General features: G+C 40.4%; 3 protein-coding genes, 1 long non-coding RNA gene and 2 pseudogenes across 9 annotated transcripts; 2 read left to right on the top strand and 4 right to left on the bottom strand.

The window, feature by feature from the left end:
• Positions 1-9,977: 9,977 nt before the first annotated feature.
• Positions 9,978-13,063, bottom strand: LOC136152727 (large ribosomal subunit protein eL8 pseudogene; annotated as a pseudogene).
• Positions 13,064-13,172: 109 nt separating this feature from the next.
• Positions 13,173-13,573, top strand: LOC136153026 (cytochrome c oxidase subunit 5B, mitochondrial pseudogene; annotated as a pseudogene).
• Positions 13,574-42,468: 28,895 nt separating this feature from the next.
• On the bottom strand, positions 42,469-86,241 carry HELQ (helicase, POLQ like). 2 transcript variants are annotated; one of them, XM_065914598.1, is made up of 18 exons: positions 85,827-86,240; positions 84,166-84,883; positions 79,738-79,916; positions 78,985-79,185; positions 78,489-78,561; positions 73,399-73,496; positions 72,151-72,249; positions 70,541-70,686; positions 64,740-64,979; positions 59,627-59,768; positions 59,175-59,279; positions 54,593-54,815; positions 53,325-53,482; positions 52,132-52,230; positions 48,723-48,896; positions 48,163-48,276; positions 46,889-47,023; positions 42,469-43,647 (listed from the first exon to the last, which is right to left on the bottom strand). In XM_065914598.1, the coding sequence occupies exons 1-18, from the start codon at positions 86,007-86,009 to the stop codon at positions 43,540-43,542; spliced, it is 3,195 nt and encodes a 1,064-aa protein (XP_065770670.1). In that variant the 5' UTR covers positions 86,010-86,240; the 3' UTR covers positions 42,469-43,539. The 2 variants fall into 2 exon arrangements, with proteins under 2 accessions (XP_065770670.1, XP_065770671.1); XM_065914599.1 differs by lacking the exon at positions 48,163-48,276 and having other exon boundaries at positions 85,827-86,241.
• Positions 86,242-86,390: 149 nt separating this feature from the next.
• On the top strand, positions 86,391-103,421 carry MRPS18C (mitochondrial ribosomal protein S18C). Of its 2 annotated transcripts, none has more exons than XM_065914604.1 (6): positions 86,391-86,540; positions 87,227-87,279; positions 89,154-89,237; positions 90,187-90,244; positions 90,741-90,800; positions 101,387-103,421. In XM_065914604.1, exons 1-6 carry the CDS (start codon positions 86,441-86,443, stop codon positions 101,434-101,436), a joined length of 405 nt encoding a protein of 134 aa, XP_065770676.1. In that variant the 5' UTR covers positions 86,391-86,440; the 3' UTR covers positions 101,437-103,421. The 2 variants fall into 2 exon arrangements, with proteins under 2 accessions (XP_065770676.1, XP_065770675.1); XM_065914603.1 differs by lacking the exon at positions 101,387-103,421 and adding an exon at positions 90,885-91,001.
• Positions 90,184-108,387, bottom strand: ABRAXAS1 (abraxas 1, BRCA1 A complex subunit). Of its 4 annotated transcripts, XR_010660306.1 has the most exons (10): positions 108,267-108,387; positions 105,255-105,345; positions 103,442-103,478; positions 100,699-100,765; positions 98,616-98,809; positions 97,519-97,638; positions 96,427-96,511; positions 93,904-94,018; positions 92,549-93,528; positions 90,184-92,137 (listed from the first exon to the last, which is right to left on the bottom strand). XR_010660306.1 is itself a non-coding variant. In XM_065914600.1 (9 exons), exons 1-9 carry the CDS (start codon positions 108,351-108,353, stop codon positions 93,092-93,094), a joined length of 1,233 nt encoding a protein of 410 aa, XP_065770672.1. In that variant the 5' UTR covers positions 108,354-108,387; the 3' UTR covers positions 90,184-93,091. The 4 variants fall into 4 exon arrangements, 3 of the variants coding, with proteins under 3 accessions (XP_065770672.1, XP_065770673.1, XP_065770674.1); XM_065914600.1 differs by having other exon boundaries at positions 90,184-93,528; XM_065914601.1 differs by lacking the exon at positions 108,267-108,387 and adding an exon at positions 107,757-108,153 and having other exon boundaries at positions 90,184-93,528.
• Positions 108,388-120,811: 12,424 nt separating this feature from the next.
• On the bottom strand, positions 120,812-125,260 carry LOC136153009 (uncharacterized). Its single transcript, XR_010660318.1, has 3 exons — positions 125,149-125,260; positions 122,105-122,165; positions 120,812-121,990 (listed from the first exon to the last, which is right to left on the bottom strand). It is a non-coding gene; the product is annotated as an uncharacterized lncRNA (long non-coding RNA).
• Between the last annotated feature and the right edge of the window lie 9,526 nt (positions 125,261-134,786).

The following is a 134,786-nucleotide window of genomic DNA, read 5'->3' as shown; positions in this document are numbered from 1 at the left end:
AGATGGTTGGATGGCCTCACCAACTCAATGGACATGCCATGAGTTTGAGTAAACTTTGGGAGTTGGTGATGGACAGGGGGAGGCCTGGCATGCTGCAGTCCATGGGGGTTGCAGAGTCGTACTTGACTGAGTGACTGAACTAAACTGTACTGAAAGCCTTACAAAAATGGGCTAGCAACTGTCCCTTGAACGTGGACCCTTTGCCAAGTTTCCTCTCGATGCATTTTTCTTTAGCTGTTGGCCAAATTTTTCTTCAGTTTCCCTTTGATTCCTACACTGATGATTCATTATTGAAGGAGGAAACAGAACAGGCTCTATCTTGAAAGCAGGACTCCAACTTGGGCCGGACTGTGGACTTTGAGCTATGTGCCCAGTATCTATGGAAACGACATACCAACTTGAAAACTAGGCCCCCAGAGCCCGACACCTAAAAGAATACCTTAATTATCTGTATAACCGAATAGGATCATACATTCTATTATGCTTATTGGGATATGACCACAGTCCTATTGATAATTGAGTACTGTTCCAACTACCTAGGCTTAAGGCATATGAATCATGGGTTAAATTTGATTGTATCTTTCTTTTCCTTTGTTCAGACTAGTTTCAGGGAATTTGGGGAAGTGGATTTGGGCACATACACCTAGGGTATATAAGGTTTTCACAAAAACTGGTTGGGGTCCTTGGCTAAGAGGAGACTCTACCTTGGGCCCGCTGCTGTAATAAACTGCACTCCACTATCTGCATTGTCCTTCTGAGTGAGTTTGTTTCCCAGAACGTGTGACTACAACATTATAACAAGCACCATGTGCTTGCATGAGTGCCTGCTCAGTTGTTGGACTTTTTGCGACTCCATGGTCTGGTCTTCTCAGGTGGCACAGTGGTAAAGAATCTGCCTGCAATGCAGGTGTCTTGGGTTTGATCCCTGGGTTGGGAAGATTCCTTGGAGGAAGAAATGGCAACCCACTCCAGTATATATGCTTGGAAAATCTCATGGACAGAGGAGCCTGGCTGGCTACAGTCCATGGGGTTGCAAAGAGCTGGAGGTGACAGAGCACACCTGGGAAGTCCAGCCATGCCCTTGGGATTAACTGTGCCCGGTACCACGAGAGATGCTTCTCGTGGTAAGTGATGTCTTCTCACTTACTCCCACAACGCTGATAAGTGGGCATTATCTTCATTTTACGTGTGAGCACCCAAGCTCTGAGACGTTGACATTTCCAAGAGTCAGAATCCGGATGGGAAAGCACTTATAGAACCCAGAGGAAACAGCAGCCTGTCTCAGCTGAAATGTTAACTTCCTCAAAGACTCTGCCTGAATCTCCAGGCAGCTGAATTCCCCCAAGACACACTCTCGCAGCATTCTGAACTTCATAGAACTGAAACCACATCTGTTAGTATTGCTCCCCTGTTGGCCTCACCTGCTGGATTATAAACTCCAGAGATGGGGTTTGTCTTGCCTACTGCATTCATGGAAACTCAAGTCACCCTCACATCAATCAACACTGAGCAAGCAAAGTACACTAAAACCTTTAGAATTTTCTGCTTAGATTGTGCCTCCAATAAAGCAATAAGTACAAATGAATTGTTCTGAGATTTATATCTAATTTTCACAGATCAGTCTATTCTTAAGCAATTTAGAAGTTGTTTTTTTTTTTTTTTTTTTTTTTTCATCCACACCATGGGGCTTGCAAGATATTAGATCCCCAACCATAGATGGAACCCTGGCCCCAGTAGCAAAAGCTCTGAGTCCTAACCACTGGGCCTCCAAATTCTCATTAAAAATTAAAAGTATAGTTAATTGAGGAAGGTTACAGTTTGGAGATTTTACATGTGTATGTATCCATTACTTAGTAATTTTACAATTTGAATCAGGTTTATATCCTTCTGCAATCCATAAGAAAAAAAATTCCTGCATAAGCACCAAATTCCCAGGAGATCATGTGGCCACAGACATGGAAGCGGAAAAGCAGATGTCTGGGCTCTTTTTCTGTCTCTGTCATGACATTGCTTCTACAACCACCACACCCCACCCCACCCATGCCCTTGTTGTCATGGGGCAAAAGTCACACCGGTTTCTCTGGAATATTTGGGCGATTTGAAAAAGTGATCGTTGCAAGTTTCTTAAAGAAGTCCTTGTGACATCCTGAGATGTGGGTCAGTGTGGTCCACATGCGAGTTACTAATATGGAAATGGGGAAAACATCAATGAGGAAGTGAAGAAAACTGACTTGCATAAATGATGGTTGAGATCTGATGAGTTCCTGGATCCTGATCTCAGTTGGTTTGATCCACTATGCCAGATAAGAATATATTAATAACATAAGAGTATACAGTCAACACGGGAGGGAGGCTATATGGTGATATTAATAGATCTTGTCATTTCAGAGACACTTTATAATTAGACTCCTTACATTTTTATGGCAAATTCCAGCTTACTATATCCTAGCTGCTGCTACTGCTAAGTCACTTCAGTCATGTCCGACTCTGTGCGACCCCATGGACTGCAGCCTACCAGTCTCCTCCGTCCATGGGATTTTCCAGGCAAGAGTACTGGAGTGGGGTGCCATTGCCTTCTCCACATCCTAGCTAGAGCCCTTTAATTGGGTTGGCCAGAAAGTTCGTTTGGGGTTTTGTTTGTTTGTTTGTTTTTACAAACCCCTATCTTACAGAAAACCCCAAATAAACTTTTTGGCCAACCCAACACAAGCATTGTAGCCCTGCAGTTTGAGAGGATGTGAAAGTTTGGGCCAGTTTTTCAACATCCCAGAGCTTCAACTTCCTCATTGGGAAACTGGGTGTAATAATGCATAGTTCACAGTGCTTGTTTTGAGACTCAATTAACCTAATACCTGTAATACAATCTAGCTGCATATGCAATATGAGGTACGTGTTCAAGAGATGAGTCATTATTATTATGACTCATTTAATCTTCACAATAATCTCATAAAGCAGATTTGGACCCAGTTCTCTGTTTCTAAGTCCAGAGATTTCCCCCTATTTTCTCCCAGATTCAGTGACACCCAAATTTTGTGATGATCATGATTTAGAAATAAAAACCTTCAAATAAACTAGGACCAGTACATGCGAATCTCAATAATTATGCAGGGGCATCATTTCTATGTGACGTTGGATTGACTTCAGTTGTGACACTGGGTTTTTAGGTACTCACAGAAGGTTTACCTGTTCTCCAACTGCAAACACTTATAGAACAACAGCTGATTCCAGAGCATCATCAGAAAATAGTATTTTCACTTGTCTGTCTAGAAAAATTAAGATTTTCCTAAAGCAGAAATCCCTTAGTGAGGGCAATCTCTCAGGCATTTGTGGCTCCCTCCAGACTGTGGTGCATGCTTGCTAAGTCACTTCAGTCGTTATCATTGCAACACAATGGACTGTAGCCCACCAGGCGCCTCTGTCCATGGGATTCTCCAGGCAAGAATACCCGAGTGGGTTGCCGTGCCCTCCTCCAGGAAATCTCCCCAACCCAGGGATGGAACCCATTTCTCTTTATGTCTCCTGCATTGGCAGGCAGGTTCTTTACCACTAGCATGGTACACAGCTACTATGTTGTCAGTTATGGGGTTAAGACTTACTGAAGTTTTAAAAAAAAATTTTAATGATCCCACTGTAGTCTAAAGCAAAGAGAAACTAAAAGCAAGTATATGCCAGAGGTTGGAAAGAAGGAAGTTAATGTGTACTGAGCATATGTTATTCTTCAAGGAGCTCTTACATGTTTATTAATTCCTCTAGTCATTCCAAGCTGTGCGTGCATGCATGCTAAGTCGCTTGTTGTGTTCAACTCTCTGTGACCCTATAGACTGTAGCCCACCAGGCTCCCCTGTCCATGGATTCTCCAGGCAAGAATACTGGAGTGGGTTGCCATGCCCTTCTCCAAGGGATCCTCCCAACCTAGGGATCAAACCTGCATCTCTTATGTCTCCTGCATTGAGAGGTGGGTTCTTTACCACTAGCCCCACCTGGGAAGCCCCTCAAAGATGTACTGGGTGCCTATAATGTGTCAAGCACTGGGCTGGGCAGTAGGAAGCGGCAAGCAGAAGGAGTCCCTGCGCTCTGCAACTCTCAGTCCCCTGGGGAGGCAGACAGTATTAAAAATAAAAATCACACAGAAGTGAAACTGCAAGCGTGGCAGATGTTTCAAAGATGATCATGGTGCTTTACATGCGTATGTTGAAAGATTTGAATTTGGGTGGGTGGGGCTGTTCCAATGGAGGTAAAACTTAAGTTGAAAGCTGAATGATGAGTAAACAACTTGGCAAAGTTGGGGAGTGGGAAGCATTCGAGGCCAAGGAGATGGCTTGTGCATGGTTGAGGGTGTTGGACCGAGAGAGTGCGGGGACTGGCATTGTAGGGTCTTGCAATATCCCTGTAGCAATGGGGCTAGAGGGGTCACTGGAAGGGCTTCAAGCTTTTGGCAGGCAGAGAAAGGATGTGATATGATCAGATATATATTTTATATAATATTTAAAATTTTTTTTAAATGTTGGTCTTCATTGCTGCATGGGGGCTTTCTTAAGTTGCAGCAAGTGGGGGTTCCACTCTAGTTGCGGTGCTTGGGTTCCTCACTGCCGTGGTTTCTCTTGTTGCACAGCCTGGACTCTAGGCATGCAGACTTTAGTAATTGTAGCATTGTACTTGTGAGCTCAGCATGTGGGATCTTCCCAAACCAGGGATTGAACCAATGTTCCCTGCATTGGCAGGAAGGTTCTTAACCACTGAGCACCAGGAGAGTCCTAGATTTATATTTTAAAAAGCAAACTGTAGATGTTCTGTTTCCACTCTTGGGTGGATGTCTGTCTGTACAACATGGATGTGCATCTCTCTACAGCTCTAGACTAGGTTCCCAGTTTGTTTCTATTAGCTTTATGTCTATGTATACCTATAAATACGTATTTCACTCTATGTCTGTAGAAAAGTAGGTACTTGGAGCCAGGAAGTAAGCCTAGGGGTGTCAGAGAAAGCAGGAAGTATTCCTAGAATAAGGACCTATCAGTTCCAATGGGCGCACACGGTAACCAGGTAGGTTATTGTGGTGTGGGCTGAGGATTTATTCAAAGCTCCCCAGAGGAAACAGACAGCTCGATTTTGTTCACCTGTCTCTGGGATGACGAAGGCCCTGGGCATGCATGCATGTTCAGTCGCTTCAGTCATGTCCAACTCTTTGTAATCTCATGGACCATAGCCCGCCAGGCTCCTCTGTTCATGGAATTCTCCAGGCAAGAATACTGGAGTGGGTTGCCATTCCCTTCTCCAAGGGATCTTTCCCACCCAGGGATCAAACCTGGGTCTCCTGCATTGCAGGCAGATTCTTTACCATCTCAGCCACCGGGGAAGCCTGAAGGGCCTGGAAGACCCTGATAATTATTATACTCATGCCAAAAAAGCACAATAAAGTGAATTAAGTGGGACATTATTCATTGTTATCTCCGGTTCTATACACAGTATAAACAATGCAAATGTGGACAAAGAAGGAAATTTCCTGCAAATGCCCTGGAAATAAGGACATAGTTGGGGACATAGGGAGGCGCTATCCTATCCCATATTACATGTAGTGTACGTTATCTACTGTGTTCTTGGTTTGGGTCCAGGCATCAGGTAACTGCCAATGCAAGAGACGTGGATTTGATCCCTGGGTTGGGAAGATCCCCTGGAGAAGGAAATACCCACTCCAGTATTCTTGCCTGGAGAATCTCATAGCTTAGTGACTAAACAATCAGGTAGCTTGGGGCTCTCTTAAGAAATAAGTGCTATGAAGTGGAGTGGAAATATTTCCTGCTTTGTTGACTCCAGATAAGGCATTAAGGCGGCCTGTGTAGGAGAGCGGCCCTGTGGTGGAACTGATTCAGTGCTGGTGACTTGGGCCTTGTAATGGTAATTGTTTGCATCCAGATTGTGGCCAAAGTGCATGTTGGAATGCTCAATGAGCTGGATGGTCAGTGGCTTCTAGAACTCTCATTGAATAGTTATTTCGGCATGATTGTGCAATTATTTGAATATTGCATTAGGCTTTGTCATCTACTCATAAAATGAATAGAAAATGGAAAATACTATGGCTGAGAAACTTGTGTCTTGTTAACTTATTTCATTTGCAGCCAGGTGGGAAATCATTAGGGGTGGTGATAGAGGCAAACTTTTTTTCATTTTTTAAAAATTGAAGTATAGTTGACTTACAATGTTGTGTTAATTGCTGCTGTACACCAAAGTGATTCAGTTATACCTACATACACATATATTCTTTTCCATCATGGTTTATCATAGGGAGTTGAATACAGCTCTCTGTACCATACAGTAGGACCTTGTTGTTAATCCATTCTACACATTGAAAGCTTACATCTGCTCACCCCAGCCTCCCACTCCATCCCTTCTTCAACCTGCTCCCCTTTGGCAACCACCAGTCTATTTTCTGTTTCCATGATTCTGTTTCTGTTTCACAGATAGATTGATTTGTATCATATTTTAGATTCCACATGTAAGTGATATCATATGGTATTTGTTTTTCTGACTTACTTCACTTGATATGATAATCTCTACTTGCATCCATGTTGCCGCAAATGGCATTGTTTAGTTCCTTTTTATGGCTGAGAAGTGTTCCACTGTATATGTGTACCACATCTTCTTTGGGGCTTCCCAGGTGGTGCTAGTGATAAAGAATCCACCTGCCAATGCAGAAGATGCAAGAGATGAGGGTTTGATTCCTGGGTTGGGAGGATCCCCTGGAGTAGGAAATGGCAGTCTGCTCCAGTATTCTTGCCTAGAAAATTCCATGGACAGAAGAGCTTGGTGGGCTACAGTCCACGGGGCTGCAAATTGTCAGATATGACTGAGCAACTAAACACGCACACCACACACACACACACACACACACACATTTTCTTTATCCAGTCATCTGTTGATGGACATTTAGGTTAGTTCCATGCTTTGGCTCTTGTAAATAGTGCTATTATGGACACGGGTGCAGGTGTCTTTTTTAATTATAATTTTCTCTGGGTTTTATGCCTGTGAGTGAGATTGCTGGATCATATGGCAATTCTATTTTTAGTTTTCTGAGGAACCTTCATACTGTTTTTCACAGTGGCTGCACCTAGAGACAAATGTTTATCCTCAATCCAAAGTTCTTCAGACATATGCAGGCCAAATGTGCATTTGTATTAAAGAATCTATCCAAAAATGCTAGAAATAACCTTATTCCAATCCCAATTCAAACAAAGAAACTTTGTTTTAAAACATTTGTGGGGAAATTAGGAAATACAGACTGGATATTTAATGATATTAGACAAGTTGTCAGTTTTTTTTTTAAGTAGGACAGTGGCATTGTGGCTATTTTTCAAGAATCTTTATCTTTTAAAGATGTATGCTGAATTGTTTATGGTTACAGGGATATGATGTTTGTGATTTTCTTCAAAATAGACTCAGCCAGAGGAGGGTTTGGGTATGGATGAAACAAGATTGACCCTGAGTGAGCAGTTACTGAAGCTGGGTGATGGGGATGCAATTTTATTTTCTAAATATAGAAGTAGCAGTATTTCCCAAACCACATGTCCTCTGTCACTTGAGCTTTCCATCCTCCCATAGAAAGGTGAGGACCTATGCTTCTTCCCTTGAATATTAGTCAGATTTATAATGACTTTGATCAATATGGCATAAGATAGTTGATCCGATTTGTTGTATAGTGGAAACTAACACAACATTGTAAAGCAACTACACGCCAATAAAAACTAAAAAAGAAAGAAATATAAAGGTGAATGGGAAAGTTTCACAGTTCCTTCAGGTATGAAACTGAATGAAGAGTATTGTGACCTCTCTCTTCAGAGCAGATAAGATTTGTCAAATATAGTTAACCATGTAAAATATTCTGATTTTCAATTAACTAAGAATAGAAATTGGAGAAGGGAATGGTAGCCCACTCCAGGATTCTTGCCTGGAAAATTCCATGGACAGAGGAGGCTTATGGGTTATAGTCCATGGAATCACAAAGACTTGGACATGACTGAATGACTAACACACAAGAATAGAGATAACCTATTTCCTTTTGTCCAAAATTATGAGGATTTTCATTTTTGGCCTTTCCTACTTTCATAAGGAGTTAATGATTGTCAATAGTGTGACCAGTTTATAAAAAACATGGCATGAGGGAAATGACGCAAGGTGACTTCTGAGGCTAGGTCATGAAAGCCGTGCAGCTCCCACCTGATCCCCTTGGTTCTCTTGCTCAATCGGGATGCTCCCTCTGGGAACCCAGTTGCCATATTAGCAGAAACCTAAGTCAAAGGGAGACACTCCAGTCGACAATCTCAGTTAATTTCAGCCTTGCCGTCACCGCAGCATGGGGACAGACCTGTGAGTGAAGAAACCTCCAAACGCTTCCAGCCTGGCTGATTCAAATTACAGCACTCATTTTGCTCATTGCAGTTGAGGACCCAGACACTACGGAGCAGAAACAAGCCACGTCTGCCATGTGCTATCCAAATTCCTGATCTTTCGATGCCAGGAGCGTAGTAAAATGGTTCTTGATTTATATCATAAAGTTTGAGGTTATATAACAACAGAGGAATGAAATAGAGGGGCATTTTGCTCTTTATCTACTTGTGTATATATTTGAAACTGTCCATAATAAAAAGTTTTCAAAAGATTTGTATGGACACTAAAAAAGAATGCTTAGAGAGATTTCTCTGGTGGTCCAGTGGATAAGACTCTGAGCTCCCAATGCAGGGGACCTGGGGTTTGATCCCTGGTCAGGGAACTAGAATCCACATGCTGTAACTAAGACCTGCAGCCAGATAAATAAATTTTTTAAAAAATAGAATGCTAGAAATACAACATCAGGCTGTCTAAAAGATATGATGCCATGAAGGGTTTTACAATGGTTTTAGCTCCCTGGGGATAGAATACATCTTACAATATGGTAAATTTTCAGATTCCTTGATCATGCACACACAGCCTATGAGAACGTCAGAGGATGTCTAGATGAGATTTCTTGTATAAGTTCGGAGAGGAGAGAGTTTGGGGAGATAGTGGGCAGGGGAGACTCTAGTGTTCAGAGTAAAAGGGTCAAATTAGAGTAAATTGCAACTTCTGGGTAGATTTCTACATTTTATGTGCAGAGAAGCTGTCCAAACCCATATTTCTTCTTCACTAATATTTGGATTATGAAATAAAATTCATATTTTATGGCAAGACAAGAAAAATTTAAACATGAGAAATGTTCTCTACCCTTTGGTTTCATCATTCCCCACATTGTTTATTGTGTATCTGTGTTACTGCATTGAGCAAACCTCCCCTGTAGACAGAAGTATCTGCTCAGCCATAAGAGGCAACATTCTTCCAGCATTAGTAGCACAACTCCTTAAAAGGTAGCATTTCTTTTTGATCTTATAAGCAGTCATGATGACACTTAGATCTGGATTGTGTAAACTGTCAATGCTACACCATCCAGAGAAAAATAGATGTCATATGGTATCTCTTATCTGTGTAATCTTAAAAAAAAATACAGATGTACTTATCCACAAAACTGAAATACAGTTACAGATGTAAAAAATAAACTTATAGCTATCAAGGGGTAAGGGGAAAGAGGAATAAATTGGAAGATTGGAATTGACATAAACATACTACTGTATATAAAATAGATAGCTAATAAGGACCTCCTGTATAGCTCAGGGAACTCACTCAATACTCCGTAATGGTCCATATGGGGGAGGAATCTAAAAAAGAGTGGATATGTGTGTTTATATAACAGATTCACTTTGCTGTACACTTCAAACTAACACAACACTGCAAATCAATTATACTCCAATAAAAATTTTAAAAAACTGAGACACAAACACACACAAAGAAAGTAAATGTTTGACAATTAAAAAAATACGTCATCTAATGTACAACCCTCTGTCTCACAAAACTGACACAGCTCTGCCTTGCCTTTTTTTTTTTTTTTTTTTGATACCAGCTGAAGAAGCCTTTTTATTACTTTTATGTACAGAAAACTCAATAGTGTACACTCAGCCCAGCTTGGTGGCCAGTTCTTTGGCCTTAGCCTTTTCCAACTTGGCGATGCGAGCCGCTGACTTTGACCCCAGGACATTGCCTCCCCAGTGACGACGGATCTCATCGTATCTATCGTTGTAATTGGTTCTGATGGCTTCCACCAGCTTAGCCAGGGCACTCTTGTCTTCCGAGTTGACTTGTGTGAAGGCTACGGTGGTGCATGTCTTCGTGTGGACCAGGAAGGGCCAGGAAGGGACCAGCCAGGCCTTGCCCTTGATGATGCAGTAGGGAACCCCCATCTTGCGGCACAGGGCAGGCAGGAAGACCACGAGCTCGATGGGATCCACATCGTGAGCGATCACCACCAGCTGAGCCTTCTTATTCTCCACCAGGCTGGTGACAGTGTTGACCCCTGCTGTAAGGACAGGTGGCCTCTTGGTGGGGACGTCGCCTTTGCCGGCAGCTTTCTTCTCAGCTTGGGCCAGCAGCCTCTGCTTCTCCTGCTTTGTCTCTGGTCTGTACTTGTGGGCCAGCTTAAGCAGTTGAGTAGCTGTTTGTCGGTCCAAGGCCTGGGTGAATTGGTTAATTGCAGGAGGCACCTTCAGCCGCTTATAGAGAATAGCCCTTTGTCGCTGCAGCCGGATGTAGCGGGGCCGTTTGACAAAGCGGGTGAGGTCCCTCTTGGGTTGGATATCCTGTCCAATGCCAAAATTCTTGGGCCTCTTCTCGAACAGGGGGTTGACCACCTTCTTGGCCTCCTGCTTCTTCACCACGGCCGGGGCCGGGGCCACCTTCTCCTCCTTGGCCTGCTTTCCCTTCAGCAACTTGAAGGGCTGGCGTAGAGAGAAAAGCGCCTTTTTCTTTTTTGATTGGCTTTACCACAAGCGGCACGTGGGATCCTAACTCCCCAACCAGGGGTCAAACCCAGGTGCCCTGCTTTGGGAGTCTGGAGTCTAAGGCACTAGACCATCCTCTGCCTTGACTTCTAAAAAAGGAACAGTTGTTGGAGCTTTTTGAAATTCTCAGATTTGATTCAAATACAAATTTCCATTTCTTTCTTTCTTGATTAATTTTTCAGTGACAGGATTATGGCTAATCTTTTCTTTCACAGGTGATTAAGTTCCCAGGAGTGCCGCAAAACAGACTGATCAACTAAATTAGAGAACTCTGTACCTCCCTTTCCTTCTCTGTTCCCTGGGCTTTGTAAGGGAGAAAGTGTCATCTTTTTCCAAAAATGGGAATAGCCTTATTTTATTTCTATTTCTAAAGTGAATTCATGTTCTTTAAAAAATTAAATAATTAAAAAAGTAGTATGTTCAGAATCAACTCAAATGTCTACTGGTGAATAAACATGTAAACAAATGTGGTATATACATACAATGAAATATTATTGTCTTAAACAGGGAGGAAATCCTGTCACAAGCTATACCATAGGTGAATCTAAGGGATGTGGCTCAGATGGCAAAGAATCTGCCTGCACTGCAAGAGACCTGGGCTCAGTCCCTGGGTCGGGAAGATGCCCTGGAGGAGGGCATGGCCACCCACTCCAGTGTTCCTGCCTGGAGAATCCCACAGACGGAGGAGCCTGGCGGGTTACAGTCCATGGGGTTGCAAAAAGTCGGACACGACTGAGCGACTAACACTTTCGCGTTAAGGGGTGTAATTCTATGTAAAATAGGGCAGTCACACACACACACAAATTAATACTGTATGTTCCACTTATGTGAGGTTCTTAGACTAGTGAGATTCACAGAGAAAGTAAAATGGTAGCTGCTAGTGGCTAGGAGTTGGCGGGATGGGGAGTGGTTGTTTAATGAATATAAAGTTTCAAATTTGCAAGATGTAAAAGATCTGGAGATATGGTTCACAATAATATGAACATACTTAGCAGTACTGGATTGTACACTTGAAGAGGCTGAGATGGTGAGTTGTAAGTTATGTATTTATTACCACAATAAAGTGTTTTATATTAGTACATAAAGAAATGAATAAAGAAAATAGGTGTCTTCATAATCCTATAGCCTAGAAATAATTAGCATTAATTGACATATATCCTTCTGTACATTTTTCCTATAGTGACACACATACACACTTATTTTAATTAAATATGGGATCACAGGACTTCCCTGATGGTCCAGCGGTTAAGACTTTGCATTCCAATGCATGGGATGTGGGTTTGATCCCTGGTCAAGGAGCTATGATCCCACATATTGTGGACAAAAACCCAAAGCGTAAAACAGAAGCAATACTGTAACAAATGCATAAAGACTTTAAAAATGGTCCACATAAAAAATGTTTTAAGTAAATAAATATGGAATCATATCATATCCACTTTAACAATAAACCGGCTATCTTTTCATTCAATAGATAGATTTCCATGCTCCATTTCAGTGGCTGCAGAGCTTTCTGTCATACTAGATGTGTGGCAGAATAAAACTTTGGCAGTGATTCTCAAAGTTTTTGACCTCAGGACCGCTTTACACAATTAAAATTTATTGGAAAGTCAAAAAACATTTTTGTGTGTTATATCTGTGATATTTAATGTACTCGGTATTAAAACTGAAAAAATGTTAATGTTTATTCATTTAAAAATGATTATTATAAACACATTTAAAATCAATATAAGTAACACAATTGTGAAAATAACTATATTTTCTCAAGTAAGACACCTAATGTGAGACCCGACTCATTGGAAAAGACCCTGATGCTGGGAAAGACAGAGGACAGAAGGAGAAGGGCGCAGCATAGGATGAGATGGTTGGATGGCATCACTGACTCAATGGACATGAGTGTGAGCAAACTCTGGGAGACAGTGAAACCTGGCGAGCTGCAGCTCATGGGGTTGCAGTCAGACATGACTTAGTGTCTGAACAATAACAAAGCAAGACGATTAGTGAGAAGGGTGGCATTGTTTTACATTTCTGCAAATCCTTTTCATGTCTGGCTTAATAGAAGATGGCTGGATTCTCTATCAACTGCTAAAGTCAGTCTGTTATGATATTACATGTGTAGCTTCTGGAAAACTGCAGTTATCTCGCAAGAGAATGAAGAGAGCAAATAACATTATAGTATTATTATGAAAAGAGTTTTGATCTCCTAGACCTCCTGCCAGGATATTGGGATCCTTTATGGACTATGGGCTGCATTTTAAGAACAGTTGTTTTGATTTTGTAGCGGGCGTGATGGCTTCAAGGTTACTCCGCGGAGCTGGAGCTTTGGCCTCCCAGGCCCTGAGGGCCCGGGGTCCAAATGGAGTCTCCGTGGTGCGCTCTATGGTGTCTGGAGGTGGTGTTCCTACTGATGAAGAGCAGGCGACTGGGCTGGAGAGGGAGGTCATGCTGGCTGCACGCAAGGGACAGGACCCATACAATATACTTGCCCCAAAGGTAACCTTAGGTACCAAGGAAGACCCTAATTTAGTCCCCTCCATCACCAACAAGCGGATAGTGGGCTGCATCTGTGAAGAAGACAACAGTACTGTCATCTGGTTCTGGCTGCACAAAGGTGAGGCCCAGCGTTGCCCCAGCTGTGGAACCCATTACAAGCTGGCGCCGCACCAGCTGGCCCACTGAGCCGTTACAGTAACGCACTCAGAATGTGATATGAATAAATGCTGGAGAGGGTGTGGAGAAAAGGGAACCCTCTTACACTGTTGGTGGGAATGCAAACTAGTACAGCCACTATGGAGAACAGTGTGGATATTTCTTAAAAAACTGGAAATAGAACTGCCATATGACCCAGCAATACCACTTCTGGGCATACACACTGAGGAAACCAGACCTGAAAGAGACACGTGCACCCCAATGTTCATCGCAGCACTGTTTATAATAGCCAGGACATGGAAGCAACCTAGATGCCCATCAGCAGATGAATGGATAAGGAAGCTGTGGTACATATACACCATGGAATATTACTCAGCCATTAAAAAGAATTCATTTGAATCAGTTCTAATGAGATGGATGAAACTGGAGCCCATTATACAGAGTGAAGTAAGCCAGAAAGATAAAGAACATTACAGCATACTAACACATATATATGGAATTTAGAAAGATGGTAACGATAACCCTATATGCAAAACAAAAAGAGACACAGAAGTACAGAACAGACTTTTGAATTCTGTGGGAGAAGGTGAGGGTGGGATGTTTCGAAAGAACAGCATGTATATTATCTATAGTGAAACAGACCACCAGCCCAGGTGGGATGCATGAGCCAAGTGCTCGGGCCTGGTGCACTGGGAGGACCCAGAGGAATCGGGTGGAGAGGGAGGTGGGATGGGGGATCGGGATGGGGAATACGTGTAACTCTATGGCTGATTCATGTCAATGTATGACAAAACCCACTGAAAAAAAGAAAAAAGAATGTGATATGGAATTTCTTCTTTCCAGTAAAGACTAGCCATTACATTGGCTTCTCCTCCCATTAAAAAAAAAAAAAAAGAACAGTTGTTTTATTGATATTGTTCTGGGTCTTTTAAAGAATACTTTAAAAATTTCAGCTTTATTGAAGTATTCTGACATGTTAAGATTTTTCATGTGTACATAATGGTGATTTGAAACATGTATGCATTATGAAAAGACTCCCCAATCTAGTTAACTAATATATCCATCACCTCACATATTTATTGTGTATGTGTGGCAGAGGGAAGACATTTAAGTTCTACTCTCTAAGCAAATTTTAAATATGCAATACAGTGTCATCAACTATAGTCATTATGTTTTACATTAGATCCTGAGATCTTATTCACCTTACAGTTGAAATTTTGTTTTACCAACTTATACTTTTTTTTTCTTGTCTTCCCTTTAGAACAAGTAGTCCGCCAGACTCATTGTCCCATGGGAGGGATGTAACAAGGCAAAAAAAGAAGAAAAAATTGAAAAAACAAAAAAACCTCTCATTTCCAAAAGCCTAATCCTCTGGAAATTGTGTGAGGTGCATCAGAGGTAACATGTCACAAGAATGCAGTTGCCCAACCTCATACACTTGGTGAAAAAAATCATTCTATTTTGTGTATTATATAACTATCATAAGAAAAATAAAATACAGAGCATGTAGTTGCTAAATATTTGATTTGTACACAACTTCCAAATACTATCTCTTCCATTTTCTTAACAAAAGACTTGAGCTTGATTCCATGAACAAAACATTTTAATATCCAGTGTTGTGCTTGAAATGGTTGGCCACCATCTTGATCAAATTCTTTGTTCATACAAATATATAATAAACAGCGAAAAAATTTTAATAGTTATAATTCTATTGTAAGAATCTTACAGCAACTCCTTTTTAATTTCACGACAAAGATAATGTTGAAATCTCCTGTGATAAAGTGAATATGTTTTTAGATACAATTGAACTTTTTCATAGTAAGTGTTTCAAAAATACTGATGAAATTGTAATTGGCAGAAAGGTCTTGACAATGACCAGGAGGCAGGTGGGCCAGTAGGTGTTCCCGCTGACACCAGGGCTGATGGATACCTGGAAGCTCAGTTCGGTCCATTATCTGCCTGCTCCCTACAAATCCTACTTCTTGACACCATGCAAGTGCCCCTTCCTCAAACTCAGATATAATCCCGCAGGATAGGAAATATTCCCTTTTTTTAAAACTCTTTATTCTGTGTTGGGGTATAGCCAATTAACAATGTTGTGATAGTTTCAGGTGGAAAAATTCTTAAATTTTTTTCTATTTTAAAATGTTGTTTACTTTTCTTTTCCATTTTGCTTTATTATAAGATATTGAATGTAGTCCCCTGTGCTATACAATAGGACCTTGTTGTTGATCTATTTTATATAAGTAGCTTGTATCTGCTAACCCCAAACTTCCAATTCATCCCTCACCCCACCTCACCACCAACCCCTGGCAACCATAAGCCCATTTGCTGTGTCTGTGAGTCTATTTCTGTTGCATAGATGTTTTCATTTGTGTCATGTTTTAGATTCCATGTATAAGTAATGTTATAGGGTATTTGTTCTTCTCTTTTTGACTTACTTTGCTTAGTAGGATAATCTCTAGTTGCATCAATGTTGTTGCATTATTTAATTCCTGAGTAATATTCATATATGTATAAATATATACATATACATATATATATGTATACACCATATCTTCTTTATCTATTCATGTGTCAATGGACATCTAGGTTCCTCCATACCTTGGCTATTATGAATAGTGTTGCTATGAACATAAAGGTACAATCATCTTTTCAAATTAGTTTTGTCTGGATATATGTGCAGGAGAGGGATTGCTGGATTATGGTGGCTCTGTTTTTAGTTTTTTGAAGAATCTACATACTGTTCTCCATAGTGGCTGTACCAATTAACACTCCCACCAACAGTGTAAGAGGGTTCCCTTTTTTTACACATGAAGAGGGAAAATTATTAATTGACTGAGATTGTGTCTACTCTTCCTATGGAATGGGCTCAAAGTAAAAATTGAGTTGTCATAGAAGAAGTATTTATAGTTTTATACTTAAGGCATACCTCAATTTGTTCTCTGGGATTCATCTCTGTCACAGAGTTTATTTACTGTATTTCCAAAGGTTGTGTTATGATAAGCAACACTTTGGGAAACTTCTTTCCACATACATTTTTTTCAGCTAACTTGTCTTTATTTCCTTAGATTAATTTGCTGAAGCAGACTTGCTGGGTCTCAGGTTTGCAACACTTGTTATTTTCTCTCCTTTTTAAAAATTATTATTATACTTATCCTAGGAGCTGTGAAGTGACATTTTATTGTGATTTTGATTTACATTTCTCTAATGAAAAATGATGCTGAACATTCTTCATGTTCTTATTAGGCATTTGTACATTTTCTTTGAGGAAAAGGCCATTTAAATTCTTTGTCAATCAGCTTATTTTATTGATATTGCAATGTAAGCTATAGACGGTATACCCTTAAAGACTTCAGTTCAGTTCAGCCGCTCAGTCGTGCCCGACTCTTTGAGACCCCATGAACCGCAGCATGCCAGGCCTCCCTGTCCATCACCAATTCCCAGACTCCACCCAAACCCATATCCATTGAGTCAGTGATGGATGCCATCCAACCATCTCATCCTCTGTCGTCCCATTCTCCTCCTGCCCTCAATCTTTCCCAGCATCAGGGTCTTTTCCAATGAGTCAGGTCTTCGCATCAGGTGGCCAAAGTATTGGAGTTTCAGCTTCAACGTCAGTCCTACCAATGAACACCCAGGACTAATCTCCTTTAAGATGGACTGGTTGGATCTCCTTGCAGTCCAAGGGACTCTCAAGAGTCTTCTCCACCACAACAGTTCAAAAGCGTCAATTCTTTGGCGCTCAGCTTTCTTAGTTCAACTCTCACATCCATACATGACCACTGGAAAACCATAGCCTTGACTAGACAGACCTTTGTTGACAAAGTAATTTCTCTGCTTTTTAATATGTTGTCTAGGTTAGTCATAAATTTCCTTCCAAGGAGTAAGTGTCTTTTAATTTCATGGCTGTAGTCACCATCTGCAGTGATTTTGGAGCCCCAAAAAACAAAGTCTGCCACTGTTTCCACTGTTTCCCCATCTATTTGCCATGAAGTGATGGGACTGGAAGACATGATCTTAGTTTTCTGAATGTTGAGCTTTAAGCCAACTTTTTCACTCTCCTCTTTCACTTCCATCAAGAGGCTCTTTAGTTCTTCTTCACTTTCTGCCATCAGGGTGGTGTCATCTGCATATCTGAGGTTATTGATATTAATTCCGGCAATCTTGATTCCAGCTTGTGCTTCATCCAGACCAGCATTTCTCATGATGTACTCTGCATATAAGTTAAATAAGCAGGCTGACAATATACAGCCTTGACATACTCCTTTTCCTATTTGGAACCAGTCTGTTGTTCCATATCCAGTTATCATTGTTGATTCCTGACCTGCATACAGATTTCTCAAGAGGCAGGTCAGGTGGTCTGGTATTCCCATCTTCTTCAGAATTTTCCACAGTTTATTGTGATCCACACACTCAAAGGCTTTGACATGGTCAATAAATCAGAAATAGATGATTTTTGGAACTCTCTTGCTTTTTCGATGATCCATCGGATGTTGGCAATTTGATCTCTGGCTCCTCTGCCTTTTCTAAAACCAGCTTGAACATCTGGAAGTTCACAGTTCACATATTACTGAAGCCTGGCTTGTAGAATTTTGAGCATCACTTTACTAGCTGTGAGATGAGGGCAATTGTGTGATAGTTTCAACACTTCAACATGAAAATTATTACCCATAGTTCAATATTTGTTTACGGTTTCTTTGTTTCTAGGAAAAATTTACATATAGTATGTTAAAAACAAGACTTCAAGGCCCAGATGGAGTCACTTAGGTAAAGATTCATGTCACTAAACTGAGATGGGACAGTTTCAGCACTGAAATGGAACCATCAACCAGTCAATCAGGAATCACTTGATCAGCACTAGTTAGGTAATTGGCCTGTTAGACCCCTGCCATCCTCTAAGGCAAGTGACCTTGCAATAACTAGTCTGCTATTTTGCCTGTTACAACTTCCTTATTCCCTTCCCTTCTACCTATAAAAGTCTTGCATTTTGTCCAGCTCCTCAGAACTCTTTTCTGACTGCTACACTGGGTGCTCCCTGATTCAAGAATCATTGAATAAAGTCAATAAAATCTTTAAAATTTACTCGCTTGAATTTTGTTTTTAACAAGTGAAGTGCACAAATTCTACCTGTAACATTGGATGACTTTTGACAATGTGTAAATCCAAATCTCTGTCACTCGGGAAACTTTCTTTAAACCCTTCCCCAGTAAATCCTTTCCTCCATCCCTCAAAGCAATCACTGTTCTGACTTCTTTCATCAAATATTACTTCAGCCTGCTCTAAAACTAAAACAAAAACAAAAACAAAAAAACACTAGAATCATACATTATGTACAGTTGCATAATACTCCTTTCAGTCAGCATGATGTCTTCAAAATTAATTCGGGTTGCTGTATGTATCAGAATTCATTCATTTTTTTCTAAACAATTTCCATCCTATGCAGAGAAGGAAGTGGCAACTCACTCCAGTACTCTTGCCTGGAGAATCCCATGGACAGAGGAGCCTGGTGGGCTACAGTCCACGGGGTTGCAAAGAGTCGGACATGACTGAGAGACTTCACTTTCATCCTATGAATACACCACTGGTTGTTTATCCATTTTTCTATAAATGGGCATTGCCAATTTTGGGCTAGGATGAATAAAGCTACTTAGAACATTCTGTTTTCTTTTTTTAAAAGTTCTTATTATTTTATTTATTTTTATCTTTTGACCATGCTACAAGGAATGTGGAATCTTAGCTCCCTGACCAAGGATTGAACCCGCGGCCTCTGCATTGGAAAAGCAGTCTTAACCACTAGACCGCCAGGGAAGTCCCCAGGACATCCTTATCTTAGTCTTTCTGTGGACATATATTTTCATTTCTCCAGGATAAATATCCAGGAGTGGAATTATTTGGGTCATAGGACCTGCCAAAATTTTTCCCAAGTGACTGTACCACTTCACACTCCTATAAACCATGTTTGGGCATCTTGATTTTTCCATACTTTCGCTAACATTTAGTGTTGTCAGTTTAAAAAATTGTACCCATTATATGCCCATATAGGGCATAAAAACTTATCTCATTGTGGTTTCAATGTTCATTTTGCTGACGACTAATGATGTATTTTATGTGCTCAATTGCCATTTGAAAAGCTTCTTTTATGAAATGACTGTCTAAAAGTTTGTTAACTGTATAGCATTTTAACATACATAAGGGTTGTATGTCTTTCAAGACAGTAAAAATTTAAAAAGAACACAAAATTCTGACCTTTAAGTACCTTAAAAGCCAAGGAAATGCACTGGCATGAGGAATACATCTAGGTGAGGTGTGAAAATTCTGTAGATTGATTTAAGAATGAGGACCTGATAGAGTTCACATCCAGGGAAGTGGGCCAAGGGACCAGAGTCGCCTTATGATTTTTGCAAGCTTTGGGCACTTTTGCCTTTGTGGGGAAAAAAAATCTTATTGTATTTTTACTACTGCATTGGAATAAAGATGAATATAATCCAAACTTGATTTGGTATTATATATGCATTGTTATCATATTAATATTTTCTTCTGATTTTAAAAGAAATTAAAATTAGAATATATTTGTGGGCACCAGCTCGATCCTGGGTCAGGGAGAGCCCCTGGAGTAGGAAATGGTGACCTGATCCAGTATTCTTGTCTGGAAGAGTTCAATGGACAGAGGAGCCTGGTGGGCTGCAGTTCATGATATCGCAAAGAATTGGACAAGACTGGGAGCAGGCACCCACACACAAAAGCTAGTCCTAGACACTGGGCCACTCGGCTTCATGGATGTCAGCCTCCTTGTTCACTGCCCACTCCCTTAAATTACGGCACAAAAAATGATAGTAATTAGAGATGGGAACTCAGCCGAGGCCGGGTTGTGAGAAAAGCGGGTCAGGCTGCAACTTCTGGTTGTTCTGCAACGTCTCAAGAACCTGAGAAGATAATTTCCTGGGTGTGGAATGACATCATCTTTTCCTTGGTGGGTAAGCACCTCTCCACCTTAGAAGGCAACAAGTATAGGAGTGTTTAGGAAAATCACACGAATATCTTCGGGTTAAAGAAATTGTACATATTTGATTTTTAAATCCTTAAGAGAATTTGGCCTGTTTTCATAACATTTTAGCTTTGTAAACCCCAGTTAAATGTATAACTGAGCAACTGATTTGGCTCCTGATTTTAAGTTGAGGTGTTATAAGTTTAATTTATGAGATTTTAACATAGGAAACTTTTGTTTGTTTGAATAGTACTTGAAAGGTAAATCAAATATGTTAAAAGTATAAACATAGGTGGAAATATTTAAGGGAACCTACTCACTTAAAAAACTTATCCTTAAGGGGAGTGTTAAAATTGTCCACATATATAAAAAGAATTACATGTTTTAAAAACTGTGGGCCTTCCCTGGCGGTCCAGTAGTTAAGAATCTGCCTGCCAAATGCAGGGAACATGGGTTTGATCCCTGGTCAGGGAACTAAGATCCTACATGTCATGGGGCAAATAAGTCCACGCTCCACAACAAGAGAAGCCACAGTAATGAGAAGCTCGCACACCACAAGTAGAGAGTAGCCCCCACTTGCCACAACTAGAGAAAGCCCACGTGCACCAACGGAGCCAGCATGGTCAAAAATAAATAAATAAATAAAATTTAAAGACTGTGACTTCTTAAAAGCTTAAGAAATAATTAGGTTTTAAATAACTGAGATATTAATTAAAAAATAATAATTTTCTGTGCACAGACACTACCCATGAGGACATTAAAATAAAAAAAAGAAGACGTTGACAGTATCTATTGCTGCAGTGGAGGAAACTTATTTTAGATGAGGGTTGAAGAAGAGAACAAGTTGTATAAGGAGGGGAAGCCTAGAAAGCAGTGATAATAGGAGTCTGCTCCTCTTACAAAAGTTCAGATTTGACATTTTGGGGCTTTGACTCCGAACTCAGATATGTATCTACAATGGTATGTGTGCTGGATACTGACACCCCGATGTCAAAACCTCAGGTCAATCAATTTGCTATGGTCACCAAGGGCTTTCCCAGTGGCTCAGTTGGTAAAGAACCTGCCTGCCAATGCAGGAGATGTAAGAGACGTGGGTTCGATCCCTGGGTCAGGAAGATCCCCTGGAGAAAGAAATGGCCACCCACTCCAGTATTCTTGCCTGGAAAATTCCATGGACAGAAGAGCCTAGTGGTTACAGTCCCTGGGGTCGCAGAGTCAGATGCAACTGAGTGCAGGCACACACACCTTTCTACAACAAACTTTAAATCTTTCCATCGGCACCTGAGTTCTCAAATATGACTTCCACCTTGGCCCAGACTCTCTGCTTTTGCATTATTTATCTGGCTTTTTATTCCAACCAGATTCTTCTTTGTACTCCCTGGGTGCAAATTAGAGCTTTTGGAGTCAGTCTCGAGTTTTTCAGTCATTCAGTTCAGTTCAGTTGCTCAGTCGTGCTCGACTCTTTGTGACCCCATGAACTGCAGCATGCCAGACCTCCCTGTCCATTCCCAACTCCTGGAGTCCACCTAAGCCCATATCCATTGAGTCAGTGATGCCATCCAACCATCTCATCCTCTGTCATCCCATTCTCCTCCTGCCCTCAATCTTTTCCAGCATCAGGGTCTTTTCAAATGAGTCAGCTCTTCACATCAGGTAGCCAAAGTATTGGATTTTCAGCTTCAGCATCAGTCCTACCAATGAACACCCAGGACTGATCTCCTTTAGGATGGACTGGTTGGATCTCCTTGCAGTCCAAGGGGCTCTCAAGAGTCTTCTCCAACACCACAGTTCAAAAGCATCAATTCTTCAGCGCTCAACTTTCTTTATAGTCCAACTCTTACATCCATACATGACCACTGGAAAAACCATAGCCTTGACTAGATGGACCTTTGTTGACAAAGTAATGTCTCTGCTTTTTAATATATTGTCTAGGTTAGTCATAAATTTCCTTCCAAGGAGTAAGCGTCTTTTAATTTCATGGCTGCAATCACCATCTGCAGTGATTTTGGAGCCCAGAAAAATAAAGTCAGCCATGGTTTCCACTGTTTCCCCATTTATTTCCCATGAAGTGATGGGACCAGAAGACATGATCTTAGTTTTCTGAATGTTGAGCTTTAAGCCAACTTTTTCACTCTCCTCTTTCACTTCCATCAAGAGGCTCTTTAGTTCTTCAGTTTCTGCCATCAGGGTGGTGTCATCTGCATATCTGAGGTTGTTGATATTACTCCTGGCAAACTTGATTCCAGCTTGTGCTTCATCCAGACCAGCATTTCTCATGATGTACTCTGCATATAAGTTAAATAAGCAGGCTGACAATATACAGCCTTGACATACTCCTTTTCCTATTTGGAACCAGTCTATTGTTCCAAGTCCAGTTCTAACTGTTGCTTCCTGACCTGCATACGGGTTTCTCAAGAGGCAGGTCAGGTGGTCTGGTATTCCCATCTCTTTCAGAATTTTCCACAGTTTATTGTGATCCACACACTCAAAGGCTTTGGCACAGTCAATAAAGTAGAAATAGATGTTTTTCTGGAACTCTCTCGCTTTCCCAATGATCCATCGGATGTTGGCAATTTGATCTCTGGTTCCTCTGCCTATTCTAAAACCAGCTTGAACGTCTGGAAGTTCACGGTTCACATATTGCTGAAGCCTGGCTTGGAGAATTTTGAGCATTACTTTACTAGCATGTGAGATGAGTGCAATTGTGCAGTAGTTTGAGCATTCTTTGGCATTGCCTTTCTTTGGGATTGGGATGAAAACTGACCTTTTTCTGAGTTTTCCAAATTTGCTAGCATATTGAGTGCAGCACTTTCACAGCATCATCTTTCAGGATTTGACACAGCTCAACTGGAATTCCATTACCTCCACTGGCTTTGTTCATAGTGATGCTTCCTATGGCCCATTTGGCTTCACATTCTAGGATGTCTGACTCTAGGTGAGTGATCACACCATTGTGATTATCTGGGTCATGAAGATCTTTTTTGTACAGTATTCTTGCCACCTCCTCTTAATATCTTCTGCTTCTGTTAGGTCCCTACCATTTCTGTCATTTATTGAGCCCATCATGTTCCCTTGGTATCTTCCTCAGGAATCAATGCAAAGAAATAGAGGAAAACAATAGAATGGGAAAGACCAGAGATCTCTGCCTTTGAGTAATTTTATTAATTGTATTATTTTCTGTAAAAGATCTATACATGTCTGTATTCATTTGCTAGGGCTATGATAAAAAAGTATGCTAGACTGGGTGGCTTAAACAAAGAAATTTATTGTCTCACTATTCTGGAGGCTTGAAGCTCAAGATCAAGGTGTTGACAGTGATGGTTCCTATCGAAGCCTCTCTTCTTGGCTTGTAGACAATTGCCTTCTCCCTGAACCTTCGGATGGCCTCCCTCTGTGTGTCTGTGTCCTAATCTCTGCTCCTTGTAAGGACAGCATTAAAATTGGATTAAGATCCATCCCAATGGCCTCATTTTACCTAATGACCTCTTTAAAGACTCTTTCCAGATGCCGTCATATCCTGAGATGTTGGGGTTGTGATCTCAACATATGAGTTTAGGGGAAAACAATCCAGTTTGTAACAAATCCCTTTGCCAATTAAAGTATTTTGTTCCCAGCATTTTTCATACCACATAGATTTTTTTTTCTAAAGCTAATTTTATTTTTACATGTAATAGATAAAAATTTTATGTGGTCAAATATGCCCATCTTCCAATTCTTTGACAAAAGCTTATTTCTTAACAAAACACTTGTTCTGTATTTTCCAAGTCTCATGTAAATGTGTTATCATACTTTCATAATTTGAAAAGATAAAAATGTAAAAAGAATTTTAAAGCTTACTTTTGTTCTGTTTATTCATATAACTTTAAAGTATCTTGAGGTGGTTTTGATATTATTTAAGTGAGAACTTAAAGAGTCTTTATTTCTTTAAATTTTAAACTAGTTATCTCAACATCATCTTCTAAATATATCTTTCTTTACTCATTTGAGTAATAATAACAAAATAAATAGTAATAACAGATAAACAATAATAAAATAAAGAAGTAATAAATAAAGTTGTATTTTTATATAACTCTGTTGTTTTGCACCCAAGACCTATATAAGGTTCAGGCCTTTACCAGAATGAATGACATAATATTTCTTTATATTTTCAGTTGGCACATCCCTTAGTCTGTCTGGAGGCATCTTAGGATGGTAATTTGCAAATGGCCTTACTTGCTTCCTTGCTCTGGTCTCCTCTGCAGCACCGCAGGGTCCAGCCTCATCTTGCTTCACTCCTAGCTGTTGGGGTTGGTGGGATCACTTGCTCCTAGCCTCTGAGACAGTAAGATGGATTTTTCATTTCACCGTGTTCTGCAATGGATCCTTACAACCTTCAGAGATCTGAGGGGTATGGAGGTTTGAAATAGCCATTCTGTTGAGCGGAAGAGGGAGTTGATCAGAGATATGCAGTCTGATTTCTGGGCAGGACTGAGCCCATTTGAGGTTGGTGATCCTGAATTTAATGTGGACACCTGCAGCTTCATCGTGTAAATCTCTTCAGTAGGGACTGGAGAGATTTGAATTCCTTTTGTGGGGATTGAAAACAAACAGCGTGGAGAGGTTAAAATCAGAGGAGAGATGGAGACAGTGAACGAGAAAGAAAATACTTTATCCTTTCTGGGGAGGGAGGAAAGGAGAGGGGGTGTGTGTGTGTGTGTGTGTGTGTGTGTGTGTGTTGGGCAGGGGTGTGTGTGCAGGAGTCCCTGCCTGACTGTCCCACTGCCCTCCCTCTGATAGTGGAAGTAGAAATGGGAGGACACCACTCACCCATCCCTTAGCAACCAGGCTCCCTCCACCTGACGCTGGGAGTTTGAACCTGGGACAAGCGGCCGTCCTTGGCACCTGCAGTGATGTTCTGTCGAGATGGCAGCAGCGTCTGGCGCCAGTGTCCCTCCCAACTGTCATGGCTCAAAAGATGACTCCATATTCTTTCTTTTTTTTTTTATTCCTGGAGCTTCCTTGGTTGCAACTAATTTTCCAAGTCTGGTTCTTAGGCTCCAAGCCAATATAGTGAACACCCACCATTCCTTTTGTTATAATAGACAGTGTCAATTTCTGTGACCTGCTGCCAAGAAACCTGACTGTCGCTTGCAGATGGGCTCTGGATCTAAGCACGGGTTTTCATTTCAGCCCTAAGGGCTTCCCTGGTGGCTCAGACGGTAAAGAATCTGCCTGCAATGCAGGAGATGGGGGTTCAATCCCCGGGTCAGGACGATCCCCTGGAGAAGGGAATGGCTAGCCCTCCAGCATTCTTTCCTGGAGAATTCCGTGGAGAGAGGAGCCTGGTGGGCTACAGTCCATGGGGTTGCAAAGAGTCGGACTTGACTGAGTGACTAACAATTTCACTTTTTATCTCAGCCCTAGTACTAGCTTTGCAGCCTTGAGCAAAACACTTAAACATTCTAAGCCCCAAATTTCTTTCATTTTGTAAGGGAAGAATATCTATCTTACAGAGTTGTTAGATCAAATGAAACAATAAGTGCAAATATCCTCAAAAATACCTGCATTTTGTTGAGATCTTGATGAAGAACAGTTACCTTTTCACAAAGTGTTTCCAAGTGTGTAATGTCACACGACCTTCACACAAGGCAGGGTAGAAATCCCCATTTCAGATTTGGAAACTGAGGTTCAGAGAGGCAAGGTGACACCCTCAAGCTCACACAAACCTGGGATTTGATCCAGGCTTTCTGAATTGCAGTCCAGCTTCTAAGAGCCATGGCTGCAGGCTTGTAGGTGAATAAGAGAGTCTCACTGGGTGTTCATGGTCACATTTGGGGAAAGGTGATTTGGAGACAGGAATGTGGAATTTAGGACCAGCAAGATGCATTGCCAACCTAGGATGATAGTGAAGAGTGAGGTCTGTCTGGTGTACGCCGGCTCAGAGGGGAAAGATGTACAAACAGAAGGTGTGGAGTAGTGCTCAGAGAATCGGTGTCTGTACAAAGCCTGAGAATAAATAAGACCATGGGACTGATTGACAGAATCAGGCATTTCAACGAGGTTATACAGAAAGAAGACTGAGAACAGGCCATTGGACCTAGCTACAGAGACATCACTAGTATTCAAAGACTCCACACTGTTCCCCAGTCTTGGCCTATCTAGATCATCAAATCAACAAACATTTTTAAAAATTGAAGTATAGATGATTTACAGAGGCAATGGCAACCCACTCCAGTACTCTTGTCTGGAAAATCCCATGGGCAGAGGAGCCTGGTGGGCTGAGGTCCATGGGGTCGCAAAGAGTCGGACACGACTGAGCGACTTCACTTTCACTTTTCACTTTCAAGCATTGGAGAAGGAAATGGCAACCCACTCCAGTGTTCTTGCCTGGAGAATCCCAGGGACGGGGGAGCCTGGTGGGCTGCCGTCTATGGGGTCGCACAGAGCCGGACACGACTGATGTGACTTAGCAGCAGCAGCAGCAGCATAGATGATTTACAATGCTTCTGGTGTCCAGCAAAATGATTCAGTTTAACATGTGTACTTGTATATATTAAATCTTTAAAAAATTAATTAATTTATGTATTTTTGGCTGCATTGGATCTTCACTGCTGTGCATGGGCTTTCTCTACTTGCAGAGAGCAGGGGCGAGTGGGTTTCTCACTGTGGTTGCTCCTCTTGTTGCTCCTCTTGATGCGGAGCACGGGCTCTAAGCACAGGCTCTGTAGCTGTGGCACATGGGTTTAGTTGCCCCGCGACGTATGGACTCTTCCTGGACCAGGGATTGAACCCATGTCCCCTGCACTGGCCGATTTTTAACCACTGGACCACCAGTGGTTGATGTCCTATATATCCTTTTTAAATGGACAAACATCTTAAAGCATTTGTTTCATTCACAAAAGTAGTCATAAATAGAGTAAGTAGACTTAAATAAATAGAATAAGAACAGTGACAGCTTTCATAGAATATACTTTATTTTGGTTTTCACTAAATATCATTAATCTTCCAAATGGTAATGTTCCCAGAAATGGAAGTACATAATAATTTCTAAAATCTCTCCCATTTGCTGATCTTTAGTACATTTCTCTATTGATCCCTGGAAAAAAATGAATAGCTTTTCTGATACATGTAAGTGCACAGTTAAAACATTTTAAAAAGCCAGCAATACAGGCTATATAAATCTATTTCCTTATGTCTAGGAATAGGAAGTATATAACACCAGTGAGCAGTTCGGGTTTTTTTTTTGTTTTTTGCAAGTTTCAGGAGTATAAATGAGTGCCGAGCCTGACAGTTTCACTCAGCTCTAAAGTTCTAAGACAGGAACACATTATTTGAAATTGACTCTAGAGGTCAATCAACATAGACAAAAAATATTTAAAAACAAATCTTACCTGGTTGGGGTTTTGCGTGGTCTTCTGTATCTGTATATTTTCCGGGGGTATCTATGACACTGGGTTCTCTTCATGACAATGAAAAAAGATGTTATTTGGAGAATATAATGTTATTCTCTTGTGTTATTTTTTGAAAATCTATTTTCAAATTTATTTTAATGTAAAATATAAACATATTTTATCGGAATGTACTCCTAATATGTTTGCATCATCACAGTTTATGATCTTTGATCTCTGCTTAAGGCTGAAAGAGACACTGGCTACTTTTGAAGTCAGTTTTTGAAATTTTTGAGACCACTTTAAATTGACTTTTAAAATTAGCTTTACTTATTTATTTTTGGTTGCTCTGGGTCTTGGTTGCTGAGCGTGTTTTCTCTAGTCACAGAGATCGGGGGCTTCTCTTTGTTGCAGCATGTGGCTTCTCATTGCAGTGACTTCTCATTGCAGTGGCTTCTCATTGCAGTGGCTTCTCCTGTAGCGGCCCATGGGCTTCAGTAGTTTTGGCTCCGGGGCTCTGAAGCGTGGGCTCAAACAGTTGTGGAGTACCGGCTTAATTGCACTGAGGCATGTGGGATCTTCCCAGACTGGGGCTTGAACCTGTTTCCCTTGCCTTGGCAGGCTGATTCTTATCCACAGTACCAGCAGGGAAGTCTATTTTTTAAAACAAATTTCTATTGGAGTATGGTTGCTTCACAGTGCTGTGTTAGTTTCTGCTGTCCGGTAGAGTGAGTCAGCCGTATGTGTACATATAGCCCCTCTTTTCTGGATTTCCTTCCCATTTAGGCCACCACAGAGCACTGAGTAAGGTCCTGTGTTATTTACAACAGGTTCTCAGCAGTCATCTACTGTATACAAAGCAGTGTGTATACGTCGATCTCAGCCTCCCAATTCATCTCTTCCCTGCCTTTCCCCTTTCATGTCCCGACTTTTGTTCTCTATGTCTGTGTCTCTATTTCTGTTGTGCAAACAACATCATCTGTACTTTTTTTTCTAGATTCCACATGTATGCATTAAGATACCTGCTACTTTGATAGCCTTGAAACAGGCTCCAGGAAAACCATCCATACCACAGCCTTTGAGGCCAAACCCAACAGACCCACTGTTTTCCTCGGTGCAGTTCGAGTAGCCATCACTGCTTGGCCAGACACCTGGCAGAATTCAGCGTTTGACTTCGGCCATACTTTTCCCAGCCCCTCAGAGGTGCTGGCTCTCAGGTCTGTGCTATCTGGGTTTCCCTGTATCATGCCACTTCTGGTCCCACGGGCGGCTCGGAGCTTCTTGCCGGCACTGCAGGACTGATCATGAGAGCAAGTAATACAGGTTCTTTTGTCAATCCAGGGCTAAGCATTATAAACACTCAAAAAGAATGGAGAAAAAGAAGAAAAGCCAAGGAAGGCTTGGTGTCTAAATGTGATCTCAATGTGTGTGTCAGTTATCAACTTCTTGCCCATCAGCTCAAAATCTACTGTTTGTTATCTGCTCTGTGGTAATGGGTTAGACCCTCACATCACTTCTCATTTCTGGAGAGCACGTTGTTGGGCTTTGTCAAGAGAAGACACTGGAAGAACGCGCAGGAGGAAGGGGCTGTTCCTGGGTCTGGTTCTTCCATTTTATTTCCCCCAGATATGCATCTCCCTGACCCAGGCTGAAGCAATAGGACTGCAGCAGGTTCCCTGTGCTGGAGGCAGCTAGGGGGGCCCAGGTCTGCTTTGCCATCAGATGTACCACTGCCGCCCCAGTTTCTAGGCGTGGGGACTGATAACATCCCATACTAGCTGCCTTTGCTGGAGAATTGCCCTCAGCTACCTAGCTGCTGACTCGGCCCACCCAGGAGGCTCTGTTACCCTCTCACTCGCCCTTGAGTTGTCCAGTTGTCCAGTGACTGATGAAGAAGGGTACAAGCAGCTTCAAAACAACTAATTCTGCTTGATAGATAAGCCTCTAACCATTTAACTAGCCAGCAGCTTCTTTTATTGGCTTCTGTGTGTATACCACTAAACTTTTTTCTCCTGTTAATCTCTTGTCAGTTTAATTCACAGGCCCCAGGGACTGAACATAAGGGGGTGGAAGAAAAAGTTTTTCCTTCCCTATAAAGGCTTTGGAAAAGAACTGCTTTTTCATTTGTGGCTGTGTGGCTTGACTATGTACAAATGCAAACTTCCCAGCTCATTATCTTAACAAGGATGGATGATTCTTCCAAATAAGATGTGATCATTATTGCTCTCATCAGCTTCTAGCAACTGCTGGACCATGTCTGATCCACAGATGTTCACAATGACCCTTCACTCCCTGACACAGGACTAATAGACAGCACATTCATAACCTTGTTAAGAATGTAGACGTTTTCAAGGGAAGAAGAAATGCCAAAGTGTCAGTATGAGTTATTTCTGGATGAGACCATTTTTTTACAACTCAAATTTTAATTTTTAATATTGATTTTTATTGGAGAATTTTTTTTGCAATGTTTTGTAGGATCAGACCATTTTAAATTTCCTTTTTTGGGCTTTTCTTTATTTTCTAAATTTTTAGCAGCAAATACTAGTATTATAGTATAAAAAAGCTCTTTTCTCCACAATTAATAATATTTAAAAACAAAAGTAGTCATTAATCATATAAGATAGACGATGCCCTATAGATAATTCTTGTCTGCTGATATTTTATTGTTTTTGTTTTACCTTCTATCCTGATTTGACATTGCTTTTTAAGTATTTACCGCATACTCAGCACTCCTTGCTCTTTGGACAGTTACATAAGTAGCAGCAGGGAAGTCATTTCCTCTGGGATTTTGCCATCTATGCAGCGGTTCAACTTTTGCCTCCCAAACCTGAAACCAGAGCTCATTATACTATACTTTTTTGCAAAAAAAAACAAAAACAAAAAACCCCAGCTAATCACTATTTCTTTCTGGAGCTCAGTTATGGGAATTGTTTTTATTAAGCACAGCTCCCATTAATAAAGGAAAGGAGAAAATTTTAAGTGAATAGAATGATTTCCTGGAAAGAAATATGAAACAGGAAATCTTTCTTATGAAACAAAGGTGATTTGAAGGTCACATACAAGTTATTTGAAAACAGTACTAATATTTATTATAATTTGGTTAAGGACAGGTTATAAGAACATTGAAACAAACGGAATTTGAACTGAATCAAGATGAAAAGAAAATCACTGTAAATTGGTATGAAATATCCTCATTAGAGTGCTTCTCTGGTGGCTCAGTAGTGAAGAATCCGCCTGGCAATGCAGCAGAAGTGGGTTCAATCCTGTGTCAGGAAGATCCCCTGGAAGAGGAAATGGCAACCCATGCTAGTATTCTTGCCAGGAAAATCTCATGGATGGAGAAACCTGGCAGGCTACAGTCCATGGCGTTGCAAAATGTCAGACACAACCGAGTGACTGAGCACATCTTATTAGAAAACCACGGAGAGATGTGAGCATCCCCGTCTCTGAGTTTTAAAGAGTTTGCGCTTTAATCTCACTAATCAATTGGCATGGGGGGAGGGCAATATAATTAAAAACAAAATCTCTCCACAGCCCACAAAAACTCCCCTACGAAGAAGAGGAAGAAAACCATTGTATTATTGAAGAAGTGTAAACCAGAATGCGATGTGCAGGTCAGGCCATCTGCTAAGAGACGGCAGAGATAGAAGGCCACCTCACACACTCATAACAGAGAGGGTGCAACCCATGGCGTTAGGTCGGTTTTTCGGTTTGCAGTTGGGGACAGCTGACGTTAGGTGCAGCTCCTCCTGGGAAAGTAGGGGAAGGGGTGAGGGCTTCCTTGATGTAAATTTATTTCTTTAAAAAAATGTTTATTTATTTATATTTATATATTTATTTGGCTGTGTTGGATCTTAGTTGCAACACAAGGGACCTTCGATCTTTGTTGCATCATGCAGGATCTTTTGTTGCAGTATGAAATTTCTTTTAGCTATGGCCTGTGAGATCTAGTTCCCTGACCAGGATTTGAACACAAGCCCCCTGCATTGGGAGTGTGGAGTCTTAACCACCAGACCTTGAGGGAAATCCCCATGCAACTTTCTAAAATATGGCTCCCAGGTCCTTGGGAAATATCCCCAAGTTGTGAAACCAGTAAGAGGCTTATTTAGTCAATAAAAAGATGTATATGTATACAGAACAAGAACTTCTGAAAGAAAAGGAAAAAGTAAGGGGGCTCTTTCCAGCAAGGATTAAACCTCTTATTTGTCCTTACACATACTGAGGGGTAATTTAGCAATTCAGTTGGTCAAATAATGAGCACAAAAAAGAAAAATGTAATTCAGCAAATGTGAAGTTTAGTTCCCACCGCCCCCCCCCCCCCCCGCTTTTTTTGTTTGGCAAAATGCAGAAACATACCCTTTTCTGATTGCCCAGACCAGGGTTTTTAAAGTGTGGCACTGTCAACATTTGGGGGGCCAAATATTTCTTTGTGGCGGGAATTGTCTTGCGCATTGTAGGATGTTTAGCAGCATCCTTGGCCTCTAGCCACTAGATGGCAGCTGGGCATCCCCTCCTCACTGAACCTATGACAGTGAAAAATGTCCTCAGATGGTGGCAACTGTCCTGGGGCATGGGGATGGGAACCATCCTCCATTAAGAAACACTGGCCTAGTGAATGATCAAGACATGCAACCCAAACAGGTAGCTGAGTCTAAGACTGGGCTGGGATGCTAGTAAGCCTTCTGCTCTCACTCCAGGAGCCACGCCTGTACGATGCATGTTGCGGTAATGTTTGCTCAAGCATGGGCTGAGCCCGGCTATTCTCAGAGGAACTCAGAGTCCGTCTTCTTAGTGGAAGACATCTCTCTTCTAGCCCACCACCTAGCTTCCTTTTTTTTTTTAAAAAAAAACAAACACCTCGATTGTCTTTCTCAGTCAATCCAGAGAGGTGGGTTATGACCCAAATCATTGTAGCTTTAGGGGTTGTCTTGTATCTAAGGACTGGTCGGTCAACTGTTCATCCTTCTACCCACCATGAAAAACATGAAAGAGGAATTCTTTTTCCCAACTGTGAGGATAAGGCTGACTGAGAATGGAGGCAATTCTGGGGCAAGCAGAATTACAGTAAACAGAGACAGCGTCTTATGGAGAAAATGTGATTCCTGGATCTAGCCATGCCTGAAGCCATCTTCTGAATTCTTTGTTGATGTAAGTCATCACAGCTGTGACTGGGAATTCAGCAAGCAAGTGGCACACAGCACTCAGACTCTTTACCCTTTCCTCTTCTCCGAAATAGATCAGGGAGGTGGAAATGGAAGGGGTCGTGGTCTTAACATCCTCCCCTAATCTGCCTCATCATTGTGCTTCTACCGCTGCTCTGAAGCTCCTCTCCTTATTCACTCTTGTTATAGTTACAGTTCATAAAGATGCCTTCTCTCTGCTACTAAGTTCTATGTTTCCTAAGGACCAGGACCTATCAGATTCACCTTTACATCCTTTGCAGTGCACAGCTGGCCCTCAATAGAAGGTACAGGTTGCATAAAGCAACTTCAGCAGGTACCAGATGCTGTGATTGACCTGTATCTTAAACCGAGGCCCTTCTGGTTTCCACAGTAAGAGTAGAGGAACAATTTCAGCAATGTTCCGATGCTGAAAACTGGGCCTGTTTATTCCCCCTTTGTCCATTGGATTCCATCTGTCCTTTCTCTCTGTCTTCTTTACTCATAGTTATGGACAGACACTATGGCCAAACAGCTCACTGTCACTTTGCCAGTCACTTCCTGTTTTGTTGTTTGTTTGTTTTTTTTTTTTGAGATACCTCTACCATGCCCCCAACAGCTGCATGCATGAAAACTATGATTTTATGTTGAAGTTGAAGCTCTAATAATTTGACCACCTGATGCAAACAGCTGACTCATGGGAAAAGACCCTGACGCTGGGAAAGATTGAAGGCAGAACGAGAAGAGGGTGACAGAGGATGAGAAAGTTGGATGGCATCACCGATTCAATGGACATGAACTTGAGCAAACTCTGGGAAATGGTGAGGGACAAGGAAGCCTGGTGTGCTGCAGTCCATGGCATCACAAAGAGCCAGACACGACTTGGCGACTGAACAACAGCAAGTAAGCAACAGCAAACTTCAGTGCTTAAACAGAACACCAGAAAAGCACTTGAAAGTCTCTTAACTCACAATATGGATGTGACAAATGGCCCCAGGAAAAACAAAGAACAGAGCTCATTCTCTTCCAAGCAATTTGAAGTCCCTATGGAACAGTTTCCTGTACAATTCCAGCAGAGACCAGCCAGGGCACCAGTTTTCAGGAGTTGAAGTCAAGCTTCTCATTCAACAGAGATCACCAAAGTTCCCTGCGGAGGAGTGGGAATGTAGGACGGGATGCTCTTGGGGAAATTGAAATGGAGGAAGCCTTGTTCGGGCTTCAGAAGCAGGAGAGCAGGCCTCCGAGCTGGAGGTTTCCTTGCCTGGATGCAAGCACAGCTAGTCAGTCAGGTGGTACTTTATACAAAAAAGGGAGCAAGTCTTGGAATTCTTGCGTCCTGGGGAGTCTGACCAGCTCCTCGGGTTTGACAAAATCCTGTGGCTGCTCACAAGATGAAACAAAGGTGCAAAAAGGTGAAAGGAAAACCAGGGCTGCATTTTTCATGCAAACTGATGATGAAATCGGTTTGCAGCCTGGGATTACAAGAGAGAGCCCCGGAAACTGCAATTTGAAGTCTCCTCTGTAGGGTGGATGTGCTGCCCACGACCCTTTCCCAATTGGGACTCCAGATTGCTGTTAACCAGGGATTTAGCAGTGCTGTTCAAGTCTGAATGTAGTTTGGCCCAATTCGGTGATCTACAGGTGGCGCTAGTGGCAAAGAATCCGCCTGCCAATGCAGGCGATGCAAGAGACAGTGGGTTCTCTCCTGGGTGGGAAAGATTCCCGTGGAGAAGGACCTGCTCCAGTATTCCTCCCGAAAAATCCCACGGACAGAGGAGCCTGGTGGGCTACAGTCCATGGGGCCGCAAAGAGTCAGGCAGGAGCACGCAGGCACGTACGATGCTACTCTCTATTGTTTCCATTTCTTTTCTTTTAATGATTGTATATTGAAATTTAAGTCAAATAATCTTCTAGACAAATATTTTGGCCATCTGGTGCGAAGAACTGACTCATTGGAAAAGACCCTGATGCTGGGAAAGATTGAGGGTGGGAGGAGAAGGGGATGATAGAGGATGAGATGGTTGGATGGCATCGCCGACTCGATGGACAGGAGTTTGAGCAAGCTCCGGGAGTTGGTGATGGACAGGGAAGCTTGGCGTGCTGCAGTCCATGGGGTCGCAAATAGTCGGACATGACTGAGCGACTGAACTGAACTGTGAATCTTCTAGAAAAATTGAAATTGTTTATGTGTGTATTGAGTGGTTTCTTTTGGTAACAAATCCTTTGAACCTAAACAAAAGTAAAGCTTTTGGCAAAACAGACACCTAGACCCTAGCCTGCCTGGCAGCCTCTACAGACATAAGACTCAGTCAGTCGGTCACTGTGTGTGAAAGAAACCACTAGCCACTGTGAATCAGGAACATGCCAATCATGCATTTGGAATAAATAATGGGAAAGACGTTTTCTCTCTGTTGAATTGACAAGAAAGCTGTTTCAGCAGCGTCTGCTAGGATCTGCTCTTCTCGAGGGAAACAACAGCAACAAGGTCACCTCCTAGTCAGTTTCCACCGGAAGGAAACACTGCCCTTGGTAAGAGAAGGGCAGACGCAGCCACAGCTGAGCTTGATCTGCACATGGGACCATTTGGTGAAGCATCATACCACACTCGTCTTTCTCTACGTATGGACTTGTGCCTTCCTTTTGTGCTTCTCTCAAGGACTTTCAGCCTCTCAGGTGAGAACACATGTTCCTCCAGCCAACTTCTTGGCAAAGGCAAGTCTTTTTGGCGTATTAATGATAATAGGTGCTGGCATAAATCTAGGAGGCCAGGGCGCCAGGGAAGGCGTGACCCAATTACTGACAGCTGTTAGAGCCTCATTTCTCTGCATTTTAGTTTCGCCAGCAGAGTGGAACAGACACCACCATCATTAACATTTTGAGTCAGTGTGTCTGCACAGGCCGGAGCAACTAACGTGCAGCCTGTTTCCTATAAAAATCCAAGCCCCGTTGAGGTCACTCTGGACTGCACCTGCTCAGGCACAAGTGATGAGTAGAGGGAGATTTTCAAGGTTGTTTCAGTTTCTGAAGGCTTCCTCCTGCTGCAGGAGTCTTGAGAGATGAACTTATGAGCTTTGTGAAGAACTGGAATGACTCCTGCGAAACCCCCTTCCTACTCCTCTGTGACCAGGCTGAGAAAAAGAACTAAAATTAAAGAGCAAGGCCTAGGTTTCATAACATAGATGGAAGGAAACCAAATATCAACCTTAGTGATGGCATGCTGTTTTGCATTTTATTTTTTAATTTTTTGGCTGTACAGCATGTGGGATTTCAATTCCCCAGTTGGGGATCAAACCCACGACCGCTGCATTGGAAGCAGAGTCTTAACCACTGGACCACCAGGGAAGTCCCAGTGGTGGCATGTTTTAAAGTGAGCCAAGTGGTGCATGTTGAACAAATTCTAGAAAGTAACAGATTCTCTTATTTACCAAATTTTAGATGGACTCATCTGAGCCCTCTTTTTGACCAGCCCTTAACTCTGGCCTAGAAAAACTGCAGACTCTCAGCACAATTGATTCCACCCCCTCCCTCCCAAGCCTCCTCTAAAAGGTTCGATAGACACAAACATAGAGCCTTGTAGCTCAAGGCTGCCACCTAGGATGACCCCAGTCTCCCTTTTTCTCATTCAGTCTGAGAAAACCACCAGGAGGACTACGGTTTGTTCCAACTTAGACCTGGTAATAGACAGATAGGCCCCTGAACACGCTCATCCCTGTTTGAGCAGTTACTTTAGGAGGCTGTGCATGGCTTGCTCTATTTTGCACCACTACCTCCTGTCATAAAGATACTAGGAGCTTGCTTCTCCTCTGGATAAGCATCAGTGAATAAACAGAGGCTCTGCTGGAGTGCCCGCTCGTTCCCCACTGCTCCCTCGTTCTCCTATAAAAATGCCCATTGCCTCTGCGCTTCTTGTTGTTCAGTTGCTAAGTCATGTCTGACTCTTTGCGACCCCATGGACTGCAGCACTATCTCCCGGAGTTTGCTCAAACTCATGTCCATTGAGTCGGTGATGCCATTCAACCATCTCATCCTCTGTCATTCCCTTCTCATCTCACCTTCATCTTTCCCACCATCAGGGTCTTTTCCAGTGAGTCAGCTCTTTGCATGAGGTGGCCAAAGTATTGGAGCTTCAGCTTCAACATCAGTCCTTCCAATAAATATTCAGGACTGATTTTCTTTAGGATTGACTGGTTTGATCTCCTTCTGTCCAAGGGACTCTTAAGAAGTCTTCAACACCACAGTGCAAAAGCATCAATTCTTCAGCACTCAGCCTTCTTTATGGTTCAACTCTTACATCCATATGTGGCTACTGGAAAAACTATAGCTTTGACTGTACTGATCTTTGTTGGCAAAACGATATCTCTGCTTTTTATTATGCTGTCTAGGCTTGCCATAGCTTTTCTTCCAAGGAAAAATGTCTTTTAATTTCATGGCTGCAGTCACCACCCGTAGTAATTTTGGAGCCCAAAATAAAACCTGTCATTGCTTCCACCTTTTCCCCTATTTGCCGTGAAGTAATGTGATCAGATGTCATGATCTTAGTTTTTTTAATGTTGAGTTTTAAGCCAGCTTTTTCAATTTCCTCTTTTATCCTCATCAAGAAGCTCTTTATTTCTTCACTTTCTGCCATTAGAGTCATATCATCCACATATCTGAGGTTGTTGATATTTCTCCCGGGAATCTTGATTCCAGTTTGCAATTTGTCCAGCCCAGCATTGTGCAAATGTGCTTTGCATATAAATTATATAAGCAAGGTGACAATATACAGCCTTGATGTACCCCTTTTGCAATTTTGAACCAGTCCACTGTTCCATGTCCAGTTCTAACTGCTGCTTCTTGACCTGCATGTAGGTTTCTCAGGAGGCAGGTAAGGCAAGTTTGGTATTCCCATTAAAGAATTTTCCACAGTTTGTTGTGATCCACACAAAGGCTTCAGCGTAGTCACTCTGCACTTAGTACTGAATAAATTCTGTCCTTACCGCTTTACCTAGTGTCCAGCTTATCTTTGACAAAGCTCAGACCTACATTTTATTTCTGCCCTAGGGAGCAAGGACTGGACAGACAGATCACAGTGCCAACAAGGCCGAGGCTGTGAACTTGTTCTCCATATGGCCCACTGTCACACGTGTCCACCTGTTAAGTAAGGTCTCACCAGGGCTTTTCATTGATCACAAGGTGGTCCAGGTGAGAACGTAGCGATGGCTCAGCACAGGTCACCTGCTGCTGTTTTGTGGTTTCTAGTTACTGCTTCAAAAGCGCAAATATTCGGATGGTGTGGCTTGCAGCGTTCCCTTAGAACAGCTCAGCTAGAAGACAACCCTCCTGTCGCCATTCATGTCTCCTCTCCCTCTCTGCCCCGCGCCCTCTGTTCTGTTCGCTTTCAGCCTGTGGCTGACCTCCTTCACCAGTTCTCCCTCAAAGACACCGCCTCCCACTTCTCCGTCTCTAGTGCCTTGTAAGCATTTCTCTGTCACGTAGTGCTTCATTTGTTACCGTCATACCAGCAGTGGCTCACGGTTCATGTCACTTTTTCTAAGTCACTTCACTTGTGTCCAACTCTTTGCTACCCTATGGACGGTAGCCCGCCAGGGTCCTATGTCCATGGGATTCTCCAGGTGAAAATACTGGAATGGGTTGCTGCTATTTCCTACTCTGGGGATCTTCCTGACTCAGAGATTGAACCCATGTCTCTTACATCTCCTGCATTGGCGAGTGGGTTCTTTACTACTAGCATCGCCTGGGAAGCCACTGATGCTCTACTGGTCCTAAAAGAAACAAGAATCAGATATTCCCCCTCTTGTTTTCCACCTGTAACTATCATCAGGCTAAGCATATCGACACTATTCAGTAAAATGCACGTAAATGTTTTCGTTGAGCTTTTGAATGACTCTGATGAATTTCAGCAAAATGCTGAATTCCTTCATCATTTCTAGAATGGGCAGTAGACTCTCAAAGTACTTACAAATTTACACAGAATTAAACTAGTGTTACTGTACTTCATGTAGAGTGAGTAGATTTTTTCCAACTTTGTGTGTGATCATACAGTAATATTATAAAAGACGCTGATTTAGCACACAGCAATATAATAGCTGGTTCTTTATACTTACATTGCTGGAAGCCTACATTTCCCTAGCTTTATGCATATCTCTTTATTATAATAACACACTTTATGCCTCTTTGAAGACAGAAAACAAACTTAGGGGAAATATGGAATACATGGCTCATAAAACCCCTCCGAAATTAGGGATGCAAACTTCCAATCTCCGTGATAATCGGATCTTTTTTGCTGTTGTTTTGTTTTAGTCGAGTAGGGATAGAACTTCTACATTTTACTTAAGTTGTTGAAGGGATAAATAAAAAATCTTTTCACTGGAGAAGATGCAATTAATAAAAATGGTAGGTATTTGCCATAGTTAACTTCTACAAAGAAGGAACCCTGTCTGTGCATAAATCTCCTTTGGGGGAGGCTTAATCATCTAATACATTTGGTTCAGCTAGAGCAAAATCATTCATTTCCTCTCAAGTGGCAGTGTTAATTCTAATAGCAGAATTTTGATACATTACATATATATGCTCTCCTGAAAGAGAATTATCATATCTTCAAGTACTCCAAGTGACCACATATCACTTGGGGAACCACTTATGGAAGAGAGAGATCAAAAGACTATTTTATAAATGAAGCATGCTAATTTATCACATCGTATTTGTCATTACGTCATAGCATTTTAGGCAGGAGGAAGGCCTATTATATATGCTGTCTGCCATCTTGATCAACTCCTCTCCAAACACACATAGGGCAGCCTGAAATGCGAATTTGTGTGTGTGTGTGTTAGTCATTCCGTCATGTCCAACTCTTTGCAACCCCATAGATTGTACCCCACCAGGCTCCTCTGTCCATGGAATTCTCCAGGTAAGAGGGTTGCCATTCCCATGAGAATAAACACAAAGAATTACCAGTATAATCTAGCTGTGACCTAGGCTCTGTTCCTTATCAGTGGAGTGATCCTGGGCAAGCCACACTTTCTTCATTTGTAACATAGGGTAGAAAACGAAAATGTACCTCAGATTCCTCAATAAGGAATCTCTACGCATACAAAATATTTAACATATTGTTGGCAAGGGTAAGCCCTCAATAAATGGTGATTTATTGTCATCCTTATTATTTATCATTGACAGTAACAAAAGAAAATGCAAATTTATCAGTATGATTCTAAATTACTAGAAATTGTCAAAGAAAACTAAGTATAACAATGCTTACATGTCCTCGTGCTACTTTTTGTCATATTGGTATGGAATCCAAAAGCTGTAGTGATTCTTAGTCCTTCCTGAAGAAAATAGCAGTTTGAATATTTGTTGAGAGAATAGTTGCATTTGAAATGCTTAAACTGGATCAGAAAATTGATGTACCCAATAGAAAAAAAATTTTTTTTTCTTTTGGTGGTGCTTGTTTAAGCTCATAATGCAAATCCAAAAAACCTAGGACATAAGAAAGGTCTTAGTGAAGTTAAGCACTCTAGAAATGGGCAATCTTGCTCATCGCTTGAAAAAAATCCAAAAAGGAAAACTGGACAGCAACACTGGAATTGCTAAAATTTTAATGTGCGGAATCTCAATATAAGGGAACTACAGGTACATTTCTTGACGCTTCAGAGGAGTCAGATGACACCACCAAAAAGTCTACATTCAATTCTTTTCATTTTACCTAAAACTTAAGTTGGTTTAAGAATACAGGTTGAAATTCAGCTGAATATTTTCCTAAACATGATGCAGCCATTGTTTGAAGGACATGCTTGGAGTGATGCATCTTCTCCACTGTGACTTAAGTGTTCCCTGTACTTCTTTGCCTACCACTCCTTCCCTCCAACTTCTGAAAAAACTAACACAAAGCAAAAACTCTAGATCTTGGCCTCGGAGGCGGGCAAAGGACCAACTAGACCAATGAGAATCTCTTCAGGGATTTCTCCACCTGGGATGGCAGCAGAGAGTTCTTTCTGCTTTCATCTTGAAGCCATTGAGTCAGTAGGTCTAAGGTTGCCTGACAAAGAAGAGGTGGCAAGCCCTGAGATCCTAGTCTCTGGTTCCAGTTGCTCCGAGACCAGTGTTATTGCTGTCATGGTTTAAGAAGGTAGCCACTCTATTTTCTTTTTTGTTTAAGCTAGATATACCTGGGTTTCTATCAATCAAAACTGAAAAACCATGCTTATTACACATTAAATTCTTAAAATGTCTTTGAATCTATTTTCTCTATTGTGTTCCCACTAATCTACGTCTCTTCTCTACAGCTGAACTGTCAATGTCTTTATATTTTAACATCTTTTAGGGCTGATCACCCATCACTCCCCTTGGTACACGTTCAGTTGGCTCGCCTTACTGACACACTGGGGGCAGGGCAGATGGTCCCGAACTGCAGGCACAGGTTTTCTAGTTTCTGAAAAGGTATCCCTCCAACCTGCTGCCTCTAATCTTAATAAATTAATAAAATGAATTATATATCAGCCTCATAAATTGATTAGCCAAGAATCAGGGCTTACCTATAGCCTTACTCACTTGGGCAAACTAATAGAGCTGGGGTGTCTAGATTTTAAAACACTGAAGACTCGACTGTGGACCAGTGGACTGTGGACACCTCATGGCTGAGCCCAAGTGCCAGCAGGCGGCCAGCTGCCCTCCTACAACTTTTTTAGCTGCTACAAATGGAATACATTCAGTGCAGCCCTGGACTCCACCAGGGCATTAGGATGCTGTTCTGTACCTCATATGAGGGCATGAGATGTGGCGATGTGATGTCATGCTGGAGACAAAATCAAGGTCAGGTGAAAGGGACACTTAGGAAGGACAAAACGGGGAAAATTCTACCAAGGCCAGACTGTCTAGTGGTTAAGTGCACAGACTTTGGCGTCCCAGGTGGCTCAGTGGTAAACAACCTGTCTGCCAATGCAGGAGATGCAGGTTTGATCCCTCGGTCAGGAAGATCCCTTGGAGGAGGAAATGGCCATCCACTCCAGTATTCTTGCCTGGGAAATCCCATGGACGAAGGAGCCTAGTGGGCTACAGTCTGTGGGGTTGCAAAGAGTTGACATGACTGAGCATGCATGTATAGACATCAGATTGAGATAGCCCAGGTCTGAAGTCCCTGCTTTGCAACAAACATCAACAGTACATGACCTTGGTCAAACTACTCTAATTTTATCAGCATCATTTTTCCAACAGCATTTGCTCACTTTGTATCTTTGTGGTACATTTTGGTAAGTCTAACAATATTTCAAACTCTGTCATTATTCTTACATTTGTTAATGTGATCTTTGATGTTACTGTCGCAAAAAGTACAACTTTTTTTTTTTTTACAACTCAGCAAAGGCTCAGATGATGGTTAGAATTTGTCAACAGTATTTTTTATTAAGATATATGTCGTTTTCTTTTAGGCACAATGCTATTGCACACAATAGAATCTGGTATAGTGTAAACATAACTTTATATGCATCGGGAAGCCAAAAAATTCATATGACTTGCTTTATTGCAACAACCACTTTTTTGTGGTGGTCTGGAACTGACCATACCATCTTTGAGGTGTGCCCATATTACAATGAGCTAAAATGTTGAGGCACAAAGAATTTAGACTGTGGATCTATCTGCAAAGTTGCCAATGGATGTCTCTCAGACACACGAGGAAAGCTTTAACTAAACCAGTTCAGTACTTATAAACAGTAATAGTTATTACTCTTTTCCCAGTTTAACCAGTCATCTACATTTGAGCTAAGAATCAGAAAAGGGAAGGGAAAGAGGTAATATTTAAGTTGTGTTAAAGTGAATCTTTAAATTATCAACTTGAGTAAGAATTCATTTTTCACAGAGGTCCTTACTTTGTGCAGCAAACTGTGTAGGTGCGACGTGGCATGCAAAGACCATAACACAGGTCTTGGCCCTCCAGGGGATTTCAGACTAGCAGCATTAATAAAGACCTGGACATGAGTGAGGGGCTCACAATAACTAGAGAAGGGAAAGAACCCACAGATGGGGTGGCGATAAGGCTGAACTTGGACAGTTTCGTAGAGGAGACAGTATTTGAGCATTTTTGGTTGAAACAAAGCATATGATAAATTTCAAAGATAATTTTCCATGCACTGGGAATAGCATAAGGCAGATAGGAAATAGCGGGTTTGTGAATCCCAAAGAAAATTCTGGGATTGCAAATAGTTCAGTTTGATGAAAGAAATGGGTAAGAGGATAATGAAAGGTCTGGTTGTAAAGGTAGGCTGGGGATACACTGGGAAACTTGGATTTCATTTTGTGGTGGACACCAGACTTTGGATCAGAGAAATAATGCATAATTATTTATGTAAGTATGGATGAGAGGAACATTCAAACATCAGCCACAGTTCTTTATATATAGTTAAAATATATTTTTTTCATTTATAACTTATAGGAGAGCTTTAATAAAATGCATGTATAATAAATAATTCATACTTAAAAATGCTCATCAGATAGCTTCATGCCTTTTCAGTGGAAGAGGCCACAATACCAGGGAAATCAGAGGGCAATCTCAATAATTCTTCTACTTCTTCTTGTAAAGCCTCTGCTTTCTCATGCAACAGCATCTACAATATAAAAATCAAGATGTGAAGCAAAAATGTGCATTGTTAGGGAACTGCTAACATTTTACCACCATCTATTCAATACCTGAATCCTTATGTATCAGCATAATCTAGACATTAAAACTAATAATGAGATTGAAAAATGGTCACTTAAGAACAGCAATTATAGTAAATGAAGCTGAGGCATTTAAAGCCATTTTAGCTGATCACTGCATTTGGTATATCAAAAATAATGGAGCTTTAATACTCTCAAAGGTTTGTTTTATTGAAGACTCAGCCACTTAAAATTAACTTTTAACCTATAAAATTTAAGACAATTTTGAAAAAATTTAATTGGTTCGTAAAAATGTTACCCTTTATATATAGATTTTATTAATCCTCACAGTTTAGTATTCTTTTAAAAACCTATTGAGAGAGTTAAAGCTTGGGACCCTTTAGGGATCAAACCAGTCAATCCTAAAGGAGATCAGTCCTGAATATTCATTGGAAGGACTGATGCTGAAGCTGAAGCTCCAATACTTTGGCCACCTGATTCGAAGAGCTGACTCACTGGAAAAGACCCTGATGCTGGAAAAGATTGAAGGCGGGAGGAGAAAGGGATGACAGAGGATGAGATGGTTGGATGGTGTCACCGACTTGATGGACATGGATTTGAGCAAGCTCCAGGAGTTGGTGATGGACAGGGAGGCCTGGCATGCTACAGTTCATGGGGTCAAAGAGTGGGACATGACTGAGTGAACTGAACTGAACTGAAGGAGGAAGTGAACATGTTGGCTCAGGCTTTCCTTAAGCCTTGTGCGACAATGTATCTTGCCTGATACATTAGGCTTTCTTTAGGTTCTGAACTAATGATGTACAACACAATGTCTTACTCATGGAAATGCTTTTCTTAGGCTCTATGTTAAATGACTATAATTGTAACAAATCTTGCCTGGGAACCTGATTCTTAAGACTTGTACCCCTGATTACACAGCAACAGTGTATCTGGCCCAGAGACCTTGCGCTGAACACATTCTCCCTGGCTAATCTTACGCCAGTTATCTCAGGATGTATGCCTTGGGAAAGGGTCCGGTGGAACTCTTACAACCTTGAGGGATTCTTTTTATCTATTCTCAGCAGCTAGCTGAGAAGTATATAAGGCCCAGCTTAAACTAGTGAGGCGGGGACTCTTTCTACCCACTTCTGATGTCTATGTCAGAAGCTTTCTCTGTTCTGTCACCTTAAAATAAAATTTTGCACACAAAGCTCTGAGTGACTGAGAATCTTCTTTGATCCTGGAGTTAAATCTCCTTCAGAGACCACAAATCTGGCAGCACCATTTACCATAAGCTGTCACTATCGGTGTTTCAAACAAAACTTTTATTCAAGCTCCTAAAACTAATATGGTTAATTTCAAAAGGAGCATAATAAACAAAGAAAGTATTCCTAAACCTGGTACATAGTAGATGTCAATGAATACTTGAATAATGATTTTTCCCCTTTCTTTAAGAACAACAGAAATCAAATGTTGGTATTTACTGCAGCTGGGTTTGTGTATATTGGTGTGAAATACTTACACTATTTCTCTTACATCATTTAATAATAAAAAGCTCAATAAAAATCATAGAAGATAAAACTACTCTCTCTACCAATTTGATATAAAGCACAACATTATGAGCATTATTGTGCCTGAACTTGTCTAATACTTTTAACATTCAAAGTCACTTATTAAATATTTTGGTCATTGTTACTGCAATTCCCTTGGCATCTTTTTTAAAGCTTTTTTTTTTTTTTTGGATGTGGGCCACTTTAAAAGTCTTTACTAAAATTGTTACAATATTGCTTATGTTTTGTGTTTTGGTATTTTGGCTGTGAAGCTTGTGGGATCTTACCTCCTGGACCAGGGAGCAAACCCATACCCCTTGCATTGGAAGGCCAAGTTTTAACTACTGGACCACCATGGAAGTTCCCCTTTGTATCTTTAAAAATATATAGTCTAATACTATAGTTTTGTCTACTACTTACTGATTATCTGTATTTCCTTGGGTAAATCACTTCATTTCTTTAAATCTCATTTATTTATTTATTCAAATATTTGTTAAACACCTACTATAGGCTGAATACCAAGCCAGGTGCTCCAGCAATGAAATGACTACAATTTCAACCCTATCAACCCAAAGAACTCCTTATCTAATAGGACAAGTTGTAGTGTCCTGAGAGGGCTGTCACAAAGATCAATCACAGTCATACAAACAACAGGAGAGCCTTTCAAAAAAGTAAGCTGGAAACTTACTTTTCAGTCAGTTTGATTTATATATGACAATAGTATAACAATGAACTTAAAGAACACACACACACAACTGTACAATTTCAGACCACAAGGATGGAAATATAGTTGAGATCAAGAAGGAAATAATCCCTTGCTATTTAGTTGTTGTGTCCAACTTTTGGACACGATGCCATGGACTGTAGCCCTCCAGGCTCCTCTGTCCATGGGATTTTCCAGGCAAGAATACTGGAGTGGGTTGCCTTTTCCTTCTCCACGGGATATTCCCGACCCAGGGATTGAACCCATGTCCCCTGCACTGGCAGGTGAATCCTTTACCGCTGAGCCACCTGGGCAGTCCAAACAATCCCTAACTGCTGCTTACTGGATTTACCCGCATGGAGCAGGAGGTGGTGACGAACTGGGCGGCACCTAGGAAAGTGTAACCAGGACAGTGAATGACCTAAAAGCAGGCTGCTGACTCCAGGAGAAACAGACAGAAGAGAGAAACCTTTGGAGGCCACAAGAGCTGTTTTCAAGTATGTGAAAAACCACCGAATGAACAAAGGAAGAGGGTAGTACTACGATGCCATGGGAGGCATTTTAAGGCAGCCTCATCATACTGGGATGCTTTTTGTAACACTGAGTCCAAAAATAGAACTTAGTTCTTGAGGTTGTAAATTTCTTGTCAGGGAGGGTGTTTAAAGGTGAGAAGACCAGATGGTGGGGATGCTGAGGAAAGGACTTCTGTGACAAGAGTAGTAGGAGGCAGAGTTCAGTGAGTTCAGAGTTCCTTATATTTCAGTGAACTCTTAAAAGTGCCTTTATTTTTTAGGAGATCCTTTTTCTCTTTTTAACAAGCCTTGTATCATAACACGTGCACTATTTTTATCCACATATTGTGATATATATCTTTGTGCCTGTAGTTAATATGTCTAAAGTACAAGGATATTACTCTGTAAAATAGCATAAAGATTAAAAAATGCCTTGTTTGCTTACCTTGGCTGATGAAACAATTTGCTTGGCCTGGCGTCTTGATAAATGATCAATTGTCCTTATCAGCACTTCAGGATTTGCATTAGCTAAGTGCGTCAGACTTTTATAACCTGCATTGTATAACTGTCTTGCTCGACCCTGCAAAGTATTTATAAAAATCATTAGGATAAGAATTGGGGATTAGGAAAAAAATAATTAAGTGTTTTACTGAAGGGAAAAATTCACTTATAAGAGACAGGAATAAACTAAGATAATAAAGTAAATATGAAAAGATAACACATCAGAATCTGAAGGAATTTTAAAAGGGTTTTAAAAGAATTTTAAATTAATTTGGGTGGCTCCAATCTGACTGCAAGAGAGCTAGCTTTCTGTGCAGCTGAGGTCAACTGATGTGTGCTGCAATCAGAAATGAGAAACCTGGGGACTTCCCTGGTGGTCCAGTGGTTTAGAATCCACCTTCCAGTGCAGAAGACGTGGATTCGATCCCTGGTTAAGGAACTAGGATCCCACATGCTGTGGGGCAACTAGGCCCATGTGCCACAGTCACAGGTCCCACATGCCACAATGAAGATACCCCGTGCTCCAACTAAGACCCAACACAGTCAAAAATAAATTAATTAATTAATTAGATATTAAAAAAAACAGAAATAAAAAACTCCTTAGGCCACTTAGGCAAGGGGCATTAGTTCAGACCCCCAATCAAATGTTTTAGTTCAGTATCCCTAGAATGTTCTCACTATCTACACAGGCACCTCTGGAGTGTGTGTGTGAGTGTGGGTATGTATGTGCACGCTTTCCCAAGCAGAATTCCTCTGGCTTAAGAACTGAATAACAGAATAAACAGAAAACAAGGGTTGATCAAAAACAGAAAGCTGAGAAACCAGCTGAGGAAACCTTCATCTCATTCTCTAAGAAAATGGAAATGACCCTCACTGCCACCGGGTGACCACCACCTTCAGCAAGCACTGTCTCAGCCGACAGAGGCGAGTCTCTGCTGGAGCGGAGGGCGGGGGGGCACACATGTGTACTCGGGGAGAATCACCCTGTCTCTGCTGTTACATTTATCCACAGGTGTGATTTTTCATCAGGACTGCCTCTGGATTGACAGGGATTTCGGGGAGGCCATGGCAGCAGTTTATTAAAAACAAATAAAAAAAGATTCCCATGATAAATGAGCAATACGGCTATTGTTGTCACTTACCCTGTGAGACAACAGTAAAATCTGACTTTTCTGTGAGTTGAAATCATCTCAGTTGGGGAGCTAAGAAGTTACTAACCTCTAAAACCCCAGTCACTTCCATGAGCGGGACTAGCTCTGCCTTTACACAGTAGGTCAGCTTCTTGGTGAGTTCTCCCAAAAGGGCCGTGTAAACCCAGAACTCCTCAAGCTCCTGCAGAATGCAGAGAGATACACAGAACTGAAATCTCATAAGTTATTTCAGAATCCAGTACGTGTGATAGGGGGCTCAGAAAGGACTCGCCCTTTGGTAAACTCTGGAAGTTGCATAAAACCAGAGGTGAACAATGACTCTGAGCAAAATTACTATGAGGAAACACGGCAGAGGCGGAGAGATTTGAACAGAATGGTTTTAGGATGAGGACAAAGAGTGTAAACTGAGAAATAAGTCAACAGGAAGAATTCTAGGGAGGGGAGTTCAGGAGAGAGGGAACACATGTATACCTACGGCCGATTCATATTGACGGCAAAAAACATCACGATGCTGTAATTATCCTCCAATTAAAATAAGAAAATAAATATTTTAAAAAAGGGTTTTGTCCACTTTGATCAAAACATAACAAGATGTGCAAAGCGTGTACCATCTAGTAATGGAATTACCTCACAGAAGTGTAACACACAGGAGGAGAATGCCGCAGCTCCAGAGAGAAGGCTCTGTATATATCCTCGAGGCATGTTAAACTTTTCAGACACGCTCCAAATGTTGGTCTCTTTGAGCAAAGTATAAAGAATGAAAGACAGGTACAGTCTGTTGACAATGTTCTTGTCCACCTTCTAGAAAGACACAAATAAATTCACGTATTAGACCTGCTTAAAATGTACATCCCATTCAAACTGGACAAAAGGCAATGAGAATGAAGCTGCATACAGCAGAGACAGGATAGAGTGGTTCCACAGAAATAAATCTAAGTCCTAACAAATGTACTTCAGATTAGTTCTAAGTATTATTTTTTCAAGTCTATAAAAAAAAGAGATATGTCGAACTGTTTCCAATTTAAATTTCCTTCTGTAGCAAGTATAATGAGTTGAACGGTCCCTCCCCGAAAGATATACTCAATTCCTAACCCTTGGTGCCTCTGAACGTGACCTAATTTGGAAATAGAATCTCTGCAGATGTAATTAGCGAAGGATCTTGAGATGAAACCATCCTGGATATACAGGGGGCCCTTGAGCCCATTAGTCAATGGCTGATATCCTTATAAGAGAGAGGACATGAGTGACAGAGAAGGTGGTGTGAAGACGAAGGAGGCAGACTTTGACGAGACGGTGACTACAGGGATCGCTAACCACCATCCAAGGCCGCGAGAGAGGCAAGGCGGTTCTTCCTCAAGCCTCCAGAAGGAGCAACTCTGCCAGCATCCTGATTTCAGACTTCTGGCCTCCTGGCCTGTGACAGAATAAAGTTCCGCTGTTCTAAGACACCTGGTTTGTGCTAACTTGTGATGGCAGCTTCAGGAAAAGAATATGGGAAGAGGAGGAGTTGGGGAAACCTTTACATGTACTGTAGTATTTAGAGTGTTAAGTGTTCGTCACTTGGTCATGTCCAACCCTTTGCGACCCCATGGACTGTAGCCCGCCAGGCTCCTCTGCCCATGGACTTCTCCAGGCAAGAATGCTGGAGTGGGTGGCCATGCCCTTCTCCAGGGGATCTTCCTGCTGCGTCTCCTGCATTGCAGGCAGATTCTTTTCCTGTCTGAGCCACTGAGCCACCAAGGAAGCCCCTGGTAGTACTTACAGGTTGGGTGTATATATATATACACACACACACATATATATATATATACACACACACACACACATATATACATATACATATATGGCTGTGATTATAAATTAGACAAATGTGTTTATTTAGATAAATATGTTAATAAGCTTGTTTATATTGTAAACTAAGAGTAAATACTAGCTTCTATGACTTAGACCTGGTCATGGTAAATAATTAATGTTTCCAGAAGTCAAAACACTGAAAGAGAAATGCTTCCTGTAGTTGACAATTTCTGTTCTGTATATCTGCTTTGGCCTGTGGTGCCTAGTGATTATTTTTTGTGTAAAGCATTTCATAGCTAACACCAAGCTAACTCAGAAACTGAGTAACACATGCTTGAAATCAGAGAAAAAAAACAATGAACTTTAAAGAGAAAAGGGAGGTTTAAAATATAAAATTATATCCTCTACTATAGTAAAAGAATGTTTAAGATGAGAACTTAGGATGTTTGAGAACTTAGATGAGCACATTGAAGGACGTAACAATTTCAGATTCTGTATGTTTGATACTAGATCACCCTTTTAAAAGCTTTAACCTGAAAAAGCATGATAGTTGAATAACAAGTAGGAAAAGATCACTTTTTAATTTCCCAATTTTAGTGCACCTTCATTATTAACTATAAATTGAGTCAATGCAGATTTTTGCCTAGAATGTATTTTCTAAGCCAAGAAAAATGACATGATTATATTACATGGCGAGATAAGTCACTTTATGCCAATTTCAAATCTTTTACAAGAAATGTTTAAAGGTCCTTTTCAATGTGGAGAAATCAAGTAGATTTTAAGCAAATATGTTCTCTAGAAATTTTTTTGAAAAGATACTTCTAAAGTATTAAACTAGTAACTTGTTCATTTGTAATTAAGATAAAGCCATGCTCATACTATTTTAAATAATTATAAATTGAACAAACATTTATTGACTGTTTTATAAAATGTAACGAAAATATATTCTGATTCAAGTTTCAACAGATGTATTATTGTAGCATGATTTTATAAATGTTTATTACTTGGTATATTTATAGTTAATTTATAGTTAATAATGAAGGTGCACTAAAATTGGGAAATTAAAAAGTGATCTTTTCCTACTTGTTATTCAACTATCATGCTTTTTCAGGTTAAAGCTTTTAAAAGGGTGATCTAGTATCAAACATACAGAATCTGAAATGTTTATTACTCCAGATTAATATATTTTTTAATATATTTTAGAGTTTGAAACAAAAGGTTTAAGAAATATTTTTATTCAATGTTCTGAAGGTCTAAACAATAGTCACTTCTGAGGAAAAAGACCCAATCTAAATACTGACAACAGGAATACTGAAGTACCATGCATTTATACTTCTATGATACCTCAATACAGGGGACAGCTACACCATTCAATTCAAATGTAAGTAAAACACATTCCATTTTTCAAAATGAAACTAATATCTATATAAATTTAAAAGATCTACAGGGAAATGGTAGGTAAGATTATTAGGCTTCAACAAAGATTAGATTACCAAAGAAAATGAAAATTGAAAAAAAAACCTGTAATTATTATGAGGTAGATAATTATGTTAATTAAGGAAATGAATGTGTGTTTGCCAAAGAATTATTTTCACTTCTCATACAGTTAGTGGCGCACTCAGCACTTGATTCTTGTTTGTTGACTTAACTTTAAAAGGCAAAAATATAAGATATCACACAAGAGTACTTGTCTTCTCTGCTTCAACCTTCTAAAAGGCTTTATGTACTTCAAGTACATTGGTGGTTCTTTGGGACAACGAAAAGCACCAACAAAAACAAAAATCCAAAAACTCATCTTATGTTAGGAAGTGGATTCTTAAGAAAAAGTTTCTAGGAAACTTTTCTCCTGTGAACTGAACTTATTTCAGGATTCTTTTCTATAACACTGTGAAAATATTTTACAATTGTTATAATTTAAACCATAATAAATAGCCTAAGAAAAATAGATTAATACGGTCTACCTTTTCCTGTGCTAAGAGCCTTACATGTGCATGACTATTTTAGAAATACAAAGGTACGCAAAAAAGGGCCATCACAACCACCCAGAAGTAACATTATTTTTTTAAAAAATACCTAAATTTCTGGTCTGCAGATGTTTTGAATAGTAAAGTGGGAATTATACTAAAGATGAAAAAAGTGAACCAAAACGATCAAATCAACAAAGGAGATGAGATGACACCATTAATTTTGTTACATGAACTCAGCTATTTAGGAAAGAAAACAAAATGACTATGGTACATACCTTCCTAATAGCTTGACCTGATGCTTTCTTCCCAATAAAGTTCTCAGAGACTCCAACCAGAGCAGCGACATTTTGTTCTGCTGGACTGAGTTGGTTAAACTACACAGAAAAAGAATATAGAGAAAAATTAAATTGTAACTTTAAAAAGTCTGCCATCAACCAAATCTAGTAGTCATATCACATTTTCATTATTATAAAAGCTATGAAAAAATAACACAAATTTTACTTATAAGTATTGCAAATACTATATTACAAGTAATACAAATAACACAAGTATTTACTTACAGGCTTGCAATATTTGCTTACAAGCTTTACAATATTTTTAATGTATTTTAAAATATAACAAACTTTAGTAGAATGAACTTAAAGACGTGGCCGCAAATACTGTAACCATGGTCATGATTTTCATGGACTGTGCTTATGTTTCATACGGGAGATGCCTGTGGGGAGGGAGAGGAGGGAAAGCTTTGGAAGTAATTGCATTGCTTATATACATGTGCTTCTGTGCATGTGCTCAGTCATGACCAACTCATGGAATGTAGCCTGCCAGGCTGCTCTGTCCATGGGATTCTCCAAGCAAGGGTACTGGAGCGGGTTGCCATTGCCTGCTTCAGGGGATCTTTCCAACCCAGGGATCAAACCTGCGTCTCCTGCATTGGCAGGTAGATTCTTTACCACTGTGCCACCTGGGAAGACCCGCATACTGCCACTGCCTGTTCACAGTAAAACCACAGTAGACTGTACTATACCACTTGGTTTTGTAACACGTACAGCCAGTTCCACCTTGCCAATGGTGATAAAGAGGATTATTCCTTCTCAGGTATCAACATCACTGGGTTTGGTGTGACAGGACGTGACACTGTGTGTGTGACTCTGATGGAGTTTTCATGTAATTAAACTCTCAACCATCAGCGATGGTTTTCTTTACATTTCAGGCATTAGAGAATGGAGTGGTCACCACACCCCAAGAGTAACCACCTTGAGGGGATGGGGACCAGGCATGGTCCTTTTTTCTCTTCTGCACCTTTCTTCAGTCTTTTTTCTGGCTATGAAACTATACTTGAAATTGGGCCTTTCATCTGTCGAAAGGCCCAATTTCAAATATATTTTAATAGCAAAAAAAATGAATAATCACACGATAAAAATCATATTGTGATTATTTTAGCCTGTATTGCAAAATCTTATCTTCTCACCTGCCTGAAGTATATCATCCAATCAGGGTCACACTGAGAAGCCATATCATAGGGAGTTGTTAAGTAGATTAGATGAAGAAAGCTTTCGAGCATAAGTCCCTCAAGACCTTTCTTCAAGTCTCTGTAAAGAATGTCACAATAAGCCAAATCTATTGTTCCTAAAAGAAAGACACAAAGAGTTCATTTTTCATAATCACCAAAGGAGGAAAGAGGTGATTTTAAAGAAAGTCTGGTTTACTTAAACAAAGCAAAAGTCTTCCCTGGTGTTTCAGTGGCTAAGTCGCCACACTCCCAGTACAGGGGGCCCAGGTTCTATCCCTGGTCAGGGAACTAGATCTCAACCTGCCACAAATAGGAGTTCGAGTGCCACAACTAAAGATCCCTTGCCCCAAAATAAATTAAAAAAAAAAAAATTCTTTACAATTTCTTACTATGTAACTTAGCACAAAACTTAGGAGGTCATTTTGATATTATAGTATCCATCAACATTTAATAAGTACATGCCTTCTGACCTAATTAATTTATTCTTGGGAATCTAACTTAGAGAATCATTTCCACACATATCCAAAAATACATGAACACAGATACCCTTGTTTATAACAGAGAAAAACCAGAAACAGTGTAAATGTCCATCAAAAGGGGAATGGTTAAATACATTACAGTATCCATAGTATAGATCACTATTGTACTAAAATAAAAATGAGGTAGATTTAAAGGGATTGATGTGGGAAGATGCTCATGATTATTTTTTTTTTCATTTTTTCATGATATTTTTTAAGTGAGAAAAGCAAGTTGCCTCCAAACACTTACACTATGCAATATGCATGTGTGTGCATGTGTGTGCTATATATACATATATGTGTACATATATATATGCATACATACATGTAATACAAGCATAAATATACATACACAAAATATTTGGAAGAGTATATATACCAATTTGTTATGAAATTTTCAGAAAATGTCTGGAAAGATACATACCAAATTGCTACTCTTGGTAGGATACTAAGATTTGTATGATTGCTGGGGGAGGTGAGCATAAAGGAGGGGGGACCATCTTTTTCTCCATGTATTTCTACAGTATTCTAAATTACTTGCAATTCAAACATTTTTCAACTTTTAAAAATTGAAGTAGTTTAGCAGTTTGTAAAATAAGATTATTACTATTAATATAAAATTACAAATCTAATTTAGAGTTACAGAAAATTTCTATTTTTTCCAATGCATTTCCTCAGATTCACAGTCAGATTCAGGTAAGCTCTTACCCTTAAAAGAAGCTCGTCCCAAATTTGTGATATGAAAATTATTTTGGAACTCTTCTTCAGACCCATAAATAGTATCTTTTTGTAGAAGTCCTTTTTCTGTCAAGTATCTAAGTGATTCCATAGTTATTTCCCAGAGACTTTTTTCTTTCAACAAAACCTTTTGCTGAACACCAAAAAATGTACCACTCATAAAACGATATATGTCATCCAGATTTGTTGCAATCTGAAACAATTCAGGATACCATTAGAGCAGCTCTTCTAATTCAAGGCATCATTTTGAATGAATAATTCATCAACATGAGGACTCATTTCCATACCTCAAAGCTATTCAAATAAAAAATCATTATAAAATCTACATAGTTGCACAAAGGTACTTTTATAATAATATTTTCAAATGACAAGAAAAAACAATTGAAGGGAGAATATATTTACCATACTTATACTCTTAATGAAGACATCTACACATTTATGATTCACAAACTCCTTAGGTTTTTGAGTAATTTTTCACAGTATCTCCAAAGCTGTGTCCTCTGCTCACTCCCCACCAGTTATCACTAACTCCCACTCAGTCTGCTTCAGAAATCCTCCCTCCACCCACCTCCAGCCACATGTGAAAATATTCTTTAGCTCTAAAAACTGTACTTAAAAAAACACATATGGAAAACACAACTGAAAGTCTCCACTAAAGCAGGGTCTGGCAATACTCTCCCTGACATTTTACCTGAAAATAAACAGCAGTTTTCTACCTCTTTTTGTCTCTCGCATCCCCATTTCCTTTCCTTGTTCTTTTGCTGCCTTTTTTTTCTCCCCCCAACTCACTGTTTAAAACTTTAATAGCAATGGTGGTATTCAGACGTAGAGCTGACTGTGAGTGTGCATAACTTACATTAGCCAATTTCAATGAAATCAGCATGTTATACTAAAATACAGTTGATCAATAAGCATATTTCTCTCTGTTTCAATTCCAATGATACTTCAGTGGGAAAACTTAAGTAGTAAATTCACAGTAAACCAATATAAAGGATAACAAAAAATATTATGGAGCAGGGACATTTCCTAATGCTTTTTCTCCTTTTAATAAAAGTCCATCCTTAATATAATATTCATTCAGGCCAAAACTGCACTTTTAAGATATTTAAGAACTGATACTCAGTTTATAGATTATCAACATACTTAGCTTCTATATTGTTTTTTAACTGAGTACCGTTAACACTAGGGGTAAACAAACCAACCAACCAACCCGTCTACTTGATCCTTCTAGCTACCATCACATTATCTTTGTATCCCTCTGTAATTGATTTTAACCCACTGGGATAGCTTCTATATCTGGCTTCTCAAAGCTGGGTTCTCCACTGTTGCCCCACCCTGCAAGTTTAGCCATGACCAACTCCAAAGCCAGACCATAATTCACACGCCAGGCACTATGCTAGTCACTGGGATTTGGTGATACAGGAGAATAAACGTGGACCTGTCCCAGGGCTTCACTCCTGGGGGGTAAAGTCATCAGCCAAAGAAAGTCACTAACAAGAATACAGCTACAAACGGACGGGTGCTACTAAAGGAAAGAAGTGTGTTTCTGTAAAGAGCATCCAAGAGACTGACTGCACTCGGTGGGGAAGGAAGGCTTCCCCGAGGAAGGGTGGTGCAGTGAAAGTCCGCTGGTGGAGTAGGGGTGGGTGAGGGTGAAACGAGACGAGAGCTGAGACGAATGAGTCCCAGGCTCGCAGCCCACTGCGGCAGGAAGGGCATGGGATATGAAATGAAAAGAGCAGGACAGTGTGTCTGGAGCGCAGAGTGACAGCGTGCTGAGAGGCGGTAGGACGCAGAGAGAGGCAGACCTACACGGCACTGCTGTCCAGCCGCTCAGTCATGCCTACTCTCTGCGACCTCATGGACGCAGCACGCCAGCTTCACAAGGGCTTCCCAGGTGGCCTGGCAGTAAAGAACCTGCCTGCCGATGCAGGAGACGCGGATCCGATCCCTGCGTCGGGAGGATCCCCTGGAAAAGGAAATGGCAGCCCACTCCAGTATTCTTGCCTGGAGAATTCCATGGATAGAGGAGCCTGGAGGGCTACAGTCCATGGGGCTGCAAACGAGTCAGACACGATTCAGAGACTAAACGAGAGAGTGATAAGGGGCCTGGACTCAACCCTGACAGCAGTGGGAAGCCACCATTAACAAACGTCAGGCGGAAAGGGGTTTATACTTGGGGAAGACTGGCCTATTGAAGAACAATATGGAGGGGGTGTGGGAAGGCAGGGCAGAGCTGATGCCAGGAGACCAGCTGGGCGACCATCACAGGGATCTAGGCAGGACCTCAGCACCTGGAAAAGAGAGTGCAAGCAGCCTGTGTGACCTCTTTTTGCCTCGGATCCCTTTTCTTGTGAAAGCAGAACTATATTATTTCATTCAAAGGTATACAAAGATCAGAGATAAACATATCAAGTGTCTAGCAGGGTGTCTGAAACATAGTGGTGAGAAACGATCACTGGAGGCTCCCTGCGTCCCAGGGCGCAACAACTGACGTTCTAATTCCTGAAGTTTCCATCTCTTCCACCCAAAACCTAGTGTCCCCAAGGATGCCTGCCTCCACCTCCTGCCTCTTGACCTCACACTGCCCTTCTCGAAGCCTCCCACCCCTATCCCACTGGTTGTTTCTGTCCGGAGGACTTGACTTCTCCTTCAATTCTAACTCCAAAGAGTTTTCTGCCCCTCCACCGCGTCTGTAACTCCAGCCTCCTCCCACAACTAGGGCCCTGAGATGAAGTCCTACCCCAACACGCAGGAAGAACCCTGATGGCCCGCTCTGAGCACGGAGCCCAGGAGCCTCGTGAGGGCAGGTTTGGAACAGCAGTTGCCCACCAGCTAATCTCCTGCGCTGACTCAGCCTGGTCTTCTTGCTGCTGTACTCCAACTGTTAACACAGGATTTAACTGAAACCGTTGAGCCCTATGGATCTGGCACTGCAGCCCCATAAAAGCACACCCCTGTGACCAAGTCGGTTCCCCCAGGATCCCTGCACCTGAGTGCACTGGCCTCAAGTGCAGCCTCAATTCCACTGTCTTGCATGGAGTCCTAACTCATGACATACTCCTACTTGTCAGATGTGTATTTTCTTCCCACCTTTTCACTGCTTAAGTAGCATCTTTTGAAGAGAATTATAAAAATATAAGGTCTATTGATTTTTTTCTTTCATGATTTATTTTTTAGTTTTCCTTATAAGAAATCTTTGCCTACCCTAAGGCATTTCCAAATAAATTTCAGTATCAATCTTTAATTTCTAAAAAAAAAAAAAAAAGATTTTGATTGGGATTGCACAGAATTTACAGACCAATGTGGGAAGAAGTAACATCCGAACAAAAGTGAGCATTCCAAGTGATGAACATGGTGTCTCCGTTTACTTAGGTCTTCTTTAATTCCTCTCAGCAGCGTTTATAGTTTTCGGCGAGAGCAATTTACACAGGGGAACAGGAGACGGAGCTGTGGCTGAATCACAGGTGTGTGACACGAGAGCCCTTGCTCTAAACCAGCACAGAACACTTGGACGCGTTCTCCACTGATACGTGACTGTGTTACAGTTCTTCAGTCTAGTGTTTAAGCACTCTTCCCATCCTCTCCAACCAAGGTACACAGTCTGGCCCAACTTCCCACCCAACTTTCTACTCTTAGGTTATCTTCAGCCCTCCTCTACAGCTACAATATCCAGTCTTTTGATTGTTATTCCACATCATCTTAAGGTTTCTCATCTTTCAATTTAAGTACCTGGAATGGCTTATTCCTTCCCTCTGTTTATCTAAAACCTCTACCTCCTTCAATACTGGGGACTAATTCCTCTTCTTTTCTGTAGCCTTTTGCTCTTAAAAATGCCAGGGGATAAAATATTACACCATTCATCTACCAGGCAACCAAAACAGTCTCATGATATCTTTTACTTATCAATTACCTTTCGAACTTTCACTTACACCAATTTGGGATAATAAAGGTAGGCTATATGATAGATTAAGAGTCCTGGATTTTAGTTAGATAAAGCTGAATTCAAACCCTGGCTTTACCAGTTTGGGACTGAGGGGCTTTGGGCACAAGAGAATAAGCCTGAAAAAGAGGTTTTACTCAAGAATAATCTGAAAAAAAAGAGAGTCAATTTCTAATCCTAGGGAAAAGAGTGTTTTCCCATTGTGCCCCACCCAACTTTTTAAAAAATTTTTCTGCCTGATAAAGCTATACTGACTTCACAAATGTTTATTATGGTCAGAGGACTTACAGGGGATCTTTTCTTACCAAGGCAGAGATGCTGGATTATCTGACATCAGTACCCATGCTTCTAAGGCTCCTTTATCCCCCACAGTATCCACCAAAGTCTCTTACTTGTAATGGATGCCCAGTTATTATTTGTTCCATACAATTTAAAGGATTAAAAATGCACATATAAATCCAGATTCAGATTTATCATGTCACAGACTGCTCTTTTTCACATTATATAGACGTGAACATTTTTTTCAACTTTCTTTACAGTTTTCAAAACTTTCCAATTGCCACTGTCTCAAATAATAGCAATAAGATATAAAAATAATAATAAAAATACCTTCAAACCAATCAAAGAAAGAAACAAGGCTTGGATTCCCTTCGTGAATTCCTGAACAAGATGGCTATAGCAGTTTTCCAGTGGTCTGCTTATTAACTCCAATACCTACAAGAGTTAAAGCAATACTATGTTTCACATTATAAAAAATAAATTGTGCTTCATATAAAATTTTATAATTTGCATAGATCTTGTGGAGGCTGGGAGAGAGAAAAAACAGAAAGACAAAAAAATAAGAATTTAGCAGGTATCCACATGAAAATGGAAGAAGACAGGGAAAATGCTTTTCATTGAAATAGAGAACTATTCAAGCTACTCTTTCTAATGCTTAATCACAGAGGAGAAGGAAACATTATTCAAAGGAATGTTAATAATTAATTTTTAAAAGATGGTATCAATGGGCAAAATTAAAGATTGAGAAAAGTCAACAAAACAACCAACAACCAGATTATTACCTGTTGCTTGTCTTTTTCTTGCAATATAAGGATGCTCTCCCCGACAGAATCTATTCCAGCACGGCCAGCTCTGCCAATCATCTGTTTATACTGATTCTTCTTTAAAAATTCCTTAGCAACATAGGGGGCTCTTAATATAACTCTATGGAATTGATAAAATTAATTAAAAGTGATATTAGATCTATACCATTAGCATCTATTTTTAAACTCTTTGTTTCATTATTTTTATATGATATTCAATTTAGTGACATATTAACTCAAAATAATACGTAACTGCTATTTACCAGTAATCTATGTTATGATGTTCTAGGTTCTTTATGTATATTATCTGTAATCTTACAAAACTTGTGGTGATAATATTCTTATGTACTTTAATTTTCCTTTACAAAGTGGTTGACTGAGGCACAGATAAGTAGCTTATCAAAACTAACAAGATTAGTAATTAACAGAACCATAATTTGAGCTTAAGTCTGCTTAGCTGCAAAGCTTATGATCAATCCACTATAGGAATAATCTCAAAGGTTTTTGATTTGATACTCCATAAATGAAAAATCTGACCACAGGCCACTAACATATGTATATTTATTTATGAATTTGTATTGTCAACTACATAAAATTGCAGATTTCAATTGTTTTTGACCTACAACATGGTGATTTCAATTCTATTTATGTATACAGAAGTCTATAGCCAACCTTCCTGTTCAAAGGTGAGAGAAAACCTGTGCTATTTACCTAAACTATTCAACCAACTCCTTTATTTATTAATCTCAATGGACAGACAAGATTATCGAATACATAAAGAAAACAAACAACATAGAAGAAAACAATGAGAACATATAGAATATACATCTGACAGAGACAGATACTACAGGGAACAAAGAAGAACTTTAAAAAATTGAATTAGTATACACAGAAAATTCTGCAGGGTACTTTATTTATAGTAGAAGAACAGAGTACTATAAAGAAAGAATAATAAAAGAAGAGAGTTCTTAGAAATAAAAAAATGAATTCATTTAAACAATTTAACTGAAGAACTGAATAATGAATGAATATAGTTCAGTTCAGTTCAGTCGCTCAGTCATGTCCGACTCTTTGTGACCCCATGAATCGCAGCACGCCAGGCCACCCTGTCCATCACCAACTCCCGGAGTTTACTCAAACTCATGCCCATCGAGTCGGTGATGCCATCCAGCCATCTCATCCTCTGTCATCCCCTTCTCCTCCTGCCCCCAATCCCTCCCAGCATCAGGGTCTTTTCCAATGACTCAACTCTTCACATGAGGTGGCCCAAAGTATTGGAGTTTCAGCTTCAGCATCAGTCCTTTCAATGAACACCCAGGACTGATCTCCCTTAGGATGGACTGGTTGAATCTCCTTGCAGTCCAAGGGACTCTCAAGAGTCTTCTCCAACATCACAGTTCAAAAGCATCAGTTTTTTGGCACTCAGCTTTCTTCACAGTCCAACTCTCACATCCATACATGACCACTGGAAAAACCATAGCCTTGACTGGACGGGCCTTTGTTGGCAAAGTAATGTCTCTGCTTTTTAATATGCTGTCTAGGTTGGTCATAATTTTCCTTCCAAGGAGTAAGCATCTTTTGATTTCATGGCTGCAGTCACCATCCGTGGTGATTTTGGAGCCCCCCAAAAATAAAGTCTGACACTGTTTCCACTGTCTCCCCATCTATTTCCCATGAGGTGATGGGACCAGATGCCATGATCTTAGTTTTCTGAATGTTAAGCTTTAAGCCAACTTTTTCACTCTCCTCTTTCACTTTCATCAAGAGGCTTTTCAGTTCCTCTTCACTCTCTGCCATAAGGGTGGTGTCATCTGCATATCTGAGGTTACTGATATTTCTCCCAGCAATCTTGATTCCAGCTTGTGCCTCTTCCAGCCCAGCCTTTCTCATGCTGTACTCTGCATATAAGTTAAATAAGCAGGGTGACAATATCCAGCCTTGACGTACTCCTTTTCCTATTTGGAACCAGTTTGTTGTTCCATGTCTGGTTGTAACTGTTGCTTCCTGACCTGCATACAGGTTTCTCAAGAGGCAAGTCAGGTGATCTGGTATTCCCATCTCCTTCAGAATTTTCCACAGTTTATTGTGATCCACACAAAGGCTTTGGTGTAGTCAATAAAGCAGAAATAGATGTTTTTCTGGAAATCTCTCGTTTTTTAGATGATCCAGCGGATATTGGCAATTTGATCTCTGGTTCCTCTGCCTTTTCTAAAACCAGCTGGAACATCTGGAAGTTCTCGGTTCATGTATTGCTGAAGCCTGGCTTGGAGAATTTTGAGCATTACTTTACTAGCGTGTGAGATGAGTGCAGTTGTGTGGTAGTTTGAGCAATCTTTGGGATTGCCTTTCTTAAGGATTGGAATGAAAACTGACCTTTCCCAGTCCTGTGGCCACTGCTGAGTTTTCCAAATATGCTGGCATATTGAGTGCAGCACTTTCACAGCATCATCTTTCAGGATTTGAAATAGCTCAACTGGAATTCCATCACCTCGACTAGCTTTGTTGTTAGTTGGGGTATAATTAAAAACTGATATTGTAATGTAGAAAGTAAAGGAGTTACATAACTCATATAGACTGAAAAACGTGTAAGAAAAGTTATGAGAAATGAAAGACCAATTTAATTGTCTAACTGAAGTTATAAAAGCAGAGAAACAGAGAAAATGGAAGGAAAGATAATACAAGAAATAAGGGAAAATAATTACTCTAAGATGAAGAAAAGCATAAAACTTTAGACTGAAAGCATGTACCCAAGGGCTCTGCTGTATAAATCAGAAGTAGCTAGGGACTTCTTTGGTGGTCCAGTGGTAACAATCTGCCTGCTAAGGCAGGAGACACAAGAGATGTGGGTTAATCCTTGAGTCAGGAAGATCCCCTGGAGTAGGAAATGACAATCCATTCTGGTATCCTTGCCTGGGAAATCCCAAGGACAGAGGAGTCTGGTGGGCTACAGTCCATGTGGTTCTGAAGAACTGGATACAACTGAGTACACACATAAAATGTTGAGGTTAAAGAGAAAAGCCTACGGGGCTGGTGCACTGGGAAGACCCAGAGGGATTGAGTGGAGAGGGAGGTGGGAGGGGGGATCGGGATGGGGAACACATGTAAATCCATAGCTGATCCATGTCAATGTATGGCAAAAACCACTACAGTATTGTAAAGTAATTAGCCTCCAACTAATAAAAATAAATGGGGAAAAAAAAAAAAGAGAAAAGCTTACAAGCTTCTGGAGAGGGAAAAATAGCAAGCCTATGTAAGAACAAAAATGTCCACCACTAGTTCCCTAAAGACATAGAAGAATGCTACAAAGGCTCCTAAGGGAAAATACTGAACCTAGAATTCTGTTTGCTGTGAGGTGTTCAAGTGTGAGGCTAAACTAAAGATAGCTTCAACTATGCAAAGGTTCAAAAATTTTTATTTCCAATGCATCATTTAAAAAGAATTACCCAAGGATGGCAAAATAAAAAATGGATCACAGAAGGAAGATGTTCGATACAAGGGGCAGTGGTAGGCAAAACAAAACAAAAAACAAAAAACCCCAAAGTATGATTTATTGGTAAGTTTAAATAATTATTGATTATAAGATGAGAGAAGTTGATGTTTGGTAGAAACCAACACAATACTGTAAAGCAATTATCCTTCAATTAAAGGTAAATAAATTTTTTTAAAAATGAGAGAAAATTAAAAATCTAGACCTAATATTTTAGGAAACTGCAACAATACACGAGACAGTGTAGAAAAAATATACAAACGCTAAGACTCTTGTAATGTTGAGCAGAGGATACAGTTATCAATCCTAAAATAATAATAGAAAAACACATTTGATTACCACTGTTAAAATTTTAAGAGTAACCATTGCTAACAAGAGAAATAAAATATATAACTTCCTTTTTTATTTCAACAATTGTCTGAAAAAAATGGAAAACTTACTAAGTGACAGAGTTTGAAAACAAAAGAATAGAAAAAGATATAGCTGGCAAAAATATATATATATAGTTCTAATGTTAAAATAAAGTCACTCTGAGGAAAACAAGGACTTATTCTATTGACAAAAGGAGTAATTCAGCCACAAGATATTTGGAGTAAACTTTTATATACCTAAATAGTTGTGAAATACAAGGCAAAAAATTGTAAAAATGTAAAGAGGAGAAGTTGATAATTCCATAATTACAGTGGGAAACTAACATACGTCTCTGGAACTGACACATCAAAGAATCACAGGGAAAACAGAGGAGCTGATAACATGACTAATAACTGCGATCTCATTGAGATATATAAAAGTGCATACCCAATATAAAATATATAGTTTAAAGCTCTTGGATGATTTATAAAAATTGACCATTTATTTGGAAAAAAATAGTCACAAATTTTAGCGTCATCAATAACTAAGAGTGGAAATCAACTGCACAGGCCCACAGCTTTGGTAATAACTGAAAAGGTAAACAAGTATCTACTCTGAAAAAAAAAAAAAAGATATTATTAATAGACTCAAAAGTCTTCATAGATGAGTTCTCTAAGGTGTCAAGGAAATCTCTATGTTAAATAAACTCTTTCAGATGAAAAAAAAAAGAATGGTCGAAAGCTTGCCAACTGTTTCTACATAACTAGAATAACAAATCCTAATATCAAAACCAGATAGGGAGAGGACTAAAGAAAGAAGGAATAATACTAGCAAGAGATCTACTAAGGGACTTCCCTGGTGGTCCAGTGGTTAAGAATCTGTCTTCCAATGCAGGGGACACAGGTTCGATCCCTGGCTGGAGAACTAAGATCCCTCCTGCGGTGGGGCAGCTGAACCTGCTCACAACTAGACAGAAGCCCATGTGCTGCAACAAAGAGGCCATGGGGGGCAGCTAAGATCAGACACAGCCAAATATAAACTTAAAAAAAGAGAGAGAGATCTACTAATGCCATTTTTCATTAAGCTATTAAAGGAAATTAACCAAACAATCAACTCAGCAAATGCTGAAGAAAACATTTGATAAATTTGCATTCATTACTGAAAAAGAATAAAACAATTAAAAAAAAAAAAAAAACCTGTTGGCAAGCTGGGAACTGAAAAGTTTGGAGCCGGCCGACAATGGCTGTGTCTTACCTTCTCGCCGGCAGGTTAACGCCTGCTGCGAGGGTGGAGGTGCAGGTGAAGAGGCAGAGGACCCCTGTGGAGTAGGCCTCCTCCAAGAGCTTCCTTTCGCTGCTGGTTAAGCCACTGTGGTGATAAGCAACTCCGAACGGGATGGTGTGCTTTAGCACGCGACACAGGTTACCACCGCTGACATTCTTCAAGCTCTTAATCACCTCCTGTTTTTCCTTCTCTTTGTGCTTCAGATATTCCCTAGGGAAAAGATCTGTTAGAACCCTTGATCTCATAGGGACAGAGCACGTACCATTTGAATTTTAGTAGCTACATGTAAACATTTTCCTTTTAAAATCGTGTTACTTTTATTGACCTAAGTACATAAAATGTTCTTAGAATTGTATTTCCGATTTCATTAACAGGCAGTTTGTCTCAACCTATTTGGGGATCACCGAGTCCTATGAAAATCTGCTTAAAGTTAAGGGAAAAAAACAGATATTCACATTAATACAACGCTCTGCACATAATTTTAGAGGTCTTGTGTACTTCCTGAAGCTCAATCCTGTACTTCCTATGAATTCATGAATGCTGGGTTTAAACATCTGCTCTAGAAGTTATATGTTTTTTTTCACAAGAAAATACATCTTCAGTGAAGATGAATTGGTTTGTCATAAACATTCTTCTCTGAAGAGAAAAACATATATATATTATTAAAGCATTATAAAGAATTATATGTAAAACACTACCTACACATTAGCACTTCAGAAGCCCCAGCAATATCCGACAATGCCTCCTTATCTAGAAGCACTGATTTTTCTCAATTCCCTTCTAGAAAAGAAAAAAGGAAAGCCTAGGCACAACTACTAACTGACTGTAAAGCAACAGCTTCTGAACACCCGCAGCGAACAAATACAGTCTGTGTGCATGCTGAGTCACTGCAGTCGTGCCCAACTCTTTGCGACCCTAAGGACCGTAGCCCGCCATGGCTTTCTCTGGGCAAGGATACTTGGGTGCACTGTCATGCCCTCCTCCAGGGGATCTTCCCTCCCAGGGACCGAGCCCAGCTGTGTTCTTTACCACTAGTGCCAGCTGGGAAACCCGAAAAATATAGTCTGACATATAAATATAACACACGCGGCTTTTGTAGCAAGCTCGTTGAGGCTTGTTGTATTGTTGTAGCAAGCTTCATGGAAAGCACAGACAGCTCTGACTGGTGCCAAATGCACAAGTTCAGTCATTTCATAAGAAACTGAGAAATGGGTGGCAGAGAGACGATGAACAATGGGGCAGGAAGTAATCCAGAGTCAACAGTGAAAGAACCAAAAGTGAGAGCTGGGTAGGGAGCTACAGACTTTATGTTACTATTTTCCAGTCAGAGCTTGAGGTCCTGCAAGGGACAAATTCTTCTCAAGGAATTAAGTCTTAAGGACAATTACCCTATAATTTAAGAGAAGGGAGACATTATTTGTAAATGACCAGATAAGACATGGATCTATGGAGAAGGGTTTTGTGGGGGGAAGCTGAGATGTGAGCTGGGTCCTGAAGAACAGGTTAGAGGTGGCAGTTGATAGCTTGGTGGTGAACAGTACTGCCAGATTCGTCATCTCCGAAGGAGAAGCTTTAACTCCGGGACCAAAGGCAGTCTCAGTCACTGGGAGCTTTGTGTAGATTTTATCTAAAGTGAAAGTGACAGAAAAAGCTTCTGACAAAGACATCAGAAGAGGGCAGAGAGTACCCGCCTCACTCATTTAAGTGGGGCCTTATACACTGCTCACCCAGCTGCTGAGAACAGATAAAAAACACTTCAAGGCTGTGAGAATTTAGCCTAGACCTTTTCCCATAACATACACCCTGGGATGACATCAGCACAAGATTAGCCAGAAGGAACAGGTTAACCCAGCGCTCAGGGCTGTGGAAGTTTCTACCCAGACCTTCTCCCACAACATACATCCAAAGCTCAAAAAAAGGCATGTCCTTGAACAAGAGATACTGCTGCCTACAAGGCCTACTTGTCTATGTCAAAAGAATGTGAAAAAGAATGTTGACCTGCTCCTTAAAGGGGCCTTAGGCTTGGACTCCTTATCAACCTGCCTAAGGTAACTCTCACAGTGAGGCGGTGGGGAAGTATTGGCAGAAGGTAAAGCATGATCGCAGGCATGGAAATGGGTGGTTCAAAGCATAAACAAAGGCGGCAAGTAGGGACGTCCCTGGTGGTCCTGTGGTTAAGAATCTGCCTGCCAATGCAGGGGACACGGGTTCAATCCCCGGTCAGGGAAGATTCCATATGCTGCAGAGCAGCTAGTCTGTGTGCCACAATACTGAGCTTTAGAGCCTGTGATCTGCAACCAGAAGCCTGAGCACCACAGCCAAGAGCAGCCCCTGCTTGCTGCAACTAGAGAAAGCCTGTGGGCAGCAACGAAGGCCCAGCACAGCCAGAAATAAATGAATAAAAGAAGACAAGAAGTTCAATCTGGATGATGTGCTGGGTAGATAAAGAGTAGAAGAAATAAGGATGAAAAAGTACATTGGGTCAGATTTTAGCATGAATCTAGGCTAAGATGCACTGTGGCATCACTATTAGGGAGATTTTTAGGGAAAGTGATACAATCAGAGCTTTGGCCATTGTCAGGAAATAGTGTTTAAAAGACATTCTTTACTTAGAAGTCTAAAGCACTAACAGCCATAAAAAAGATAATTTTCCTTGAGGCTGAGACAATCACTTGGGGAAAACTCTGCTTCAGTCTTTGTACTTAAACACACATAATAAGCATATTCTAGGAGACTGTACTATACCTGCTTCCTGTGAAAGTTATGATTAGGAGGCAAATAATTAAGATAAGGGCTGAAACTCCATGACTTTCAAGAAATTATCTTTTGAAGATACTACTGAGATCAGAAACCATTTAGCCCTAGATTATATTCATCTATGTATAAATTACAGAAAAACAGAAAAAAGTATGCTCTAAATATGACAACATTTTAGTTAACAGCCACCAAGACGGGAGCTAAACTATTTTATTGTTTGTTGTTCAGTTGCTCAATCGTGTCTGACTTTGCGACCCCATGGACTGCAGAACACCAAGCTTCCCTGTCCTTCACCAACTCCTGGAGCTTGTTCACACTCACGTCCACTGAGTCAGTGATGCCATCCAACCATCTCGTCTCGTCCTCTGTTGTCCCCTTCTCCTCTTGTTTTTAATCTTTCTCAGCATCAGGGTCTTTTCCAGTGAGTTGGTTCTTCGGATCAGGTGGCCAAAGTATTGAAGCTTCAGCTTCAGTATCTGTCCTTCCAATGAATATTCCGAGTTGATTTTCTTTAGGATTAACTGGTTTGACCTCCTTGCAGTCCAAGAGAATCTCAAGAGTCTTCTCCAGCACCACAGTCAAAGGCATCAATTCTTCAGCGCTTAGCCTTCTTAATGGTTCCGCTCACATCCATACATGACTATTGGAAAAACCACAGCACTATATGGATCTTTGTAGGCAAAGTAATTTCTCTGCTTTTTAATATGCTGTCTAGATTTATCATCACTTTTCTTTCAAGGAGCATCTTTTCATTTCATGGCTGCAGTCACCATCCACAGTGATTCTGGAGCCCAAGAAAATAAAATCTGTCACTGTTTCTATTGTTTCCCTATTTATTTGCCATGAAGTGATGGGACTGGATGCCATGATCTTAATTTTTTAAATGTTGAGTTTTAAGCCAGCTTTTTCTCCTCTTTCACCTTCATCAAGAGGCTCTTTAATTCCTCTTCACTTTCTGCCATAAGGGTGGTGTCATCTGCATATCTGAGGTTACTGATATTTCTCCGGGCAATCTTGATTTCAGCTTATGCTTCATCCAGCGTTTCTCATGATATACTCTGCACAGACCTTAAATAAGCAGGGTGACAATATACAGCCTTAATGTACTTCTTTCCCAATTTTGAACCAGTCTGTTGTTCCATGTCCAGTTCTAACTGTTGCTTCTTGACCTGCATACAGATTTTTCAGGAGGCAGGTAAGGTGGTCTGGTATTCCCATCTCCTTAAGAATTTCCCACAATTTGTTGTGATCGACACACAGGCTTTAGTGTAGTCAATGAAGCAGAAGTAGGTATTTTTCTGGATTTTTCTAAGGATTTTGAGCATTACTTTGCTAGCATGTGAAATGAGTGCAATTGTGTAGTAGTTTGAACATTGTTTGGCATTGCCCTTCTTTGGGACTGGAATGAAAACTGACCTTTTCCAGTCCTGTGGCTGCTGCTGAGTATACTCAGGACCTTTACCTTAAGAAAGCAGCAAGTAATATGGAAAATGTATTTAGAGGAGATTTTCCTTCAGAAAGAGTTAAGTCCTATCTCTTTACCAAAGTATCAAGGGTCCATCACAAGGTCCCGGGGAACAACCAAATTTTTAAGTATGTCAATATTAAACATCAACATTTATGACCCAAATAAACTATTACCCCCGAAAAGCAAAATAAGTCAAGGGTATAAGTTGACCAACAATCAGTCTCATTTCACACAGTCAAAAGTCTGTCTCTAAATTTCCCCATCACTTATTCGGTACTATATTACCTTATTCTAAGAAAACAAATGACTCACTGAGCATCCCTCAATGACAATTTAATTTCCTTAGGTTTTTATAATCTACATCATCATTTTAAAGTCAGACTCTGTTACTGAAATGGGAAACACTCTTTGACTTTATCCCAAACATCTGCATCTTTGTGCTAGCCAATGAATTTAACTCTGTATTAGGCCAATCCATGACAGTAGGATTGTGGGGGCAGGTGGAGGAAGGCTGGGTTTGGATCCAGGGTACTGATCTGTGCAGAGTCACACAGCACTGGCTCAGGGGCCCATAAAAAGTCTGAAAAATATGCTAACACAACACATGGGACAAAAAGGTACAGAGAAAACTAAAACTGTTCATACTTAAGGTCATTTTATACTTATCTCTGTAACAGAGCCCATGGTAAAATACTATACAATTACAAAGCAGTACATTTCTTTATTATTTAGCAAATTCAGTTCCAATGTACACACAATCCAAATGTGAAGCTTATTAAGAAAACAAAGGCAACAGTATTTAATTACAGAGAAAGTTAAGCCAAAGATACAATTAATCCCTACACTGCTAAGTCCTCTGATCACACAGGCCTTCATCCCTACAGTGATTATTGATTAGTCTTCTGATCACATGGTGCTTCCCTGGTAGCTCAGATGGTAAAAAATCTGCCTGCAATGCAGGAGACCCAGATTCAATCCCTGGGTTGGGAAGATCCCCAGGAGAAGGGAATGGCAACCCACTCCAGTATTCTTGCCTGGAGAATTCCATGGACAGACCATGGGGTCGCAAAGTATCAGACACGACTGAGTGACTAACACACTGATCACATAGGCCTTCATCCCTACAGTGATTATTGATTAGTCCTCTGATGACATAGGCCAGCGGTTGACCTTGTCTGTATGTTGGACTTGCTTAGAAGCTTTATAAAACAGTGGTACCTGGGTCCCATTCCCAAATATTCTGATTTGTCTTGGAGGTATCTTGGGCACTGAGATTTTAAAAAGGCCCCAAGGTGACTCACTGTGGAGCCAAGCTGTTGTTTAATCAGCATTCTCTTACATGTAGCCTTAGAATTTTTCTCTGACCATTTCACATCTGTGAATTTCACAGTTCAGCTTTTTTCCCTCAAGGCCAGGACCTTTAGAATCTAGTATAATAACTTAGCATAATGTCTGCAAAAAGTAATCAATGCTTGTTAAATAAACAGAATACAGGCATGTAGATCATGATAAAAAATGAAACAATATTTTTAAAAGATTAACATACTTGCTTAAACTTTTGCATATCATTTCTGCTACGTTTTCACAGTTCTTCTTAGTGGGACAAAAAACTAAGCAGGAGTAATTGGGAATAACTTCTGTCACCAGTGCTACCAATTGATCAGGATCCATCTTTTTCAGAGTATCGGAATACTGCACGACAAGATTTAGGAACAAAGTAGTTAGCAGCCATGAAAGCCTTTCATTTTACCAGTGTGCTTTGAAAGGTAAGTAAATCAACCATAATTTTGAACTTCTCATTTAATAAATATGACCATTTAAAAGAAAAGATGCAACCTATATTACACAGCAAAATGTTAAGTCCCACTTTTGTTATTAGGGTTTTGTTAGGTGTATTTAATTTTAAATAAAGGAAGTGAAAATAGTCAATTTTATTAATAACTCTATGGCCCGCCCATCTTCACCAAAGCAGAAAAAGTCCTCAGAGAGAAACACAAATTGATCCTAATAATAGTCAAAGAGCTGCATAAATAAGTTAAACCTCTTGCTATTACTAACAACTTTCAAAAACATATTCAATCATACTGCAGGACATGTTTTCAGAAATACAAAATATATTTATCAAACAGACATAAAGAACTCAAAGAACAAAGAAAAATGTAAAGTTATTTAAAATCTCCTCACTTTCTTCGACTTGACTGAAAACTAATTAAGATACAGATTTAGAATAATATACCTTTAGGTTGTTGTTTAGTCGCTCAGTTGTGTCTGACTCTTTTGCAACCCCATGGACTGCAGCCTGCCAGGGTCCTGTGTCCATGGGATTTCCCAGGCAAGAATACTGGAGTGGGTTGCCATTTCCTTCCCCAGGGGGTCTTTCTGACCCAGGGATCGAACCGCTGTCTCCTGCATTGGCAGGCGGATTCTTTACCACTGAGCCACCAGGGAAGCCCAATATACCTTCAGGGAATAATAAAACTGCTGTAAAATTCCTTTCTCCCTTTTCAATGTCCTCCATGAAAACCACAGAACATTAGCACAGTAGACATCCATATTTTCATACACCAATATCTGAGCTGTAGAGCTCACAAATATTTCTTCTTGTATTACTGTTGCTGCTGAATGAATAAACATTTATGGGAAAGGTCTCCAAGCTTTCTTGGTCCATGGAGCCCCAAGGTCAAAAGAAAGTTTTGATTATTAGGTAGTCAGGTGCAAAGAACAAGGATGCATTTCTTCACAAATAAGTAGCGATCTGAATAACAATAAATGTCAGTTGAAAAAAAATTTTCATTTCATTCTTAAATAACTATCATAACCCACTAATGAGAAGTATGCACACCTGGGCCCTGCAGTCTTTCAAACCAGGAAACCCTTATTTCCTGTTCCACATTGATTTTCACATGGTATTTGCTTACAGTAAGTGCAAAAAAAAAAAGAAAGATAAAATCACCAACTTCACAAAGATATACTATCCTAGGAAGTAATGTAGTGTGATCTAATACTGACATTGGAAACTGTCTTGAAGCAGTCATTTGTATGGTGTCTCTGAAATATATAAACTGTCCCATGGTACCCATGTGACTCCTCTGCGGTGTCCCAGGGCAGCTGGGCACGAAGTCTAGGAACCTCACCATCAGGGATTATCAAGGTTACCTTATAATTAAGGAGGCGTGAAAAAGTCATGCCATTCTCAGCTCTGCTGTCAACTTCATATATTGTATCATTTATTTTCAGGTATTCTTTTAATTCAACCTTGAATTAAAAGGACATTTGTAATTAATATCATATATAAATTCCTCTTTATAGAGTTTCAAATTTTGTACAATATGTTATAAAACAGTACAAAAACTTTATCTTCTCTAAGGTATGCAGAATACTTCAACTTAAATTTATTTCTTTTCCATTTAAGTTTCTTTTTCCTTTTAAATCAAAATAGGGATTACTATCCTTGAAGAAATACTTTTGAATTAAATAGCCACATATCTAAAAGGAAAATCAGACACATTTGTCACAAGAGGAAGTAAAAGTGAGTCAAGAGTTCACACTCTTTTATTAAGGAGTTATTTGTGTTACTCCTTCAGATTTAAAACTTTATTAGTCACCAGTTGTAATGTGAATACCATCAAATTATTTTCAACTTAAGTATCTGTAGACAAAAGGAAGTTTGTAAATAGAGCTTACTGAATTTTTTCAAGAATAGCATTGAGAAGCTCAATGCACTAGCCACTGTACCACACAGCCACCTACAGAACACCACCTAACTTGACAATTAAGGTCAGGAACTATCTCTTTAAAATTCTCACATTTGGTGCAAATATAAAAACACCAAATTTCAAGTTAAAATTTGGTGATTCTAAAAAATTATATTTTGAAAACCTATTTAGACAGAGACTACAGAGTACATGTACATTATAAGCTTCTTTCAGATAACTAAGAACAACATGGACTTACTTTCTTCAAGCCTTTTGGGAAGACTGTTACTGCGGAGTTTAAATTTATATCCATGTGAGGTCTTAATTTATTTTAAAAAAAGCATTATAACTATCAAAACTTAAATCTTTGAAAACATTTTAACTTTTAAGATAAACTTTTTTATGTGTCAGTAACTCAAAATGTGAATCACTAAATTCTCACCAGATGGAAAAATTTACCTTATAGAATGTAGAGTGGAAAAGCAGAATGGGTCTGAAAATTTTCATTTAATCAATATTCACTGAAGGCCCGTGAGCTGGGCACCCATCCCGGCCAAGCTCCCGGACCCCACAGTGTATGTTCTCTCCACACAGACTTGTCAGCATTTAGACACAGTGAGTGGCTCCTTCATCACTCTCAGAATTTTTATACAGCACGTTTGCTACAAACAGAAGATGGCACATAACAAATCAAACCTTAGGTACATACTGGTCTAAACTGACTCGTGTAATATTCTGCTTGCAGGAACTCTTGCAGGTCTTCAACATTGTTTAGCGTTGCACTCATACCAATAATTTGAGTCGTTTCTAAAAAAAAAAGTATTGAGAAAAATGTGTTATTTAGTATATCATAACAGTAACTTTAGCAACCTTTTTGTGTTTGTAATTTTTACAGAATGACATGGGAAAGAGGAGGCAGGTAAGACAAACACAGTTGACCGTGAACGAAATGAGGGTTGAGAACACCACCCCTCTGTGCAGGTGAAAATCCGTGTAAAACCTGGAGGTGGCCCTCCTTATCTCCAGCTCTGCCTCTCTGGGCTCAACCAACCACAGATCCTGCGGCACTGCAGCGCTTACTACTGAGAAAACCCGCTTACAAGTGAACCCGTGCAATTCAAACCCGCGCTGTTCAACAGTCAACTCTGTAAAACCAGACTATTAACCTGGCAGATGATATCACTCAGAAGAGAGGAATAAGCTAGTCACACAAATTGGGAGCCATCAGAACACAAGAAGACTTTGAAGTCATGCGTATGGATGAGAATTTGCAGAAACTGTATGAAGAAGGAAACAAGGGATGAATCTATGGTATACGATCAACGTATACGATGAACACACTTAAAAAGTAGTGTCACAAAGGAGAACAAAAGGAGAAACTGAAGAGAGCCCTTTGGTTCAAATATCTATTAAGTGTAAGGCACTGGTGACAGAAAGACACATAAATATGTACCAGTACACTTATATAAATAAGTACACAGCGGCAGTGTACATAGGTATACACATAAGTACACAGAAGCAGCGTATATAAATAGACGTGTAAGTACACAGCGGCAGTGTACATAAGTACACACATAAGTACACAGAAGCAGCGTATATAAATATACGTGTAAGCACACAGCGGCAGTGTACATAAGTACACACATAAGTACACAGAAGCAGCGTATATAAATATACGTGTAAGCACACAGCGGCAGTGTACATAAGTACACACATAAGTACACAGAAGCAGCGTATATAAATATACGTGTAAGCACACAGCGGCAGTGTACATAAGTACACACATAAGTACACAGAAGCAGCGTATATAAATATACATGGAAGTACACAGCGGCAGTGTACATAAGTACACACATAAGTACACAGAAGCAGCGTATATAAATATACGTGTAAGCACACAGCGGCAGTGTACATAAGTACACACATAAGTACACAGAAGCAGCGTATATAAATATACGTGTAAGCACACAGCGGCAGTGTACATAAGTACACACATAAGTACACAGAAGCAGCGTATATAAATATACATGGAAGTACACAGCGGCAGTGTACATAAGTACACACATAAGTACACAGAAGCAGCGTATATAAATATACGTGTAAGTACACAGCGGCAGTGTACATAAGAACACACATAAGTACACAGAAGCAGCGTATATAAATATACGTGTAAGCACACAGCGGCAGTGTACATAAGTACACACATAAGTACACAGAAGCAGCGTATATAAATATACGTGTAAGCACACAGCGGCAGTGTACATAAGTACACACATAAGTACACAGAAGCAGCGTATATAAATATACATGGAAGTACACAGCGGCAGTGTACATAAGTACACACATAAGTACACAGAAGCAGCGTATATAAATATACGTGTAAGTACACAGCGGCAGTGTACATAGGTACACACATAAGTACACAGAAGCAGCGTATATAAATATACATGGAAGTACACAGCGGCAGTGTACATAAGAACACACATAAGTACACAGAAGCAGCGTATATAAATATACGTGTAAGTACACAGCGGCAGTGTACATAAGAACACACGTAAGTACACAGAAGCAGCGTATATAAATATACATGGAAGTACACAGCGGCAGTGTACATAAGAACACACATAAGTACACAGAAGCAGCGTATATAAATATACGTGTAAGTACACAGCGGCAGTGTACATAAGAACACACATAAGTACACAGAAGCAGCGTATATAAATATACGTTTAAGTACACAGCGGCAGTGTACATAAGAACACACATAAGTACACAGAAGCAGCGTATATAAATATACGTGTAAGTACACAGCGGCAGTGTACATAAGAACACACATAAGTACACAGAAGCAGCGTATATAAATATACGTTTAAGTACACAGCGGCAGTGTACATAAGAACACACATAAGTACACAGAAGCAGCGTATATAAATAGACGTGTAAGTACACAGCGGCAGTGTACATAGGTACACACATAAGTACACAGAAGCAGCGTATATAAATAGACGTGTAAGTACACAGCGGCAGTGTACATAGGTACACACATAAGTACACAGAAGCAGCGTATATAAATAGACGTGTAAGTACACAGCGGCAGTGTACATAAGAACACACGTAAGTACACAGAAGCAGCGTATATAAATAGACGTGTAAGTACACAGCGGCAGTGTACATAGGTACACACGTAAGTACACAGAAGCAGCGTATATAAATATACGTGTAAGTACACAGCGGCAGTGTACATAGGTACACACGTAAGTACACAGAAGCAGCGTATATAAATATACGTGTAAGTACACAGCGGCAGTGTACATAAGTACACACATAAGTACACAGAAGCAGCGTATATAAATATACGTGTAAGCACACAGCGGCAGTGTACATAAGTACACACATAAGTACACAGAAGCAGCGTATATAAATATACGTGTAAGTACACAGCGGCAGTGTACATAAGAACACACATAAGTACACAGAAGCAGCGTATATAAATAGACGTGTAAGTACACAGCGGCAGTGTACATAAGAACACACGTAAGTACACAGAAGCAGCGTATATAAATAGACGTGTAAGTACACAGCGGCAGTGTACATAAGAACACACGTAAGTACACAGAAGCAGCGTATATAAATATACATGGAAGTACACAGCGGCAGTGTACATAGGTACACACATAAGTACACAGAAGCAGCGTATATAAATATACGTGTAAGTACACAGCGGCAGTGTACATAAGTACACACATAAGTACACAGAAGCAGCGTATATAAATATACATGGAAGTAGACAGCGGCAGTGTACATAAGTACACACATAAGTACACAGAAGCAGCGTATATAAATATACGTGTAAGTACACAGCGGCAGTGTACATAGGTACACACATAAGTACACAGAAGCAGCGTATATAAATATACGTGTAAGTACACAGCGGCAGTGTACATAAGTACACAGCAAACACATGTCCATTATGTGCAGGTACTATGCTAGATGCTTCACAAAGACTCATGCTATCTCCACAGCAATTTAGTGAGGAAGGTTCTATTACTATCCTCCATTTTTGATGCACAAGGAAAAAGAGGCACAGTTACTGTCAGTTCAGTTCAGTTCAGTCGCTCAGCCATGTCCGACTCTTTGCGACCCCATGAATCCCGCAGCATGCCAGGCCTCCCTGTCCATCACCAACTCCCGGAGTTTACTCAAACTCATGCCCATCGAGTTGGTGATGCCATCCAGCCATCTCATCCTCTGTCGTCCCCTTCTCCTCCTGTCCCCAATCCCTCCCAGCATCAGGGTCTTTTCCAATGACTCAACTCTTCACATCAGGTGGCCAAAGTATCGGAGTTTCAGCTTCAGCATCAGTCCTTCCAATGAACACCCAGGACTGATCTCCTTTAGGATGGACTGGTTGGATCTATACTATATATTATACTTGCCCAAGGTCACATACAAAGTTAAAAGTGAGCCAGGATTTGAATCCAGCTGCAGAGTCTGCCCTTAGTCATTACACTGTTCTACCTCTCAGTGCTAACACATGATTGGTCTTACAGAAGGACAATAGAGAAGTGAAAAGAGAATGGTGTTTCAGCACCCAAGGGAAAAAAGAATGAGTACTCAAATACTGAAAAGAAATTAAGACAAGAACTATCAGTGTACACTGGATGTGACAAGTAGATGATCATTCTCCCTTCATCCTCTGCTTTATATTTTTCCATAGAATGTATCACCATCTGATACTATCTGTTTCCTTGTTTATCTGCTTATTATCTGTTCACTTTCACTAATATATAGGTTTCATAAAGACAGGGACTTTGTTTTATTCACTGCTACATCCCTAGCACTCAAAATAGGGCCTGACATGCAGTGGGTACTCAATAAACATTTTTTAATCAATGATTATAAAGTGATACAATCTGCCTAAATAACAGTTATCAAAATTTTAAAAATAATTCTTAAGATTTGATCTTTATGATGGATAATTTTCTATAAACTATTATAGTACCTAATAGGCTATTGCAATAGTATATAAAAATAGATAAACATTTAGAATAAATATATCATATAAATTTAGAAACTATCTGATGGTGCAAAATAGTTCCTTAAAGTGACTATTTACAGATTTTTTTTTTTTTTTTAAATATTATTTTATTAGTTGGAGGCCAATCACTTTACAACATTTCAGTGGGTTTTGTCATACATTGACATGAATCAGCCATATAGTTACACGTATTCCCCATCCCGATCCCCCCTCCCACCTCCCTCCCCACCCGATTCCTCAGGGTCCTCCCAGTGCACCAGGCAAGAGCACCTGATTCATGTATCCCACCTGGGCTGGTGGTCCGTTTCACCATAGATAGTATACAGATGTTTTTTAAATGATATTGATGGTGGCGATAGCAGCAAACCTTTAGTGTGCTATGTGCTGAGCATGGCTGAATGCATGGGTCACATGTGTTACCTCATGTAATTCTTACAACAATCCCATCAGGTTGATACCATTATTGTGCCCATTTCACAGATGAGGAAAGGGTGGTTGAGTCACATGCCTAAGCACACAGAGCTAGTAAGTGGAGGATACTGATGGGGACATCTTCAAATGCTAACTTCATTTATCTTCATGATTCTACTCATGCATCCAACAAAAATGTATAAGCTTACTTTAGAAATAAAAAACTAAGACAGAAAGCTTAAGCATCTTATTCTAGGTTACATAATCTAGCTAGTGATAGAATTAAGTCTTTTATAGGTCTCTTGATTATAAATCAACTAGTGACCACATTTGGAAAAAAAAAAACTTACTGCTTGTGTAGAGGATTTTTGCCAGAGTCATTTCCAGTATAGCCCCACGGCTTCCTTCACCAATCATGTGCAACTTTGAGATTAAAAAAAAAAAAAAGGATAAAAGTAAATCTGCATATAATACCTACATAAAACAAGCATATATTTGATGAAATGAAGAAGCAATGTTTGCTTTATAACTCAAGCATTTTAGTTATGGCAACTAGAGTACATATACATTATTTCACTGATATTTTAAGTTAATGAAGTTATCCCTAGGACAATATCCTGGCATCACGAATTCATCAGTACTATTATAAAACTGAACATATACACATAAATTTACTCTTCAAGAAACAACTGACACAAAACTGAATTTGATTACCAAGCATTAAATGCCTTCATCTAAATACTGTCTATATCTTAAAATACTCATCCTCATAAGGTATTAAATGGATACACATAATACTGTTAGTACAATAAAAATGTTGATAAATCAACAAACATAGTAACCAACCTCATCTACAACAACCAGACCCAGGCTGCTAATTCTTCCAGTTTCAATCAAGGAGTTCACCAGACTATGTCCTTTTTCAATAGTGGCAATATATAATGATTTCTTTTCCCTTCTTTTAATTGGAGGAAATTTTCCTTTGCTTCCAGCATACTCCTCAACAAAGAAACCCAGTTCTATACCAAAACTTGACAAACCTGAAATCTAGAATATTAAAATAAACAAAAAAATTTAGATAAATAAGAACTGTATTAAGTGTTCACAGGGATTTAAAAAATCTAAAATAGTGCTTAATATAAATCAATGAGAATAAGGTTACAGATAAAGCATATACATCTAAGAAATGTCATAACTAATGTATTGATCCTTGAAGTGAATGCCACTTTTAAACTATGTAATGAATGTAAAAATAAATTTTAATTCTCTTCTGATATTAAAAATCAGAATAACTCATTTATTTTGATAAAATAATTGGTTAATTTCTGCTTGAAAAAGCATGCTAAATATCAGTAGAACATTTGAAATGGAGTTTAATTCACAACTTTAGGGGGAAAAAAACTCTTTCTTCAACAGGTAATTAGTATTAGAAGATATTTTTAATAAGTACACCACACAGCTTCTACACATCCTAAAAATAATAATTCTCCATCAGTAAGGCTACCTCTTCTCAGTCAAGAAAAAGTTGTTACATTTATACTAGTTTTTGTATCTGAAAGTGAGAATAACATTAACAAATACCATTTAAAAAAATCACACCTTTTCTTGAACAATTGCTACATATGGTAGGATCATTAAAACATCTTTTCGTCGGCATAGTAGTTCTTGTAGCATTAAAATCTCAGCCACGAGGGTTTTTCCACCACTTGTTGGCAAGGAATATATTAAATTTTTTCTTTCTTGCACAGATTTCAATGTTAAGCAAGTATGTTGCCATTCTGTGGAATTGAAAAAAGAAAAAAAGCCTTATTTTTCCCTTCTACAAAGTTTTCTAAGAAGAAAAATATCAAATCCTATCCTGTGTAGCATCTTCTCATAGTAATAAACGCAACTATATATAAATATCAAAAATCTCCAATGCATGGTGTGCATACTAGTTCAGGCCTGGTTGGTGGGGTGGGCAACTAGCTCACCCAATTGCCTGCTGCAGACTGAGGTCTAAGATTCCACCGGGCAGGCAGGCCTGCTGGACAAGAGGTATCGCCTGCGATATCAGAAGGGCTAAGGGGCCTTTCAAGGATCTGTGTGAGTTCTAAGGCCTTTCTCTTATGTTCAGTAAGGACACTGTGTAAGCCTCCCTTCCTCATTCACCCAACAGAGAAACAGAGTGAAGAGGGAAAAAAAAAATTGAGAATTTACACAAATCTAGAAACTATTCAACCAGCTTTCACAGGGAGCTGGTTTGAATGGTCTGAATACCATTTTAAACCAATGAGAAGGACTTCCCTGGTGGCCCAGTGGTTAAGACTCCACACTCCCAGTGCAGGGGGACTGAGGTTGATCCCTGATGAGAGGATAAGATCCCGCATGCTGCATCTAAGATCTGGTGCAGCCAAAAAAAAAAAAAAAAAAAAAAAAAAAAAAATCCGTAAACTGATGAGATTGCTTAAACCATAAAAGACTAGGGTTATTAACTACAACATCTAGGGTTTCCCTGATGGCTCAGTAGTAAAGAATCCACCTGCCAATGTAGAAGACACAAGAGACATGGGTTTGATCCCTGAGTTGGGAAGATCCTGTGGAGAAGGAAATGGCAACTCACTCCAGTATTCTTGCCTGGGAAATCCCATGGACAGAGGAGCCTGGTGAGCTACACCCCATGGAGTTGCAAGAGAGTCGGACATGCCTTAGTGACTACACAACAAAATCTAGAGTTTCCACAAGTTAGCAAGGTGGAATTCATGAAAAGGATCATATTAGATCCAAAACAAAATGTGAAAACTAGTATAATCACTTTGTAGGAAAAGTGGACAATGTGGATCATCAAAAGTCTTTAAAATGTGCATTATATTTACCTCTAGAAAAATGGGCAAAAGATATGATAAGACATTTCACAGTATGGAGAAATGCAGATGGTTTATAAATACATGAAAAGATGCTCTACTGTTACCTATTAGCTTGGCAAAAGAAATAAACCAATAAAAAGCATTAAATAACTACCTAAACAAAAAGCCCCCCACATGTAAAATACAGAGTTGACTAGAGGAGGAACAAACAGGCACTTCTGTGTGTGGCTGATGAAAGTATTAACTGTTACAGTCTTTTTGGGAAGCAATCTATCAGCAACAAACATAAAACTGCATGCTGCCTTTGATCTAGCAGTACTGCTTATAGAACTCTACACTGACAGAAATAAAAAGCATGTGCATATGTAAAGATTATGTGCAAGATGTTCACCATAGCATTGTTTATATAACAAACAGCCAACAGGGTAAAGACTGAATTATTACACAATCATATGAGCTAATTATTTGCAGCCTGAAATATATGCAAATGATTATGTATTTTTTACTTTAAAAGCATTTCAGGATTTTACAGTACAGGGAAATAATAACCATTATTTTGTAATAACTTTAAATGGAATATGTAACCTATAACAATATTGAATCACTATTTTATACACCTGAAACTAATACATTGGGTAGGCTGCAAAGTTCATTTGGGTTTTTCCACAAGCTGCTGCTGCTAACTCACTTCAGTTATGTTCGACTCTGTGCGACCCCATAGACGGCAGCCCACCAGGCTCCCCTGTCCCTGGGATTCTCCAGGCAAGAAAACTGGAATGGGTTGCCATTTCCTTCTCCAATGAATGAAAGTGAAAAGTGAAAGTGAAGTCGCTCGGTCGTGTCCGACTCTTAGCCACCTCATGGGCTGCAGCCTACCAAGCTCCTCTGTCCATGGGATTTTCCAATTAAGAATACTGGAGTGGGGTGCCATTACCTTCTCCGCCACAAGCTGCTATAATGTTGTAAATCAACTATGCTTTGATAAAAAAATTTTCAAAAATATTTAATACTTAAATATTAGAAAATACTTCAGGCTAGTATCTATCACCCATTAGTTATCAAACTGCAGATGTTTATGTGAAACTACATGTCCACATTTTATCCAACTCAGAGTTTTAAAGTATAAAATGACCAAAATAATAAATACTTGGAAATAACATTTTTCTTCACATACTAAAAAAAGTTACATTAACTTAGTTCCCAATATTTTTATAAAACACACTAAGCATGTAATTCTATGCCTAAAAGGCAAAAACAACAGTACTGTATAAGGTTGAGGCTCTCTAACTCAGGAGCTCTCAAACTTTCTGCACATCAGTATCAGGAGGGCTTATCCAAGCAGAATGCCAGATCTCAGCCCAAAGTGCGGACTCAGGGGGGCTGGTGCAGAACTTGGGAATGCATATTTCAACAGATTTCCAGGCGATGCTGATGCTGCAGTTAGGAATTGCACTTTGAGAAGCACTGCTTTAGCTCAATGAAAAGTAACACACATATTCATGCTTTAAATTGGTCGTATCGTCATCAGATTTACAAATACTGAGATTTTAAAAATTATTTCCAAAATTCTTACCTTAAAGCAAACAATATATAATTACTGACAGTCATAACCAAAGTTCAAGTTGGCAAGTTCTTGACACAATATAACTAGCAAAAAAATGATTATCCCTTTTTAATAGATCAGGAACTAAGGCTCAGAGTCCAAAACCTGTGGTTAAGTGACAGTGCCAGAACTCATCATCATATTGACCAATCCCCGAGATCCCACATGTCATGTGACAACCAAGCGCATGTGCACAACTACTGAGCCTGCGCTCTAGAGCCCTGGAGTCGCGACTACTGAGCCTGCGCTCTAGAGCCCGGAGGCGCGACTACTGAGCCTGCGCTCTAGAGCCCGGAGTCGCGACTACTGAGCCTGCGCTCTAGAGCCCGGAGTCACGACTACTGAGCCTGCGCTCTAGAGCCCTGGAGTCGCGACTACTGAGCCCATGAGCCCTAGAGCCTGTGCTCTGCAACAGGAGAAACCACTGCAACGAGAAGCCTGCACACGGCAACTAGGGGGTAGCCCCAGCTCGCTACAACTAGAGAAAGCCGCGTTCATCAATGAAGACCCAGTGCGGCCAAAAATAAATCAATAAAAATAAATCTTAAAAAAAAGAAAAAGATGAGTTAGTTAAGTCTTGTCCTGAGAGCAGGAGATGCAGATGAAACACAGAACAAGGTGCTGGTAAAAAAAGGAGAGGGCAGAAAAGTAACATCTACTTCAAGGACAAGACACACCTTTAGCTCTTGAACTGCAGACCTCACAATTTAGTTTGTTAGGCTCTTGTAAAGCTTGTATTAGACTGTTTCCTGTAGTCCTACTTCTCCAACCTCAATATCTTCCCCCTGAGATAAGAACCCACGTTTTCAGGTGGTTCACAATACTAACTTAGGAGTTTCAGAAGTAACTATGAAGTGATTAGATAGGATGCTCTTTCAGGATGGCAGCAAGTGTCCCTTCTTTGTCTAAAAGGACACATATTTGAAGATACGCAACGAGCCAGGATTTTTGAAAAAAATGTTAGAAGACAAATTAGCTATTACTACTATTTCTCTGCATTTAAACCCTAACTTAAGCTGTCTTTAAAGATGTTTAATTAACAATATTATCAATACTGATTCACTCAAGACATCTGAGTAGTCAAAGGAATTTCAGCAACTAAGTTTTGGTAGCAAAGTAACAGTCAGTCAAGGAAGCTAAGACGACCGAGGAGCAGCCAGCTAATTAGGAAAAAAACAAAAAACCAGGAGTGGAATGTCAAGAAATGGGTGTTTCAAGAAGGGTCTGGTCAGTTATGTTAGGTAAGCAACTGAGAAGTCTGGGAAGAACTAAAGTCTCACTGGGTTTACACCCCAGTCATTATATAACAAGTGACAACACAGACCCCAGAGGTGGAATGGGCTGGGAATTATCTGAGGTGAGGAAAAGGAGACAGCAAGGATAACAGGTTGGAGCAGTGTGGCCACGAAGGGAAGAAAAGAAACTCAATAGCAGCAGGATATGGGTGGAAGGCTGAGAGGACTGAGTTTTTGATTTAAGGTGAGAAATAGGACCATGGCAGCATCTTTTTTCTACTGATTTGCACCAATATTACAGTAATAAGGGTAAATGTTTTTTCATTCCAGCAAAAAACATTACCATATAATTTTTCAATTCCCTTGAACTGAACATAAAGATCTCTCACTTTGCTGGGTAATGAATAAAAAGGACCAAGGTCATCTGATGATGACTCGATTGTTTTCTTAGCAACATTAATTTCTTCAGATAGGAGAGTCTCTTTGAGCTGTTTAGTCCTAGAAAATATTGGTGTTTGGGCTTTGGCATTTCCAGTCATGGTACTTTTTAGATGATCTTTCAGACTTTTTCTCCTATTTGCATCTGAACTAGTTCTGATTTTCAAAGAGGATTCAACAGTCTGCTGGGGCTGCTCTCTGCTATTAACGGGCAATTTCTCATTCACAGTCTTAAGAGAGGATGAGTTCCAATTCTTTTCTTCAGTAGATGGATCACCCAAATCACTGGAAGACTTATGCAAATTTTCAAAGAATAAAACCTGAGAAGAAGGTACATCATACAAAATATCAGCTTCAGGTTCAATAGAGACATCTTCATGCCTGCTCTGGTTCTTCGTATGCTCATCTATATTTAATTCTGTGCAGTCACCTACAGTAGGAACGTTGAGTGTGTTATGTTTATTGCTTTCTGAACAAAGATCTTCAGTGGCATGGTCTGTAGCATGGTTCCTATGTTCAGGAAGTTGCAAATACTTTTGTTCCAGATCATCAACTTGAGCTAAAAGAGAGTTCTCAGCAAAGCTATCATAGTCACCAAACATGTCCTCTTCACTGTCAATAATCTGGAAAGAAAACAAAAAGATTTATCGTGGAGTCTAGCTTCATTAAGAATAAAAGTTTCAGCTGAAAGCTCTCAGATATATAATTGTATGGTCACATGCGGATCACAGACCTAAATGTAAATAATCCTATAAAATAGATACTACTGTTCCATTTTACAGATGTAGATACGGAGGCCCAGAGACGTTAAGTGACTGATATCAACTGTACTCCTAGTGATCCTGGGATCCTAATTCTTAAGCTAGCGTTAAATCCTTTAAAATGGTAGCAAGACCAACGGCCATCTACTGGGAGAGATATCATCTCACTAGGAGATTCTGATAACCGCAGTACTGTTTCCCATCCCATCTGCAGACTGGCCTGCAATAAAATCATGCTTGTGCTACCCGGCACTCCAAGAAGATTGTTCTTAGAATAGAATTGAAAGGGAAAGTCTGACTTGGGACGGTCTATAAACAGAAGAGGTATAATTTGGGGGTAGCAACATAGGGAAGGGATTAAGAACACAAGATTTGTAATAGGAAGTGTAGTTTCTTTACTTCTCGGTCTCGTTTCTGTTGTAAAACCTGGATAAAGCAAATAGCTTAGCAAAGCCCATAACAGGTCTGGGTACTTTTAGTACAAGGAGAAGCAAAAACTTGGAAGTATAGGCTTGTGTCATGCCGTTCCTTTTATGTCTCAAGGTCTATGTTTCACAACAATATATATCTACGGGGGCTAACAGCGAGGATTAACAGCGATAACAAAGATGAGGTAAGCCCAAGAAGGCTAGTAGATGACCTGTCAATTGCTTGCACCTGAGACGGGAACGGCCGAACGCGGCAGTTTCAAGTTCCACGCCTTTCAGTGAGCATGCGCAGTGGGGACCTGGGACTGTATCAACACTCCAAAGGTGGGAAATAGAACGAGGAACTCAGGGGAATCTGAGAGGTGATGGGGCTGTACCTCGACCGGCTGCACGTCCACGGTTTTCCGCCGCCGGCTCCCGGCCTCCATCTCCTTGTCATCCTCTTCATCGCTGGGCTTAAGTTCGGTCGCGGGGCAGGCGGCAGAAACGCTGTCTAGGCAAGGACGATTTCTTTTGCGGACGGACACCCGCCTGCGGATGCGGGAACCACCTTCGTCCATGGCAGGGCCTAAGGGCCCAGCCCCAACTTCGTTTCCCGAGACCCAGCCGCCAACCCCCTAGTGGAGGGGTAAGTGCAGCAACGAGGGGAGGGTAGCAACAGGTGGAAGCTGCGCTCCCCTCTCCATCCACCTTGGGAGGACTGTTTTGGGACCGGAAGCGAAGGCACAAACCTGGGAGCCCGCCCTCTCCTCGTCCAGTCGTTAAGTGTGCTGGGCGGGCGGCTCGGCAAGCGGTGGGGGCGGGGTGGGGGGAAGGGGCGGAGAAAGGGAAGGTACTACGCAGGCGTATTGAAAACCCCACCTGCTCTTTTGATTCCCGGCAAACTGCGGAACCTTTGACCCGAGTCCTCGGGCCTCTAGGGGAAGCACACCGGAAGGGACTTGTCAGGACGTTTTAGGAAAGAGGAAAGGAAGGGGAGGAGCAAGGAACCATGGCTGCTCTGGTAGCTCTCTGCAGTGGGCTAGGGAAGAGAAAGTTTACGCGTTTCCCAGCGGCTTTTGTCTGCCTCACAAACCCCGGGACTCGTGCAGGTAAAGTCTCCATATCCTAGGCTCTTTTGTAGCATTGCAGCCATTGGTTTAGCTCTAATTAGGTCGTTGGAGTCGTCGCTGTTAGCTAAAGGACGCCGGTGTTTAGGCGATTGTTTCTCCAAAAGAAGTGGGCATCTGTAATGGCCCGTATTTTAAAGCCGAAGAGGGCGTGAGATGTCTTCCAGTACAGTGTTTTAACGTACGAGGAGCGATTCTCGAAAAGAGGCAGGGACTTGCCCAAGATCTTCAGGTAGACTTGGGAAGGAAGGAGCATTTTCAGTCGCAGATATCCGAGGGCCATGTGACATAGGCCACGGAATCTATCACTTCTGCACTTTTATCTGCTTTGTGTATTTTTTGTAGAGTCTTGTTTTCATTTTCCCTTTGGTATGACAGTGCCTTTCAGTTTGCATTAAAATCTGTCTCTACCCATGGGAAATAAATTTCAGGAACAGGTTGTATGGCTAGAGGTATATATGCCTTTTCCCCAACGCCCCAGAAAGCATATTTATCCTAAGTCTACCACTGCCTCAAACCTAAAAGCCCTTTATTTTACTTTGTTAGTAATAATGAACATAAACCTTTTACATTGTGTCCCTTAGTTCATCTTGCCTCAACAGAAACAGTCTTTCCTTAGCTGCTGAGCTAACAAAAAATACTTTGTTGCTGTTTCTGTTTAATTGCAGTGCTGTGGAGAAGTTGTTCACAATATAAACAGGTAACCAGCAATGAGGACCTGGTAAGATTTTTTTTTTTCTTCCTTTTAATAAGGCATTTGCAACTAAGACCAGATTATGTCTTAGCTTTTAGAGTTCAGCTGAAGGACAGAGACAATTAAGATGATAATCATTAATCTGAGTTTGAAAATTGTAATTTATTGATGAAAGTGATGTCGCTCAGTTCTGACTCTTTGAGATACCCCATGGACACCAGGCTCCTCTGTCCATGGGATTTTCTAGGCAAGGGTACTGGAGTGGGTTGCCGTTTCCTTCTCCAGGGAAATTTATTGATGAGTAGCCACTTAAGTGAACTTCGAGGTAAGCGAATTCCTAGATTCTTAGCAAGAAGCATGACTTCTGCAACGCCACTTCTGCTTTGGGAATTTAAAAAGGTAGTTTTGATGCATGCTGTAATTGCAGAAAGTCCAACAAAGAGGTTGTGCAAAGTTTATCCATACCTTGACTCCCTGTCCTCATTTCAAATTCAATTCTATTTTTATCTTAGTCATTAAATTTTTATACCAGGACGTTAAATACAGTTTCTTCTAAACAGTAGATGTATGTTTTTTATGGATTTCAAGTACTAGCATTGGATTTAGGCAGTATAGCTTTTCTTGCTACATACAAAGACAATTTGATACTAGTTAGACCACATGAAACACATAGAGAAGGAATAGTCATTACACGTGAGTTGAATGCAAATTGCATTAGGAACATTTGAGGAATTGGAAGAAACAAAAGAACTCCTATAGTCTCTTTGAGCATCCATCTTGGTCATCTAATTCATACCATAGTCAAGAGAGTAAATGAAATTACTAGAGCTTCTCTTTAGGTCCTTAAATCCCACTGAGACTCTCATGAAAGCTAAGGGTTCCTCAGAAAAAGGCACAACGTCCCATTTATTTGAAGTTTTTCGTGCAACTACAGGGGCTGAAGACTTCAAAGCCATTTCTAGATTCAGAATCTGTATACTGGAGACACCTAAAGTGATTTTAGGACGGAAGCCGTGTGATGGAAGCTTTAGAAGCAGTAATGAACAAAGAAAAACCAAAAAGGCTGGCACAAACTTATAGTCTGGGACTGTTTTAAATTGTTATAAAACAATTTTATACTACTATAAAATTGTAGTAGAAAAGAAAAATTAAATCTGGGAAGTATTCCATAACCTGTGGAGACATTGGGGCTTCCCAGGTGGCGACAGAGGTAAAGAATCTGCCTGCCAATGCAGGAGACATAAAGAGACGTGGGTTCAACCCCTGGGTCTGGAAGATCCCCTGGAGGAGGAAATGGCAACCCACTCCAGTATTCTTGCCTGGAGAATCCCATGGGCAGAGGAGCTGGACTACAGTCCATGGGTCACAAAGAGTTGGACACGACTGAAGTGACTTAGCACACACATGGGGGCATTGTCTTTTTATAACACAAAAATATCAGTGAAACATCTAGAGAATTGTAGGGATGAATCTCGAGATTATACTAGTTTAAGAATTGCATATGTTATCTGTTGTGCTGTCTTTCTTAAGTATAAGAATTTTTAGTCACCTACAATCTGGGCAAAGCATTTTTAATCACTTACTGAAGATTTTTTCTCCAAAGATTATATTTTTCACAGAATCATCCTCCATCAATAAATCCCTCCTTAGCCAAACTAAAGCAAGATATTTGTACAAAATATGTGTGGGTACATGCAAACCTTTAAAATGGCCTTTTTCAGAAATAACTCTTATTTTTCTTTTCTAAGCCAAGCTGTTGTTGTTTATTCATTTTCACAGTAAGAAAGGTACAACTAATCCCTTGGAGAGATTTAAATGTGGTACCCTAAGATTTAAGTTTTTTTGATTCAAAGTTAACACAAAATGCATTATCAGATTTTTGTTTTCTTCCTTTATGCTAGCCTATTCCAATGGAAAATCCTTATAAGGAGCCTCTGAAAAAATGTATCTTGTGTGAAAAACGTGTAGATTATAAGAATGTACAGGTGAGATCTGGTTTTACTTCACTGTGATACTTGATTTGGGACTTTTGCTCTTTTACTAATACAGTAGAGAAGCAAGTTGGCTTTTATAATAGGCTTTGTGTAGGAGTGACTGTTTCAGCTTCGTAATTTCAAATCTGGTTATACTTTTATGTATAAGGCAGCTGTTTTATTAAAATAGGAACCTCTTGGCTGTCCTTCATTTACTCTTAATCATCTCAGTGTTTCTTGTTTTTCGCTTTGCCCCAAACCTCTTAACAGTAGCTCCCTGTGGCAGTGATTCTGTCGCTGGAGTTGAGTAGTTAGGGAAAAGCTCCTGTGTTGAAGTTGCTATCTGTACCTCACCACCAGTATCACTATTTTGAATTCATTTTATCTGTTGTCGAGCGCTCAGCAGATTAAAAGTGGCAAATTTGGGGAAGAAGATGGTGTTGGAGTTAAGTATACTGATAGTATAAAGTGATAGCTTCTTTGGTGGGAGAAAATCCAAGAAACTGTAAAGTGCAAGTATTAGGATTAATAAAACATAAGTAACAGCAAATGGCCTGATATACCTGTACATCTTGAAGACCTCACTATAGTCTGATATTATGGGACAGCCTATCATGACAGATGGGATGTTCTGAAAAGTTATCTATGGAAAAGTCAAAAAAACAGCTTTAGCACTGAAAGAACATGCTCATTAATTTGTTGTATAGACTTTTTTTTGACACACTGGGGAAGAGATGTTAACTTTCGCCAATTACTTTAGTTACTTAAAAAGGATGACCTGTTAATAGAATGAACATAACTCAGTGTTTTTATTTGTATTTTTGAAGTTTGTCTAAAATTTATTAATAAGCCTTTTGTAGCTTGAAGGTGACATAAGGTTTGTGTTTTGAAATGTACACAAGGTTGAATACAAGTGTATTAACATATACTTTTTTTCCTTTCCAAATATAACTCAAACCAGCTTTTATCCCAGTTTATTTCTCCATTTACTGGATGCATTTATGGAAGGCACATAACAGGTATTTTGTTTTCTATTACAGCAATTTAAATGTAGATAAGCCTACTTCTGTTATTTTAAAAAATGGGCAGATTTTCAAATATTGCCACAAATTACTATTAGACCAAAAACTATGGATACTTTGAGAAAGTCTCTTCTGAGGCTGAAAGGGTAATTATTTTGCGTATCTTCTTATACTCAGCTAACTATATAAGGTGACAACAGAGAGAACTCGGGCTTTGCTGTTCTGGAATACACTGTAGTCATCCTCAGGCTCTCATTTAAACCAGGGGCCTATTGCCTACAGGCCAGATCGGATCTGCCACTTGCTAAATAGCTTAGTTTCCACAATGTCTGAGCTACAAGAGCAGAATTAATGATGACAGAGACCTGGCCCACAAAGCCCAAGATACTTATTCTAAGGCTCTGTACAGTTTTCCAGCCATTCTGTGACATAACTGTCATGCATTTTGAATGCTGGCATTTTTTTATGAATAAGAAAGTATTTTCTCTTATAGGTCTTTGTGGGAAGAAACAAAAAGAAGTCACAAAAGCAATTAAGAGAGCTCAAATATTGGGTAAGAGCATCTGAAAAACTGAATTATGCTAAACAAAATTTTGCTCATTGTCTTTTGTGAAGAACTTTCATTCTTTCTTCACAGGGTTTATGCCAGTTACATACAAGGATCCTGCCTATCTCAAAGACCCTAAAGTTTGTAACATCAAATATAGGGAGTAAATTATATAAAGTTATTACCAATAAACATATTTTGCAATAAGTGGTTGTGTGGTGCTAATACTGGCTCAACCTATAAGATTTAATAACCACTGAGTAGAAAAACTAACAGGCTAAATCTTGTCAAACTATAAAGTATTAAGTTTTTAATTCTTATAGTAATTTGGGATCATGAGTAAAAAGTGTTTCAGGAGTGAGGCTTCCTCTTCATGTCAGAATGCTCACTAGGTAAATCAGATTATTTAAAATGTTAATACTTAAAAATAAAATAAAATGTTAATACTTGTCACATTTACATATATATTTTAAAATGTTAACACTTGTTACATTTAACGTACACATACATTTAAAAAATTGTTACTGTGGAGTCTTAGATCTGGCCCCCCAAACAGTTCATACAACACACTGCTGACAATGTGATGTCAAACACGGCAGGGCTGACTTGCACTGGAACTTGACTTTATCCCCAGATTTTGTGTTGTAAACAGGACTGTAGAGTGTGGGTGCAGGGCAGTGGGATGCTTGTGTAGTGTACAAATCCCACAGGACAGGGTGTGGATTTGAAATTGTTAAGGGAGATTTCCTAACAAGCAGGTAAGTAAGCCTGATTGGGACCAGACGTCTTCTCTCTGCAGATGTCACATGGGGATGGCCAGTGGTGCAGTCTGTCACAGGACCCAACACTCAGCTCTGGACTAGTCTATCATAAACTAGTAGTGTCCTCTAAATAAGCCGATCCATACGCAATCTGTTCTACATCTCTTACTCTAGTAATACAAACAAATCCCCAAAAGACAGAGAATGAGAAAAAAATGTCTTACAAGCATTGTTTCTCTCCTCATTCCCTGAAGGTTGGGACATCAAGCTTATTTTAAAATTAGGGCTCAGACAGAACCCTATTTCCTCTCCTGTCCTGTGCTGCTTAAGTAACCAGTGAAGCAATCCAAACAGCAACTCATGATTTGTACACATCATCCCAGGTACTATGTGGGCTCCATAAGCTCCCCACAGTAACTAATGTCTGTTAACACATAAATAAAAGATGACAGGAAATTCATAGCTAATATTAAAAAAACCATCACTTAGGAGGTCACTGATGGAAGAGCAATGTGTGGGTTCAGCATTTCACCCAGAGAGTAAAACATGAAGTCTTCATGTGATGTGTCTTCATGGGAAATTCTGTTATGGAAAAGACATACAAAAACCAAACCATAAAAGTGCTCTTAACCAACCTCCACTTAACCAACTCACTGAACAGGGGCTTTACATCCTCCGTAAAAACCACATGGAAGCCCACAACTCTCTTCATCTGTTGAGTTCTGTATTACCAAGAATCAGTTATTTTGTTCCCAGATCTATGTCAGTTCTTTTTTTGTACTGATGAATATAAGCATTAAAAAGACGTTACTATTGCAATGAAAACCAAGTAAAATGCTTTGAGAAGACCTGATTAAAGGCAACTAACTTTTAGTCAAATTAGGTGTGGTTAAGACAAATAAGATTGGGAGTGGGAAATGAAAAAACCCTAGTAGCCTTTTGTACTTAGGCTGCTTTGCAAACGTCTTTAAAGAAACTAAAACTAGGGCTTACCTAAGTGATGGGTGTGATTCACATAGAACTCCAGTAGTGTTAGTTGTTCAGGTGTGTTCCACTCTTTGTGACCCCGTGGACTGTAGAATGCCAGGCTTCTCTGTCTATGGCATTCTCCAGGCAAGAATGCTGGAATGGGTGTTCTTCCCTCTTCAGGGGGTCATCCCAACCCAGGGATTGAGCCCAGGTCTCTTGTACCGCAGGCAGGTTCTTTACCATCTGAGCCACCAGGGAAGCCCAGGAACCCCAGTACAGTCATAAAAATGTTCCTGGCCCGACGAAAGTTTGACAAATGAATATATACTTCTGCTTTATGTTAAAATGAAATCTCTGTGATAGACATCATTCATATTTATATGTATCATTTGGGTCCCACTTAATGGGCTTTTTCACCTAACTGAACAAGTGTTGATCCAAACACACTGCATTACCAGGCTTGTTCTGTACTCAAATTCTTAGAGCTGAACACAGTAAAAAAAAAAAAAAAAATACATCTGGCTTTCCCCTTCAGCTGATCAAAAATCTCCTTTTGGCCCAAAAGAATCAGAAGGTAGGAGACTGTGGATATTCACCAGAACCCTTCCTTCTCTCAACCTCTTCATCTGTCTCTGGGCTGCTCACTGTGGATGCTTCTTCTTGGTTACTGCTACTGCTATCTGTTTTAGAGGGTCTAGTCTGTATCTCTCCCAGCCGTGACTTCTTGAACTGCCACCCATCATCGGTGTCTGAGGCTTTCCGCTTGGTCACCGGCAGGGCACTACGAGCTGGACTAGCTTCAGGAAAGTCTGTGTATTCCACCATTAGGGTTAGGTTGTCTACCCCACTGAGAGGGTGGGTGGTAGTACAGCTACTTCCAGAAATGCGCCTATTTTTCAAGGAGATAACACATGAGTGAAGAAGTTCACAATCTGGAAAAAAGGTCCGTAAGGCTTGACAAAGCAAAACGTTCTCCTGAGGGTCTTTTTGGACATTCTTCTCTCCTAAACAAGCAAACAAACAGTTCAACATACGGGATCTGTACTACAAAGCTCTTGTATTTATTTGTAAGTAAAGTCAAAAAAGGACTTTAAAGAATTCTACCAGATTACCTACATTAAGAAAAATTATAATCCCAAATTTGTATGTCACACTATGCTAAAAGGAAATTAAAGTTATATTTCTTAATATCAACATAGTATAGCTGCAGTTGTACCATGTTCTTTGTTGGGTGGGGTTTAAGAATATTAATAGAAGTTATTTTTAATCTTCAGGTGGCAAGTTCATCAGCTAGTGCAATCACCTCATCCATAATTCCAATCAGTGAGAATTTTTCTTTAAAGCAAAGAAAGTAGTGATAACATGAACTTTTTACTTACGTGTTGCTTGCATCTGTGCTTGTTTTCTTTTTTTAATTTCTCCTTTTAATCTATTTACATCATTTAGTAGTTTTTCTACGGCTCTCTCACTGTGTTCTACTTTTTCACATATACTCTGCAAAGTAAAATAATTTAAGGGCATAGCTAAAGTTCCAAATTGTTACTACAGTCTAGGTTCACAAATAATACAAAATCCTATATCATTGATTATTTTCCTTTAACATTTTATTTTGCAGTTTTCTGAAGGAATAAGTTCCCACTTACACAGTTTTATCATTCAAGTTATTTCCTAGATAATACACAGAAAAAAGATATTTAACTTGCTTGGAAACAAATTATTTTGAGATGCATAGTTACTGCAAACATGTAACATTAAGAAACAATAAATATGAAAAAAGTAAATTGTTTTACTATTACAAAATAAAACAACTGATGGTTTTAATTCCTGTAAAGCTATTTATGAAATGCAGAATGGTCTTAAATGTGTCATCAGTTTTTAAGTACTAACACCCTTTGATTCAGTGATTTCATTTTGGGAATATATCTTAAATAAGAAAAATTTATATATGATGATGGTTCTCAAAATACTATCAGATGAAAAATAACTAATTTCCAACTATAGTGTAGTAAGCCTGTTTTCGTGCATACTTATGGCACTTCTCCACCCAGCCATTTCTCATGAACTTACGCATCCTGCCCTCAGAGTTCACCAGCAACCTTTCACCAGCCCGACCCAAGCAGAAATACTACAGCAGCCAACTGGCCAAGTCCTAATCTCTCGAACAGAGGAGATCTAACTGCAGAGGCTGTGGGTTAGCTGCTTTCTCGCCAGCCAGTGGGTGAGGAAACAAGATCCGTACAGACTGAAGGAAACCAGTGTGCAGACTCAGGAGTCCAGATGGCGTTCAAGCTCCTGGTTCTAGTTCCTTCCTAGGCTCAGTGACCTGCCGTCTCTTCCTCTCACAGACCTCTCCATTCCCTAAATTAGCCCAAGTTGGTACTTTTAACGGTAAGAGTTCTAATATACCACTTTAAGAAATATACTATTAAAAGGAACTAAAATATGAGAAATTACTTAATGATACATCAAATAAAAATCATGATACAAATTTCTATGTCCCCATCACTGTCCACAGGATAAAAGCATGTATATGTTGGGGGAAAACTGAAGAATGTGACAAAGTGCAAACAGTTCAGTTACAATGGTGAGACTCTTGACGTTTCTCTATTTTCTAAAGTTTCTGTAATGTTATTCACATTAAAAAAAAAAGTAGTACAATATTACTAGTGTGTAAAATGTATTGACCCCATTTCTCTTGGTGCGCTATCCTGAGTGTGGTGGGCACGGAGCATGCTACTCGGATCCCCATCTGCAGGAAGCAGAGCTGACCGATGGCTCCTGCTGCTATCCTGGTTCCACTACTGTGTTCGTGCTTAGGTCAGCTCCCCCGGGGCCTCTCTTAGCCAATGACTGAGCACAGTGAGGATATGACAGTATTCCTATAGGACACCTTTGCTCAGACTCTGCATCATCTGGCTGAAGTTTTTCTGGCCATTAGTCCACAGCTCTTCCTATCCCCCTCAACCCTTCTTCCCTGTCTCCCCTCTCAGGTGTCAGACTTAACATGGCAAGTCTCCCTGTCACTCTTGGGCCCTCCGCTTTATTCTTCAGAGGCCTAACAAACCACTTGCATGTCTGAATTCCCGTGTTGACGTCTACTTCTCAAGGGACCTGAGTGGACACAGTGAGACAACTCAATACTGTGGCAGACTGTTTTGTTCTCAAATATTTGCTCCTCTTTTTATCCTGTAAAAGGGTCATGCCTACTACCATGGCATCCTCTGGTCAGTAAAATGTGAGTGGAGGTGACATGCCAGCTCTGAGCAGAAGTTCTAAGAGCTGCTGTGACTTTCCACCAGTTCTACTGCTCTTTCCCCTGTCATAAGATGAACTTGCCCCACATTAAGGGCTGGACCCCAGAATGAAGATGACATTTAGAAGAGAATGCAGCCAAGACACCGTGTGAATGAACTTTTATTTCTGTAGGTCACTGAGATGGAGGTCTTCGGTAATGAAGCTAAACTAATACAAAAACTTATGTCTAGTCAACTATGAAGCTGTCCCAGAGTACATACTCAATGATCAATGTGATATGAACTCTGTAAAATATTTTTAAAATTTTTTAATTGGAGGATAATTAATTGTTTTACAATGTTGTGTCGGTTTCTGCCATACAACAATGTGAATCAGCCATGAATACATGTATGTCCCTTCCCTCTTGAATCTCCCCCCCACCCCCAACCCTCATCCTACCCCTCTAGGTTGTCCCAGAGCACCAGATTGAGCTTGCTATTACATAGCAACTTCCCACTAGCTCTCTGTTCCACATATGGGAATGTGTATGTTTCGGGGCTACTGTGTCAATTCACCCCACCCTCTCCTCCCCGCCGCCCCCCCCACCCCCCTGCCCCGGCCGTGTCCACAAGTCTATTCTATAAGAGATCTTTAAATGTTTAACTTACCTTTAATTCATCTTGTAAAGAAGTATACATTTCATTTATCTTCTGTACCTCCTTTAAAGATCCATCTTCTTTAAAAAATTCAGAGCTGTAAAAAAAATTACCATTTTCTTCCAGGCAAATGTACAGAACTCATTTTAATAATACAATGAAAAAACTTCTTTGTAGTTGAGGAACAATGGAAGATTGTTTTTATTGGCTTTGCAGGGACCATCATTTTGTTAACCTGTTTGTATACAGCAAAACCAACCAGAAAACCTAGTTCATCTGTCTTCACCTCAGCAAACTTTTTAGCCTCCTAAATACTATTTCCAGGACTCAAAAAGAGAGGTTAAGTGAAAGCAGACAAAGACTCAAGGAGAGGGGCAGAGGAGGGCTCTGTCTTGGCAATGCCATCCGTCAGTTGTTTCACTAGGTTCAAGCCATCATTGACTGAAAAAGGAAACATTATATATATATACACACACTATATATATAAAAGAAAAACAATTCTAAGGCATATTTTATAAACCCCCCCCCGATTGAGATAAATATAAAACTTTGTGTCTTAAAATCAATGAAACATGATATTCAATTTCAATAAGACACTGTTAAGCACTGTGGGAACACAAAAATAAATAAAATCGAGTTCACTAGTCTCATAAAAATTTACATCTAGTAAGTACCCTACATACCAGTGCTGTGAGTCCTGACATTCATTATTCCCTTACTGCTCACAAAACTTGCAGTTCCACAGCTGACACTGTGAGTCTTGACCAAAGCCTTATTTTTCTTTATTTAATATCCAATATAATTTTTTTGCCTTTATAATCTGAACTGCTAACTTAGAAAATTATTGAGGCTAGCTCCTTAATCTAAGAGTAAATATGTCACAATATGTAGGCTGTACACCACCACCCCCTTTCATATTTGATAAATGGACTCATGCTGGAAGGAAATAGAGAAGTTAAAGGTCTCGTTTACTTGAATAAACTTCAGGAATGTGGCCATTAGTCAGTTTTCCTTTCATTTTTATTCTCTTTGTAATAAAAAAAAATTAACTTCAAAAAATGAATAGGAGTTAAGTTTACTGGGAAAGCAGTTGAGGAATCTCACCTGTGTGTTTTTACTGCTCGACTGAAACCAGCGGATGTACAGGAACCAGATGAAGTTTTATAACCCAGTTGTTCGGACATGCCTAGATTGGCCACCACTAAAGGTATCCTATGAAAAAGTCTGAAGAAATAATTTTTAAAATAAATTTAAAGTGAAAGGCTAGCATCTAGTTATTAGTATAGACTGCCTTTTCCCTACAAGATTTAAAAACAAACAAAAACCCCATTTCTTACTACTTACCCAAGAAAAATTTATTGAGGCAAGTGGCTTTTAAAAATTGTGAGATGTGCATAGTGTACAATTATTGTGTGAAAAAACATTTAATGGCTATTTTAACTGATCACCACATGTGAAAATAAGGTATTACCATTGCAATTCTTCCTATCTTTCATGAATGATATAATTACTCTTTATTGGTACTCTGAACTTCATTTTCATACTCCATGAAAATGCTGTCTATATTTCCTGTGAAGAGTCCTATTAACTCATTTTGTTGGATCAACAAGAAACACTTTGTCTACAGAGTCCAAAATTCTGTTCTGTACATCATGTCAATGTATGACAAAAACCACAACAATATTGTAAACTAATTAGCCTCCAACTAATAAAAATAAATGAAAAAAAAAGAAACACTTTGTTTCCTGGCAGAGGTTAACAGAAAAGCTGCTCAGGTACACAGGCTTCAGTACTACATTATATTCCTTAGCAACCAATATCTAAAGCATGCATATGCTTTCCACCTTATGGCAAATAACAGCGAATTCTCAGTGTCAGAAACACAAGTCATCATTCCACTGTTTAGTTGCTAAGTCGTGTCCAACTCTTGTGACCCCAGGGACTGTAGCCCATCAGGCTCCTCTGTCCATGGGATTCTCCAGAGAAGAATACTGGTATGGGTTGCCATACTGGACTTCTAATTTCCTTATCTGACCTTCATTTTCCCATCTATAAAGAACCAATGTTAAAACAGACCAAAAAGAATTACTGTGACAATCTAATGCCAATACACAAAAACAGTAAGCCATAAAAAGTACAATGAAAATACTGAGCACATTTTTCTGTTATCTGAAAAGAGCCAGTAACTGGCCAACATTTACCCTTTCTGAGGTTTATATAAGGCATGCTCCAGTCGATGAGTAGAGCAGCTTTCTGTTATTATACTTGGTGTTAGTAACAGAAAAACAAGTTCCCGGCTTGAAAGATGCCGCTGTAAGTTTTTGTGAAGAAGTCTCTCTCTAAATGTCATGATCTGCTCTGAATGACGTCGGAATTTGTACCAACCAACCACATCCTGAAAGAAAATAATATATCAGGTGTATACCTTCATGGTTACAATTATTATGTGTCTTACTGTCATAATTAAGTAGTGAAACTGACAATCTTAAAAATGGCTTTCTTAATATTCAGCAAGATTTGGGGCCTAAATAAACAGAACATACACTTAAGAATATGCTTTAACCTTGTACATAGTGTGCAAACTGACTTGCAGTTAAATTACTTTGCATTCAGTTACAGGGCTACAATTTTATTCAATATGGATTAAAGGAAAAATTCTTAACTTCCTCTAGTTCTCTGATGGCATTTTCTATCTTAAATCTTAATATTTAGTCAAAATTTAAATGAAGAAAGTGTCAATGAAAACTAATTAACTTCTGTCTGGATCCTTGGTTTGCTAAGGAAGTAAACTGAAGCCAATAATAGCTTTTAATTGAAATTTATACAATAGGCATGTTATCACAGACTTCGTTGCAAGATTAAGACCATATGAAAGGGTTTTGTAAATTATAACGTGCTAAACAAATGTGTTGTTAGTATCACTAAACCTTTTTCTTCAAACTGGGAAAAATCTCATTTACTGGAAACTTAGTACTAAGAGAAAAACTACCACTTTGGAGATCTCTGACAGTTTCAGCAACTAATTTTTTAATGTTTGCATGTTTAAATTGAGGAAATTAAAATTATTTTAAAATGAAAACATTTTTACAAGTACATTTTAAAAAATTTATTTTTAATTGAAGGATAATTGCTTTACAATTGTGCTGTTTTCTGCCTTACATCAACATGAATCAGCCACAGGTATACACATACCCCCTCTCTCTTGAACCTCCCTCTCACCTCCCACCCCATCCCACCTCTCTAGGTTGTTACAGAGCCTGGGTATGAGTTTGCTGAGTCATATAGCAAATTCCCATTGGCTATCTATTTTCAATATGGTAGTGTATGTGTCCATGTTATTGTTTCCATTCATCCTACACTCTCTTTCCTCCCCTCACCTCCGTGTCCATAAGTCTGTTCTCTATGTCTGAGTCTCCACTGCTGCCCTGCAAATAGGTTCATCCGTACCATCTTTCTAGATTCCATACATTCCATACATTAATATATGATATTTATTTTTCTGTTTATGACTTACTTCATTCTGTATCACAAGCTCTAGGTTCATCCACCTCATTAAAACTGACTCAAATGCATTCCTTTTTATGGCTGAATAATGTTGCATTGTATATATGTATCACAGCTGCTTTATCCATTCATCTGTCGATGGCCATCTAGGGTTCCTCCATGTCCGAGCTATTTACAGGTACATTTTTAAATACCCAAATATAATTGGAGGAAAAGCTCAAGCATTTTCAACAAGGGATGCTTTTTGAAAGAAACTTCCTTTACTAAATCTACTTTTATTCTCGACTAAGAGATCAAGAAGTTTTAAGGGGAAATAAGTACCAAGAAACAAATATTGTCTTTGAACAAAAATGTTTTTTGATCATTCAGCAAGTTTTAACTGAACACCAAGCAGGCTGGGGAGGACCCAGGTGAGGTGCTGTGTGGGAAACCATCCCTGCAATAGGAGAAACTAACTGCAGCCACGGAAAAGGACGGCAGTGGCGTGAATCCGTAATAAGTGGTGTGGGAAGGGGCATGGTGGGGATGGAGAAAAGGGAGACACTAGGTAAGCCAGAACAGCCAGGAGAAGGAGAGAACAAGATGAAGATTCTTCATGACTAGCTTTGCTTTCAGAGAAACCCCTCTGAATTTCTGGAAAGCACAAGCCGTTCCTCACCTGCTTTATAGAAGACACTGTGAAGACATGCTGCTTGAAAGTTCTGTCAAAGTATTACACATTTTCAGGAGCTTAAAATAATACATATAATACAAAAAGAGAAAGGGCAAATCAGGGAATACCTTCTTGACATTCGATAATATTTTCTTCAGTGCCTGCTCATTTACTTCACCGGAAGAATTATAAAAGCTGTAAAAGACAAAATTAAAGGCATTTGAAATAAACTAAAACTAGGCATGATTTTATTGGCACTTTTAATTTTAGTTACTCCTAGCCCAACAACCCAACATTCATAGACTTACTTACCTGTGAGATGAAGTTCTAAAATAAATAGAGAAAGTTCTCAAATGAACAGACTTAAAAGTGGTAGTAATATGTGGTCCATAAGCAATTAAAAAGGAAAAGGAATGGAGAAACTTCAAGGGATAAGTATGGGTACCACATTTTTTTTAACCTAAAACAAAACAAACTATCCATTAAATACAGGTATTTGTAAGTTCACATAGCTAGTTCACAATTTACATACTAAAACTTTTTTTTACAATAATGACACATACAAAAGAATGTGTAATGAAGCAAAACAAAAAGAAAACAATTTATTCATTGCTAATTCCAAAAGCTACACTTAAATTAAGAGAAGTGCTTTGGGAGTTGGTTGTCTTCTGGGGGGGTCGGGAAGGGACAGGTATTAGTTTAGTGATCTCTGTTCTGTAGCTGGAATGTTAAATATAGATAGGAAATCTAGGGAGAACTGAAAAGTATTTCTACAAGATTCTAAAGCATTGACTTCCAACTTTCTTTCCCCTCCAGGGCTGGCAAATATCTTCCTCCTTTTTAACTTCCATCAAGATCAACAATGATGAGACATCTGTTATGCCAAATTCCTGACAAATACTATTCACTGTAATAGGCTTTTAGTGGTAACTCTAATCTGTACACTGAAAAAATTTAGCTACATAAAAGTGAAAAAATATATCCTAATAGGCAATATACTTTTTCAACTTACAAAATAGACAAAGTGTTCTACCTCTAAAGGGGAATAGTTCAACTCATTGAACAGACTCTTCCATCTCACCTATTCATTCCAACATGAAAAATCTAAATACAAGAGTTTATTCCTGTGTTTTCTCTGGGATGATTCACTTCTGAGCTTCTCAAACTGGGGAATAAGGCAACATACCAGAGTGTAAAAGTAGCAGCAGGACAACAGTGTACATCTTCTGTGCAAGCGCTAATTTATGCGACGCTTTTGGGAAGGGGGGCATTTTTTTGGTAGAAATACATTGTGCAGTAGAATTCATGTGAAATGGCTTAATTTTTTTTTAAGTGATTTTCAGTTTCAGGCTTCAATGGGCTGTTTTCCAGATTTCCCCCAGATTTCTGAGTTAAAGAGAATCAGTGTATTTCAGTAGCAAGCTTTAAGGAACAATGTATCAGAGCAGTGTTGATAAACTTTCCCTGTAAAAGGGCCAGAAAAGTAAATATCTTAGGCTTTGAGAAACAGTCTCTGTTACATATTCGTCCTTCATTTTAACTCTTAAAAAATGTATCATTTATGGACGGCCACATTATTTATGGGGCCACAGTTTGCCACCCTGTGTATCAGAATACAAAACTGAGTAGGAAGGCTTATCCAGCTCGGATTCCATGAAGTATGGTATTGAAAGGCTGTTTTTAATATGTGCACCTATATCATTTAAAACCAGAGAGAAACAGGACAGCATGCTGTAGGATTAGAACTTAAGAAATCCGAATTCCTCTAGTTATGCCCTACTGCTAACCTGTTAGTTATTCCATCCCCTGCCCCACAATTCTGTAAACCTAAAAGGCTGAGGCATGGGTTCCTTATCACTGGATCGGACGGCATCCTCAGCTCTAAGACTCTATTAAAAGCTGATCTAATTACGCAAAGTGGTTGCCAGGAGATACTGAATCACTTTCTTTTTTTTTTATTCCCCCTCCTTAATCCATTCCTGTCCCAGAGTTCTTCAAGAAAGTACTCTTTATGAATCTCCACCAAGAATCCCTCGTTCCAAAGGTATTTTCTCATACCCACTGTATATTAGGCAACAGAGAGGAGCTGCGCCCCTTTCCAGTACAGCGGTTTAAGCCACACTAGGCCTCCAGGGGCGGTTCTCACCTTAACTCTGCTCCACGGAAACCCTCACACAACCTCGGAAACGGTGCATACAGTGTGACTCTAAGACATTCACGTACCGTTTACATAAACCATAAAGCTATTTCACCAAAACCACACCTTATTGTTTTATGGTTATAGTTGCTTACTTTATGGAAGGTCACTGATTTGTGTACTTTTCTATGCATTATAAACCTCAATGAAAAGTTTTTAACATCACCACAGCTTATCAGGGTTAAGAATACTACTACTATCTGTAGGGTTAAGAGTGTAGGTTTCCACCCTTGAAAAACAACAGGAAGCAGGCTAGATAAAGAACCTAACCAGTTAATAGACAAAAGGTAACATTAAAAAAACAGAAGTGAGGAAACAGATGATAAACTGGAATAAAAAGGTAGGAAAAAAGGGCTGCTGCTGATGCATGAGAACGTGTCACTGAGTTTACAGTATGCGATGAGGTGATGGGTGGGAGAAGGAAAAGCAATCCTCAAGGTAAACTGGTACCTGGGAGAGGCAGTGAGGACCAGCTGAAGGAAGCAGATAAACACAGAGAAAGAACTATTAGACAGGGCTGAAATGAAGAGGTGAATTTTCAGACATTCAAAAAGTGTTTATTTTAATCTATATCACCATGTATAACTTGTAACTAAGATACTTTGTTAGTTTTGAAGATTCACTTGCAGATAATAATTTTCACAATGGATTTCTGACTTGCCCTTACTACTCACCTAAAAAGCTGATAGCATGAAATGTATTTCTGAATGTCTGGGGAAAAAAAAAAGAATGTTTAGTTATGATTACATTAATGATCACTTGAACAACATATATCAAGCATTTCATGCCAGGATTTACATTACTGTTATCTCATTTAATCCTGACAACAAACCCACGTGATAGATGTTATTATTCCTTCCATTTTAAAGACAAAGCAACAGGCAGAGAGATTTCAACCCAGAGCCTCACTCGTGACTAGAATGCTATTTTCTTTCTAACTAGGTTTAACAATGGCTACACAAAAGACAAGGTCACAGTTGCTATTTTCACTGAGTTCTGAAACACTTATGCTCCAATTCTACCCAACTGATAAAAGTAGCTGTTCAAGGAATTATCTGTTATTCCAACTGGTTGTTTCATAAAGGATTTGTCAGTGTTAATTGTAGACTAGAGAAAAAATGTTCAACATCTCTAAAGAGGTGAGTTTTATTTTCCTGTCTATAGCAATACTACACCTAAATACCTCTAAATTCTGGTAGCTGCAGATACTGTGCAAACATTAGATTCATCATATGAGACATCATTACAGATCGCATATGAAGCAATTCATAGAGAGGTATGAAGATGAATATGGTGTTTCCTCTATCATTCCAAACTTTCAGGTCCCTCAAGATTCAGGAGGGAACAGTGACAAGAGCGAAAGACTCACATATAATCACACAGAAAGTCATCAAGACAATGCAAGCTCTTCCAGGAGCCCCATCTTTCTGTGATTGTCAGAGAGCGTTTACAGGATCACTGTCAGTCATCACCGACCTCACACAGTTCCTATGGCATTGCTTCTCCTCAGGGAGATGCTAGCCAGACTACCTGAAATTTCCTCAGTCACTTAAATCAAAGACATCAGTCTGATTATGGAGAATTTGTGAGTCTTCATCTATATGAGAAAATCCAACACCAAACTGCTGTAGAAGAATTTTTCAAGTAAACATCTGTAGGTTGTACTTTTTTCACTTATCAAACTGGGCTTCCCTGATGGCTCAGACGTTAAAGCATCTGCCTGCAGTGCAGGAGACCCGGTTCGCTCCCTGGGTCGGGAAGATCCCCTGGAGAAGGAAATGGCAACCCACTCCAGTATTCCTGCCTGGAGAATCCCATGGATGGAGGAGCCTGGTGGGCTACATTAGTCCACGGGGTCGCAAAGAGTCGGACGTGACTTCACTGTATTTTCTTTCAACGGTGATGAGGCCTGACCTCTGAGCTTCCCTGGCGGCTCAGACAGTACAGAATCTGCCTGCAATGCAGGAGACCTCGGTTCGATCGCCGGGTCAGGAAGATCCCCTGGAGAACAGAATGGTAACCCCCTCCAGTATTCTTGCCTGGGAAATCCCATAGACAGAGGGGTCCAGGAGGTCGCAAAGAGTTGGGACAGGACTGAATGACTAAAGCTCCAGTTATTTAACCAATAAGTTTTTTTAGTTCTTATCTTCCAAATTTTCTGCACCAGTTTACATTTTACTCCAACCTGTTTTACCTTTTTTGGTCTTGCTTATTCATTCCTTCTTTTGCTGGACCATCTTCCTGCCACTTACATGTATGCAGGAACTGTTTCATCCTTGTCTCCTGACCAGGAGAATCTTGTAATCTTAATCTGCTTCCTATGTCTCACACTGTTTCTTGCTTTGGGTATAGCCACAACTTTAAGAAATGAGTGCAATATATTGTTCTAAAATTTGCCTTTAAAAATTCTTATCTATTCCTTAACAACTGAAAAGTAACTTTCAGCATAAACTATCAAAATAGGAGACACAGAAATAAGTGACTCACCAATTGTATAAATAACTTCAACATCATCCATCTGGGAATCAGTTATGCTGTTCTTGGCTTCACCTTTCACTTCCCCAAGGAGAAAACCTTCCTAGGAAGATAAGAATAAGCAGTATATGGAATACACCAATAGGATTACCATTCAGTCACTTAATTAACTGTTATTTCCCGAGACTTTTACAACATGTGCAAGTGTGTGCAACCAATTGGGGTATACTCAAAAGACCAGGTGCACTCCAGTTTACATGGGACACATGACCAGTTTTAAAAACATGGGTGAAAGTGAAAGTGAAGTCGCTCAGTCGTGTCTGACTCTTTGCGACCCCATGGACTGTAGCCCACCAGGCTCCTCAGTCCATGGAATTTTCCAGGCAAGAGTGCTGGAGTGGGTTACCATTCCCTTCTCCAGGGGATTTTCCCAACCCAGGGATGGAACCCGGTCTCCTGCACTGCAGGCAGACGCTTTGACGTCTGAGCCGCCAGGGAAGCCCATACATGGTTAGAAGAGACTAAAGACTACTGTGACTTAAGCACTCTTGGAAGCACAAAAGGCTTAAAGCCAGAAATGAGAGCACAATGTTTGAGGAAGGAAGAGCAGCATAGTTAGCCTTAGAAAAGACTCCCATTTGTAAGCGAAAGTCGCTCAGCTGCGTCCTGACCAGTTGCGTCTGACACTTTGCGACCCCATGGACTGTAGCCCACCAGGCTCCTCTGTCTGAATTCTTCCGCCCAGGATACTGAAGTGGGGAGCTGTTCCCTTCTCCAGGAGATCTTCCCACCCTAAGGATCAAACCCAGATCTGCCACATTGCAGGTGGATTCTTTACCGGCTGAGCCACCAGGGAAGCTACATTTGTAAGGAAAGTTTACAAAGAGTCTGCCTGCCAATACCGGAGACACGGGTTCAATCCCTGGGTTGGGAAGATTCCCTGGAGAAGGAAAATGGCAACTGGCTCCAGTATTCGTGCCTGGGAAATCCCATGGACAGAGGAGCTGGGCAGGCTACAGTCCATGGGGTCACAAGAGTTGGACACAACTTATCCACTGACCCACCACCCATCTGTAAGAAAATCATAGGTAGAAGGAACAGTGCCAATAACTGACCATCCCAAATGACTAGCCCGACCATCAATGGCACGGGCTTCTGAGAGTCAGTGATGGCTTCTGTGCTATGAAATGACACAAGATGGGCTTTTTAGATTAAGAACTGTGCTCATTATTAATGATCTGGAAATCAATATCAGAGTCTGCTTTATAAAAGAGGAGCCTGGTTCTTTTTAAGATGTAGGCATCTTGCCACAACAGCAGTGACTTCTGTGAATTTCAAAGAATTCAATTATTTCTCTTGGTACACTTAGAGACCCAATGTGCTTGACAATGAATTTTTAACCTTTATAATTAGTTAAGACTACTTTTAAAAATTCATTAGAAGAAGAACACAAAGCAATGTTTCCACAATGTGAGTCTTCATTAGAATCAAACGGGAACAGTCCAGAACTCTATAGTGTTCTAGACAAACCCCTGGAAAAGAGACAACAGAAGACAATACAACTACCCAGAAAACCACCTTTTAAAGGCTTTAGGAGAAAGATCTGAGAAGCAAAGCCCTAACAGTATGGTACTTTGCAAGTGCTAATCCTTTAAGCTACATAGGATTAAACCCATTCTTGTTTATATTTACACTAAGATAGTCGAAGATAATTTCCACAACTACAGGCATTTTAAATCATCATATATTTGCTCTAGGCTAGGTGTTAAGCTACAATGTAATTTAAATTTGCATACACAAAAACTATCAATTCCAACCTTATTAGAACTGCGCCAAAATACTGTTTTGGAAAAGACAAGCCTTTATTACAAAATGAAAGTCACAACATTTAGCAGAAATCATGAGGTTTGGTATAGATATTCCCTAAACCCTCTTAGCAAGTTACTAAGCACTTCCTTTCTTTGGCTCAGACGGCCAAGAACCTGCCTGCAATGCAGGAGGCCTAGGTTTGATTCCTGGGTTTAGGAAGATCCCCTGGAGAAGGGAATGGCAATCCAGTATTCTTGCCTGGAGAATACCAAGGACAGAGGAGCCTGGCAAGCTGTACAGCCCATAGGGTCGCAAAAAGTCGGACACGACTGAACGACTAACACAAAGCACTTCCTCTCTCTGACACTACTCCTCCGGCTCCAAGTTTTACACTGGTTTTTAGTTCCATAAATAAAAAGTTTTAAAAATAGGCTCAATTAAAAAAACAAAAACTACTTTATTACTTAACTTTATCTAGAAGGTCTTGAACCTAGGCAAAAGTGTGAAATCAGGATTTAAATATTTCATATTGGAGGCTGTACTTAAATGTACGCTCAAATGTACTTAAATGTACGCTTATAAAAGCGAAAGCTGAAGCCATAGCTTAAATGTACGCTTAAATGTACTTAAATGTACGCTTACAAAAGCGAAAGCCGAGGCCATAGCTTAATAAATTTGACAACAATGCAAACAAAAGTCAGATACCCGATACAGATCTTTTCCGCGTACTAAGACTGACGCCAAAACAGCCACCGGTGGCATCATCCATCTTTCCTTTACGAGCCATCCATGTGAGCAAACGTGCCCAACTGCGGCCCCGCAAGGGAAACACCGAGTTGTCTGCGAAAACCACGGTCGGGAGCGAGGAGCAAGTTAACCCGCAACGTTCCCAGCCGCGGCGGGAACGCTGTGTGAACTTTCTATTCCTTCACGACCGAGTTCGACCAGAAAAGGGGGACTGCCGAGAGACACGGGGGCGTGCGAGGCACGGGAACGCAAGCGCTGGTTCCAAGAGGGGCGCTGAACCTGGAGAAGGCACCTCTAGGACCGCCCGGGAGCGAGAGAAGGCAGCGCCGACGGCGGAGAGCCCGGGCGGCGGCGGCGGGGAGCCCACGGGCCGGCCCCGAGCAGCGGCGGCCCGGACGTCGCCCAAGCGCGGGGGCTGGGGGGGGCCTTCCGAGGCGACGCCGCATCCCGCCCCCGCCCTCGGCTCACCGTGTCCGAGTCGGTGTTGAGGTGCTGGAAGGCGAGCGCGCCGAGCACAAATCCGGAGAGCACCGCCGACGTGCTCTCGCCCTCCATGCTTCCGTCGCCGCCGCGCGACTCCAGGGGGCGGGGCGTGGGCGGGGCCGAGTGAGGAGGCGGAGTCGCCCGAGGAGGCGGGTCTGCGCCTGCGCAGTGGCCACGGCGCGCTCCGCGGGGTCGCGGGCCGGCGGGCGAGGCTTGGGCGCCCTCTGGTGGGGATGCCGCGGTGAAGAGGTTGTAACTGGTGCTCAGGTCCGTCTTTCTGGGTGTTGGGCAACTGCTCTGTCCAGGGCCAGGAATAGCGCCTTAGCAGCTAACTGCTTCTGAGGGGCCCTGGCATAGATGCGAAAGTATGGGAAATGAAAACAGCTGACAGAATAGAAGCATTGCCTAGTGGCATAATAACACAATGGAAATGCCACGTTTGGAGCTTTCACAGTGTCAGATGCTACGCTTTACCATTTGAAACTTCTAGAATACTAATGACAATGTCAGAGAATGTCTCTTCTAGAACTCTCTAGTGATGTTTCATCTCGTGGAGTGAGGGAGGGAGATGGATTTCTCTGAGTGTTCGCTTTTAGAAAATTGAGAACTCAATTCAAAGAATATACAGACTGTTTAACCTTGTTCTGACAAGTTAATGATAGTTACAGACATACTGATGATCATTTGATAAGGGTGCTACAGAAACCAGTAATCGAGAAACCAAGCCCCAGAGTCAGAGAGCTGGAGAACTCAGGTTGATTACGCCAGCGGGCCCAGAGGAGTTAACGCTCCAAGCTCTGAGCCCGGAACAAAGGGGTTACAGAGCTTTTATACACAAACTATAGTGGGCAACACTAGCTGCTAATAGGCTGGTTTAAACTAAGGGGTTTTGCACACACGGAAACGGTGGTCAAGATGGGGAGGGGGCTGCCTGACCTTTACATGGACAGGCATGATTAAGCAGGTTTGCAGGGGCTGGACAATTGCAAAGAGCAGGACAAGGATGACCGAGATAAGCTCCAGTTCCTAGTATTGTAAGTCCCCACTTTCTGAGACTATATGACCTATGTGATCCAGACTTTGCAAGGAGCAAGCTGAGTTACAGAGGAAGATTGAGCAGGAGATTATGTAAAATTTTAACTTGTCTTCAAGGGGAATAGGAAGATTATGAATTAACAATTTTCCACACATGATATATAAAGCTATGGTTTTTAAATGAAAGCTAGCTATATATCAGACTACTGAATTAAATTAATATTGCTTGTTTCTGGGTTTTGTTGTGTAGCAGCCATATTTGACTAACATAGTGAAGACATGTACAGCATTAGAAGTTATGTTTTTTCTCTAAAATTAAGTTTTTGCTGTTGTCTCAGCAAAGTCACTGTTAATACAAAAAGATTTTCACTTAAGTTGTATTTTATAGGTAGTAATGATCTAAAGGATTAAAAACTTTTTTTTAAAGTTTGTCCAAGACATTGAAAGTAAACCCTCACATACAAGAGTGAATGATTTTTGACATGATTGCCAAGACAATTCATTGGGGAGGGACAGGTTTTTCAATAAATGCAAAAGAATGTAATTAAACCCTTACTTTATGCCATATACAACAATTGGCTCAAAAGGAATGAAATACCTAAATGAAAGACCTAAAACTAGCATTCTTAGAAGAAAACATGGGGGGAATCTTCATGACAGTGGATTTGGCCATGATTTTTTTGTGTGTAACACCAAAGGGAAAAAAAAGATGAATTTTATTAAAAACTTTTGTCCATCAAACGACATTATCAGGAGAGTGAAAAGGCAACCTACAGAAAAGAGAAGTATTTGTGAATCATGTATCTGATAAGGGATTAATATCCAGAATATATATAAAGAATATATGTAATATATATTGAATATATATTCAATGACAGCAGAAAAAAATTAGCAAAGGATTTGAGTAGACTTTTCTGTAAAGAAGATGCACAGGTTTCTAAGGTGGTGCTAGTGGTAAAGAATCCAGCTGCCAATGCAGGAGACACAAGAGACCTGATTTGATCCCTGGGTCAGGAATCCTTGGAGTAGATAAAGGCAACCCGCTCCAGTATTCTTGCCTGGAAAAATTCCATGGACAGAGGAGCCTGGTGGGCTACAGTCCATGGGGTTGCAAAGAGTTGGACACGACTGAGTGACTGAACATGCACTCAACAAGTACATGAAAAAATACTTAACATCACTAGTCATTCAGTTCAGTTCAGTTCAGTCGCTCAGTCATGGCCGACTCTTTGCGACCCCATGAATCGCAGCACGCCAGGCCTCCCTGTCCATCACCAACTCCCGGAGTTAGTCATTAGGATAATGCAAATCAAAACCATAATGGCCCACCGTATAGCATTCTGTATTAACTTAAAAGGGAAAAGAAGCTGAAAAAGAATAGATACTTGTATATGTATAACTGATTCATTTTGCTGTATACTTAAAACTAACACAACATTGTTAATCAACTATACTCCAATATAAAATAAAAATTAAAAAACAAAAATGGTGGCACAATGGACATGAATCCACTTGCTAGTGCACGGAACACGGCTTCGATCCCTGGTTCAGGAAGATTCACACGCAAGGAGCACCTGAGCCCATGTGCCTTAACTACTGACCTGAGCGCTGCAACTACTGAAGCCCGTGAGAGAAACCACCGCAATAAGAAGCCCGAGCACCACAATAAAGAGTAGCCTTCGCTCATCACAACTAGAGAAAGCCAGAGCAAAAAGCAGCGAAGACCCAGCACCGCCAAAAATAAATAAATAAAATCATATCTTTAAAAAAAATGCCAAAAACTTTAATGATGGACCGCATCATACTCATTAGGATAGCAATGGTATAGTAAAAAATACATTTGATTTTGTTCCTGCATCCAAGAACAGAATTCCTAAAATCCTTGTCGTCTCTAGCATGACAGTAGTGTCTTCTGTATGCTAACGTGATTGTTGGGGAGTGAGAGGGGTGGGCTAGATAGCTTTAAGGATGGGAGCTAGTTTCCAGAAAGAGGAAGCCTTGATTAGAGGATTGGAACTTTTAGCCGCACTCCTGACTTCTTCTCTGGAGAAGGGAATGACAACCCACTCCAGTACTCTTGCCTGGAGAATTCCAAAAACAGAGAAGCCTGGTGGGCTACAGTCCATGGGGTCAAAGAGAGTTGGACATGACTGAGTGACTCACACTGACTTCTTAAGTGAGAGCGGCTGGAGATTGAGTTTACATCACTAATAGGGGATGATTTAATCAACTGTGCCTAAGTAACGAAACTACCGCTAAAACTAAAGAATGGGGTTCCAGGTTAAAGACTTGAATGTCAGGCCTAAAACAATTAAACTCATAGGAGAAAACATAAGCGGTGCATTCTTTGACATCAGTCTCAGCAATACCTTTCTAGACACTTTTCCTCAGGCAAGAGAAACAAAAGCCAAATTAAACAAATAGGCTCCCTCATCCCCAGACTGTTTTACCCACTCCTGTGCACTAGGTGTTGGAGCTTGAGCCTAAGGAAGGATCCTGTTTTGTCAAATTTTTATGTTGATTTGTCTGCCTGACTATTGATTGCCCCAGGCCATGCTAGGTCGGGGTTCTCATTCAATTCTTTTCTTTCCAGCTTTTAAAAAGTTCCTCCAAACTGGGTTAAATAGAGCCGACTTGTTGGGGGCATTTTAATGTTTCGGGACCCTCAGGGTCCACCTGGTCCACCCAAGCTTCCTTTTCTCAGCTCCAAATAAAATGTACATTTTATTCATCCCATTTCTTAACAACCACCTGAAAATTTCCACCTTATGGAGTCCCTTGGCTCTTCCCTCTGCCTCCCCCCATTTTCCTCTTCACTAATTAAGAGGTCTCGGAGATGCCTTGACATAGGAGCCTCATGCACTGCAGCACCAGCATCCTGGTGAAGCCCTAATATGGGCTGCAATTAGATTGAGAAAATACTGTAGAGAAGTGGAAGAGTTGATGTCTTCTCATTTATATCTTATAGCTTTAAAAATGCTTTTATATTAAAGGTATCAACCTTGTCTGTCAAATATTGAAAGTATTTTTTTCCCAGATTGCTTTTAACTTTTACTTGCATTTAAGGTAAACTGTTTTTAATACGGAAGCTTTAACACTTCGTATTTAAAACTTTTACTCATATCCTAATCTTTATGTCTAAGGTATCATGTTTAGGAAGACCTCCCTGTGTCATGATTAATAACCATTACTTTTGAATAAGAGGCAATTACTAATTAACATTCAGAAAACTAAGATCATGGCATCTGGTCCCATCACTTCATGGTAAATAGATGGGGAGACAGTGGAAACAGTGTCAGACTTTATTTTTTTGGGCTCCCAAACCACTGCAGATGGTGATTGCAGCCATAAAATTAAAAGACGCTTACTCCTTGGAAGGAAAGTTATGACCAACCTGGATAGCATATTAAAAAGCAGAGACATTACTTTACCAACAAAGGTCCATCTGGTCAAGGCTATGGTTTTTCCAGTAGTCATGTATGGATGTGAGAGTTGGACTCTGAAGCAAGCTGAGGGCCGAAAAATGGATGCTTTTGAACTATGGTGTTGGAGAAGACTCTAGAGAGTCCCTTGGACTGCAAGGAGATCCAACCAGTCCATCCTAAAGGAGATCAGTCCTGGGTGTTCATTGGAAGGACTGATGTTGAAACTGAAACTCCAATGCTTTGGCCACCTGATGCAAAGAGTTGACTCATTGGAAAAGACCCTGATGCTGGGAGGGATTGGGGGTAGGAGGAGGAGGGGACGACAGAGGATGAGATGGCTGGATGGCATCACCGACTCGATGAACATGAGTTTGAGTAAACTCCGGGAGTTGGTGATGGACAGGGAGGCCTGGCGTGCTGCAGTTCATGGGGTCACAAAGAGTCGGACACGACTGAGCGACTGAACTGAACTGAACTGAACTACTTAAGACTAATGCCATGTGCTGAATGGAGCCCTAGCAGAGACCATTTACCAAAAGTCTAAGCACAGAATCCATACAAACAGTAGAATTGCTTTAAAAAGATTTTTAGTGGTCATTTGTTTCTTCACTAACTTTGAAAGCTGGAGCAATAGAAAATACAAGATGAGCCTGAAACATTTGTTTAGTGCCAGAAAATAAAGATGGATACAAAGAATGCGGTAAACATGTTGATCTGACATAGAAGGCAGGTGGAAAGGGCTGATACTGACCACATCTGAGGTGAAATATCAAAATGAATAACAAGAGTAATAAATTATGTCCCATTGAACAAAATAAGAATCTTTCAGTCCGTACTGATACAAATGAGTTGATGAATAAATAAATGGGCTAAGAGAAAGCTCTTCCTTACAGTTGCAAACCAACTGGAAAAGGAATCAGAAAATTAGAAAATCCCTTTTAGCAACTATTATCGCCATCATCATAATTGATACAAGGCAACAGGTGCTAAAACTAGTGGGTAAAGTTTGACTAACCAGCTATTTATGTAGTGTCTGAGTAGGAAATAGCAACCCACTCCAATATTCTTGTCTGGGAAATCCCACGGAGAGAGGAGCCTGGTGGGCTATGGATCATGCTGTTGCAAAAGAGTTGGACACGACTTAGTGACTAAACAGCAACAGCAATGAGTATTTCCACAAAAGATATTTATGAATGATAGGAGGAAAAATAACTTCACAAACACCATCTTAATCAAATAGTTGAAGTTAACATCACCAGTAAAGAGGCAAAGCAGCATCAGATGCCTCCTGGTACAAAGCTCTGATAAGACATCTGTTCGGCCATATTCTTGCTAAAAGTGAATTTTTTCTTGAGGCATCAGACTTAAATAGAAGAGAATTTTGTAAAAAAAACTGACCTGTTTTCTTTATAAATGTCAATGCCATGAAACACAAAGACTGAGAAAATGTTCTAGATTAAAGAAAAACAAAGAAAGAGACATCCAAAAGCTGCAAGGAATAGCCTGCAATGACAGGGACAACTTGGCTCAAACAATGTTGAAGTATTGACGAAAAGAATTTTACCTGATTTTATTCTGCCTTTATAATTATCATGGGCTTCCCTGGTGGCTCATATGGTGAAGAATCCGCCTGCGATGCGGGAGACCTGGGTTCGATCTGTGGTTTGGGAAGATCTCCTGGAGGAGGGCATGGCAACCCACTCCAGTATTCTGGCCTGGACAGAGGAGCCTGGTGGGCTACAGTCCATGGAGTTGCAAAGAGTCGAATACAACTGAAGCGACTAAACGCAGCGCATAAATAGCACATGAGAAGTCAGGAAACCCTAAGTAACAGCAACTCTGAAACCTCCACTTCAAGAGTTATTTTTAGAATTTGTAAATAGATTTCCTCCTTACCTGAATTGCTTAGCACTGAATACACTTGAATAATAGTTTGTAAATGTTCTGTTCAGATTGAAAACTTTCCCTGCCTTGAAATTTTACTTAAAAAAAAAAAGCATGCATTTTATTTTTCTCAGTCTGAGGATTCTTTAATATACGCCATAAATTTTCAAAAAACTCATTTTACAGTTGAAATACTTAAGGAACTATACAAGATATGACATTTCATGGATCATAAATATCATCCACATCATTCTGAGTCCCCAAACTCAGAAGGTAAGATAATCTATTATAATACCAGAATAAGCTAAGATTTCTATAAAGAGTAGTCTCCCTTCAGCTCAAGTTTTAGCTCCCTATAACTCAGATGGTAAAGAATCCACCTGCAATGTGGGAAACCTGGGTTCAATCCCTGGGTCTAGAAGATACCTGGAGAAGGGAATGGCTACCCACTCCAGTGTTCTTGTCTGGAGAATTCCATGGACAGAGGAGCCTAATGGGCTACAGTCCTTGAGGTTGCAAAGAGTTGGAGATGACAGAGCGAATAACACACACACATACACTGATATTATAATCTTTATGTCAGAAATCCCCATCAAGTCTTTGAAATTCTTATAGGAAGGCTCATAAAGCTTGGCATGATTCCTACTCTGATGGATCCCTCCTAGATACTTTCCAATCTTGTCAAGTATTTTCAAAGTATCGTTTCGTTAGGTAATTAGAATAGGAAAAAGGAGTCCAGAATGGCGGTGGCTAAAAGACAAAGAAGGGAAAAGCCCGCGAATATAGAACAAAGGAAGGTCTGAGTACCGAGTGAGGACCTCCAGTAAAACAAACAGCCCTCCTGGATAGCCCAGTTTACATAGGGCAGTCTCAGAGGGAGGAGAAAAAACACATAAAAAGAGGAGACAAAATTGAGCTGGGGGGCTGCTCTTCTCTTCACGTTTTTTGGGTTGGCCTGCCCTCATGCCTCATGCCTCAAGGATATATTTTCCTTTGCTTGCCAAGTAAAACTGAGCTGTAACACGGAGCTGTAACACTGGTCTGTCCATTGCTTCAAATTCATCGCTTGCTGCAGCAAGACAGAACCGAGGAAATGATACATTGCCCTGACAATTGCAACAGCGTATGTCCAATAGATATGCAAACAGTATATGTCCAGCAGGTACACAATATGTTTCCGAAAAGAACATTACCATCACCATACCCTTCCTTGATGTACCACCCGGAGATATAAGAAAAGACACCAGCAGAAGTCGGCCTTAGAACATATTAGGAAAGAACATAGATCCTAATTACGTTTCCTAGCACCAACACACACTCTTGCTTCCTAGTTGTATTTGTTGGCTAGGGCTGTCATAACAAAATGACTTAAATGACAGAAATTATTTCCAGTTCTGGAGGTTAGAAGTGCAAAGTGCAAAGTCAAGGTGTCAGCAGGATTTTTCTTTTCTGAATTCTGTCTCCTTAGCTTGTAAATGGGAACCTTCTTGCTGTGTTTTCTCGTGGTCTTTCTGTGCATGAACATCCCTGGTGCCTGTGTATCCAAACTTTCTCTTCTGGTAAGGACATCAGTCATTTAGATGAGGGCCCACCCACCCCAATGAACACATTTTAACTTAATACAGTCACTTAATACAGTCTTGAGTGTTTTTAGGGTGTCAACATAAGCATTGTGGGGACATAATTCACTCCACACCACCAGCCTGATGCACTTAAGACCCCAGATATCTAGTTTACTGGAGATCTGATTCTGAGGCTCCTTAAGTAGTCTCAATAAGCAGATAACTTCCAGAAGTAGAAAGCTTTCTCCCATTAAAAAAATTAGAAAGTGTGTAGTCGCTCAGTCATGTCTGACTCTTTGTGACCCTGTGGACGGTAACCCACCAGGCTCCTCTGGCCATGGAATTCTCCAAGCAAGAATACTGGAGTGGGTTGCCATTTCCTTCTCCAGTGAGCAGAAGCCTCAGTTAAATATAATCTGGAGACCAGGAGGGGGAGCTCTCACACCCTGTGACAATAGGCAAGCCCAACAAGAGGAAGAAAGACCTTGCTTTCCTAGGCAGGACTCAGCATATGAAAAGCCCTGGGTGCTTCGTTTACGATTGCCTTCCAGACTGCCTTTTCCTCTTGATAAAAGTGTTCTTCTCTTGCTGTGTTGGGGCTTCCATGTGGCTTGCCAAGGCTGCAGATCCTAAATTGCAGTTCTCTACTGATCTCAAATAAATACACCTTCACTGGAGAAATATCTGGCAGTCTGTTTGTTCCAGGTCAACATGCCAAATATTTTATGTATCAAGAAGATGGCGTTGGCTATTGGCAAAGATAAACAAAGCTGGACATTCATTAAAGGAGTAAAAACAGATTTTACACAGTAACTACTATCATAGCAGATGACACCCTAGAGAAGGAAGTGGCAACCCACTTTGGTATTCTTGCCTGTGAAATCCCATGGACAGAGGAACCTGGTGGGCTACAGTCCATGGGATCAGAAGACAGACATGGCTTATCGACTAAACCATCACCACCACCCCCGTAGAAGAAAGACCTGGGTTCCACTCCAAGTGCAGAGAATGAGGAAGTAGAAAGGGCTGAGAGGGGGCTGGAGCAGAGGCGGAAAAGCAAAAAATTACTAGAAAAGAGTAAGAGGATTGGTCAATGTAAATATGATTAGACCTGAACTGCTAACTGGCATTTTCTTGAAATGAGGCCTCTGTCTTTCCAAAGGAGACTTCCCTGGTAGTTCAGCTGGTAAAGAATCCACTTGCAATGCTGGAGACCCCAGTTTGATTCCTGGGTTTGGGAAGATCCCCTAGAGAAGGGATAGGCTACTGACTCCAGTATTCATGGGTTTCCCTGGTGGCTCAGATAGTAAAGAATCCACTGCAATGCGGGAGACCTGAGTTTGATCCCTGGGTTGGGAAGATCACCTGGAGGAGGGCATGGCAACCCACTCTAGTATTCTTGCCTGGAGAATCCCCATGGTCAGAGAAGCCTGGTGGATGACAGTCCATGGAGTCACAAATAGTCAGGCATGACAGAGTGACTGAGCACATAGCACACTTCCAAAGATACTGGGGGACAGAGACCCTATCTTTCCTGATGATTACATTTTAAAGGAATAGTTTTCAGGTCCTTGAGAAAGATACTCAGATTGTAAGAAACACAAATACGTCTAAAAGGGATAGAGGAAGGATTTATAATTGTAAGCTCTTTTAATTAAATGCTCTAAGAAAGGGAGATCACTCCTCAGCTTTTCAAGATAGAAATTCAAGGGCAGCTGGGTCATCCCAGGGACGTGACCTTAATCTGCTAGAAGCTATGAAGTTTGTTCAAGTGTCCTAGTGCATGAGTTTGCATGGAGCCTTTTGTGCCAAGAGTTTTTGCAGTTCTCCGTATAATTATCTTTCTCTCATGACCTTTGGATCAAGACCCATGATCTGACAATGGACTTTAACATTTGTAAATATCATTCTTAAACAATCAAAGTGACTGCAAATCTTTCCAACAAATGGACTTTCCAACCACTGGACTTTGCAACTATTGAATTAACTCTCCCTGGAACCCTCAAGAATATTATCAGCGCCCCACATCTGCATGCGTCAAGTCTACTCCAGGCCTCCATTAATTAACTCCTATTATTCTTATCTTCCAGAGTCTTAAAGAAACCCAAGAGACATCAAGAATAGAAAGAGACAAGGGGCTAATAATGGAAGCTATTATCTAATTATTTTCTCACAAAGTAGTTTAGAGACCATTATGTGATTTATTTAACACCATTCAGGGCATTTATCCTCCACAATCAGACCAAAAAATCAGACATCAACTTATACCTTAAACTGGAAATTTTTTTCTCCTCAATGAGAATTCCTGGGACATGTCTTCCTGCGATGACCTCATCAAAATGCAACTTATAATTTAGACATAATTCTGGAGAACAAGACTTCCTATTTCAGCTGCCAAGGTTTCTTTTAGCTCCAGGAAGCTACCTTGTTGGAGGACCTGCCCTTTCTAGGATGACTGACATTTAACTGATTGTACAGGGGTATAAGGCCCATTTTGGCTCAATGACGGACAACTCTTGTGGGTCATGTATGCCCCAGAACTCCCTGTGGCTTTGGTTGGGCTGAGGCTTTGCCAAGTCTGCATAACTGTTAGATTTCACCTTCTGCCTAATCCTCTTCCCCTCCACCACTCTCCAGCCTCCAAGGTGTTGGTGTTACTGAACCAACCTTGAGTTTACTCCTCCATGGCTTTAAGGGAAGGAGTTTTAAAGGCAACAATAGGGGTGAGGGTCAAAAGTATCTGATCAGCTTGTGGACGTTCTTCTGATCAACTGATGGTGAAGTAATAGGGTGATGTTTTGGGAAACTTAATCTTTAGTCTTCTGCTTTCAACCAGTCTGGGATCTACGTGGGTCAGCTTGTAGTCACCATCTGCCACCAGGTGGGGGGAATCTCAGTTTCTGCAGAACAACTCCAAGATATGCCTCAGATTATTATCTATATCCCTTCTAGAGGAACTAGGGGACCTGTGACTCTGTTGTGACTGAACTGTTGTTTCCTGACTGCTTTTCCTTTGTTTCTCTATTCCCTTGATTCTCTAATTATTAACAGCTCAAGTCTGCTCTTTGGAGCTTGGGGAAGGCCTAGGAAGTTAAGAGTTTTCTACAGACAAGAAGTGGGGGACATGGAGGAGCTTTTGTACCCAAGAAGGCCCTGCAGGGTCCTGCTTGGTTTCACTGATCCTTAATAAATGCCCTATAGACCAAAGTTCATCTCAGTGTGGCTGTCAAAGAACCCACCATATATCAGTGGTCAGTTGGACTTTCCAAAAATACTCAAGCAAACCCATTTATTAAGGATGATAAACTACCAGGAGAGGTCTGGACCACTGGTTTGTGCAAAGATTTTTGACCTGACTGCAGGTTCTTGAACAAAAATCTGCATTGCACAGTTTAACCCTGACTGTGATTCAAACTGGCTAGTCCTAGGTTGACTAGAGGATTGGTTATAAAAATAGGTTCAAAATAATTCTTATGATATTCATGATTGCCATTACACTTTTTGCCTTTCTCTGACGTCTGATGTACAGATACTTAATGTTCCTATAAAGTCATTATCCCAAGGTAATTCCAACTAAAAGTACTGTGTCAAAAAGTAGACATTATGGACAATTTGGTTCCTTTAAAAGCTGACATTGACCAAAAGGGTGAAATGGAGAATTTCTGATGAGGAAAAGGTACAGTCCTGGTTTACCTAAAATAGAGGGGCCAACAGAAAAACAGCAGGCATTTCACACTGCAGAGAAAGCTCTCATGGTTTTTCAGAGCAATGATTCTCCAAATGCTGGAGCAGCAGCATCTTAGAAGCTGTTAGATATGCAAATTCTCCAGCCCCATCTCAAACCCAAGGCATCAGAATTTCAGATGCTGGACCACAGCACTCAGGGCCTGGACAACATCTCCAAGGGCTTGCAGTAACATTTACAAACTGCTCTTCAGAAGAATCTGCAAGTAACTGAAATTGTTTCCCCCCTCAGGACTCAGTCAGCATGTCCCAGGGTAGACTCTTGGATAGGCCCTTAGTGATGCTTTCCCCTCAGATGACTTAAATAAAAGAAAATTTGTTGTTTTGCTGTTTAGTTGCTAAGTCATGTCTGACTGTTTGTGATCCCATGGACTGTAGGCCACCAGGCTTCTCTGTCCATGGGATTTTCCAGGCAAGAATACTAGAGTGGGTTGCCATTTCCTTCTCCAGAGGGTCCTCCCAACCTATGGATTGAACCTGCATCTTCTGCATTGGCAGGTGGATTCTTTACCACAGAGCCACCAGGAAACTCTAATAAAAGAAAATAGAGCCCATTATATCTAGACTATCTTTTTTCTTCCCATCTTGTCTCCCCTTTATATATTCATTTTTTACCTTTGTTTAATTATAACCAAGAGTGAACTCCTAATATGCCAATTAAGTGAAAGTCTCTGAATTAGTCCCAAGAATTATTTATTAGTTTTTCTGAAGTTATCATTTTGAATCTGAGAGAGCTAAACTGGGATTGACAGACTGATAATATAACCTGGACCAGCTTGCAACCTTCCAATGGTGAGTTTAATGTATTTGATATTAGGAGCAACCACGTCATTTTTTTTAATTTTTAAAGTATATTCATTTATTTATTTTGCTGTTCCAAGTCTTGGTTGCAGCATACAGGATCTGTAGTTGCAGCATGCAGGATTTAGTTCACTGACCAGGGATCTGGAACGTGAGCTCCCTGCATTGGGAACACAGAGTCTTAGTCACTGGACCACCAGGGAAGTCCTTTCCTTGACTCTAGCCATAGTTTATGGTTAAACTTTTATCATTTTGTATTGCTTGACTGCTTTCCTTTCTGCATTTTTTCATTTTTCTGATTAAATTTGCTCTTAGGAATTCAGGGAAGGCATAGGAGGCTGAAGCTTTTCTGCAAACAAGAGGCAGGGGATGAGGAAGGAGGAGGAGTCTGTCCCCTGGAAGACCCCTGTGGGACCATGCTTGCTTTAAACTGGGTGTTTAGGAGGGAGAATAAGAGAGAACCAAGGGGTAGTCACCAGGGGGCTCAAGTAGAGTCAGCAAAGTGGAAAATTACAAAGGGTTGATCAGCATAAATATGATTAGGCAAGTCATGCCTGCTAGCTTTCCAGTATCCTAAGTTGGGTTCTACCTTTCCACAGAGATTAGGATACAGTCCCTTTCTTCCTGATAATTACATTCAAAGGAGTGGCTTTCAAGTCCTAGAAGATACCCCTGAGTTGTGGGAAATACAAATATGTCTCAAAGGGACAGAGGAAGGCTTTACAACTGTAAACCATTTTTAGTAAACGCTCTAAGAAAGGTAGGTCAGGAGTCTATCATCAAGTATTGTTGGGACAAACAGTAGCTCTCTTGGCAGCCTTGAACTTTTTTAGACAGTAACTCAGTAGGGGACTGAGTTGCCTCAGGGAGTGATCTTAGGTAGTTTTGTTGTTGCCATTCAGTCACTCAGTCGTGTCCAACTCTTTGCAACACCATGAACTGCAGCACGCCAGGCTTCCCTGTCTGTCACCATCTCCTGAAGCTTGCTCAAATTCATCTCCATTGAGTCGGGGATGCCATCCCACCATCTCATCCTCTGTCATCCCCTTCTCCTCCTGCCTTCAACTAGGTTGCAAGGAGCTGTGTAAAAGTTTGGCAGTGTTTCCTCCTGCAGGAATTTGAATGGAGTGTTCCAGGCCAAGAGTTTTTGCAGTTCTCAAAGGTTTTAGTCAACTACGTCCTTTTTTCCTAGAGATGCAGTGTTATCAGTTGGAATTTCATTCCTGGGAACCTGTATCATACTGCAGATATATCAGAACTGATGAAGACATGAAGTAGAAGTAAACAAATGGAAAGGTTTGCTTTTATAAACATGAATGAACAAAAGACACTATTTAATTCATAACCACAGAAAATGTTTTGAAGCACTTACCTGTGAGGCATACTGTTGAGAAACTCCCACATCAGTGGTTCTCAAATCACTTAAGAATCACCTAAGATTTAGATTTACTTCATTTAGATTTTGCTTATTATTTTAAGTAATGAATAAATCATTTGATAGAAATTTAACCATGTACCTATGTAGTGCTGCATCTTTTTACTATTCCTGTCCCCCAAGACTCCCTGCATCCCTTGAACATCTTTTAGAAATTGGTTCCTAGGCCTCAGAACGGAACTAATGAATTGAAATCATCAGAGATGAGGCCCAGGCGGGGGCAGTTTTGAAGAGGTCATTCTGATTGTCCTCAAGTTTGTAAACCACTGCTTTACAGAAGATTATATGTGAGTTATTTTTATTTTTTAAAAGGTACTCTTTAAAGATATATATTTATTTATCTGGCTGTGCGGGACCTAGTTCCCTGACCAGGAATTGAACTCAGGGCCCCCGGCATTTGGAATGTGGTGTCTTAGCCACTGACCCACCAGGGAAGTCTCAGATAAGTACTTTTATTGTCCACATTTTAGAGTTGAGGAAACTGAAGTTACCTCAGAGGGTGGAGCCCTACTTCAGTATGACTGGTGTTCTTGACAAAAGAATGCCACATGAACAGACAGATACACACACGGATAGAATGCCATGTACCGTGAAGGAGGAATGGGATGATCCAAACACAAGCCAGAGAAGCAGACTGCAGGCAAAGCGCCAGAAGCTAGGAAAGAGGCACAGACAGGCCTTCCCTCCTGACTCTCAGAAGGAACCAGCCCTGCCCTGCTGAGTCTGGATTTCGAGCCTCCAGAACTGTGAGCCAGAGAGTTTCTGTTACTTAAACCAACTGGTTTGGGGTCATTTGTTAAGGCAGTCCTAGCACATTAATACACTTCCTAAAGCAGAAGATTACTTTGCTGTTAAAAAGCCTCCCTGTGTAAGCCACCTCATCTCCTACTGCCCTGAAGTACAATCTCTTCTCCAATCTCTGCCAAGATCATGGTCCTTCTCTATAAAATTTTATCTTCTTATATCCCTGCTTTAGTCTGTTCGGGCTGTTATAGCAAAAATACAATCAACTAGGTAGTTTATGCACAATAAACATTTATTTCTCACAGTTCTAGAGGCTGGGAAGTCCAAGAGCATAGTGCCAACAGATCTGGTGTCTGATGAGTTCTTCTCACTGTAACCTCACATGGTGCAAGAGATGAGCTGGCTTTGTGGGGTCTCTCTTGTAAGGATTCTAATCTCAGTCTTGAGGGCTCTGCTCTCCTGACTCAATTAACTTCCAAAGACCCCACTTCTTAATGCCATCACCTGGGGGTTAGGACCAAAAATATGAACTGGCTGGGGGACACAAGCATTGAGTCCGTAGCAATCCCTTTCATGTTTTCTCTCTTGTCTACAATTTTTATCCCAGCTATTGGAGTTCTGTGTTCTCCTTGAGTCTTTCCATTGTAGAAAGTTCTTTTTCTTTTTCGGGGACATGCAGAATCTTAGTTCCCTGACCAGGGATCGAACCTGTGCCTCCCGGCAAGGGAGTGTGGAGTCTTAACCACTGGACCAGCAGGGAAGTCAGAAAGCTATTTTTGCTCTTCTAGAATTTTTTAATCAATATCAATCACTTTGCTAAAATGTGAGCATCCTACAAATAGAGATTATTTATTTCTCCCCCTACCCCCGCTTTATTTTCAATCTCTAGAATAGGTCTAGATCAAAGTTGACACTAAATAAATTTATGTGGGAATAAATACATTTTGGTACTTAATTATTGACTGTTGGGCTAGTTAGGTGTTTCTTATTGTTTTTTTCTTTCCTCAGTAAGAGTCTAAGTTCTCGGAGGGCAAGAATCTTGCCTTATGTTTATACTTTCCTTGTATTCATGAATTCACTCTTATTGAGTGTGTGTGTGTGTGTGTGTGTGTGTGTGCACATGTGCTCACTCAGTTGTGCCTGACTCTCTGCAGCCCCATGGACTGTAGCTCACCAGGCTCCTCTGTCCATGGGATTTTCCAGGCAAGAATACTGGAGTGGGTTGCCATTGCCTCCTCCAGGGGTTCTTCCCAACCCAGAGACTGAACCCCCATCTCCTGCATCTCCTGCATTGGCAGGCAGATTCTTTACCACTGGCGCTCCCTGGGAAGCCCTCAGTCTCATTGATACCTGCTTTAACTCAGGTACCTTGCTAACTTCCAGTATTCTTGCCTGAAAAATCCCATGGACAGAAAAGCCTGGAAGGCTACAGTCCAAAGGACTGCAAAGAGTCAGATACAACTCAGCATACACACCATGCTAACTGCTGAAGGTACATTGAATAATAAAGCACAGTGTCTGCTCCAATGGAATTCATAATCTAGTTGGAGACAGAAACATCACAGACATAATCTCCTATGTGATGATATAATTACAACAACTTTTAGGAAAAATATAGAAAGCTAGAAGCAAGGATAACTAAGGTATCTACTCCCCCCTAGTATTGGGATCAGGAAAAATCTTCTCAAGGATCTAAAAGGGAGGAAAGGGGTCAGAAAAAGAACCAGTGCCCAGGCAAACATCAGAGGTAAAAGCCCTGACCAAAACTTAGGGAAAGGATTACGTGAGCTGAGAGAGAAAAAAATATGTATTTCAGAAACTTATTTTGACTCATCTGAGATGAGTCTCTTTATTCTGGAAAATCACCTGAATGAACCCTTTGATTACACAAATTTTAAACAAGTAGTTACACTTTGTTGATAGAAGAAAACTGAAAGAAAAACAAGCATGTGGATTTTTATTTTGTATTGGGTTAGAGCTGATTAACAAACAATATTGTGATGGTTTCAGGTGAATAGTGAAGGGACTCAGCCATACGTATACACGTATCCCTTCTCCCCCAAACTCCCCTCCCAAGGGATACAGAAGTTTTAGACATAAGTCTTAATCAGTACTTGGACTCTAAGTAACTGTAGATAACTGAATCTGCATACTGAGGTTCTTTTGCTTTGGTGGTGAGAAATATTTCTTGATTTTATTTATACCTAGAGTTCATGGTTACAGCAAAGGGGGCTTACCTTGGGGAGATGGGTGTGGGCTTATTCAAGAATTGCTTGCGGGAGATCCAGAGCTTTTGCCCCAGGGTAGAGGAGTCAGAGTTTTCACCTTATACTGGAAGAGACAGCAATGAGGAACAGGACTGAACTTGACACAACCCAATCTATACTGGAATGTTGATATTGTACACATGACTCTAAGACTACATAACCCCAAATATGCTGATGTTTGCTTTCAAAATGACTGTTCCAATAGCAAAGTGGAAAATGGATTGGGAGGGGCCAGAGGGGATTTTTTTCTGTTATTCTGTATTTATGTACCTCCTTAGTTAATTTCTTCACACGCATTGGGTCATTTTATTCTTCTTTAAATTTCCAAAATTAATCATAATATCTGGCATATACATTGTAATATCTCCATGTTTGTTATTGAATGAATGGACTTTTTCATTAGGAGATTATTTTAAAAATCACTGTGTAGAATATGGAGTAAGACATCCTCAGATTATCAGAACTCAGAAATAAGAACATCCTTTGAGAATGAAAATAATGTACATGTATGTATTCCTTTGCTAGCCTTTTTTTTTTTCTTGAGTACTTATTCCCATTTTTCCCCCCAAAAATGCTTTGAGGAAATGAATGAAACTATGCAGAGTCATTGGTAGTGGGGGAAAAAATTAAATACATCAGGAAAGAAAAAAACAAAACAAAACTGGTCAATGTGTTGCCAAAGAGATGTGAGGAATGTCCATGAATATGACTAGAATAAATTTCCTAGAAGAATGACTAGAAAATGACTAACATGAAAGGAACCTGTGACCTCACTGACTATTGAGAAACCTGTTTAAATAAAGAAGGCAGGGAGTCCACGTGGAACCAGGAAAAGGAAAGAAACCAGAGAGGCTGACTTGGGTGTCATCGTGTAGCTTGACCAGAGGAGGGAATGGATGGTGGTCACTCATCTTTCAGGCCCGCAGCAATGATTCTGCTCCAGGTTTCTCTTGGCAATGGATGAAAAAACTTTCTACACTCTACGGCTCTCATTTCTTTTGCTTGTGAGTTTGGCCTTCCACCTCTTTGACACAGTGAAGGAAGAGGCACTATATTTTGACGATGTTCTGTCTACTAGAAAAATACATACAAGACCATACTTGGCCCTTGGCATTCTGAGTCATAGCTCAGTCTCCTGTGAATTTGATTGTTATGAACTGGCCACAAAAGCCTGACCAAATCAAGCTTTTGATCTTAAAGCCAAGGGTCACTGTAGCTATCTCAAAAAGAGATGATCAATGCTAAGGTGGTGGTGGGTCCCACATTTTGATATTTTGTCTCATCCTCTCTAACCCCATTGGAGTCCTAAGGAGGAACCTTACTCCTCAGGGTAGCTCATTCTTAAGACACTCTTGCAAAATCTCTGCTGTGGAATCACTGGTGTGGCTTTGACTTTAGGAGCGCTGGGGAGACTGGTATTTTCCCCAGTCATGGTCTTTTCATGGAAAATCAGGGTATTTTCCAAAGAGGAGTCATGGAGAAAATGCCCTCTGGATACACTTTTGTAAAGGCAGGTCAATAGGAAAATCTAGGAAGTTGAAGCTTCAGTCAACAGGAAGCAAGCTGATTGTTAGTAAAAGAGTTTGTGGGGTCCAATTGCTTGCCATGCAAAAGCCAATACAGGCCAGGCTGGTGGAAAGTTTTCTTTATTTCAGATGCTGGTAACTGGAGGAGGAGGATGGCAGACATCTATCTGAAGGAAGGCCGACTCCCCTACACCCCTGACAAGCAGGGGTGAGAGCTTTTATAGACAGAGCGGCAGCAGGGGGATTGGGGGGCGGGCGTCTGCTACACGCAGAAATAGTACAGTCATCTCTAACAGTCATCTTCAAACTGGTCTGACCAGCGTTATCTTGCTCTCGTTAGGTACAGTTAATCTTCAGTTCCAGGGGCCATTTGTTCCTAATTGAGGCCAGTTCTCAGAATTGTGGGGACTCTTGTCCTGAGTACAGTCCGGTCACCATGCAGTTAACTTCTCCACCTCATGTTTTAGTACCTGTAAGACAGCTCATAGGATATGGCTCAGAATATTCTCTATAACCCTTGAGAAAGAACTAAAGGTCCTTGACTCGGCTTAATGACAACATTATTATTGTTTAGTCTCCTTTGACTGTTTTCCTTTGTTTCAGCATTTCTAATTTCTCTGATTAAACTTATTCTTTGACTGAAGCTTTCCACTGACAAAAGACAGGCAGAAGACATGGTGGCAGGTAAGAACCACAGGGTCCTGCTCCATTTCATGATGTTCTCTTTAATTCACTTAACACACAGATGTAGGTGAACCATCTGCTTTTTAAGGTCTTTAGAGACAGATTCATAGGCTGGGTTTTCCCTGGTTCCAAAGAATACTTCCTTTGGCTTTAAGTTCATCAGATTCAGAATCATATCACCACCTTGTTGGGTTGCTCAAACTGGAGAATTCTCAGATCACTAGTATGTTTGTCTATGCTAACTTAAGAAATATTGAATAAAACAGTGGATGACCACTACTTAGCCACAGAGGATTTATGGATCCCCGAGAATACGGCTGTGTCCCCTGTGGGTTTCAGGGACTCCAATTTGAGAAGCACTGGGGAGATGATGGTCTCCACCTGACTGTTGACTGACTCACGAACAAGGTTGGGTTACCAGTTTTCTTTGTGTTTATGTTGAGGTTCTGCCCAACGTGTTGTTAGACTTCTAACTAGAGAAAGAAAAAATATGATGGACTTAAATGTAAGTAAAACAAAAGCATTTTTGTTTGTTAAAATAACAATAAGAATTGCAGAAATATTTGAAGCTAAAAATCAACCAGAAGGTGCTTGGCACCACTCTTTCAAGGCTTGCTCAACTAAACTTTGGCTTGATCTGGGGGATGAGTGTTTTTCTGCAGGACTGTAGTGAGGAGATACCAGTAGGGGACAAATGAAGAGTAATGGGTGAAGCATTATATAATGATCAGACTGTGTGATAGCAGTCATCATGGTACTTGAAGAGATTTTATTTTTAACAGAGGTCAGAGTGCATTGAAATTATTAATTAGTCAGCAGGTTGTTTTCTTTTTAATTATTGTTGGCAGGCAGTTGCTGTCTGCTTAAAATGCAGAAGTGAACTTTAGCACTATATATTGCAGGGTGGTGGCAGCAATTCATTAATTAAAGGAAACTTTCCTGATTTGAGAAGCGTTTAACTTATGAACTTGCGGAATGAAGACTTCAAGACTAATTCTGGATAAAATTGATTATTGTCTCTAACTACTAATCTACTTATTTTTATTCTGTCTTAGTGAAGGGAAAGTATGCTCCTGAATAATATTCAAAATACTAGTTTCCATTTATTACCACTTCCTCAAATATATAATTCAGAGCTGCATTTGGTCTTTCAAATCTTTTATTTAAATTTGTTAACAAATTTTCCCTGAAATGTGAATCCTTTGATGACAGAGACAAAAAATCAGTCTCTCTGACAGGTTTTCCAGTCAAGTATAAATTTTAGAGTGGGACTGATTATTATACTATTACAGAATTATAAACCATGTCTGAAATCACCAAGCCACCAAGACCTAGGTACATGCATACATGTGTAAGCATGTAGATATGGTGCAATACTTGCAGACATGAGGTCTTGACCCACTCTCTCTAGAGTGCAAAATGGTGCTATTGCCAGGAAAATTTAAATATAAAGTCAATTAAAAAAACCAATTAAAAGTTTAGTGGTTATTAAAATAATGTAATGATTCTTACAAATTTGGAGAGATATTTTGGGAAGATTGATGGACTATGGATGCTACTGGGGATAAAAGTGATTACAACTGCCTGAGGAATAAGACCTTCCCCTTAATAAGTGAGCTGTTTCTTAATGGAAACCTTTGCCAACATTCTTGTAATTTCCACTTGTATTTTTCTTTGTTCTCACCTCTCTCTCCTTCCCTAGAGTTGCCAGACTCTATGATGAGGTCTTCTGTCTTAATACTTTTCTGGAGACACAGGGCACTTGGCCATTAAACTTTTCCTCTAATCTTTCTAACAAAAAATAAAATGAGAAAGAACAGAAGAAAGAAGGGAAAAGAAAAAAATAATGAATAATGAAATCTAAAACTTTGGTAGTGAGGGATAGCATCCCTAGTGGAAGAAATTCTGACTAACCAAGACGAGCTGAAATATACCTATATTCAAATTTAAATATCTACTGAAAGAAGCTGGGCAGGTAATGAAAATGAGGAAGCAGACTGGGGTTAAGAAAAGTTTTGATAGGTACTTAAGTACAAAGTACATGCCATTTCTTCCTTATGCCTATTCTACTATAAAAAATACACCAATGCCGTGGTGATGAAGAAAGACCATGAGGGGCTGAACATAGAGTACACAGGAGAGGGTGTGTCCTATAGGAATGGGTGCTCAGTGCTGCCTGATTCTAAGAGAACCCAGAATTCTAATCTTGGTGTGAATATTTTAATATGTGGGCAATCATTCAAATTTTCTAAAAAATATGTATGGATCATCGTGAAGGCCCTCGAGTTTCTGACCGTGGATTTACAGATACCCAGTGAATAAATGGATTGGGAAGAGAGCCTGGACTTCCTGATCAGATATTTTTCCCTCTCAATGTACATAATCCTTGAAGCTTCATTCTTGCCCTTTGAGGGCATTCTGTTCAATTTCACAAGTGTGTATTGAGTGTATCACTATATCATAACAGTATGCCTTGGGATGAAAAATTTTCACTAGTTTATGCTACAACTTTGGAGATTTGATATAGTAAGTCTATGATAGTGATTCCCAATCAGACTCTAGATTAGAATCCAGGGAGTCACATCCTGATCCAAGAATTAGATTCTAAACCTAGCCAAAGAAAAAGTTTTGTGTGTCAAAATTATTCTTGAAAACTTCCCTGGGAATGCTCCGTCATGTAGACAGACTCCATCACCATGTCAGTTTTCCCTTTGATATTGAAATAGATTCATTGCTTCCTGGACTGAGCACAGAGGAAGTAAATGATGTGACTTTCAGGGATAAGCTTTTGAAAATATGCCTCAACCATTAAACACCAAAATCACATTCAGTGGGAGGAAATCTCACACTTTGAGGGTCCTCCCAGGAACTGATACCTCCAGAAGGAAAAACAGATTTATATTCTCCATCTCAACATGCTACCAACCATTCAATTCTGGCTCTTTTTATTATTTAATTTGATTTGTTTATTAAAAAGAATTTTTTTTTGTTTGTTTATTAAAAACAATTTTGGCAAGCTGTGCGGCTTGTGAGATCTTAGTTTCCTCACCAGGGATTGAACCCTGGGCCCCAGCAATGAAAGCACTGAATCCTAATCACTAGATCACCAGGGAATTCCCTCTTTTCATTATTTTCATCATCTAATTTACTTCTGGGCTTCCCTGGTGGCTTAGATGGTAAAAGAAACTGCCTATAGGAAGGTCCCCTGGAGAATGGAATGGATACTCATTCCAGTATTCTTCCTGAAGAATTCCATGGACAAAGGATCCTGGCCAGCTACAGTCCATGGGGTCACAAAGAATCAGATGTTGACTGAGTGATTAACACTTTCACTTTCATAATTTATTTCAAATAAATGAAATGAAGCTGAGTTATTAGGCAGCTTCACTGTAACTGATGTGCCTCCATGTGCTATCATGGTATTGTTGGAGAAGCATTTTTATGTTGGTAAGTAGTTCATAAATGTTAGCCCAGGGACTCCTGGAGGTCTCTGAAGCCCTTTCAGGGGTATGAGGTCACAGTTGTTTTTATAGTGATACTTGGAGGTTATTTTCCTTTGGTTGGGGGGGGGGTGCCTCCCTGCTGGCTCAGTGGTAAAGAATCCGCCTGCAATGCAGGAAACGTGAGTTCCCTTGGTTGGGAAGATCTCCTGGAGAATGAAATGGCAACTCACTCCAGTATTTTTATCTGGGAAATCCCATGGACAAAGCAGCCTGGTGGGCTATAGCCCATGGGTCACCAAAGAGTCGGACAAAACTTAATGACTAAACAACAATATTTTCCTTTTTCACCCTGATTTTTTCACCCATGTGGCTGACAGTCTTTTGATGTCTACACCTGGCCAGGCTCCTCAGTGACTCCATCAAACACAAATCTAGGTGCTGCTGTGACACTACTTTGTATAAGGGATTAAAGTCCACAGTTGACATGGGGAGATTATCCCAGGTAACCTGGGTGGGCCTGAGTCAATCAGTCCAAAAGTCTTAAAAGCAGAACTGATGCTTCGCTAAAGGAGAAATTCCACCTGTGATTGCAGCTTCCTGCGCCTGAGATTTTCAGCCTGCCCTTCCTATAGTTTGTGTTCACACTTGTGTGAACACACTATGTGTTCACACTTGCCTAGCCAACCCCCAGAACTGTGCAAGTAATTCTTTGCAGGAAATCTCTTCATATATAATCTCCTTCTATTCTGTTTCTCTGATTTAATTTTGGTAGCAAAAGTGGTTAAGAAGAACAGAATATTAAGGATGAGTTTTCTGGAGTTGGTTTTCTAATCTGTATGTGCGTGCTAAATCACTTGAGTCATATACGACTCTTTGCAATCCCATGGACCGTAGCTTGCCAGGCTTCTTTGTCCATGGGATTCTCCAGGCAGGAATACTGGAGTGGGTTGCCATGCCCTCCTCCAGGGGATTTTCCCGACCCAGGGATCAAACCTGCATTTTCTGTAGCTCCTGCAATATAGGCGGATTCTTTACCACTGAGCCACTCGGGAAGCCCTTTTCTAATCTAACTAGACTTACAGGCACTAATGCTTCTCTTTTCCATGCTAGAGAGGGTGCTGTTAGTCCACTTGGCTATATGTAAAGAGATATCCAAAATATGGCCACTGGATACTTCTAGTTACTAGAAGGCCAAGGTTCTAGGTGACCACGTTTAGTCAAACTGAGGAATACAATAAGTCCCCTACATATGAACAAGTTCCATTCTGAAAGCACATTTGTAAGTCCAACAAAGTTAGCTTAGGTGCCCAGCTAACACAATTAGCTATATAGTACTGTACGCTGTCAAAGGTTTATAATACTTTTCACACAGATAATACATAAAAAACAGACAAACAAAAAATAAAGAGAACATTCTAAATCCTATAGTAAAATATCTTAAAAAGTACAATGGTACAATAACTGACATACAGAGGCAGCTTCTCATCTTTGAAATCTCAAAACTTCTTATGTAGGGGACTTACTGTATAATGAGATTGGCTAGTTGCTCCTAATTGCCCTTCTTTGGTAGGGAAAAGAAAAAGGTTAGTTGAGGGCTTCAAATTCATTATGAAGGTTGACCTCTACATAATGGTCTGAAAGCTTCTATATCTGCCCGGAAGGACAATCTTATCTCCTAAAGCTATGAGCCAACATTTCTGAAAACCTAACCTAGAGTCTCATGCTTCAGAGACTAATGACTAATGACACAAAACTAATGACACAAAAGTGAGGGTGTTGCTTGGGAAGAGAGGAGAGATGATCCTGAAAACTTGCATGGGGATGTCTATGGGCAGATCTCAAAGCTAGGGACATTGAAGCCCAAAACTCTGCTGAGTCATTTTTGCCAGTGGAAGCGGCTTTCTACCTCTGCCTGGAAAACCTGTAATGAATGCCCTCCTCTGAAGTACCTGTCCTGCAAGACACTGCTGATCCTTCTCAGGACCTGCCTCTATCACTCTTTGCTTCTAGACTTGTAACTAAACTCAAGTCCTGGCAGGCCAGAGGTGAGGTCCAAAGTGTGAGGTATCTCCATGAGAAGGTGCGCTATACTCCAAAAGAACTGTGTGATTTTTCTAATTTTGACAGGCAGAAATCTAAGGGATATGTGTGGGAGTGTATATTAAGGGTGAGAGCATGGTGGAAGGAATAGAAAGTTGGGTCAGGTGGAATTTATTGAGATGACCCATTAAGCAGAAATTCTAGAATTGGTTTTGGCTCAAGAGGTTAGAAAAGACTCTGACAGTTTGATTTGTTATCTGAAACACGCATCCAACATGCATCCATCAGTGGTCTCCGCTGAATAAGTTCAGTGCTAGAACTTTGCTCGTATGCTATAGAAGAAAGTATCTAGAGGCTTAGGGAGATGGAATGCTTGCATACGTTTATCATGTAAGACCTGCTCATTCACCCTGGGAGGGTCCAAAGGTGTGCCTTTTACCTTAACTCTGAGAAATAAATTTGTGGGAGGAGCCCCAGCATCTTTGAAGAGTTCTGTGGTTGCTCTTCTCTATAGGTCAGAATTTACAGAGAAACAGCTACCATTCAACTATGATCCCTATAGGCACTGGGGATAATGGGACTCCAGGAAGGCGGGTGCCAAGTGGCTGCATTTAATCTCCAAAGACAAAGGGAGTATAATGATTGTAATGGACAGAAGAGTCAGAGAAACCTTGACTCAAAGAAACCTGTGGTGTTGAAATGGATGGACAGTCAACTAAACTCTCAGTTGTGTAAGTGGGAAAGTTCTAGGTTAGTAGACCGAAGTCTAACTCGAATCACAGAACAGTCACAATCTCTCAGTTGATTCCCAAACTTTAGCTAATTTACAGAATTTGAACCACTTGAAAGAAGGGAAGGCTGGGTCCCCTTGAAGACTGCCAAAGTTTTATACTGTTGATCTGTCTTCTAATCTTCTGCAAAGGGACCGATAGCCTTTTATCAGGGTGACTGTGCATTGAAGAAAGGGAAATAATCAGACTTTTCAGGGACTACTGGACACTATTTCTAAAAAGACACTAACTCCTAGAGACTAGGAGTCACTCCGGAGTATCAGTGAAAATAGGAGCTTGTCGATGTCAGGTAAACAATGTGGTTTTAGCTCGGGGCCATCTCACACTGGGCCTGGTGAGTCCCCAGGTCTGGGATGCATCATTGTAACTGACATACTCAGTAACTGGCAGGGTCGCCGTATGAAAACCTTAACTTGTGAAATGAGAGATTTGGACCAGAGGTCAGGAGAGGAGCGTGCAAAGGGGAGTGAAGTGGAGGGGCATGGTGACATGATCAAGTATCCAGAGAAGAAAAGGCTCTGCAGCAACCAGGGGAAGGCGAGAAAGGTTTGTTTGGAACATAAGGGAGAAAAAGGTGGTGTCCTTTAAGATCTAGCCTAAGATATTTGAGATGTTTGCACTTTAACATGTGGCCATTAGGGGATAGCTGCTGGCTTTGAGCAATAATATGGCATGTGGTAAAATTATGTGCCAGCAGAAGGGGTGGAATAATGGGAGGCAGTCACAGAGAAACGATATTGTTCCTGGAATTAAGCAGTTGACAGTGTGATGATGAAGCAAACACACACATCAAGGTGGGTTATGATGAAGGCCCAAGAAAAGTGTGAAATTAGACAAAAGAGAGATCTCACACAGACTGAGGCAAGAAATGCAAGACTTACCTGTTAAATAAAATGCCTCAGCAATCTCCGTCACCCCCAGATTTCTCCTTTGCCAGTGTGGATTCCTTCCTCTTAAATCAATATTTGCCATTTGGCTCCAACAATGATATCTTATTTGCAATAGGCATCTATTCATGAGTGTATTGACATTTGTTCAAAGCTTTTTAGCCTAAATTACTCTGTTCACAATTGCCCACAATTGCTGTCAAAGCAGGGGTATGAGGAAGGTGCAGATAATACAAC

Source organism: Muntiacus reevesi, chromosome 22 (assembly GCF_963930625.1).
Source record: "Muntiacus reevesi chromosome 22, mMunRee1.1, whole genome shotgun sequence".
In the NCBI taxonomy this organism is placed as follows: Eukaryota; Metazoa; Chordata; class Mammalia; order Artiodactyla; family Cervidae; genus Muntiacus; species Muntiacus reevesi.
This window is presented reverse-complemented; position numbering and strand designations above follow the sequence as displayed.

What these genes read in the sequence shown, in the direction of transcription:
- HELQ (XM_065914598.1), bottom strand. Translation starts at nt 86,009, where the DNA reads ATGGACGAAGGTGGTTCCCGCATCCGCAGGCGGGTGTCCGTCCGCAAA. An exon ending in TGGACGTGCAGCCGGTCGAG is followed by an intron (nt 84,884 to 85,826) that starts GTACAGCCCCAT and finishes TTTTCTTTCCAG; the next exon opens with ATTATTGACAGTGAAGAGGA. An exon ending in AAATTGTTTCATCAGCCAAG is followed by an intron (nt 43,648 to 46,888) that starts GTAAGCAAACAA and finishes TTTATATTGTAG; the next exon opens with ATGCTGTTGCATGAGAAAGC.
- ABRAXAS1 (XM_065914600.1), bottom strand. Translation starts at nt 108,353, where the DNA reads ATGGAGGGCGAGAGCACGTCGGCGGTGCTCTCCGGATTTGTGCTCGGC. An exon ending in TCATGCTATCAGCTTTTTAG is followed by an intron (nt 100,766 to 103,441) that starts GTGAGTAGTAAG and finishes TGTCTTTTACAG; the next exon opens with CTTTTATAATTCTTCCGGTG. An exon ending in CTTTACAAGATGAATTAAAG is followed by an intron (nt 94,019 to 96,426) that starts GTAAGTTAAACA and finishes TTTACTTTGCAG; the next exon opens with AGTATATGTGAAAAAGTAGA.
- MRPS18C (XM_065914603.1), top strand. Translation starts at nt 86,441, where the DNA reads ATGGCTGCTCTGGTAGCTCTCTGCAGTGGGCTAGGGAAGAGAAAGTTT. An exon ending in TAGATTATAAGAATGTACAG is followed by an intron (nt 89,238 to 90,186) that starts GTGAGATCTGGT and finishes AACTCAAACCAG; the next exon opens with CTTTTATCCCAGTTTATTTC. An exon ending in TAAGAGAGCTCAAATATTGG is followed by an intron (nt 90,801 to 90,884) that starts GTAAGAGCATCT and finishes CTTTCTTCACAG; the next exon opens with GGTTTATGCCAGTTACATAC.